Genomic DNA, 144179 nt, shown 5'->3' with positions numbered 1-144179 from the left:
AGCATATGACCTACGAGGAGAGGCTGAGGGACTTGGGTCTGTTTAGTCTGCAGAAGCGAAGAGTGAGGGGGGATTTGATAGCAGCCTTCAACTTCCTGAAGGGAGGTTCCAAAGAGGATGGAGAGAGGCTGTTCTCAGTAGTGACAGATGGCAGAACAAGGAGCAATGGTCTCAAGTTGTGGTGGGAGAGGTCCAGATTGGATATTAGGAAAAACTATTTTACTAGAAGGGTAGTGAAGCATTGGAATGGGTTACCTAGGGAAGTAGTGGAGTCTCCATCCCTAGAGGTATTTAAGTCTCGGCTTGACAAAGCCCTGGCCGGGTTGATTTAGATGGGATTGGTCCTGCCTAGAGCGGGGGGCTGGATTTGACGACCTTCTGGGGTCTCTTCCAGTTCTATGATTCTATGATAAGGGGATGGTTGGATGAAATAACATGATCTTGGTAACTAACTGACCATTCATTATCAGTTGGAAATAGGTCAATGGAGGGATGATAGGAGTTGCTATAGGGAACTTTCTGGGTGTCTGGCTGGTGAGTCTTGCCCACATGCTCAGGGTTTAGCTGATCGCCATATTTGGGGTCGGGAAGGAATTTTCCTCCAGGGTAGATTGGCAGAGGCCCTGGAGGTTTTTCGCCTTCCTCTGTAGCATTGGGCACAGATCACAGCTGAAGGACTCTCTGCATGTTGGGTCCTTCAAAGTATTTGAATGCTTCAATATCTTTGATATAGGTGAGAGGATTATTCTAAGAGGGGTGGTTGAGATTCTGTGGCCTGCACTGTGCAGGGGGTCAGACTAGATGATCATAATGGTCCCTTCTGACCTTAAAGTCTATGAATCTATGAAACAGAGAGGCTGGGAGAGGGGAGGGCAACTAAAATGATCAGGGGTTGGGAACAGGTCCCATATGAAGAGAGGCTAAAGAGACTGGGACTTTTCAGCTTAGAAAAGAGGAGACGGAGGGGGGACAGGATAGAGGTCTCTAAAAGCAGGAGTTGGGTGGAGAGGGTGCATACAGAAAAGTTCTTCATTAGTTCCCATAAAGAAGGACTAGAGGACACCAAAGGAAAGGAATGGGTAGCAGGCTTCAAACTAGTAACAGAAAGTTGTTCTTCACAAAGCAAAGAGTCAACCTGTGGAACTCCTTGCTGCAGGAGGCTGTGAAGGCTACAACTAGAACAGAGTTTAAAGGGAAGTGAGATCAAGTCATGGAGGTTGGGTCCATGGAGTGCTACTAGCCAGGGGGTAGAAATGGTGTCCCTGCCCAAGGTTTGTGGAAGGCTGGAGAGGGATGGCACGAGACAAATGGCTTGGTCACTGTCTTCGGTCCATCCCCTCCAGGGTCCCTTGGGTTGTCCGCTGTCAGCAGACAGGCTACTGGGCTAGATGGACCTTTGGTCTGACCCAGAACGGCCATTGTAAGCTCAGGGCTCAGGGTCGGGGGTCTCAGTGGACCCCCTTGATTTTCATGCACACCTGCTCCTGGGTGGCCAGGCTGGCAGCTCTCATGCCCTAGACGGCCACTTTCCTGTGCCTAGTGCGGAGATCGTGGACGAGGTCCACGATGTCTGCACTAGCCCAGGCGGGTGCCCGCCTCTTGCGGTCCCGGGCAAGCTCCCGGGAGCCGCCAGCCTGGTCCCGGGAAGAGGGGGAGGGCTGGGGGGCATCGGGTGGCTGGCTCGAGCCGTGCCAGGTGCAGGGTCTGCTAGCTGGGTGCTGGCAGGCTTGCACCTGGCACGGGCACCATAGCCAGCCCGTGCCCCTTTAAGGGGTCCGGGGCCGGGAGGGGGGCAGAAGAGTTTCCCTGGTGTTGGCCAGAGTGGCCACCAGGGAAACCTGGGGAGGGCTAGCCTCCCACTAGTTCGAATTAAGGGTCTACACAGCCCTTAATTCGAACTCGTAAATTCGAACTAGGCTTAATCCTCGTGGAATGAGGATTACCTAGTTCGAACTAAGCGCTCCATTAGTTCGAATTAAGTTCGAACTAGCGGAGCGCTAGTGTAGCGCCTATGAAAGTTAGTTCGAACTAACGTCTGTTAGTTCGAACTAACTTTGTAGTGTAGACATACCCGGAGGGATTTGGGTTTGTTTAGTCTGCAGAAGAGAAGAATGAGGGGGGATTTGACAGCAGCCTTTAACTTCCTGAAGGGAGGTTCCAAATAAGATGGAGAGAGGCTGTTCACAGTAGTGACGGATGGCAGAGCAAGGAGCAATGGTCTCAAATTACAGTGGGAAAGGTCTTGGTTGGATATTAGGAAAAACTATTTCACTAGGAGGGTGGTGAAGCAGTGGAAAGGGTTACCTAGGGAGGTGGTGGAATCTCCATCTCTAGAGGTTTTTTAAGTCTTGGCTTGACAAAGCCCTGGCTGGGTTGATTTAGTTGGAATTGGTCCTGCCTTGGGCAGGGGGCTGGACTTGATGACCTCCTGAGGTCTCTTCCAGCTCTGTGATTCTATGATTCTATATTACAAATAAATAATTTTCTTTACCAAAATTAGCCAGTCACCTCTCACAACAAGGACAGTGTTTGGGGCAAATGCTGTAATTTAAGGCACTCTATAGTGCTAATATTTTATTATTATATGTATAACTGATACTAGTTCTCTACATCATTGCTCCTAAAGGGTTAATTTGCTGTATTTTGTTAAGTTATATTACTATTATTTTAATATTTCTTCTGAAAGCAGCAACACTATTAAACGTGATCCTGCACATTATCCACCATCACTGCCATCACCCCCATTCAGATACACCCTCCTACAGACCCGAAAGCTATGCAGCCAAAGACCCTTGCTGCCCATTAACTATTGAGAAGAGATTACAATCCAAATGTTGCTTTCCAGGCTCAGTGTCACAATTATTTACCGCAGAGAGCTATGCTTTTAAATATGTGTTTTAATTTCCTATAATCTCAGCTCCTAGCATGATTATGTGGAATTTCATTTACTCTATTTGTTCTATTTTAAAAGGGGTGAAGTCATCTGTGCTGGAAACTATGACCTGATTGAAAGCACTGAAATGCTGCAATGTCTCAGACACAGCTCTGGCACATGAACATGAAGAAGTATAAATTAAACTCTTCTGCAGACATTTGATCTCTTGCTATGAAAAGGGATATTATGCTTCCTCTGTTTAACAGTATTTTTTGTCCACTGTGAAGAGAAGCCTGGTTTTGCACACCCGCGGCCCGTTCTAAATAGCACTGTAAATTAAACTTGAGCATGCAGCCATACAGTCTATATATTATAGAGGGTGAATCAAGAGATTATAATGCTGTATATATGAGATTCATTAACTGTAGGATACAAATCTGAACATTGCCAGTGAAACAGTCTTTTCTGTGCCAAGCCTCCCAACATGGCAGGGATTGCAGAATCACAACCCATCTTTTGATCAAGAGCGATACACAGATGAGCAGAAAGCAGGACAGCACATTTGTTCAGTTAACAAGTTATAGATCGAAATTTATCCATAGTATTTCTGGGATCCCTTTGTGGGATGAGGACATCAATTGCAGAGATCCTTATTCAAGGGGCTCTCTTGTCCATCTCAACCTCTAATGAACTCCTAGAAAGCATTTTTGCTTTTATTATTCCTGAATTTTAACTACATCTTTATAAGAAGTGATAATTCAACATTAATGTGAACTTCTGCACCAAAAGTGCCTCTCTAAAGTTAAATTGTCTAGGATAGGTCCTCACTGCAGAGCCATCTGCACTTGAGATAACTCTTCTAAGGTTATGTCTACACTGGGAAGGTTTGGTGAAAAAAGTGCTGTCAACATACAAAAGTTGCCAAAAATAAAATCAGGTCAAACCAGTTTTTTCTTCCTCCCATTGTCAATATTTCATGGCCACATCGCTAGCACCCTGTTGACCAGAGTAAAGCAATGAGGGGGATCATCCCACAGTGCAGTGTTGTGGGAAGGCAGAGCTGATCCCTGTACTTCTTGGGATTCCCTTGTCACTCTGTGAGCTCTCCCTGCTAAGAAATGTCAAAGCAACACAGCAGTCTCCCCAGCCCTCCCCCTGCAGCAGCGGTCAGCCTGCTGCTGTGTTTCTAGTGCAGGGCAGAACAGAAGCATTCCAATGATTTGTTCTTTGTTCCCCAAACAGAGCAGCTCACTAAGTTGTCAGATAGTTCTTGGAGCTTTGAAAGGGGAAGGGTGCATGCCTGCAGGTCATCAGAGATCATAAAACACTGAACAGAGCCCTCAGGGCAGACATTGTGGGATACTGGCAGAAGCCAGTCCTCTAGACAAAACAGACAGCAGAGTCCACACTGGCTCTTTATTGACAAAGGGATGGGAAAAAACAAAAATCTCTCGCAGGGCTGGAAGTTTTTTATCACCAAAACTGGGTGTTTTTCCTGGCAAAAGTTACATTCCAGTATACATGCTCTCACTGTTTTGTCGCCAAAGGCTATTTTGGGCACAAAACATGCCAATGTACACAAGGCATGCCTAGTTCCATTCAGAGTGGCTACACTGCAAAATTATAGCTGCACAGTGCTTGGGTTTCCTTCATTGAGTGACTGTGTTAGCATCTGCAGCCTTATAATAACTTGAGTTGTATCCTAAACCCCGTCAGGCAGCTAACTTCAGTTAAGACCACCACCTCAGTGGAGTCAAGGATTTTCATGTGAGGATGAGACTAGAGAAACATTTAACATTTAACTTACAACTCAAATCAACTGTGCAGTGAAGACAAGCCCTTAGACATTTTTCTAGCATCAAATGTTCTCAATTTACAAATGAAGAGACATTGAGTAAGCGCTTCAAAAGCACTCGGTGTTGACCTAGCTTTGCTCCCACTGAAGTGGATGGTAAAACTCTCACTGACTGCAGTGAAAACAGACTAAGGCCAGTGTTCGGATGCTTCTGTAAATCCTAAAGCCGAGCCCTGCACCATCGGCCTGGGCTCTGAGGGTATGTCTACACTACAAAGTTAATTCGAACTAACAGACGTCTGTTAGTTCGAATTAACTTTGATAGGCACTACACTAGCGCTCCACTAGTTCTAACTTAATTCGAACTAGCAGAGCGCTTAATTCGAACTAGGTAAACCTCATTGTACGAGGACTAAGCCTAGTTCGAACTAGCTAGTTCAAATTAAGGGCTGTGTAGCCACTTAATTCGAACTAGTGGGAGGCTAGCCCTCCCCAGCTTGCCCTGGTGGCCACTCTGGGCACCACCAAGGAAACTCATCTGCCCCCCTGCTGACTCCGGAGCCCTTAAAGGGGCACGGTCTGGCTACAGTGCCCGTGCCAGGTGCAAGCCTGCCAGCACCCAGCCAGCAGACCCTGCACCTGGCACGGCTCGAGCCAGCCACCCACTGCCACCCAGCCCTCCGCCTCTTCCCAGGACCAGGCTGGCAGCTCCCGGGAGCCTGTCCGGGTCCGCAAGAGGCCCACCTGGTGGACCTCATCCACGACCTCCACACTAGGCACAGGAAAGTGGACATCTAGGGCAGGATAGCTGCCAGCCTGGCCACCCAGGAGCAGGTGTGAATGAAAATCAAGGTGGTCCACTGAGACCCCCGACCCTGAGCTTAGAATGGCTGGGTCAGACCAAAGGTCCATCTAGCCCAGTAGCCTATCTGTCAACAGTGGCCAACACTAGGGACCCTGGAGGGGATGGACCAAAGACAATGACCAAGCCATTTGTCTCGTGCCATCCATCTCCAGCCTTCCACAAACTTTGGGCAGGGACACCATTTCTACCCCCTGGCTAATAGCACTCCATGGACCCAACCTCCATGACTTTATCTACCTTTATCGACTTTATCTGCTACCCATTCATTTCATTTGGTGTCCTCTAGTCCTTCTATTATGGGAACTAATGAAGAACTTTTCTTTATGCACCCTCTCCACACCACTCATGCTTTTATAGACCTCTATCATATCCCCCCTCCAACTCCTCTTTTCTAAGCTGAAAAGTCCCAGTCTCTTTAGCCTCTCTTCATATGGGACCTGTTCCAAACCCCTGATCATTTTAGTTGCCCTCCCCTCTCACAGCCTCTCTGTTCCCCTCTCCCACCTCCTTTTCCCAGTCTCCCCCAGTTTTGTTCAATAAAGAGAGTTTCTATTTTTGAACACAAGTGTCCTTTATTTTGTACATCAGGAAGGGGGGCCAGGGAGGGGTAAGTGGAAGGAGTTGAGGGAGGAATGGGATACGAGCCCCCGATGGGGAGGACTGGGATGGCTCTGCAGGCTTCTGGGGGTGGAACCTCCACCTGCAGCCCCCCAATTACCCCCTCTCCCTAGATGGCAGCCTGCGGCAAGTGCAGCCGGGCTGATGGCCGAGTGCTGTGATGTGCCGAGTGTGGGCACTCAGGGCACTCCAAGCCAGGACTGCTTTGCAAGCGGGGAACCCCTGAGAACTGTCTGTCCAGGGTGAGGGTCGGGTCCCTTTAAGCACAGCCCTCGGCTAGCCTGAGGCAGCAGCTCCACACTCTAAGTCCTAATCTGATGCCCTGCCAGCACTGCTTCCGGCCATCCTTAACCTCAGTTCAGGGTCCACTCAGTGTGGACATACTAGTTCGAATTAGCAAAACGCTAATTCGAACTAATTTTTTAGTCTAGATGCACTAGTTTGAATTAGCTTAGTTCAAATTAGCGCTGTAGTGTAGACATACCCTGGGTATGTCTACACTACCCCGCTAGTTCAAACTAGCGGGGTAATGTAGACATACCCTGGGTATGTCTACACTACCCCGCTAGTTCAAACTAGCGGGGTAATGTAGGCATACCGCACTTGCAAATGAAGCCCGGGATTTGAATTTCCTGGGCTTCATTTGCATAAACTGGGCGCCGCCATTTTTAAATCCCTGCTCATTCGAACCCCATGCCGCGTGGCTACACGCGGCACGAACTAGGTAGTTCGGACTAGGCTTCCTAGTCCGAACTACCGTTACTCCTTGTGGAATGAGGAGTAACGGTAGTTCGGACTAGGAAGCCTAGTCCGAACTACCTAGTTCGTGCCGCTTGTAGCCGCGCGGCACGGGGTTCGAACGAGCGGGGATTTAAAAATGGCGGTGCCCAGTTTATGCAAATGAAGCCCGGGAAATTCAAATCCTGGGCTTCATTTGCAAGTGCGGTATGCCTACATTACCCTCCTAGTTCGAACTAGGAGGGTAGTGTAGACATACCCCCCAAGATCCAAGCTGGCTTATTTCCACAGAGCCACAGGAACACACATGCTACAGGATACATTCCATTATCAGTTCCACCTGTGAGCTAGAGGGGTGACTCCCAGCACACGCATACATACTCATGCTATCGCTTATCAGGCTAGCAAGCTAAAAACCAGTACGATAGCTGGGGTAGCACCAGAGGTGGAAGTAAGCTGGTGCGCCCTGGTGCACTGCTCCAGTAAGAGCCGGCTGGGGTGCTCCCAGATGAGCTCCTGGGGCTCTCCTGCAGGCTGGAAAGGGGGGGGACAGGCCCCAAACCAGTCCAGGACTGCCCCAGGCAAGACCCCCGCCCCTGCACATACTTCCTATGCCAATCCCCCTTCACAAGAACCAGAGGAAAACCCACATCTCTCCATTTCACAGCACAAAACGCCTGCTCTGCCACTGCTGGGCCTTTAAGCTCAGAGTCTGAAAGGAGCCTAAGGAGATTAGATACCAAACTCCCATTGACTTTCAATGGGAGCTGAGCATCTCACTTCCACAGGCCCCTTTTAAAATTCCAGCTAACCGATTACGGTTCCAGGGATAAATGCCACTTCATGACCAGGGGCAGTGGGTATCATAGGTGGGGAAAGGCACTGCCCACATTCTGTCCCCAGAATGCCTGCTGGGGCCGGAGTGTAGCTGCCCTCAGTGCCTGTCCTCCCTGGTGCTCCAAGGCTGGGGAGGCTGGGGTTCCATGCCCTCCTCCCTCCCTCTGGTGCTGGGGGGGAAGGGGAGAGGACAGGGGCTGCGTGCCCCCACACCTCCACATGGTGCTGGTGGGGGGGGGGGTGGACTAGGCAGAAGAGGCAGTGTTGGGTGGGGGGGTTGCCTCCCCCAGCCCTACCTCCACTCACTGCCCATGTTCGTGACCCAGCTATTTGCATCTTTTGTGGCCTTAGCGTCTATCGGGGTGGCTATTTGGTGACTAGTATGAAGTTGTTCCCTAACCGAGGAGCTTTCAGGCCCACTTGACAGCCAAACATGCTTTGTTTACCGAGTAGGCTTTCTCCTAAGGAAATAGATTTCTGTGCAGAGAGAGGACTAAATGTTCTTCTCCCTTTGATATTTTTTTTTTTAAAGGGGGAACAGAATTGCCTAGGTCAACTGTCCAGCTGAAGAATCAATTCATTATTACAGTCAGACTGATTGGCCGCACAACTTCTGTTGGAAAGTTTGGAAAGCTATTTCATAAACATTGACCAACGACATTTGCCTGGGGACTTTCTTCTGAATAAAGTTACATAGCTGAGCTGGTGTCGTGATAAGCCTGGGCATAAACCTTCAATAATAGTTCTCAAAATGGCTGGATTTGCGTTTCAGTGGTAGGAATAGACATATCCACGAAGAGTTCATTTTTCCCCTTGCCAATAGACTTAGCTTTTTCCAGGGAGTACTCTAGAGAAGGTAGCAGCCATACTGTAATGCCTAAAGGAGCCCAGGCAAATTGTAAACCCCAGTACACACGCCATTAGAAAGCTGGAACCTTCATTAGAAAGTGAACCCCGCCCTCACCTATCCTGGAGCTGACTAAATCATCTAGGTAGCTGGAAGCAGATTGTATACAGAGCTGAGGGTTTTCAGTTTTGATCCTGTGATAGATCTACACACCAACACTTTCAGTTTAAATGTGTCCTCTTAAAATGTTGCAGGTGCTCTTTGCAATCCACACAGCACTATCTGGAAGTAGAACAAAGCACGAGGTGGGAATAAAGCTGTTTTCTCTCCAATTGTAGGAAAGAGGAATCTACCAAAAATTTTTAATTGAATTCAATAATGTAGAGGGCCACGCATAAAAAGCCTAAAAGCTCTTTTACATGGTACATAGGGAAGTCAAGTAAAGTGTACGGAGCCATCAAGTCTAGGGATCAGGACAGTACAGCTCCGTGTGTACAGTGCCTGGCATGCAATGCTGGACTATTTTACACCATGCAGCTTCTAATTGTCCTAACTGCACATGCAAATGTGCTAACTGCCCAGGCCTTGCCTTGCACATTGTTGTAGCAATAAGGCCACTGCCCCAGTTAAGTCACCATCATTGCTTGTATATAAATAACCTAGGGTATGTCTGCACTACCACCCTAGTTCGAACTAGGGTGGTTAATGTAGGCATTCGAAGTTGCAAATGAAGCCCGGGATTTAAATATCCTGGGCTTCATTTGCATCTTGCCGGGCACTGCCATTTTTAAATCCCCGTTAGTGTGGACTCCGTGCCCGCGGCTACACGCAGCACGGAGTAGGTAGTTCGAATTAGGCTTTCTAATTTGAACTACCGTTACACCTCCTTCCACAAGGAGTAACAGTAGTTCGAATTAGAGATCCTAATTCGAACTACCTACTCCGTGCCGCGTGTAGCTGCGGGCACGGAGTCTGCACTAACGGGGATTTAAAAATGGCGGCGCCCGGCAAGATGCAAATGAAGCCTGGGATATTTAAATCCCGGGCTTCATTTGCAACTTCGAATGCCTACATTAACCACCCTAGTTCGAACATACCCTAGTAGACATACCCCTACAGAGTTGTAATGAGAGACTACATCCTCAGACTTGCTTCTGTGTAGAGCATCCAAAAGTACATATCTATCTGGGCCACCAGTGGGGAAATTATCCACTAGCAAAGCTTCAACTAAAATTTCCTTTTCTGCAAGTAGAACTCAAGAATCTTCAGAGAAGAGTACAGTTCTATTAGGATAGGAACTGGTAGATACACAACATATCTCCTTCAGACCACCACCCCAAACATTATTATTGGCAATCTAGATCTCACACCCTCATTGTTAACCAGAAAGAACATCTGCTTGCCCTCCTAATGGGGATGTAGATTCAATGTCAGCCAGATCTCTTCAGAACTGTTTACTCTTCAGTTGCCAATGACCAAGAAAATAGAGATGACGCCTCATGGCAATTCACTGGGAGAGAGGAGCATCTCATGGGATGTTATGGGGACACTGGACTTCCTCAGGAATCTGTCCAAGAAGATCAGGTAGACTGGATGCAAAGGAATCTCACTCTCTCTCTGAAGCACACACTGCTTTACTTCCCTAACTCTCCACCAGACCAGTGAAAGTAAACCAAACCTTTTAAACACAAAGTGTTGGTTTGTAGATCAGTCACAAGATCAAAACTGAAATCCTACAATTCTTTAAACCACACCAAATCCTGGATATATGCAACACGCACCAGCTGTCACAACTGAATGAGAATACCTTAAATCCATGAATAGCTGTCTACATCTTACTTTCCTGCCACCACATTGCCCATCACTGTCACAATTGAACAGCACAATGCTCTGCCTTCAGCACAAGGAGAACAATGGCAGTTATGCAGCATCCTAGCGGTAACAGTCTCCTGAATTGCACCTAGCCTACAAGGTCCTTCAGGCAGCTGCTCCAATAAGCCAAAAAAAAAAAAAAAAAAAAAAAGGAACAAAAGGCTGGCAGTCAAGAGCAATCTGGTCCCCATTCCCTCTTCCTTAAGAGCTCGGTGTGATCACATTTTGCCCGCAAGCAATCTGAGGTCATTCAGGAGCACTTCACTCATGCCACCCTGGTCAATTCCACTGTTGTGCAAAAGCAATCTCAGTGCTGCTATTGAAAAGCATATGTGCACAAGTTCTCATCAGCACATAAGGTGGGGGGCAGCTCTGCACCCCCAGAAGGCAGGGCCTAGGTTGGAAGGGATGGGGCTAGGACTAGCTTCCACCTAGCAGCCTCTAGCGCCACCTGGAGTGTGCCATGCCTTCATGGTGCTGACAGCTGCCTGGGAGAGCAAGCCATGGAGGGCTCCAGTGCCAATTTGAAGGGTCTGAGGCTCCAGCCACCACTGCTATGGTGACAGCTGGAAACCCTGGACCTTTTTGAATCACTGGGCTCTGGAGCAGTTGATCCCTTAATGCGCCCCCCACACACACACACACCCCTCCTTTGACAAAGTGCATAACTGCAGTTCTCTGTTTCCACCTAAGTATCAGAAATAATCTACTCACCCTCCAGAGTCTTTAACCATTATTGCTCTCTTCTGCAATCTAATGTATTAAACAACATCCAGCTCCCAAGAGTCCCTCTTTGCCATTCCTTGGTTCAAGCTGCCATGGTCCCCTCTCTCCGGGCTGTGCGGTTGCAACCCTGGCCTCCCCCACCTACAAACTCTCTCCTTAAGTGTAGGGTTTGCACAATTCTCCTGGGCTATGTCTACACTCACAGCTTCTTGTGCGAGTAATATGCAAATGAGGCTAAGCGTGGAATATCGCTGAGCCTCATTTGCATACCTAATGAGCCACCATTTTTTTCAGAAGATGCTCTTGTGCAAGAAGGAGCATCTACACTGCCCCTCTTGCGCAATGCCGTTACACCTATTACTTTTCAGGAATAACAGCATTGCGCAAGAGGGTTTTGCTTGTGCAAGAAGGGGCAGTGTAGACACTCCTACTTGCGCAAGAGCCTCTTCTGAAAAAAATGGTGGCTCATTAGGTATGCAAATGAGGCTCGGCAATATTCCACACTTAGCCTCATTTGCATATTACTTGCGCAAGAAGCCGCGAGTGTGGACATATCCCTGCAGTGGTGCCTTCGCTGAGTTCTTCCTCTCCACAGGCTCTCCTTGACTGGATAGGGGCCTCGCTTCATTCATGCACCCAGTCACCTGTCCAGTCCCTTGACCCTTCTCAGGTGGGTTTAATAGTCCCAAACACGGGTCTTGGTTGGCTGGGAGGGAAGGGAGGGAACTTTGCCCTGCCCTACCAACAAGGCTCATGGCTCTAGGCTCTTAAAGGAAAAAGGACCTGTGCCTTCCTCTTCCTTCCCCATTCCAGACACTGTCCCTCGGGATCATCTGCCTCTCACCCTGTGCCCATTTGTATTATACCTTCCATCCTCCCTAGACAACTGGAACAGGGTAAAATACCCTCCCAGATTGCCTCCTCTGGCTCTCAGGCACAAAACCCTGTTACACACTGGAATGAATTTAGCTGTACGTTAAACCACCAAATTGTGTATTTGAAGTGTCAAGCTTGAACTTCAAGTTTGGGTGCTGGTGTATTTGTTATTTGACTGGTCACACAAAATCACATGATATTGTGTTTGCTCCCTGATTGGACATCTGGGGCTAAACCAGGGCTGGGTAATGATTTTTGAAGGGGGGGGTCACTTCACAAACGTCTGAAGTGGCCCCAGGCCACCCCAGAAGGGGCGAGGCCTCGGGTGAAAGGGGCAGAGCCAGGGCACTTCCTGTGCTCCCCTGCCCAAAGACCCTGATTGACCTAGGGTGCAGGAAAGCCCGAAGTCTTTGCTCCCCAGTCCGTGCCATAGAGTGAACTGCCAGGTGTTCTCTCTAGGTGCTGTGCGCCCCTGGCGGTGGGAAGAGACTTTGCGCATTTCCCCCACCCCAGGCCAGTCAGGGCTGGGGGTGTGGGAGCATGTGAAGTCTCTCACCCCCTGCTCCCACTCTGCAAGGGGCATGGTGCCTAGAGTAAACCACCAACTGTTAAAAACAGCTGGCGGTTCCTTCCGGTGCCTCATCCCTTTGGTGGGGGGAGGAGACTTTGTGCGCTCCCCCATCTCCAAGTCTCGATTGACCTGGAGGTGGGGGAGCAGGAAGGCAGCTACAGGCCAGATCAACCGGCTTGGTGGGCTGGATCTGACCCGCGGAGGCTCCCTTGCCCACCCCTGGGCTAAAGTGTCAGAGGAAAAGAATGTAATATTCAGTTTGCACAAGTATTCATGTGTGCAAGCCTAAAATTCATCATTTATGCTTATTAAAATTCAGTTGCATGAATGTTAATGGAAATGGACACAAACAAGGGCAGTGTTCATTAATTTAATGATTTAAATGAGTATTTGCAGATATTTTTTGGGAGCAGTCATTCAATTCTATTTTAAAATCATCAGAAAGATTTTTGAGGGATGTCTTTATGCGAAGTCCAGAATGACGAAATATATTTGCTCTACAGACCACAATTTTAATATTCTAGCCATTATTATTTTTTAAATGTGTTGCACCTTTTTTCTTTTAGAGGCACTTTAGTAACCACGTTGTTTCAGCTTACAAAGGGCTACAGAGCATTGCCCACTCTGAATAGATCCTCTGAATAGAGCCTTTGTTTTCCAGGCTGTTTTGGTAGGAAATGGTTGCTATTTAGGTCTCCAAGAGGGAATATAAAACTATGCTCACCTAATCAAACAGACCAGTAAATACAGCAGTTAATCTGACAATTTCAAATTCCTGAATTGCATTTGGAGAAACAATTTAACACAATCATTTAAAGCCTGCATAAATCATACACCTTGGGCTTATGATGCATAATTTGTTTTAATTATTGCAAACTCACAGTTTTAGGTGACATTTCTAGCAGCAGGACATTTAGTTGAAAACAAAACAACAACAAAAAGAGAAGGAGAAAAGGCAGACTTAATTCTAAAATATTTCAGAGAGATAAAAATCAAACCTATAAAAAACAAACAAACAAAACTGGGGGCTGTCATACAAAAGGAGAAGATATTCCCTATCATAGGTGTATTAGATAAAGAACAATTGTCCCAAATACTCTCTATAACAACATTGCATGACGATAACTCAAGAGCCAACCTAGCTATTGTTCCTCTCCAGCCACAAAATGTTCGTTCTAACTAACCTACTTAGTGGATATGAAATTAAAAGCATGGCCAGTTTTATTCAAGTTATTAACAGATTTACAATAGCTTCATAAAGTTACCTTGAACAGGTTTACTGAGTACTTCGAGAACAAAAGGAGAAGTGGAGTGAAAAACATTTCCACCTGGCACTTAAATGCAAAACAGAATAGCACTTTAAAACAAAACGATCAAAAAAACCCCTCATTTGGATATAGTGATATATCTAGCATATTTTGTATCGTTTGCCTTTCACAGCAAGAGCAATAACTTCTTGGATGCAGGACCTTGCAACATAGCAAGATACTTTGTCCAATACTCATTGAGTTTTTTAAACAGTAGCCAAAATATCTCTCTCTCGAAAAAAAAAGAGGAAGGTCATGGCTTTTAAAAGAGCCATTGTCACTTCTGACTGAATGTTTATGTTATTGTCTCCTGCACAGCAGAGGACATTCCACCTATAAAGAGTGGTTATATAGCACTGGGACAATTTGAATATTCTAATCTGTGTTAGTTTAAGTGTAGATAAATAAATTTTTACAGTGCCTGAGCTCCTACCCTCCATGGAAATTATTGTTAATTTATTGAATCAATAATCCTGGAACAATACATTATAAAGCCTTTGTTTTATTAAACCCATCTTGCAGCATGTTTCAAAGCATGGGTTTATAAATATTGCAACAGGCTAGGGGGAGATTTCCCACCAAGACTTTATGTCTGTCCTATTATGCAAGAGATTAGACTGTAAAAGCAAAAATGTGAAGGTGAGGCAACATTGTGAAAAAAAATAATCCTGAAATACAGAAACTGGCAGAGTTGTAGCTCCATCCTTTTTTGGTCAGTTTGTTTTAACTCATTCAGTCCCGAAGATACCTCCATTGCATTTCTTACACCGAGTGTATTCTGTAAATATTATAATTTCACAACTCAGAGATTTGAAAGCACAAAGAACATAGCCCGAGCTCTATTACACTATAAATCTGGAATAGCTTCATTGATTTCAGTGGCATTTTTCTGGATTTACACCAGCATAACAGAAATCAGTCGTGTAAATTAATTTCCTTTTGAGGCAAAAAAGAATATATAAACACCAAACCACTTGGAAATAGCATCAACTTTTCAGCTACTATCCTGATGCGGGCCTCCTGTTTTTCATGAAGACTGTTGATGTTGGAGCCATAGGGGATCCTATATGCAAGGCTGTCTTGCTATGTGTGATAAATATATTCTGAAGTAGCCTGACTCAGGTGATGATGCAAATTTGGCCACATCGCCTGAGACGGCTAAGATGGAGGTGAAGAGAACTAGTTGCTGGCAACTCTGGTGGAGGGTTGCCAACCCTCTGGGATTGGATTGGCATCTCCCAGCATTGACATCAATCTCCCAGTGACTATTGAAACCACTCTTGAAAATTTTAATAGGATACTTTAAGAAAATTACATTACGTCTTGTTGGGGGCGGGGGGAAATGTCTCCCAGAATAGCTTCAGTCAGAGATGGCACCCTTCCTGTGGTGGTGGTGGTAGTGATGGATGATATTGGAGTAGGCTACAATTGGTTAAGTTGGAAGCAAAACTTCCTGATTTACAAACCAAGAGGGCCACATATTTTAACTTGTCCTCTGATTATTTTAACTCTTGGGTTTAGCAATGCTGCCAATTGCCAGATGGAGTCAACCGACTCCTGCGTGGTCACAACACATCCAAGCTATTTCACTTTGTGAGATCTACTCTAAGTCTGCTGGGCCGTATGTGCCTTAGGATAGATGAACCCCTTGTTCACCAAAGCTGCTGTGTCTGCTGAATTGCACAGCACTATGCCTTTAATCCCTGAATCACATGCCTGCTGGGCCACGAGTCTGGTTTTGATGAACAGTAAAAGCTCTGTTGTGTGGTGTGCTGGGGGAATGCTTTAACTGAGTGTTATACTTTACCAATGGAATGTCAAATTTCAAAGAATTAGAAGACAATAAAATGAATAAAGTATAAAATGGTGTACAGGTACTTACCCATCCAGTCCTAGTACTTCACTGCAGAGTACTTGGTTCCTTGCAGCTCTTTCATGAGTACAGGTAAAGTTTTCTATACCGTAGGTTACCTTAGGACACTACATAGCATGATGGGCAGCGCATGGTGTACACCAGAACACTGAAAATACACAACACTAAAACTATGCTGAACATATTTTAATCATTCTTTGGTGATATAGAGGGCACTTCAGGATCTTGCAGTGCCTCAGGGGCATCATTATCAACATCAATTATTATTGTAGATGTAGAAGGTCCTGGAGATAGGGCTGAATCTGTAACGAATCTATGACATACCCTGGAAGCCGCTTTCAGCTTGCTTACTTGTCTCCCGCCTCGTTTGCATCAAAGTAGAATGCAGAATATGCAATTAGCAACACATGCTGAGCAGTCTACTAGTCCGAGTTACAAGACCAAAGATTTTGTATTGGGAGATATCAGAAACACCGGTTAATTGAGCTTTCTGGTTAAGTGGCTGCTGGATAACAGACCTTACCAATCATGAGGTGAGCATTTCATTGTGATTACTTTTACTGTGCATCTGACACATTGCATTTCTTCTGTAATTAGGAGGGCTGTTCTGCATCCCAAACCACTAGGGCACCAGTAGCATGGCCAGCATATAGCATCTTGGAGGCAAGCACAAGTAGATAGGCCTTGTAGGCACTATCCCTCTGGGTCCCCGTAGCAACTCAGACAAGGTGTGGCTAAGGGAAAGGTTTTTAGTAGGGCTGTAAGGAAAGATCCAAATAATCTAGGTACAGAGGTCTAAATATCTTTAAAAACAACTGGTCCTGCAGCATTTTAGAGACTAACAAAAAATGTATAGAAACTTCAGAAGGGTAGCCGAGTTAGTCTGTACGGGATAAACTTAAAAAACAACAAATAGTCTAGGAGCACTTTAAAGACTAACAAAACATGTAGATGGTATCATGAGCACAACCCACTTCTTCAGACGAGTATAGTTCAAAGTGTGCAACAGTGATTCTTGTTTGGGACTCTGGGACAGTCCAATTGAGAGTCAGGGCTCTTTGGCCCTAAGTGAGCTACCTTCTGCAGGCCGCTCTCTAGTCAAAAAAATATGCATTTGCAGGTTTCCAAGCCAGGTTCACTTAGTGTCTCTCACTGGTTCTCTGCCCAGCTGTTGCAGCTTGCCAGCTCCGCCCTAAGTCCCACACAGACCAGCACCCAGCTGTGATCTCTCACAGTAAGAGCCAATTTCACAAACAGCTTTGTACACAATTCCTGGGGCTTCTCTCTTACTCCCTACTGCTTTGCAATTCCCACCTCTAAAGAGACTCCAGCCACTTCTCAGTTCAGAACCTTTCCCCTTACAAGGTCAGGGGAAAAGCAAATACAGCAGGAAGGGGGCTGATGGGAAACACAGTCCCTTTGCTATGCAGATTCATCATGACTGTCAACATCTCTCTCAGACTTGAGTTGTTGGTATGCTCCCAGGCAGAATTTGGCTCATGGGATCTGCAGAGTTTCTCTGAGCACTCTGGGGACCTTGGGGTGAAAATAAAAAGCTGAATAATGCAATATATTATCATCTACCCATATGGGATTTGATGCTGCACCACTGAAATCAATGGGAGTTTTGCCATTGATTGCAACAGAATCATGCCCATAGTGAAAAAGCTGCATCCAAAATACAAGTACATGTATTTTTTTTAATTAAGTAAAATAGACAACACACACGTTTAGTGATAGCTGCAAATAGCCATCACAACCAAACTGTGTCTGAGAACTACACGATATTCTAAGCTTTTGCTATACTGTAGATTAAGCTCCTCTAATGGCTCTGCAGCTACTGTATAAATTATCTACTTTCTAACAGCATCCCTAAAGCAATTGTAATTAGGGATCTTTGGAGCCAAGATATGCATATCTTAATTACAGAACCAATATGGGATAGTATTTGTTCCAACATTTAAAAAATTCTTCATGGACACATCTAATTTAACAGAAAGTTATTTTTACGCTTACTTAGACTTGAAAGCACACAGCTGGGATGGCTACTCCGAGTGTGATCTTGCATCTGTGATCTGAGTAGATAACTTTACTGCACCTGTTCCAAACTTAGAAAATTCTGGGAGGAAATCTGAGGCCTGATTCTCCAAAGCCTTGAAACTTGTGTCATTGTTAACAACTGTGCAAATGAGTGTAAAACATTACAAGAGCAGAATTCATCTGTCTTTCCCTCCCATCAGTGGTAGTGTTTTATGGTGGTTTTAAAAACAGTTCAGACTTCTTGTGAAACCAAACTCTCAAATCCTTATTTAGCAGAGTCAATTTCTGCCCCTCATATGAGTGGCTAGCTCATGGATCTCAGTGATCACAGCACTATGTTATGATCACAGCATGAGTTACATAAAGCATTACATTCATTTGTGGCTATCCAATCAGCAATTTTCAGATTTTATAAATTAGCTAAAATTAGATAAATAACGTTGGACTAATTTTCATACCTGTTGCTTTTTTCTTTCAGGTATTCTCTCTTTTCCTGAAAAGGTTTTCTCCCTCTCTGTTTTCAAGAGCTCTCTTGCCTGTTAGACACAAGTTTGAAGCTCTAAAATAATGGCCCTTCCTTTCAAGTTCCCCATTCTCTCTCTCTCTCCACTCTTGAGTTGGGACAGAGGAGTGAACTAAAGGTCTGACCAGTCCTCACTCTGATGCTGACTTTTCCAGCAGTCTTAGATTAGCTATTGATCCTCCTTGCCTCAGTTTCCCCATATGTAATTGGAAGAGATTAATGCTTACTATTCTCACCATGTGGCCTTGGCAAGGATTATAATTCCACACTGAGAATCGTTGCATAAATGCCTGTGTAATCAGATTAAATCAATCTAGTTTTCCAAATAACATGAGCTTCCCTAGAACACTCTCTAAAATAGTTATTAGAGATAGAGCGGAGTGAACTTAAAAAAAAAAATAGTAAACTCTCAAATAAAGAAGTCAGCTGATCTTTGTTTTCCATTTCTAGATCTTTGTGCTGCATGCCTCACTGTGTTGTGTTTTCTTCCCTGACCTGAATAATTTTGTCTCATCTGCAACCCCCCCCATCCCAGTCATTAATACAGAATTCATTACATCTCTCCAGTCCAGTCCCTCAATAAACTTGTTGACTATATTCATCTCTAGTACTTCCAGAATCAATCTCTTTGGATATTTACTGGGAAGGAACAGGGGAGCTGCTTTGTAATAATGCATGCATACATTGTATTACTTTATGTGATCTGATTATTGGTATGTTTATTCTATGAATAGGTTGGTTTAGTTAAATGTAGTTGGTTTAGTTAAATAGGTTGGTTTAGCAGGCTGTTGGCAATTCAAGCAGAAAGATAACATACCTTGAGGGAAACACGCTAGAGGGTGTTAAGAGACAATGCCTTAGCTGTCTGGCAAAATCCTGCTTCCTTGGCTCTTGCCAATGCTGAAGAACAGCAGATCAAGAGGGCCAAAAACAGATAAAAATCTTCTCTTGGTCTGGAGAGGAAGCAGTTGTTTGGTGTGTGAGGGGAAAAGACTGGCACCCACAGACACCTGTTTGGGGCCTAATATCCTGTCAGACCCACCGCTGTTGAAGCAAAGCTGATACACTGTGCATTATATCCCAGGACCTGGTCTAAGAGTAGGAGAATCATGGGATTCCAGAGAGAGGTGAAGGCACAAGGCCTGATGGGTATTAACTAAGTGAAACGGGGGAAGGGTTAGAAGCAGAGCAACTTCACAGGTGATTAATCAGCCCCACCCAGTCAGAGGCTCAGGGCTCCATGCAGGGGGCTGACTGACAGGGCGGTGCTGATTAATCACCTGTGAAGCTGTGCGGCCACGCAGTTTAGAGGGAACATTGGTCAGAAGGGCAGCTACCTCTAAAACTGTGACATTATGCAATAAGAATCAAGGCCAATGCCATTTTACCTGGGGATTAATGACCCGATGGAAGAAGTGAATGTGACGAGTCATTGACCAAAGCCACTCATTCAGTATGTCTACCCAGCGGTAAAACACCCATGACTGGTTTGGGTCAGCTGACTCAGCCTATGAGGCTCTTCAATAGTGGAGTGCACATTCAGGCTCAGGTTGGTCCCCCCTTGCAAAGTATCAGAGCCTGGACTCCTGCCCAAGCCCAAATATCTCCACCACAATTTTGTAGCTCCCCAAGCCCAGTGAGTTAAGTCACTTGACATGGACCAGCAGAGGGGTGTTTTAGCACAGAGTAGACAGAACCATTAAGACCAAGATAAGCCCAATACTTTGTTGCTATAGCTATTCTAAGACTAATATGAGATTAAAAATATATATGTATTCGGAGATATTTTTTAATGGTCAGTACAATTTCAAGTGTCAGCACATTTCTAGATAAAGGTAGCCCTATTCCCATTTCTAAGACCCAGGGAGGTTATATGACTTGCCCCCGATCATACAGCAAGAGAGAGTATCAGAGCCAAAGTTAGAATGTAGGAGTTCCTATGCTCCATCCTCTAAACCTATTGTCTAATATTAAATAAAAATAAAAACAACAGCAACACTTATCCCTTTACGTGCTGACAAGCCTCAGAGGAGTAGCCATGCTAGTTTGTGTCTGCAAAATCAACAAGGAATCCTGTGGTACCTTAAAGATGAAGATTTATTTGGGAATAAACTTCCAAGGGTAAAAACCACTTTGTCAGATGCATGTTGCATCAAAGTGTTTGGTTTTTTTTATCCACGAAAGCTTATGCCCAAATTGTAAAATCTTTAAGGTGCTGCAGGACTCCTTGTTGTTTTTACTTATCTCTTAGTTAGCCCCTTGTAGGGTTGCCAGATGGTTTCAACAAAAATACCGGACACACTTGCCATTACATCACAATCTATATTACATCTTATTTAGAAAATGCTGGGACATTTATATTTTCTCAGTTATAGTTTCTCAATTTGTTTCCCGAACAGAAAGCTCAAATACTGGACTGTCCAGTTCAAAATTGGACACCTGGCAAGCCCTTTGCATCATCAAAGATGAGTCCCACTCAAACCATAATTAAACACCATGGCTGAATTCTGGATAATTCTATAACCAGTAACAATGTTTGAAGTTATGCAAAGTAACAGCAATCATATCTCATTGGTCACAGAATAAATTGGTTGGTTGGCACCACATTGGGAAGGGAGAAACAAGGCTGGCCCTTTGGAAGATAGAGTCAACTCCAGGAAGCAGGAATCTCCCAGCAACAGCTGAAAGCAGTTGTAGCACCTGGGACCACATAGGATCTCTCCAGGTTAGTTCAGTATATCTCTCCCAGAATAGCTTGTCCGAGTTGGCAACTCTAATTAAATCAAGCCCTCATTGAAGCAAAGCTAAGCCAAAGAGATGAGTTTTGCATTCAGGACCCGAGTCAGCAAAAGCACATAACGACATGCTTAATTTTAAATCCATGCTGGTGTCCCCTTGAGCCAACCCCAGTGCTCAAGTGTGTTGGTGACTTAGGGCCTTAGTTCTGCAGCTGCTTGCTGCATTTTGTATCGGATGGTGGTTTTCAGAGTATATGACTTCTTCCCTAGCTAATTTGACTTCAGAGTGGTTCTGTACAGGTGTGAGAGTCTTCCCAAACCATTCAACTGTCAAAATCAGGGGTTAAGACTGGAGTTTACCAACACAGGGAAGACTATGGTTGTGTCTAGACTGGCAAGTTTTCCGCAAAATCATCTGCTTTTGCAGAAAAACTTGCCAGCTGTCTACACTGGCTGCTTGAATTTCCGCAAAAGCACTGACGATCTCATGTAAGATTGTCAGTGTTCTTGCGGAAATACTATGCTGCTCCCGTTCAGGCAAAAGTCTTTTTCCGAAAAACTTTTGCGCAAAAGGGCCAGTGTAGACAGCAGAGATTTGTTTTCCACAAAAAAGCCCCAATCGTGAAAATGGCGATCAGAGCTTTTTTGCGGAAAAGCGCGTCTAGAATGGCCACAGAAAGTGCTTTTTCGGAAAAGCGTCCTGCCAATCTAGACACGCTTTTCCGAAAATGCTTTTAACAGAAAACTTTTCCATTAAAAGCATTTCCGGAAAATCATGCCAGTGTAGACGTAGCCCATGGTCAAAACCGTGACAGATGGGGAAAAGCCTCTTCTTCTGGTTAGATATAAATAAATATGGGTGTGTTTTGCTGCCTTGATTGTTTGGACATTGAGGGTTCCATGATCACTGAGGAGTCCAATAGACTAAATCATTTGAGAACAGGTGTTAGTGGAAGATTTATATATGAGGCAGGTCTTCCTGCTCTTCTGCTAACAACACCTCTGACTTGCCTAGGTGGTATTTTTTTCAATTCTTCTCACATGTGAGGGTATAGCCACACACAGCTGCATGTTAGGGCAGGGGACTGGACTTGATAACCTCTCATGGTCCCTTCCAGTTCTGTGAGATAGGTATATCTCCCTGTGATGGTGCGTTGGGGGTCCCCCGTCTCCTGCACCCCGAAATGGCACAAACAGACTCCACCAGCCAGTGGAATTGCGGGTGGTTTATTGCTCCTCCAGGATACAGCATAGCACAGATGTAATCTGGTTACAGGAACTGGGGCTAAGAGGCCTCAGTGCTCCCCTTGAGATAGGGGAGTCCCAGTCCCCCTCCCCAGCTCCTTCTACCCTGCTTTCCAGACAGGAACTAACTCTACCTCTCCCAGCCCTGCCCCCAGCCAGGGCAGCATTCCACCTCCCTTTGTTTCTCCCCATGGGGGGTAGGCTGGTTCAACCGGTATGGTACCTTTGCATAATAGGGTTTTCCCTGATGGGTCTTGCTCCAGACAGCAGAGGTCACCACAGCCCAGCAAGTACCCCCACTACGTCACACTCCCTATATATATATATATAGTTAGACAGAAGAGACTAAGGATCTGCTCAGCTGCAGAAATCCTCTAATCATATATTCATTTATATTCTACCACACAAATATTCCAGCATTCTCACCCGGGTAAAAGGAGTGGGTGCAGGCCCAGCGGGCAAAACTGTGTGCTAAAGCTATTGCTTAACTGGGGGGAAATGAAGAGGAGCTGTGCCCTGGTGGGGGATCACACCTGGAGGCATGGTGGCAGAGTGAAGCCCATGCTTCTAAGGGTACATCTCTACTGCACGCTCCCCACAGCAGCATGTATAGTACACATACCACTATGCCCCAGGATGTGTAGACAATGAGACGTTGCTGAGACAAGTAGAACAAGACATGCCTCAATTTTGTGAGTGCGTACCCTACAGCGCACTCAACGTGTGTGACCCCTGTCTACATCGCTATTTTTAGTAGCATGGTGTCCCCACTACCTCCCTGCTCTCAAAACTCTTCCCCACCACAGGCAGCTGTTAAAAGGGAAAGACTCTGACAATCGGGAAAGTCTCTGGTAAGGGAGAAGCAGAACTGCCAAAGCCTTTCACTGATGTGAGTTGCTATATACCACAGTTGTGCTTTTCACTATGGCTTGTAGCTACACATGTCCTACATGCTACTACAATGGTATGCAGTGTAGATCAGTATTTTTTAAACTTTTTAAGACCGAGGAACACCAAACAATATTATTTTTTTATGAGGAACACCAATGATATTTTGTTGAGCAAAGAAAAAAAAAGTCGCTTGCCCCTTTAATTCTGTTGTTCTCTGCGGCACATCGCCAACTGCCTCATAGCACACCATTTAAGAAACACTGGTGTAGATGTTACTATAAAATGATAGGGGAGAAGGGCCTGAATGGACCGCACCTCCTAAAAGATTGAGCATGCACTCTCCTACACCAGTTTAACTCCACTGCCAGAGTGGGCAGCCAGTAAATGAACAGCTCCCCCGCTCACTGCCCGTGTCTGATGCCACTGGTTACAGTAGACTCCTTCCGCCTTTTGCAAGGTGGAAAGACAAGGACTGAGAGGCTTTCTACGCCCTAATGAATAGTCCAATGAAATCGGGTAAGTTCTCTGTGCCATTTCCTCAGCTGACACCCCCAAAGTACTGCCCAGAACTCTAGCACATAATAGTCCCATTCAGAACCATTAAAGGCAAAGCGCTTAAGCACATGCTCAATTTTAAGCCCTGTTGAAGACAATGGGACTTACTTAACATGTAAAGTTAAGTGTGTGCGTAAGTGTTTTTCAGCATAGGGGCCATCAGTTTAGGTTTATTAGTGAGGATTCATTGCTTGTACCCTTTCCTCCCACCACCCAGTTGTTTAATCAGCACAAGCAAAAGCAGGGAGGAAGCTCCAGTTTGCGATAACATTCCTTCCTTAAAATTATTGTGTTAATTCCTTATTTGTCCAGGCACTGACTCATCCCTGCCTCCTCTGGAACATCACTCTGGCTCTTGGACTGGTGCAGGCAGAGCTGATTAACAGCAAGCCAGCCTGCTTCTGAATTCAGCCAGCACACTGCATATGACCCATTTCGCCCACAAAATGTGTCTGCTTGGTGAGTTTGACAGTCATGGCTGGATTTCCCCTTTTCCTCCCTCCCCGTGACAAGCAAACTCTCACACAGCCAAGATGCAAAACCCTGTTGTTTGGCTTTGGGTGGAAACAATAGATACTATTTCTGTGGGATTTCCTATGGGTGCCATAGAATTGCATGCTTTGCATGCAAATCAGTGCTGCTGTGTGTTTCTCAGCAAGTAATGAGGGGGTTACCTCGCCCTGGTGCCTGCCTTCCTCCCCCATGTTGCTACAAAGGCAGCATCGTAGGAATGGGGGGGGGACGCCACAGGAGCAGCCTCTCCCATTCCCACGTGTAAACATGAAACCACTGAAATTCAAACCAGAAGCATTTTTAAAATTATTGGGAGTGTTAAGGAGATATGTTAAAGTCAAGACAGAATGGCAAGTAGTGCTTTAGACAGACAGACAGGCCACTCAACACTCTCTGCTCTCCTAAGTGAAACTTCAGTGTGCCCTCTCCCTTCCTCATTGCCACACGAATGGAAAAAGTGTCCTACCATATGGTCAATCAGCTTCGGCACAAGACTTCTGTTTCTGGCGCTCTAGCTATCTCCCTTCCTGCTTGAACTGTCATACCCCATCCACAAATCACAGTGATGTGCTGACGAAGATGGAGAAGAGGCATTTAGGTGCAATTCTATTGAAAGAGGAGACAATCGTTACAAAAGGCACTGCCAAACCATCGGTAGAATTGTCCATCTGAAAAGAATATTCTCCGTTGGATCTCACTAAAAATATTCAGGTCCCATCAGCCACAGAAAATGTGCCATCAAAATGTATCCCTTTCCTAGTCCCAATTTGTGAATCCCAACTTAAAACCACATACAAAATCAGACCGTGACAGGCTCAAAATTTCCAATTGCTTGATCACTACTCCAGCCTAACTACCAAGTCAAAATATGGCCAGATAGCTTGAGAGGAGTCTCTGACCACCAGGGAATGTCTCCTAGCTGGGACTATTGCCATTTAAATCTGAGCCAACTCAAAAAACTCAGCATTCATGCAGGTGGCTAAATTAGTACTGCAAAGCAGAGCTTGTTAAAAATAATTGTTCAAACATGGGTTTTCAATGAAAGACGGCTTTTTTCAAAATGAAAATTTTAGCAGAGAAATTTCATTCGCAGTTTTCCAGATTTTCAACAAAAAGTTATATATAGTTGTCCTTTTAGTATGATTTTCTCTCCTGCTGCTAGCTATTTCTTCCCTGCTTTCTTTTTCCTGCTAGAAAAGAAGGAGTATGTGGTGGGAGGGACAAAACAAGCACTCTAAAACGTTTCAGTATTTGAAAATAAAAACTTTTCTTTTTTTATTTTTAGAAACAAAACAATGTTTTGATTTATTTTTGGTTTTCCTGAAAAACAAAGAAAAATCATGGCAAATAAGAAAAAAAAAAGTCAAAACAATCCCCATTTGCCCCACTAGCTCTCCTGTAAAGCTGTTACGGACATCAATCGGCATGACATAAGAACAGACCAACAACTTCTTCCACAGTTCAAACAGAACCTCTTTCCAAAGGCGGTTAACTTTGCTGTTGTCTTTCGTATTCACACTCCTTGCAGTTGGATCCAGAAGTGATACTATTCAAAGGAAAGACAAGTGAAATGAATTGAGTGTGTGGGAAAGGGTTACACCAGGAATCGGCAGCTTTTCAGAAGTGGCGTGCCAAGATTTAACTTCCCCATCCCCCTCAGTGCAAGCCCTGCCCCCTCCCATCCTGCCCCCGCAACCTCCTTCACCCCCCCCCCCACAATTCCTGTGCCCCCCAGCGCACTCACTGGCAGGGCAGCAGTGCTGGGACTTGCAGCCCCCTGGGGAGCAGCATAGAGGCAGGGTGGGGCAGAGTCACTTCCCTGCCTGGCCCAACCCTTTGCTGGGGCTTGTCCCTCACCTGAAGGCTGTGGCCCAGGGCAGGGGCAGGCAGAGCCCGGGACTGTCTAGGGCTGTCTCCAGCCCCTGGCCAGGTGCAAACTCAGCCCCGCCCCATCCCAAAGCAGGAGGCAGAACCTGTAGCCAGGGAAGGGAGTGTTAACCCCTTAGCTCCCAGGAGCTGCATGCCCTAGGGATGCAGTGACCAGCGCAGGGCCATGCTGCCCTCTCCACTTACTGAGCGGCCCGTCCTCTACACCATGCTGCGTGTGCCACAAAAAATCATCTTGTGTGCTACTTATGGCATGCATGCCGTACATTGCTGACCACTAGGTTACACCTTTTCATAAGATTTAGCATGTCACATGAGATCTATTTGTTATACTGACAGATTGAAGGAGACCGCAATTAATACTGTGTCAAATATGTGGCCATCTTTCAACTTTAGTGTGAAAAAACTGGTAGTTGGTGGCCAGTGACACACAGAAGATTGGACTAGGGATGTGCGATCAGCTGGAGGTGGTACACCAGGCTTAGCCCCTGGTGGGGCGCTGCTGTTGTATTTATCTGCACCTCCACAGGTATGGACACTTGCAGCTCCCATTGGCCGTGGATCACCGTTCCCAGCCAATGGGAGTTGTGGGAAGTGTAGTGAACCAGGACATCACTTCCAGTCTTCCCTGTAAGCTGCACATGCATGGAGCCTTGAGCCTCTGACTGGGCAGAGCTGATTAATCACCTGTGAAGCTGTGCTGCCCCACAGCTTTGAGGGAAAACTGGTCACTTCCCACAGCTCCCATTGGCTAGGAACAGCAATTAGCAGCCGATAGGAGCATCAAGCAGAGGTGCAGGAAAATAAAGTGGTGGTGGCCTGCCAGGGACTAACCCTGGTAAACTGAGTCTGGCCCATGGGTCAGTTATTGCCCATTGTGGGACTAGTTGATCTTGTGGTCCCTTCGGGCCTTAAGCTCTATGGGCATACATTGCAATAAATCACCTGCAGCTGGCCTGAGGCAGCAAATTCAGGCCAGCCCTACGTGTTCTATTGCAGGATAGGCAGACTTTATGTTACAGCAGCTAAGCATACCCAATGACTCTATGGTCAACACCAGGGTTATTGGCACTTCACAGCTATAGCAGCAACAGAACCCAGGACTTCTCATTGTGTAAGCACAGACCACCCCTAAAGGAGCACCACCGTTGGCTTTTTAAGCCCAAGAGGGCCATGTGAGTAGTGTATGACACGCAGTTACATATCTTTGATTCTACCTGTGGGAGGACTACGTTTCACAGACACTGTTAATTTATGTATTTAAAATATGTATCAAAAAAAGAATTTTCTCGCGCATGGGCAGAGCATGTAACAATGGTTACAGCTACTTTTGGAGCAGGCAGGGAGCAGCATCCCATGTGGATTGAACACTTGTTTTTTAAAATGAGAGAAGTCAAGATAATGGTGCTTAGATTCAGAGACTTCAGACGAATCCAAGAGTTGAATTCAAGAGCCGAATCAGCCTTCAGGTTCTAATTCAAACGTCCTGAAATCTCACAGCCGTAGCTAGTGAGATGTGGACATAGTTTTCACAAGAGCACCAACGCTGTGTGTGCTTCTCAAGCAGATTAAAAAGACCCAGTTCCTCACCCCCAAAAAGCTGAATCTAAACAGATGGCATTTGGAAATGGGAAAACAAGAAGAAGTAAATAGTGAGAGACAGAGAAGTGGTAGTGTGAGCACAGGAATCAGGAACTGTTCCATTCTATTCACCCACCTGGTTCTGATTCCTTGGTAATGGGGAAACTTACTTAACCTATCTAAAATGGTAACAACAACACCTTCCTGTGGGCCAATATTGCTCCAGACTAGAGCACCACAAAAGAGCCACAAAACTGCACCACTGACAATGCTCCTTGTGAAGGCACTCTGTGGCTGACACCTCCGGCCCCCTTGGCATTGATGGGGTGGATCCAGGGAGTAACTGGAGCACTGCTGCACACTAGTGATCCCCAGTGGACCTAATGGCCCTACGGCTACTCCAGCTGATGCCAGGGATTGAACCAGCAACCGCAGGAGAGTGCAAAAACGGTATCACAGCTAGTTTTGATCCTGGCTCTGAGCACAGTACAGCTCAGTGGAACACAGGGGTTGGAGTAAAAAAATGCAATGTGGTTGCTAAGTATTACAATCAGTTGGTTACACATTGTCCCAGTGGGTCAGTTAAATATGAGTCCACCCCCTCCTCTGTGCATGAGGTCCTGACTAGTTGGGTTTTTTGTTTCCTTTTTTAAACTTTTTTGGTTTGTTTGTTTTTGTTTTGTTTTCTCTATGGTGGGCGGGGGAGGAGGGAGTTATTTTGTGTATTTATAACTTAAAATAAAAAAAATAAAGAAAATGTAACTTAAAAAAATGTTTCAATTAATTAAAAGGTTTCTCACCCTGAAATGAACAAACTTAATTGATTTGAGGCCAGCTGGGATCGCTAGCATCATTTAAACTGACCTCCTGACTAATACAGGCCATACAATTTCACCCAGCAGTTCCTGAAACAAGCCCATATCTTCAGGATGAGCTAGATCATGTCTTCTAGACATCCAATCTTGTCTGATAGACGCCAGTTGATGGAGAATCCACCATCATATCCTTTGGTTAGTTGTTTCAATGGTTGTCTCCCGATTTGCCAAGAGTCTTGCCAACTGCCTCCTGTAGGTGTTAGTGCTTCACATTTTTTTCTCACACAAAAGCAAGAGATGCACCAAAATAAGCATCACAGTGAGAGCTCCTAGGTGCTGAACACTTTTGAAAATCCAGCTTGTGGTGTGTAAATGAGCTCTGAGCAAATTCTGAAGATCTGGCCTCATGTCTACATGAAGAAAAATGTGAATGTAATACATGTTTAATCCATTTGTTTGTGGTTACGCTTTCAGAACCACAAGACTCAAGCTCCTAACTCTCCAATGTCCTTCATTTCAAGAGATGTCACCTCCCAAAGGTACCACCCAAGTTTGGCGTCTTCTCTCTTGACAGAAAGAAGTGTTTACACTAATGCTGTGCCATTCTAAACTTCCTGCATCAATATGTTTGTGTGTCGCTCCTGTTTCTTCATTGCATGACATGTCCCACATTGGGGCCTTTGCAGATTGAGAGGTATGATCAAGATCATTTTAAAGATTTTTTTTGAAGGGGCCAGTCCTGTGAAGTAACAAATATCATAAATTCCCATAGACCAGCAGCTGAACTGTCAGCGATCACTCTAATTAACGGTGCTCAGCCCCTCACATGATTGGGCCCTTAGTTAATTAAGTATTTGTAAAAGGTACTGGCTTGGCAGCCCTGGAGAATGAAGTCCTTTTTACCTACAGAACAATTACAGCTTGGACAGCAGTAGCACAGACTTCCCCCAGGCTGTCAAATTGTCAGCTCTGACTTAAAGACAATCCCTCTAGGGTCTCGAGTCATTCATGGTCTTGTTTTCAGGAGTGCTGAGTGCCCTGGTCAGAGTTCAGCCCTCCTGAAAGTCAGAGCATGTCAATCTCAGTGCCCACATCACCCCAGTTTCTGGACGCTGCCGACAAGGTTGATAATAGAGATGATGGTTCTGTGGTACTTGTCAGTTAGGGAACGGACCGAGAGAGATTACTTCTGACAATGCAGGCAAGCGTTAAATGAAAGTGCAATCAAAATGCTTGTTCCCCATTGCCCACGTAGTGCAGACCTGCACCCAGGGAAGTATTACACTTACCCCAAATTACAGTATAAAATTAACGTGCTCAGGATTAATAGCTCTTATAATCAGAGCTTGTACCATACAATATTCAATAAAAATGCATGGTTTTCTTCTGAAACACATTTCAGCTTTTGTGTGTAAAAAGAGCCCATTATTCAACCTGAATTATTCAAGCTATATTGCAAGTGCCCCTGCCCTTTTGTTAATTTGCTTGGCTTGCTGCACATATGGCATTTGTTCTATATCATCTGTGAAACTTGCTTCTTTAACAAGTTGGCGGGTTTCAAATTCCTCTATTTTTGATAGATGTACTGTATATGTACTATTAAGTTTTTTAAAAAGTTATAGGTGGCTGGTCTTTTTCTCTATTTAACCCCACAAAAGCCCCTTTATTAAAAGACGTCTTAATGAAAAGAAAAGTAGAGCTACTGTATGTGAGGTTGCAAAGATCCCTGGTGGAAATATTCAGTGTTTACATTTTGCTGAACTATTTATAGTGTGGACACACACTACACTAAAGGCTCTCTTTTCCCCATATAATAGAAATCCTTGTTCCTGAATTCTATATAGTTAGTATGGTTTACATTTTTTTTTATCCAGGCTCACCACATTTTATTCCACCCTGCTTTCCACACTACTTTGTGTGTCTTTAACATGGCTGTATAACAGCAACACCTTCAGGAAGAAGGCAGCCATTGGAAACTAGAGCCATTTTGGCCTTGCACAACCTGTTACAGTCACTGGTAAGTGTACTACTTATAATGTGCCCAGAAATTTTTCAAAAAATAATTGGACATATGAATAACAGTGTGTGCATTTATTGCTCCAGTTAGTGGTAATTGAAAACTTTGGGTTTTTAATACCTCTTTGAGAGTCTTTTTATTAAGGTTACTTTTAACACTAACATTCAGTATTTTAATTACACCAGATTTATAGGCCTAATCCCTGCTCTATGCACCCTTTGTTTGAGATTATTGAGAAAGGAGCATTGAAACACCTCTACTGGTCAGTGGAAGCAGTCTTCTTCCTCCCTCCCTCCCCTCTTACTGAATGCTACTGGGTAATAGTATGAAGAGCCCAGAACCAACATTTTCTAACCTGACCGCCTAAACCTAGGCTCCTAGCTCCATATTTAGGCACTATAAATTGAGACCGCCCCATATTTAAATGTGCTGCTAATCTCATTGGTTTAAACAGGAACAAGGGTTGCTTAGTATCTCGGATAACAGACGACTTCTTCTTAGGTGTCTCCCTAGGACTTTAGGAGCCAAAGTTAGGAACCCAAGTTTGAAAGCTTTTGGCTTGGATTATAACAGTCGTAACTGTTGGACTGCACAAGTTCACATAGGAAGCACTGTGTTGGTCTTGTACTCTTAATAAGCAGTACGTAATTCTCTTTTATCTTTGATTTTAATTATATTCCCTTATTTAAAATACATCAGCCTTTTATAGAAAGAATAAGAATAAAAAGAACAATAAGAATAATAAACATATAATTTATATCTCTGGAGCAGCATATAATCACATTAACCAATTCTCACACCACTACTGATCAGTAAGCACGCTGATGTTATCCCCTGTTGAAGGAAAAACGATAGAGAGAAGTTCAGTGACTTCACATACAGGTAAGCAACAAAGCTAGAAGCAGAATTTTCTTATCCCTGATGCTCACGTTTAGTCTTCTAGACCACAGTGCCTAATAATCATCTACAACTTGCTTGCATGGTATTAAAGTGTTCCAGGCCATTAAATAACAATAGCAGCTACTAATTTAGGGATTGATTCTGCACCATTGAAGTGAACAGGAGTTTTCCCATTGACTTGAATTGAAGCAGGATCAAGTTCTGGATGAGCATGGTAGAATTTTATTCCCTCATGTGTGTAGGGCAAGTAACACTTTTGGATAGCAAAATAAAACAATATTAGCTTTTCATCATTCTGGCCAGCTAGACCTGGGGCTGGTCAATTTTGATGGCAATTTTGCAAGAGCTTTTTCAGTTTCAACACCAGTAACACACACCCTTGTAGAATACATTTTTTAAAACAATCCAGGAAAGTTGAGAGCCCAAATACATTCAAGGTTGTGATTTTTAACCTCTCTCTTCTATGTAGTGTTCACATTTTCTTTAATATGGTTTGTATTTGTTTGGTTTTCACTCTTTCTTTCCCTCACACCATTACCTGTGCAGGCTCCTTCCTTAGCTCCCGCCGCTAGCCTGCCCTCACTGATAAAGAAGCTAGTGTACTGCAACGCTTGCTTGCAGTGCACCCCTCCTCCACACACTTGTTCTAATTTTATTCAATCCGTCGAGAGAAGCAGCATGGAGGACAAGCCTGGTGAGAAATGCAGGAAGAGATTTGTCCAGCGTGGCAGTTATGCTTAGGGGGGCCTTTGTGGGGAAAATTATTTAGGGGGAAAAAAAGCCTGTGAGTGGTCTGTGTGACCCGCCTTACCTTGGTAAAACATTCAAAGGCTAACTGTAGCCATAGGCTCCCCAGAAGCACGGAACATGTACTCTTCCCAACCCACCATCACAGAGCACAGCCTTCCCTCTCCACTTCACTTTTTCCTAAGTAAAATAGTACTTGCACTTATCAAGCACAGATCTAGGTCTTGATCCTACATGAGCATAGCCGGAGAGGCATTAAGAAAGTCACTCGAGGGCAATAGGCCGCTACTCAGCTCAGGGTAATGCTACTAGCCAACCAGAGAAGTATGTGGTGGGCCATGTGGCACCAGCTGTGCCCCTGCTCTCCATGGGCATACCCATTTCCTAAGCTGAGGCTGCTGCAAGTCGCCTCTTCCACGCTTGCGTGAAGGTGCGGCACTATTGCAATAAACAGCCCTTTTCTCTGCTTTCTCCTCAGCACGTCCCCTTTTGGGAGCTGGCGATTATCCTCAGAACATCCATGCAGCATAGCTTCTTTCTGTTCCCATGCCGTGGCGTATGTGCAGTCCAGCAGGAACCATCTCCCCTCCATGATCCCCTCCCCAGGTTGTACATTGCAGATTAAGTTCTACCGAAAAAACAATTCCATTTGTTCCCCTTAGAGGTAAAGAACAAGAGTACGGGCAGAAGTCAAGTGGGAGGCATGATAGAAGAGGGAACAGTACAAGTTCCCCTCTCATCCAGTTCTAAAAAAATCATGACTGAAATTGCACAGATTATGCCAGTCCTGAGAGAATACAAATTAGATCCGCGTTTTTGGTTGGTTGATTGGTTGGGTTTTTTTGGAAGGGAGAAAGTTGAACGTCAGCAGATATACTTTTAACCTGAGTGGCCCAAGTCAGACTTCAGCATAGGTCTTTGGGCCCACCCAACAGGAGAACTTTCACTGGCCTCAAGGCTTTGCATACCCTATCCCTCCCTACTCTTTTCCTTGGTCTGCGTTAGCCGTCTATTCTTGCCGTCAGCCTAGCTCACCTAAGCCTTCTCCAGCTGGTGAAGCATCTTGACTTTCCTGGCTCTCTCTAGCCACATGCTTTAATCAGCTTCAGTGAATAACCCTTTTAAATGCTGTCTTGCTGGCCTAATTATGTAAAGATACACTTTCTGATTAAGAAAGCCAGACCCATGGAAGTTGAGCGCCATCTATTGTTAACTCATAAAATAACAGCTTGGTGTGCAAATGAAAGGAACTTTTCTTTCTACCTAAGAGCAGTCTTAGCTAAAAGCGATCATGAAATCCACAAGCACAAGAACGATCCTTAAGGCTGCTGGGAGCTTTATTGTCTGAGTTGGTGGCTGCCACCGGTTATTTTCAGAGGTGTTAGCCAAATGTTTAGAGATTAATCTGAGCAAGTGTCTTTAGCCTGGCAGTCTTGTGAGATCTAGCTTCCTTGTGAGACTGGCAAAACATCCCGGATAAACTTTGTCCTCAAACATTATGACAATAGTGTCTGGCTGGTATTTCGGTACATATTGTGAAATTCTATGACACCAACCTCAGTCTGCTATGTTACTATCACCTAAATAGCAGTATATGTTTACCTGGCACATTTTATAAACATAGTGGCTACATCTACACTGGCATCCCTTCCGGAAAAGGGATGCTAATGTAGCACGTTGGAATAGGCAAATCCGTGGGGGATTTAAATATCCCCCACGGCATTTGCATTAACATGGCTGCCGCTTTTTTCCGGCTTGGGGAAAAGCCGGAGAAAAGCACCAGTCTAGACGTTATTCTCCGGAAAATAAAGCCTTTTCAAGTAGGAATAAGAAATCCTCCGGAAAAGGCTTTATTTTCCGGAGAATAACGTCTAGACTGGTGCTTTTCTCCGGCTTTTCCCCAAGCCGGAAAAAAGCGGCAGCCATGTTAATGCAAATGCCGCGAGGGATATTTAAATCCCCCGTGGATTTGCCTATTCCAAAGTCTACATTAGCATCCCTTTTCCGGAAAGGGGTGCCAATGTAGACACAGCCAGTAAGAGACACTTGCAAACTATTGATCTACTCATGCAAACATTTACTACCAAGTACAATACTTACTACTGTGAGTAGTATTAGTGAAATCAATAGTTACTCTTGATAGTAAACACTAAGTCAGCTTTCATTTAAAAAATAGTTTCTAGGGTCTGTGGCTGCAGAGAAAAGTTGTCATTTGTGAAAAAAATACACCCCAAAGACTCAGAAACCCAAAGGCCAAGGAGAAGACCACAAACATATTTGTGGTTTTTTAACCTGAGTATTTTTTAAGACAATCTCATGATATTCTGACTCATAATTTTCGAATGCTGGGAACTGACAACATTGCTGATCCAAAACTAACATTTTACTCAGAAGGTATGAAAGGTCTGAAGAAGGAGAGATGGGATACTGGTGTGGCTGCAGGGTCAGATTTAACGTTTTGAGTGATCTTAACTGTACATTTTAATCCTTTCATGTATTTGGGGTTTCTTTTCTTTCACTGTTATTTGATGCTAACTGCCAAATTCTTGTCAGATAGTATGGTGGCCCCTTGGGTTCCAGAATTGGGAGGGAGCAAAGGTGGCTTAAAGCCATCATAGTATCTCTGCCCCTGAGCTCTGAGTTCTGTGCTGTGCTCCCAGAGATACATCCTCAGGCTGTATATATGTTTGATGGTGATAGTGGTTAGTATATAAAACTATTATTTAACATATTGTGCTGTCTCCAGAGACTTTATTTTTTTTCTTTCTTGTGGCTGTTTTTCTTACTCAAAATAAGCCATTGGAGACTGAAAGTATACCGCTGCTCTTGGTGTAAGGAGAAACATAACACTCGTGTCCTTTAGAATTTGCACAGGACACAGAAGGGGCTCTGTTTTATCCCAAGACTGGCATTTTTCTTCAGGTGGAAAGAAAGATCCAACCATGCGTCTCTGAAAGTTAAAGGAGTAATTTGCCTGAAAAGTTAAAATTGTGATAAACAACCCAGAGTCATCCTGCCAGTGCAGATCAGAGGGGTCATGGCTTGATTGCTGGAGACAAGGCAGGTTTAAGCATAAGCTAAATGAATAAAAGTTGGGAGCTCTGTGTTTTATCAGGGAATGAATGTTCCTTCAGCTCAAGCATTCAAAATTGGATTAACCTGGAAAAGCCAGAAGAGGGACAAGATACAGACATGAACGTTATAGGTGCTGACTGCAGCGGCTTCCGGGCTCCTGCGCGCCAGCTCTTGCTTCTGCAGTGGAGGTCACAGACGATTTTCTTTGGTGATAGAAACTTTCCTCACGTCACACAAACAAACAAACAAACAAACAGTACTGCAGAGTGAGTTGCAAGAATAGAAAATACATGATTAGCAACCTTGAAGAAAGAGGCCAGATATGGATCTCACTGTCCTGTTTCATGAGTCTCAACCCACTCCTTCTATTAAACAATTGTTTGGGCCAGATTTTTCATCTACTAAATAAACAGCGTGCCACATAAAGCTGAATTAAAACAGCCACAAATAGCTACTAACCATTCCCTTCCGGAGACCAGGGCTCCCACTGGCATAAAGTTGTCAGAGGCTGTCTAGCCACATCTTGTGTCAGCCAGCCTGGGAGGAGGAAGGGTGTGCATATGTCTCAATGGCATTCCCCCATGCCTGATCTTCCATTGAAAAAGGTCCCTTGAAATTTTAATTTGCACAGAAGCTAAGCAGCTTGGGTCCAGGCAGTATAAGATCACAAAGGAAGCCAGTGCAGAGCTGAGAATTCATGCGGTCTCATGAGTCTCAGTTCAATGATTCAACTCAAGACCATGCTTTTCCTCTCAGGCCTTGTCTATACTACACGGCACCAACAATCTACTTCAGCTACGCAAATACCATAGGTGAAGTCAACATACTCACTGCGGCGTATTGCATGTGGTAAGGTCAGTGGGATCTGCTCTCCCATTGATGCCAGTTACTCTTCTCGCCCTGGTGGAGTACTGGCATGATGGGAGATTGATTTATCGCATCTCCAGCAGACACAATAAATCAAAGTTCGGTGGATTGATTGCTGGAGCATCAATCCACCATGTAGTGTAGACAATTTATACTTCACCCAGTGTGAACAATTTGTACTTTACTGACTGGACAGTAGTTGGATTTCTACTTTTGCAGGATAGGTCAAGAAGAGCAAATAATAGTACAGTAAGCATTCTAAATCCCTTTTGGTACCACATGTCATGTAATAACATGAGTGAGCTCCAGGCTTGTTACATGAAACTAGCTCTTTACCCAGGTGTTGTAGCTGCCTCAAACAATGTGCACACAGACTAACTTCCTGGCACCAAACTCTTCCTTGTTGCAACCTGTGATCCTTCCTCCAAGTTCCATGCAGGTTCCTCTATTCCAGAGACAGAACTGACTATGGGTACGTCTAGACTACAGGGTTTTGTCGACAGAAGTTTTGTCGACAGTATCTGTCGACAAAACTTCTGTCGACATAGAGCGTCTAGACACATTCAGTTCTGTCGACAAAGCAAGCTGCTTTGTCGACAGAACCCTGTAGTCTAGACGCAACCCTACAGGCAATAACACCTTCTGTCGACAGAACTCTGTCGACAGAAGGTGTTATGCTTCGTAAAATGAGTTATAGCAGCGTCGACAAAACTGCTGAGTTCTGTCGACGTTATGTCGACAGAACTCAGCGGTAGTGTAGACGCTGGTATAGTTTTGTCGACAAAAGTCCACTTTTGTCGACAAAACTCAGTAGTCTAGACACACCCTAGATTTCAAGTGGCCATTTTCTGTCTATGCTCTGTTGTTAAGCTTAATTTGACTTCAGGTTCTGAGAGGGCTAACCTAACCCCGGTCTCCAACTAGAGATGAGGAAGCCTTTCTGTGTTTAGGTTACAAATGAGCTTGCATTTTCTTTTCCAGAGTTCAGAAGCAGATTGCATGGATTCACAAGCCCCGTTGCTCCAAAAGATTTGGGCGTGCGTGGGCTCGGTTTACTTGCATTTGCAGCTAACCTGAAGGCAGCATTCAAGCTGGCAAAGCTTTCCTGAAACTGGAAGTGGTACTGATCTTGCCATAAATCAGTCTGTGAGGTGTAGTTGAGATGATTTTGTAAAGAATGTGGAAAATCTATTCAGACTGTTCACTTTTACCAAATGTAAAATGTGGCGGAGAAGAGGCCTTGTGAAAGGAGCAGCTGTGGGGCTGGCAGTAGATGACCACGCTACTCTCTTAGGGTAACTAGATAGCAACTGTGAAAACTGGGAGAGAGGGTGGGGAGTAATAGTCACCCATGTAAGACAAAGCCCCAAAGATAGGGACTGTACCTATAAAACCGGGCATCCAAGTCAGCCTAGATTCTATCACGAGCCTTGCTATATTAACCCCCACTCTCAATCTAATCTACCTCACTTCAGCTATGCAAACAACGTAGTTGCAGTTGACGTACTTACTGAGGTATCTTGTATGTGGTAAGGTCAGCAGGGGCTGCTCTCCTGTCGACTCCAGTTACTCTACTCCTCCTGGTGGAGTACCAGCATCTAAGCAGATGCAATAAATCGACAGCCAGTGGATTGATCGTTGAGCCCTGGCATTGTGGAGATGTGCGTTTAGGTTCACATGGCCTTCGGCACCATCATATCTGAGAACCTTACAATCAGTAATGTATTTCTCTCCATCACACCCCTGGGTAGTAGAGACATGCTGGGGAACTGAGGCACAGGACGGCTAAATGATTTGACTAAGATCACTCAGAAAGATAGTAGCAAAGCAGGGAATTGAACACACATGCCCCATGGCTGAGTCTAATCACCAATCAATGCAAAAACTCCTGCCAAGCCTGAGGCCTGCATGCCAGGTATGAGTTTAAATGAACCATTTAGCTGCTCCAGAATAGCCACAGAAATACTAGTCTTATTTAAAACTTTATAGAAGACATAAACTGCAGGGATTTATTCCTAAATGAAAGCTGTTTCTTACCTGGTAATATTTCATTAAGCATTGAGTGAAAAGGAGCAGAAGTTTTTTAGGACCTAGCAAAATTTTAAGATTTTCCATGACTGCACTTTTGATTTTCAGCAGACGTTTGAAAAATTGTCAGTCCAAAGTCCTATGACTGCATGCGGCAGAGGTTTGCTCTGTCAATCACGCATGGTCTATCGAGTCAAACTACTCAGGAAACAATTTTTTTTATGTGGAAAATGTTTTAGGATTTTTTTTTTCAAATGGGAGGGTACAAACAAACAAAAAACCCACAACAAATTCTAGAAAAACAGGCATTTCCCCAGGACTGGTGGTTGTAAACAAACTTTATGGGACTGCAGTAAACTTGGCCACACCAAAGATAAATGAACAAAATCATGCCAGACCATGGATGTTGCTGGACCAGAGAGTGCTGGACTAAGAGGTTCAACCTGTAAAATCTACCCATGGCGAGTAGAGTTCAGCCGGTCGCCCCGTTCACTGGCAGTGCGCGCATGTGCAATGCAGGTCTGGCGCATGCGCAGTGCAGGGCTGGCGAGTAGATTTTGCCACCGTTTGTCAAGCCCTGGTCATTATAGTTGCCATAGAGATGCTATGAGATTGTGAATGGGAAGGGATGTCTTCATGAGACACTCTCTGTTAGGATGTGGCCCACCCTATGAAAAAAATGGGAATCCCTGATAAAGTATTGCTGCCCCTTTGGTTTGTGCAGTCAGCCAATATTCAGGGCCTTTCAAGATTGTTTTCATTTGGATCAGAAATCAGTTATATGAGTCCAGTATAGTCTTTCATGTAATCTTGTGTATTTACTAAACAGGTACACAAAACCCTGTTTCCCTGAATATAAGGAGGGCACTCTGGGTCTATCTAGCCCAGTATCTTGTCTTCCAATAGTTGCCAATGCCAGGTGCCTCAAAGGAAATGAGCAGAACAGGGAATCATTCGCACGTGTTCGAAGTTTCAGGCAAACAGAGGCTAAACACACGATCCGGGCCCATCCTGGCTAATAGCCATTGATGGACCTGTTCTCCATGAACAATTAGCAACAGGTAGTTACCCTGCTCAGAAATCTGCAAGTGTGCTGTTCCATTGATCTCTGTATCCAAGAAGTTCTGTCTCTGCTTCCATTCAGGGCCAGTGTCAGCACTGCTTCTCCAGGCTTTCTAGCTCTATTACATACATGCTGCAAATCCAATACCCTCATCCCAATGTTTGCAGCCAGGGAAATCCCTCAGCCCGTGGTTTAACTGGAACCTGCTGTATGACTTGGGTGATCCCTCCATTGTAGTGGAGATGGGAAAGAACCAGATTTTCCATTTCACGTGAAAGTCCACGGCTGAATTTTTTTCCATTCTGAGATGGAACAGAACCAACCAACCAAACAAAAACCTTCAATATTACCCACGCCAAAAAAAAACATAAAACATTTTGTTCTGATTTTGACCTTTTGATCCCATTTTAAATCTGTTTTGCATCAAAACAATGAATTTAATTTCAAAATGAAAAATGAGAATCATTCTTTCTGAAAAGACTGTAATGGGATGCTTCAGCATTATCACTTTGTTTAGAGTTTTCTGTTGTTGCTGTTTTTGTCAGAATCAGCATGTTTTTCACGTTTCCATTTCAATAGACCAGTGTTTTTGTTTAAAAAAAAATAGATAAAAAAATGTCCAACCAGCTCTAGTTTGTAGCTGTCAATACTGAATAAGTGGATTTGATTGGTTCTTCCACTGTGTCTTGATGCTAATGAGGTCTGTGATTGGTCTTGGATCATAGATTTACCTGATGGCAACCGTTAACACTTTTCAGCACAACAGTTTTATCTGCAGACCAGGAAACTAAAGCACAGATAGTGTTTTTCTTAATGTCACATGGGAAATATAGCAAAGTGAGAGGAAGAGCTCAAGTTAATCTCCTGTGTCTGAGTCCCAGGTCACAAACACCAAACCATGCTTCTTCCCTGTACCAAAAAAAGTCCAAACATATTGTTTATTTTTCTTAAAGAGATGGAAGAGGAGTGACCCTTAATCAGGCAATTTATCATAAATAAACCTCTCCAGCCTCATCTGAATAATCCTGACAAAGACTCTACGGCTGTGACTACACTAGGCCACTTATTCCGGAAAAGCAGCTGCTTTTCCAGAATAACTTGCCAGCTGTCTACACTGGCTGCTTGCTTTTCCGGAAAAGCAATGACGATCTACTGTAAAATTGTCAGTGTTTTTCCGGGAAAACTATGCTGCTCCCGTTCGGGCAAAAGTCCTTTTCTGGAAAAACTGTTCCGGAAAAGGGCCAGTGTAGACAGCACAGTAGTCTTTTCCGCAAAAAAGCCCCGATCGCGAAAATGACGATCAGGGCTTTTTTCCAGAAAAGCGCGTCTACATTGGCCACGGACACTTTTCCGGAAAAAGTGCTTTTCCGGAAAAGCATCCTGCCAATGTAGACGCACTTTTTCCGGAAATACTTATAACGGAAAACTGTTCCGTTTTAAGCATTTCCGGAAAGGGTGCCAGTGTAGACACAGCCTATAAGTCTATAACAGTTTCTTCCACTAAACTTGAAGCTGCATGGCTAGACTCTCAGGGTTACACTTTCAAAGAGAGTCCTGTTAGCAAAATTCATGCTCTTTTTTCACTAGTAATATTTGTATTATAGTTAGTTAATGCCTTTTATGCCTGCTGGCATGTAGGACAGCAACAAAGGTTCTCCATTTTTGTTTGTCTTTGGCCATTTTCTCCAATGTGTCCCAGTTGTAATTCATTCTCTTCATGTCTGCTTCACCAGTACGCCGCCATGTTGTTTTAGGGTGCCACATTTCTGTTATCCTTCAGGCGTCCACTGAAGTACTATCTTTACAATGGCATCTGCCTCCCTTCTCATCATGTGCCCTATCCATCTCCAGCGTCTAGTCATAATGATAGTGGTCATGTCCTCCTGGTGGCATCGCAGGAGCAGGTCATGGTTGGAGACTGTTTTTGGCCAAAAGATGCAAAGTTTATGTACAATTATCTCTGCCACTCTGTGCACTGCTCTATGATGTTTCTCAGGATAAAAATCTGGTCTATACATCCTCTTCCCTTGTGAAATCCGGCTTCTTCTTTCCTCAGAGACTTGTTGACAGCATCTGAGATCCGCTTTGAGATCCGCTTGGATGACCTTGGCTAGGATCTTGCTGGGTATGGATAGGAGGATAATCCTGTGCCATTTGTATTACAGGAATGTCTCAATTCGGGTCAGAGCCCCACTGTGCTGGTTGCTGTACAGACATAGAGGGAGACATGAGCCCTGTCTGAAACAGCTTACAAGATGATTATTGCATGTGCAGACAGGTGTATGTGTACACAACTACCTGGCATGTGTGTGCAGCCCAGCTGCATGCCACCCCAACCTCTGTTGAAATATCACCTTTAAAACAAAGCTACAGACACATGCATCTTATGTACCAGGCACAGGTAGTTACAGTTCTTAAGCCTCATATAAATGTGAAGTCAGGACCTTAATAAAATACAATACGACTGCGGAGTCGAGTACTTTAAGTTAGATTGCTGGCACGAACTTTCACTGAATAAACACAGGTGTGGAGCACTCACGAGGGGTCTCTCTGTATTCTAGGCAATGGGAGGGGAGAGGTGTGACTGAGGAGAAGCCTACAGGACCCATTCAATTCCAAAGCCCACAGTGTACATTTCAATAATATGAAAGCTGTGACACAAATCCAAAATTTACAGCAGATTCTAACTCCAGGCTGACACTTCCTAATGGGAAAACAAGACCAAAAACATTCACAGGATAGCAGTATGAACCATAGACCGTTCCTTCCTGCATGCTGCAGCCTCATGGGATGCCATGGATGTGGCTGGCTTCAGCCATGCTCCAAAATGGGTACTTCCAGACTTGGACAGGAGAGGACCCCATGAGAAACAGACCAAAGTAAAGCCATGGAGTTACAGCAGAGAATCAGGCTCACTGCTTTTAACTATGCAGTAGGATTCAAGACAGGCAAGGTCATCCTGTCCGGCAGTAAGGAACAGAGCTTCTGCTGTGACAATGGCCAATCCATACCAAATAAAGTAACCCGTCTCTTTACACCGTTTTGTGGCTGTGCCAATCCTTTTAAACTGTTTGAGAATCAGCGCATATGGAAAGTTAGCCTGAACATATGGACAAAGCCACCAAGAGCAACATCACAGCCCAGAGCACCCGTGATGCATTACTGCTATTTCAATATAAGGGTTTTGAGGGAAGAAATGATGTCTGACTTGCCTTCTGTATTTAAACACAAAGTTTCTTGCTTCTTCTGTAGCACTGCCCACTACTGAAGACATCTGCTCTCCACATTATTCATTAGCCTGCAATTCTGTGTTCCTGTCAGACTCCTCAGTCCTACGGATGCTTACACTGACATGGCAGCAGAAAAATGAAGTGCCCATTTCGACCATCTCACTAGCAGGGCACATGTCATCCCATCAGACACAGATGTGGACATGGCCACCGCCCCATTTCTGACCTCCAATCTGTGGCCCTGATCCTGCAAACAGAATTGGATAAAAGACACACCACTGACTTCACGCTATCTGGGAGTGATGCCAAAACACTCTGAAAAAGAAATTCCATCTGGTACAAACTCCAGCAGTGTAGTCGCCGTGGATACATCTCCAGTTTGCTGTTTAAGACAGGGGTGGGGATCCAGCCTCCAAGGCTCAGGGCTCCCCCCCACATTGGGGAGCCCACGCTGGCACTCCAGCCCCCCCGCCACTCACCCGGAGGACTGGAGCATACCAAATCTACTAGCCTGGGCTCCCTTAGGCTCTTGTGTGCCAGTGGAATGTGGGGAGTGTCTTTCTTCTACTCAGTCAGGGGCTTCTCACTTTGCTTATCATTTTTTGGAAAAGCTGACATGTTTGTTCGGCATCCCTCATTCTACAAGGAAGAAGGATGTTCCGAAAGAGGGCTTTTCCCAGACATTTGTCCCCATGTAGACGGGCCAAGTGTTGGAAACGCCTCTTTTGGAAGAAAAGCGGAAAAAGATATGCAAATTGCAAACTGCAATTTGCATATCCTTTTCTGACTTTTCCCTGCAATGTAGACATAGGCCTGCCATTCCCGTATCAATAACTAACACTTAGTACTTAACTGTATTTGGGAGACACCACTGAAACCGTGATGTGTACACCACCAGGATATGAATCTGTGCCATGTGTTTGCAGTATTCCCTGTACTGAGAATGGAAATAGGGCAAGTCACTTGGAAAATGTAACTGCTCGATTTGGTAATATCAAGATTTTAATGATAATTATTCTATTGTCCTTTCCATCTTCAAAATGCCTCATGTTGCTCAGTGTCCTTAATCCTCAGACATGCCCTGTAAGATAAATACTGAGTATTAAATTTCCTTCTGGATTTTTTCACTTCCTTGAACTCTTTGCTGAGAAGCCCTTTTAATAAGGGCTGCCTTCAATCACTTTTGCAAAGTTCTGACAAACTGTTAAAACCTTTTTTGTGACAATGTGCTTTGTAGCCACTTAGTTTAGCCATTTCATTTGCCCAACAGTTTTTAATCTAAAGAAATAAGTATCTCCGTATCCAAGTTTGCGTAGGGAGATGCAAGTTTGATATTCTTAGGGCCCAATTCTTTGTCCATTTCCTTGGATGTCATGCTCCTAGACGTCAATGGGGAACTGATGGCAGAACTATAATTTAGGATTTTTACTACTCAATTAGCTCCTCAGAACTGTGTGTGTGTTCTCATTGGCCTAATCCCCGCACCTCACTTGGCAAAATATTTCTTTTAATTCAGCTTTTAAGATTAAATTTTATACGTACATAGGGTAATTAGCCATATTATTTATACTTGACAGTGCAGATTTCATAACATGCCACACACAGGGGGTCCATTAAATTCCTTTATTGAAAACAGAAACATTGCGTAATTACAGATCTGATGAGGAAATTGGAAACAATATAGACTGCTTCTATTGCCAACAAAATACAGTTATAACAGGAAGTTTAGACATACAAATATAAAGTGTTTCTTTCATGCCAGATGGTTTGTGTATAACAATGCCATTAGGAGTGTTTAATTGTGCTTCTACAAAACCTTTAAAGAAGGATGAGGTAGAGTTTCCTTTACTTTACCCAATATTTTTTCACACATCTGTTCCTTTAATACTTTTATAAGCTCAGATCTTTGTAAAATATCCTGTTAACTTGAAAAACTATGAAAGCAGAGACTCTTCAGGGGTATTTATTTCTCCCTGGTTACGTTGACAATTTCACTTACTTAAAATGCTGGAATTCCAAGTATTTCTACAGTACATTAATAACCAATTCAGAAACTGATCAGACTGAGGCATTCATTGATGCAAACCTACCACTCTAATGAAAATGCTTAAAATAGTTTCATATAAAACCCCTATTATTGCACATCAAGGTAAAGACCCCTCCATTCCCAGGTCAGTTTATACTGTAGCAACCCTACTCAAAGGTAAAAGATGGAGAGGGACGAGATTAATTTCTTGGCAACATCTTACATTAAGGGATAACAGTTAACAATTATCTAGTTCTCCTCCTACCACAAGCCCTAACCAGCTCCTGACATATTAGAGGATAGAAAGGTTTGGTAGGAGCTGGAGGGATCGGTGGATTGCACAAGATAGGGAACCTTTCATCTAGCACCTAATAATTTTTTTGTTTGGTGACCAATAAGAAGTGAGTTGCTGGTTTCAGTCAAGCTGCTAGGCTCTGATTCAGAAAAGCGTTTTCATAAATTTAAGCACTTAAGTTTGTAATGAGGATCGTTCCCAAACAGTGGTCCACGTCTTAAACCATCCCTTCAGCATTTGGCACTAATTGGCAGTCTTGCCCTAAGGACTGCATTGGGCAGAGAAGTACTATTCTAACCACAGAACATGAGTGAGGTACTGTGGTAGAGCACTGTAGGAGAAAGCCATAATGTCACTGCCCTTGCTGTTTCTGTTCTCTTGAAAGAAGGCTTCACACTTTCCAGCTTTCACCCTGGCACCTCTACTAGTACTTGGGACTGACAGAAAATCATTGGAAGCCAAACCCAGCGGGAGTTACATTTGTATTCTAAATCAACACAAAGATTTTGAAGTCAACGTGAGAAGACACCAAAGAGTAAAACCACAGGAGGTTGTCTTGTCTCAGAAAATGACAAATTCTGAGGCGTAAGAGAAAGGAAAGAGGACCCCTGAATTAGCCAGTTCACCGAGGAACACAATTGGTGAAGGGGGGTGATGCATGCATATTTTGGACCCTGATTTGACTGAAACCAGCAAACTCGGCAGACAAAGTTTAGGTGAGACACTGTTTTAGACAAAGGACTTACAGCCTGCTAAAGTTAAATTTTAATCTAGCAGAAGTGTGTTATACTTTTATTTATAACCTTTGGCTCTTATTACCCTTCCTCTCTATCTCTGTACCTTTATTAGTAAACTTAGTTTTGATTTGAGTATTAACAGATTATAATGCAGTGATGTTAGACTGGAGCTGATACTCAGTTGAATCAAACAAGCTGGCATTTGTGTGCTATTCCCTCAGGAGTTTTGACCCTGGTTGTTATTGTGAATATCCAGTGACAGGAGTGGAACACTACAAGAGAATGCGTTCAGAGTGAGTTGGGGACTTGGAGGTATTCATTGTTAACCTTCAAGGCAAAGAAGGGGCTGGCAGTACCCAGAGGAAAGTGTGTAAGTGGTTGAAGGGCTGGAAGTGACAGGGAGCTGACATCCAGCTACCATAAGAAAGACTCCTCAGTGCTGGATGGCTGAGATATCCTTAGAAAGTGTCGGAGTGGTTCCTTGCTTTTCTTCTGGACACTTCTTGAAGATTATAGGTGGGCTTGGGGTTGTTGGGAATTTAAAAAGAATTAAAGCAAATTATTTAAAAATCCCATGTATATTTTAAAAAGAAAACCAAAAGTTTGCAAATAAGTCATTTCTAAATCATGATTAACTTCAAAGTCTGACTCTTTTCTTACAACAACCTCACCCAGCCAGCAATTATACATATTTAGGTAATAAAAACTTCCAAAACCTAAAGAACTCCTGAATCCTCATCTGGGCTCCTGAAAGAATGACCAAATTTTCATAAGTTCATAGTACCCCCCCCCCCCCGACTCTTAGGATCCAATTTTAAAATCTTGACCGTAACAATTTGTGGCTGTTTTTTTAAATAAAAACTTTTAAAATAAGCAAACCCAGAATAAATATATACCAAACAATTAATTCTTTCTGGGGTGGGGGTTTTATTTTGTGTATTTTAACACAGGTCTAACTTTGGATTAAAGGAGAGTCATGTGGGTCTATCCACATTGGCAACAGCAGTGTTTAAAGATGATCAATGGTAGTATAGTACTGGGATGGTTACTTTTGCTTATGGGGACAGATTTTTGTGTGTGTGTGTGTGTGTGTGTGTGTGTGTGTGTGAGAGTGAGTGAAAGAGAGAGAGAGAATTGGTAGCATTTTTACATCTACTTTCCACTGATGTAAATGACTGTTCAAGGTGCCGGGCAACAGAAAATCAAGTCCTGATCTGTGGAATTGGGGACACCTATAGCATGTCTGGCTAATACAGTACTTAGATTTTTCCATCCTGGACAGGGAAAATATATCGGAATCCAGGCTAATAGCCACCATGTTTAACAAAGGAATAGGTATAATTATTCTAATACCAGTGATTCTTTACCAATGCAATAGGTCAGTATATCCAGCTAGTAAATTAAGCAAGAAGGAACATTATCCTACCATTAGGGGGAGGTATTTTAGGATATATCAGTTATTCTTTGCACAATCTTGAGGCTTGTGATTACATGTATTCTGTAGATATATGTAACATTGGCTTAAACACAGCACTATAATAATTCTCAACTGCTAGCTGCCAAAGTTAAGAGCACTCAGAATATTACTAGAATGGATCCCACAGGTTGATTTTAATGTTACGTCATGAGGCACAACTCTAAAATGGGATAGGGTGAACTTCTAATACCCAAGGGTTTCAGACACCATGAATGAAGTTGCTCCTACACCCTTGATTTTATTTTGACAAATGTAAAAATTAAATTCACCGTTGATCAGTTAATAGTGCTTTTGTCAAGTAGTGTACTGTATGCCAGATGCAATCTTAAACTTAGAACTGAGCTATGTGTTTTGCAGGATTATGGTTTTTCCTGCAGGAAACCTTAAAAGTAAGATGTCTCATCCACAAAGTATGTCATAACATTTTTGCTCTGGATAATCAAGATGTTGCAATTAATCAGGAAGGAACATTTCAAATGCTATGCCTAACATCTATCTGTGCTGCTTAAACAAATTTCTTGAAGTAAATTAGATTCATATAAATTTACCAGTAGCAAAATTAATTTTGTTTTGTTAAAGCTATGTAAGAAGTAGTAATAATTATAATAATGCTTTGCAATCGCATAAAATGCTTCTTGTCCTCAAAATGCTTTGCAAACACACTGTTCTGTTGTGGAGACTTATGGAAGGAACATGAGATCACTCTGTATTTATTCCTCACAAACCCTGTGAGTTAGGTTGTACTATTTCCATTTTGCACATGGGCAAATGGAATCATAGAGGCTGATGACTTGCCCACGATCACAGAGCCAATATCAAAGCCAGAATGGAAACTCTGTAGTATGTGGCTCTTTGGCTTTCACTCAAACTCTCATCCTTTCTAATACGTGGCTCATTTTGCATGTCAGAAACAAAGAACTCATCAAAAAGTTTTTTTGCTAGGCTTTTATGTTATGCTTCAGGCATTACTAGTCTAGTTGGTTTTTTGTTATACTTTGGTTAAATACATGGAAAAAAATCAGAAATAAGCAGCATATTTTACATTTCATGAAGGCCATGAGACTCTGGACTTCCTGTTTAGACTAAACCTATTTTTGTTTATTATGTTTAATAGAATTTAAAGTAATAGAATGCCCTGTGCAGTCTCCAGGCTGACCATTTGTAAGGAAATAAATATTTTAATATTTTAATGAAAATATTTTGGAAGAAGATGTTTGCAGACTAAGATGAGTAAAATGCCTGCAATAAAAACATCATGCAGATAAAAGCCCATCAACTTTTCCCTCATTCTGCTGTTGTTCTGAGATCCAAATAAATTACCTTTCCAGCACAGTATGTAGGGAAATAACTGCAAAGGCCCCGTTAATATGAGTTAACTATAAAATTTAACTATACTAAATTTTAGCCCCAACATTCATAGGTGCCAACTCCATGAGTGCTCAGCAGCCATCTTTCTCCCTCTTCTTCTCACCTCCTGCCCCCTGGGAGCCCCACTGATCAGCTCTTCCCTTGCCTTCCCAGTGCCTCCTGCCTGCCATAATCAACTGTTCCATGGTGTGCAAGAGGTGCTAAGGGAAGGGGATATGGGGGAAATGGTAGAATGGGGTGGGGCCTGGAGCTGAGTGGGGGTTGAATACTCTGAGAAAAGGAAAAAGCCAGCACTTGTGCCAACATTACTTGCAAAATAGGTGGGGAGGAGGGGAGGAGGGGGAAGTCTCAGGCCATGACTGAAAGCACAGATGCTGACAGCTTGGGAAGGCAATAAATATAAACTTCTTACAAATAGATCTTTAAGTCCAAAAAAGAGCTGTTATGATCCTCTAGTCTGTCCTACATAGCATAGGCTGTAGCTTAGCCAGTGAACTCTGCATGCAGCCCATGATCTTTGGAGGAGCCTCAACGTATTTCCTGGAAAGACCTCTCCTATCTTGATTTAAATTCCAGGTAGCAGCAAACCCACCCCATACTTGTGTAGGGCATGAGCATTAGTTCTGCTCTAGGGGATGCAGCATACCGGTGTGTCTAAACTGCAAGAAAAGACCCACGGTAGCAAGTCTCAGAGCCTGGGGCAACTAACAAAAGCTCATGGGCTGAACACAACAGTGTAGAAGTTTGGTCTGGACCCTGGGCTCAGAAATCTGCTGTGAGGAGAGGGTCTCTGAGCCCAGAGGTCAGATCAATCATCCACACTGCTACTTTTAGCTGGGTGCATAAGCCTGAGTCAGGTGGTCCCAGATCTAAGACTTTTTGCAGTGGGTTTTTTTTAATTGCAGCACGGACATACCTGTTATACAAGTGCACCCACCTCCAAGCTGTTTTCTCTCACTTCTAAGTCGGTCTGCTCTATTTGTGCATCTTATGCAGGGTCATGAAGAGGTGAAAGGAATCTGAGCAAGTCCTGAAGATCAATTCCGGTGTCATGCTCTGACAGTGCATTACTACATCTGCTCTATGATGCTGCATTGTCACAACCGAAGCGTAGTCAAGGGGCTATGTGGCCTGTGGACATTACATAGGTTGGTCTACACATAAACACTGGACAAGAATTCCTCCTCTCCTTCCCATCTCTCACTCCTTCTGCCTCCGCCCTGGCTAGTTGCTTGGATATGAAGGATGGTTCACATATAATGGGTACGTCTACATGTCAAGTTGAAGGTACAATTCCCAGCTCAACAAGACATATCCACACTAATTCTGAAGGACCTACATGCTAAAAATAGATGCATCGCTGCGGCAGCTTCAGGAGCTAGCTGCCCCGTGTACAATCCCTTCTGATGGCTAGTCCCTCCTGTTGCTCACACCAGCACGACTACACTCTGTTTTTAGCATGCTAGCTTTATCAGAGCTAGTCTGGCTATGTCTCCATGAGCTAGGAATCACACCTCTAAATTGAAGTGTTAACATGCCAGCACATACTGATCCGTTACCTTTCAAATGCTCTATTTCTCAGATTAAAAATAACAATAAGGGAATGACCAGCACCTAGGCAGGGAAGGATCAATTTTATCTTCCATCACTCTGGTGGGGATTCACCCAGAAAGAAGCCAGATAGTATTACAACTAGAGTTCCTCAGGGATTTCTGGAAGGGGAGGTGAGGAGATTTAGTTTACGCCTGGGTTTTTCTGGAAATCTTTCTGGTGGACACTGGTGAGACTATATTGAGTCAGAACATCCAATGGACATACTCCTTGGCTAGCACCACCCATTTTTTGGTCATTGCTGCTCTCCTAACTTCCCTGGTGAAGGAAATTACAGTTACTTTGTGCTGCCACAACCTCTTCTTGATGGACTTTCTATCCTGAGGATTCTTTGCCAAAGTTCTCACCAGAATAGATCATTGCAAACCCTGGGTGAATTTGCCCTGAACTACTATTATGAATCTAGCAAAGAATTAGCAGCTGCTAATTTCACAACTCCTGCATTATCAAGGTTTGTATGAAACACTAATTTTTTGTGGACTTCTGAAATAGGATCTCATTTTAAGGACTTCTTTCCAACAGATGAATAGTTGAAATTGAACTGAAAATTAGGAACGTGCTCAATGCTGAAAATAATCATCAAAGAATGAAGCGGGGAAAAGAAAGAACTTGCAAAAATTATAGTTCATCATTATCATTTTAAAGTGCCACTGTTTGTAAAGCATACACATGTGAGAGGCTGAATCGCATTTGATCAACCCAATTAAACATTAAATAATTGCAGCCAATTATGCAAATATCACACAACAATTATTAATTTGTTGATCTTTTTTGAACAGCCTCAAATGTTCCTAATGTTAGACTATCTTATTTCTTAAATGATCAATTAGTGTAACCATAACTAAGTGATGAAGAATGGATAATTGCCTAGTTATGATGTACCATACCCTTTCTATGTTAATCTGCTACAATTAAACAAATAGTGCACATGGAAGAGATGTGCAGATGTTCTTTTACCATCTATCAGCACAGTTGCTTCATAAACTTTATGGGCTAAAATAAGGAGAGCACAGTATCTCTCAAGAGCTCACTCTTATTTACAAACGTTATTTCTTATAATTTTATGATAAAAGGATTAAATAATACCGATACAGAATGCAGGCTATGTATTCCCACATAAGATTGTCATGCAAGATCAAAATATTCTGCTGGTTTGTTATGTCCTGATAGTTCTTTTTATTTAGGATATAATGTTTAAAACCTGGTACCTATTCACTCAGAGCCTGAATGAAAATAATCCAAGACTGTTTGAATTTACCAAGAAAAAGCAAAAGTATTCACAGAGGCGTCTCTAGCTGACTGAGAATATACAACATGGTTTCACTATTTTCCCCTTGGGAAATAGTTCACATTTTTGTGGACCTTCTAATTTTGTCTTACATTAGCCCTTGCATTTTTGAGGTCTCAGCAGTATATGAGTTAAAGAGATAAAAGAAGGTCTAACTCCGGTCTCCCCACGAGTCAGTGTCGACCACAACAACTAAAGCCAATGTCCAGCCCCACCTCAAATAACTGTAGTCTGATTTAAGAACAGTTTCACTTACCTCTTTAAGGCAGGGGTTCTCAAACCTGTGATACTGCGCCTCCCTCCCCCCCTCCATTGCTGTAACCAGCTTCTCAGTTGCTCGCAACCCCCCTCTAAGTTGCTTGCGACCCCCCCATGGGGTCGGGACCCACAGTTTGAGAAATGCTGCTTTAAGGTGTTAACCACTCTAAATCAATCATTGTAACTGATCTTCATTTCTTCACTCTGACTTGTGAGTAGATTACGGTCAGTATTGTCCATGGGGAATTTGACGTGTAACGTCTCTTAATACTATACATAATAAGTATGGGTGTTGCACATCCCATCCCCCAGGCACCTCAGTCAAAAAGAACCACCTAGATTTTTGCTGTCAATTATCTAAGTTAACCATGAGGAAACAGGTTACAATTCAGTAATCGGAAGCCATTTAGTCTCACTGATTACGTAACTTGGTAATAAGCTCCATGACATATACTCCAGTCAAAGGCACTCTTCAGTTATGGTACTTGCCTTGTTGGAAAAACTCCTCTACCCCATATCATATCTCAACGTAGCCCTCGTGCATTTTTCCACCAGACCAATAATACAATACATTGCAAGAAACTCGACAGAGACCAGAGCATAGTACAGATTCAAACTGTGAGTAGAAGAGATACACGGTACTAGTGCTACCATGAACAAAACAACACGTTGTGCTTGTAGGTATATTCTAAATAGAACACTGTCCAACCACTGACTCTGAACAATTGTCACCTATAACCTTCAACTGTTCTTCATTAAGGTATCTGAATAGACTGCAGCAGGATGTGTCTAACCCACCACTCAAGGGACCAGGAGAAAAGGATGGCCTAGCAGAGACTGAGTGTTAATGTTTGACCAAATACTGTACAAGAAAACCCTGAGGATAATTTAATCTGGTGATTTACACAGGGGTCTGCTCATGTAGTATATGCAATAGGTGGTGTCTATTAGAAATTGTTGGAGAGAAACTTCCACCTCCTTATTAAAAAATACTAGTAAGTTCCCAGAACACTTGCTGTATGGCTATTGCAAAATAGAGGGTCTGATACGCCTTCCTGTTAGACTAATTTTATGCAGGTTTAACTCCACATCTATGAAGCTAGATCAGTTTTATGCCAGAGGAACAGAAGAATCAGGCTCTCAGCATTTTGGAGGATTGCTACAGAATACTGTAGTTTCTTTGTTGGCAAGCGGTATCTTAAAGCTAGGCGAGAAAAGTGTGCACATAAATGAGAAAGCGTATGCGGATGGTAGCATACTTAATAGCTAAAAGAAAATGTGCAGAAGTTATTTCCCTAATGATTAATTTCCCTAACTATGAGCTCTGTATCTGTCTCCAAGTGACACCAAAAGTGTGTACCATGAGTCTAATGGTGTACAAAGGGGGAATAGTGGCATTAGAAGATGACAAAGGGTCAACGAAATTCATCAGTGTGGGCACTGTTCCACTGGCAAGCAGGGGAAGATGTAGGAGAACCCATACTGAACCCATGCCGATGGCGAGTGGGGCAGCAAAGGGGGCAATTGCCCTGGGACCCGATGATATAAAAGGGCCAAGAGTTCCTGGCTTCTGCTGTTGTTACTACAGGGAGGCAGTGGTGGTGGCTGGAGTCCCAGCCGCTTTAAATTGCTGCTGGAGTGCTATATGATGTGGTCCAGGCAGCACCAAGGACTGCCTGGGGGAGGGTCGGTGCTTTCCCGGTGGCACTAAGGCTACCTAGCCCCAGCCCCTCCCTTCCACCTGAGGCCCTGCCCCTTCCGGGGTCATGGATCAGGGTCTTTCCTGCCTTGCCCTAGGGCCCGTCTCACAGTTGGCCCCACTGCCACGGCCTTTTCAGAAAACAGAAAGATCATATTAAGAAACAAGTGGGCCAGCCAGGACAGGGAGCACGGTAAAGCTGTGGGTGGGGAAAGATCACTTTGCTGGTTCTTGTAAGCTGATTTAGGACTGGTGTCGCCGGCCTCTGAAGGGAGGAAAAAATTATCCATTGTCCTAGGACATAAATGAAATAGGATGAAGGGATAGAGACTGTTCCCTTAAGTAATGGGCAACATTTTTTATATGGCAGTCTGCCCCAATAGTGGTGGCAGTTGAAAAAACACTGAGGCTTACGCTGAAGAGCAGTTGAAGAATACTTGACAAGTTTTGGGATTGCCCATAAGACACAAGGAGGCACCAAGAAAAGAATTGGGACAGTTCTATTGCTTACATCTAGCACCTCTAACAAGAAGACAGGCTTCTATTAGCAAGACTACAGTAGAACTCATAATGATTGTGTTCACATTGCCTGGCATGTGGAAACAATCACCCTGGGGAAGAAAGGGACAACACTGACTACCGTACACACAGCTCTAAACAGGCAGCTACAGAAAAATCGTGATTGTTCTGGTGTAACGGTTTGGCCTGTCGCATAGTGTATGGAAGGTCCGATCCCCTCCACTTCATGACACCAGGAGTGTCCACTCGCTGTCTTCTCTTCCGTACTGAAACAAAAACAAAACAAATTTCAGGGAAAAAAGGTAACTCTGCACCAACAAATTCTCCTGGGACCCAATTCTTGTTCACTCTAAGGCTACATCTATGCTGAACCCTTCTTCCACAAAAGCTTATGCAAATGAAGCGTGGAATAGAATATCGCTGTGCTTCATTTGCATAAGTAGGACATTTTTGCAAAAGAGGCTTTTGCGCAAAAAGGAGCCGTGTAGACAGCTCTTTTGCACAAAACCCCCTCTTGCGCAAGAGCCGTTCTTCCGCATTTTTTCTACTCCATGCTTCAGTTGCATAAGTTCTTGCCGAAGAAGGGTGCAGTAGAGAGGTAGCCTAGTGCCCTTTTCCACCACTCTGGCAGGGTAACAGGACTTCAGGTTGCAGAAAGCATAACTTACACCCACTTTAAAGTTCCTTTCCACTGCCATAGCTACCGCCTATAGAACAGGCTTATTTCTGGTTTTATGCCTTAGCTACAGGGTCTGTTTTGAACAAACGTGAAGGCAGTGTGACACTTTATCCATCATTATGTGAGTAGGCTGTGAAGGGGTGATGATACTTTCCTGGGAGGTGACACAAAGCAGACAAGTCCTGCTTTGATTGGCTGTGTCTATATGCATGTAATACAACCTGTGTGAAAGACACACAGTTCTTTCCCAGGGTCACTTTACTAATCTACTCATCTGTACTCTCATGCAAATATGTTTGTTTTCTCTTTTTTTATTTTCTTTATTAAACCTGAAATAAATCTATCCACAAATACTTCAGAGTAAAATTAGAGAAGATGTTACACCAGTATAGTAAACCAAACCAAACAGAGCTACTGTGGATGAAGAACGAGTCTGCTCTCACAGTGTAACAAACAGGATTACAAAAGGGAGGGATGGACCTTCTGTCTCCTTCCAAGGTTAGGAACAGTCCCATGGCAGAAGACAGTTAGCTATGTCACTGACACTACCTTTGCAGGTACACAGTTCAAAGGGTCTCCGTCACAAACCCTGTAATCAGACACAGCTCATTCATTTAGCTAAATTACATATGGACACAGGTTAGTAGTAGCTGGGGATGCGTCTAGACTACAGGGTTTTGTCGACAAAAGTGGACTTTTGTCAACAAAACTATACCGGCGTCCACACTACCGCTGAGTTCTGTCGACATAACGTCGACAGAACTCAGCAGTTTTGTCGACGCTGGTAAACCTCATTTTACGAGGCATAACGCCTTCTGTCGACAGAGTTTCTGTTGACAGAAGGTGTTATTGCATGTAAACTGTCCTTTGCGTCCACACTACCATGTCGACAAAGCAGCTTGCTTTGTCGACAGAACTCAATGTAGTCTAGACGCTCTTTGTCGACAGAAGCCTGTAGTCTAGACGTACCCTGGGTGACTGGATCCTCCTGAGAGACGATATGGAAACTCTCTGCAACAATGGGACAAGGAACTGTTCAGAGTTTAGACTGGCAGGGCCATTTATGACTGTGAAGCTCCCTTTCCACTTCTACATCACCAGTGAGAGAGACCAGAGTGGGCCTGGATGGAGAAAGGACTACAGGTATATAAATTAGCCCTTGGAAGAACCAAGAAAAGAGACTACTGGAGCCTAAGAGGGCTGAAGATTGTTTTGGGTTTGGACTTTTGTTTACCTCTGGAATGTGAGGCCTTTGACTTTTGACTAATGGGTCAAATATACCACAATAGTAACAGCATACCCTTGCTAGAGTGAAACAGCAGTACAAGCAGAGACAAAGGAAATCAGTAAATGATGTGGGACTGTGGTTAAGAGGACAGGTGGAAGTAAAGTCTAATCTGAAATATCAGACACATCAACTCAACTATTATATATATTACAGTGTCACTTAGAAGCCTGAGATCAGAGCCACACAGTGCTAGGTGCTATGTAAACATAGTCTGAGACAATCCCTGCTGTGAGAGGTCTACAGTCTAAACAGACACACCTGGCAAGTAATACCCTCGTTTTACAGATAGGAGAGGAGGCATAGTAATAAAAGAGCTTGCCCAAAGTCACAAAGGGAACTGTGACAGACTCAGAAATGGAACCCAGACCTCAATTCAGTGCTTTTGCCTCTGGCTACCTCTAGATTTCACATATGGGTCAGACTAAAAGGACAAAAGAAAGCTGAGTGGCATCTGCATATGGAAGGCACCATCTGCCACATCTACCTCTCCCCAGTATACATGTGGAAATGGAGACAAACCTTAGGGCAGAAAAGCAATCTAAAAGATCAGTTTCCAAGAAGAGAAAAGCACTTGGCTTGATGCTGTGTTCAATTAAAAAAACCTGCATTTGGGAGTGCTATCTTGGAAGGCAAGTGATGAGGCAGCTATTGACCATGGGGTGCTCTTCCAGGAAGGACTGCTTGGCAGAGATGGAGTTCACCTTTCCAGGAGCGGGAAGGCCTTGTTTGGACACAGACTGGCTAACCTTGTGAGGAGGGCTTTAAACTAGGTTCAACGGGGACAGGTGAGCAAAGCCCACAGGTAAGTGCTGAATGTGCGGGACTGGGAGATGGGTTGGAAATGGGGGGGACTGCGGCCTATAATGGCAAGGAGAAAGGAGGGTCAGGGCACAACAGGGAGGCAAGATCAAATCAGTACCTTAGATGCCTATATACAAATGCGAGAAGTATGGGTAATAAGCAGGAAGAACTGGAATTGCTAACAAATAAATACAACTATGATATCATTGGTATTACAGAAACCTGGTGGGATGGGACGCATGATTGGAATGTTGGTATGGAAGGGTACGGCTTGCTCAGGAAGGACAGACAGGGAAAAAAGGGAGGAGGGGTTGCCTTGTATATTAAAAATGTACACACTTGGACTGAAGTGGAGATGAACGTAGGAGATAGCTGTGTAGAGAGTCTCTGGGTTAAGCTAAAAGGGGTAAAAAATGAGGGTGATGTCATGCTAGGAGTCTACTACAGGCCACCTAGCCAGGAGGAAGAGGTGGATGAGGCCTTTTTTAAACAATTAACAAAACTATCCAAAGCCCAAGATTTGGTGGTGATGGGGGGGACTTCAACTATCCAGACATATGTTGGGAAACTAACACAGCGGGGCACAGGCTATCCAATACGTTTCTGGACTGCATTGGAGACAACTTTCTGTTTCAGAAGGTTGAAAAAGCTACTAGAGGAGAAGCTGTTCTGGATTTGATTTTAACAAATAGGGAGGAACTAGTTGAGAACTTGAAAGTGGAAGACAGTATGGGGGACAGTGATCATGAAATAATAGAGTTCATGATCTTAAGGAAAGGTAGAAGGGAGACCAGCACAATTGAGGTAATGGATTTCAGGAAGGCAGATTTTGATAAGCTCAGAGAACTTGTAGGTAAGGTCCCATGGGAAGCAAGACTGAAGGGAAAATCAACTCAGGAGAGTTGGAAGTATTTCAAAGGGACGTTGTTAAGGGCCCAAAAGCAAACAATTCCGCTGTGTAGGAAAGATAGAAAATATGGCAAAAGACCAGCTTGGCTTAACAAGGAGATCTTGCACGATCTCAAAATAAAAAAGGAGTCCTATAAAAAATGGAAACTAGGACAAATAACAAAGGATGAATATAGGCAAGCAACATGGGAATGCAGGGGCAAGATTAGAAAGGCAAAGGCACAAAATGAGATCAAACTAGATACAGGCATAAAGGGAAACAAGAAGACCTTTTATAAATACATTAAAAGCAAGAGGAAGACCAAGGACAGGGTAGGCCCACTGCTCAGTGAGGAGGGAGAAGCAGTAACAGGAAACTTGGAAATGGTGGAGATGCTCAATGACTTCTTTGTTTCGGTCTTCACCGAGAAGTCTGGAGGTGTGCCTAACATAGTGAATACAAGCAGAGAGAGGGTAAGTTTAGAAGATAGGATACACAAAGAACAAGTTAAAAATCACTTAGGAAAGTTAGATGTCAGCAAGTCACCAGGTCCTGATGAAATGCATCCCAGGATACTCAAGGAGTTGATAGAGGAGGTATCTGAGCCTTTAGCTATGATCTTTGAAAAATCATGGAAGACAGGGGAGATTCCAGAAGACTGGAAAAGGGCAAATATTGTGCCCATCTATAAAAAGGGGAATAAGAACAACCCAGGAAACTACAGACCGGTCAGTTTAACGTCTGTCCCAGGGAAGGTAATGGAGCAGGGAATTAAGGAAATCATATGCAAACACTTGGAAGGTAATAAAGTGATAGGGAATAGCCAGCATGGGTTTGTGAAGAACAAGTCATGCCAAACTAATCTGATAGCTTTCTTTGATAGGATAACGAGCCTTGTGGATAAGGGAGAAGCGGTGGATGTCATATACCTAGACTTTAGTAAGGCATTTGATACGGTTTCGCATGATATTCTTATTGATAAACTAGGCAAATATAACTTAGATAGGGCCACGATAAGGTGGGTGCATAATTGGCTGGATAACCGTAGTCAGAGAGTTGTTGTTAACGGTGCTAAATCCTGTTGGAAAGGGATAACAAGTGGAGTTCCGCAAGGGTCTGTTTTGGGACCCATACTGTTCAATATCTTCATCAATGATGTAGATTGGGATAGAGAGTACGCTTATTAAGTTTGCAGATGATACCAAACTGGGTGGGGTTGCAACTTCTTTGGAGGATAGGGACATAATTCAAAATGACCTTAGCAAGTTAGAGAAATGGTCAGAGGTAAACAGGATGAAGTTTAATAAAGAGAAATGCAAAGTGCTCCACTTAGGAAGGAACAATCAGTTCCATACATACAAGATGGGAAGCGACTGTCTAGGAAGGAGCATGGCGGAAAGAGATCTAGGGGTCATAGTGAAACACAAGTTGAATATGAGTCAACAGTGTGAAGATGTTGCAAAAAAAGCAAATATGATTCTAGGTTGTATCAACAGGTGTGTTGTAAGCAAAACTCGTGAAGTCATTCTGCCGCTCTACTCTGCACTAGTTAGGCCTCAGCTGGAGTACTGTGTCCAGTTCTGGGCACCACATTTCAAGAAAGATGTGGAGAAATTGGAAAGGGTACAGAGAAGAGCGACAAGAATGATTAAAGGTCTAGAGAACATGACCTATGAAGCCAGGCTTCATGAACTGGGCTTGTTTAGTTTGGAAAAAAGAAGATTAAGGGGGGACATGATAGCGGTTTTCAAATATCTAAAAGGGTGTCACAAGGAGGAAGGAGAAAATTTGTTCCTCTTGGTTTCTGAGGACAGGACAAGGAGTAATGGGCTTAAAGTGCAGCAAGGGAGGTTTAGATTGGACATTAGGAAAAAATTCCTAACTGTCAGGGTGGTCAAATATTGGAATAAATTGCCAAGGGAGGTGGTGGAATCTCCCTCTCTGGAGATATTTAAGAACAGGTTAGATAGACATCTGTCAGGGATGGTGTAGACGGAGCTTGGTCCTGCCTTGAGGGCTGGGGGCTGGACTTGATGACATCTCGAGGTCCCTTCCAGTCCTATGATTCTATGATTCTATCTGTACAACACAACCTCACCATGCCTTCTAGCAGTCTCTTGGGGATATCTCTTCTTTTTGCTAATTCTGCAATCCCTGAACACAGGTTTGCAGCAGAGCTGACAGAACATGTTATATCATGATCAAAAAGCAGGGGGCTCCATTCCTGACATTTCCAGGTCAGTTCCCTATCCCCACCATTGGGTGTTTCTTGCTTCTCTGGCATTGAAAAACCAGCCATTGTGCCAGTTTAACCAACCAGTGCAGTGCTGTCTGTCAACAACGGCCAACACTAGGTACCCTGGAGAGGATGGACTGAAGACAATGACCAAGCCATTTGTTTCGTGCCATCCATCTCCAGCCTTCTACAAACAGAGGCCAGGGACACCATTTCTACCCCCTGGCTAATACCACTCCATGGATCCAACCTCCATGAATTTATCTAACTTCTCTTTAAACTCTGTTCTAGTTCTAGCCTTTACAGCCTCCTGCAGCAAGGAGTTCCACAGGTTGAGTATTTGCTTTGTGAAGAAGAACTTTCTTTTATTAGTTTGAAGCCTGCTACCCATTCGTTTCACTTCGTGTCCTCTAGTCCTTTTATTATGGGAACTAATGAAGAACTTTTCTTTATGCACCCTCTCCACACCACTCATGCTTTTATAGACCTCTATCATATCCCCCCCTCAGTCTTCTCTTTTCTAAGCTGAAAAGTCCCAGTCTCTTTAGCCTCTCTTCATATGGGACCTGTTTAGCCTCTCTTCATATGGGACCTGTTCCAAACCGCTCATCATTTTAGTTGCCCTCCCCTCTCCCATCCTCTCTCTTCCCCTCTCCAACCTCCTTTTCCCAGTCTCCCCGAGTTTTGTTCAATAAAGAGAGTTTCTATTTTTGAACACACGTGTCCTTTATTTTGTACATCAGGAAGGGGGGCTAGGGAGGGGTAAGTGGAAGGAGGTGAGGGAGGAACGGGGTACGAGCCCCCGATGGGGAGGACTGGGCTGGCTTTGCGGGCTCCTCGGGGTGGAAGCTCTCCTGAAGCTCCTTGATTGACCCCCCCCCCCCCCCCGGATGGCAGCCTGCGGCAAGTGCAGCCGGGTTGATGGCCGAGTGCTGTGATGTGCCCAGTGTGGGTACTCTGGTCAATCCAAGCCAGGACTGCTTTGCAAGCAGGGCACCCCTGAGAACTGTCTGTCCGGGGTGGAGGTCAGGTCCCTTTAAGCACAGCCCTCAGCTAGCCTGAGACAGGAGCTCCACGCTCTAAGTCCTAATCTGATGCCCTGCCGGCACTGCTTCCAGCCATCCTTAACCTCGGTTCAGGGTCCACTCAGTGTGGACATGCTATTTCGAATCAGCAAAATGCTCATTCGAACTACTTTTTAAGTCTAGATGCGTTAATTCGAATTAGCTTAGTTCGAATTAACTAATTCGAACTAAGTTAGTTCGAATTAGTGCTGTAGTATAGACATACCCTGAGCAAACCTCAGAAACCTTGGGAATGCATCTAAACCGCCTCAGCCTGAAAAATTAGGCAGGATGTCTCATGAAAACAGGCTCTTATGTGAGACTCCCAGTGCCTCCTGCTTCTATTCATAAGAACAGCCTCACTCGGACAACACTGCTTCACCCTGTACAGAAACAAGAAATGCAGAGGTGCAAAAAACCTGAAATCACACTCCTACCTTTCATAAATTCCCCAAAAGGGTTGGTATGGATTCAGTTTTTGCCAGACATTTAAGTTCATTGTCAGGTTTTAGAAAGGTGCAGTTAAGACCCTGTCCTGGGACTAAGTAGATCAGGCCATTTCTGGATATGCCACAAACTTCCTGTGTGACCTAGGTAAGTCACTCAGCATCTCTGCTCCTCAGGTTATGATCTGTAAAATGTGGATAATAATACTTCCTCATCTAACCAATCCTCTCTACCATTATTTTCTCAGGCTTGCCTATTGAGAGTGTATAGCAGGATTGTCTCTCACTATAAATGTGTACAGTGCCTAGCCCAGAGGAGCCCTGAGATTAATAGTGGCCTTTAAATTCTACACTAATAAAAATAATAATGTCACCTGATACTGTCCACCTATCCAGTCCAAATTACTTTGTGATTCACACTTTAAAAATGAAGAAGCTTTCACTGTATCTGCCTTAAAAATACAAATCTTCATGAGGAAAGGCATAAATAGTATATAATATTTGGGACTACTGGTCAAAATGTTCAGGGCTTTTTTATTTAGAGAGGAAGGAGACTGCCAGCATTGACTGGCATTTCAGAGGCAATTTCCAGAGAGAACCGTATCTTTAAATCCTCTAAGTCAAACTATTATAGAAAACGCTATTAGGTGATTGATTCATTCACAGCCCCACCAATGCTATACATAGAGTAAATTATTTAATCTAAAATCTCTATCAAACTTTAGTAATCACAGTTTTCTTTTTAGAGACACAAGTGTAAATGCATATTGCAGTGTTCTCTCTGTCTCTTGCTGCTGTCGTGAGAAATGTAATCAGTTCTGCCCACAAAGTTCCAATTCATCATTCCCACTGAACAGCTGTTTAAATCCTGTTGCACATGACAAATGTGAATTACAAAAACCAGTTAAGTGGCAGGAAAACAGCTCTGGATACAAAATAATCAAAGAAATCTGAAAATTTAGCCCATATTGCATATGAGGGAACTGGACGGCAGTGGTAGTTAGTAACTGGATATGGAGTCTAGGTTACTGGTTCAAATGCTGAGCTCATCATTGGGACTGAAAGTCCTTATTGTCTACTCACTGTGAATTGGCCTACACAAAATGAATTAGTAGTCTAAATTAATTGAGCTTTTAATATAGATACTACTATGACAACAGGGTCTAATTCATACAGCATCCTTATGAAGAAGAATACACAAGCCTTTTACATGCTACATACAAATATATGGGAATCATTTAATGTTCTACACTACCATGGTGGAATTTGGAAACTGTCTAGCAGAACACAACAACCACCGACGGCAAACAACACTATTCCACCGAAATTAAAAGAGGATTTTTAAAAAACCAAAATATAAAGGACCTAAAAAGGACCCCTATGAAGGACATGGCATTGCCTGTGATAGTTTATTAGCATCGTAAGTTCCATCTACCAGTTTGATTGTTATTGTGTTGTTTGCTATATGATTATTGAGGATTACTTTTAGTCTGGGTTAGTTTGCAGATAAACAGGAAAAAGGAGAAACCCTACCAATACTTAAAGGGACAAAGAAGGTGTCATTCCCTTTGAAGTTTATCTCAGATCATGCTGGGTTTGACACCCTTGCCTTGACAAAGGAGAAAGGAAACCCAGGTAGAAAATTGAAACACAATTTGAGTTGATAAAAACCAGAGTTCCTGAAGGTTAGGTATCATGGTGCAGAGACTGCATTTGTGCAAAATGTCCCCCAATACAGCACGTTGTCTGAATAATCTCAGGTAGGCCTAGTTTATCAAAACTTGTGGATAATGACCAGGTATAACTTTTTATAATCCTGGCCCATGTCATGTAATAAGGACACAAACATCAATCTTTCACAAGAAATTCTGTGTATTACACCTGTATTAAAATCATTCTGTTTCAAGATGAAAGTAGGAGGGCAAGTTTTTAAGGAGGAAAACAGCATCTCGCTGTGACATGTAGGCTTTGTCTACACTGCAGGGTTTTTGCGCAAGAAACTTTTTGCAGAAAAACTTCTTGCACAAAAGCGCATCCACACCTCAAAAGCGCATCGCAAAAGCGATTTGCTTTTGTGCAAGAGAGCGTCCACACTGCATGGACACTCTCTCACTAGAAAGTTCTGATTGCCATTCACAGAATGGCCATCAGATCAGCTGTGCTTTTTCTGATAGGCTCTTTTTGTGCAAGAAACTCCTGTTGCGCATCCATACACACCTTTTTTGCGCAAGAAGGAGTTATTCCTTGTGGGGAGAGGAATAACTCTACCGGCAAAAGCCCTCCGTCCTGTCAATTTACTGTATTTTTGGGGGCACAAAAACGTGCTTGAGGTGTGGACGCTCCACCAATTTTTGCGCAAGCCATTTTTGCGCAAAAACCTTGTAGTGTAGACATAGCCATAGGATAAATATCTTCCTGTATCATCACTTACCGCTGTTATTTTACCATGGTTCAAAGGCCAGAATAGGTGCAAGAAAGAGTCTATATTTTGATTCCTAGGGCCTGTTTTTGAAAACTGTTCATTCAGTCTGTGCCACCCCTTTCATTATATCATCACACTGAAGAAGAGAACCCCTTACTTGGATATCAGTCAGCTGATTCAGGAAGCGGGTTGCTAACTGCGGTCCATTCTCCATAGTTGGAACGTTCAAATTCTAGGATGGAATTAAAATGAAAATAATTCCTAGAAGCTTATCATGTACAACAGCAACAACAATGGCATACATCTATAAATGCTTTTTAAATCTGAGGATCTCAAATCACTTCACAAACATTAATTAAAGCTCACCACACAGGTGGGTATGAATCATTAATACCTATTTTATAGGAGATACAGAAAGCTTAAGGATCAGCTCTCATTGACACCAACCGTACTACTTCTATTGACTGTAATGAAAGTTGATTGAGGCCCTTCTAAGTGACTTGGCTCAAGGAGTGGCAGTAGAGCCAGGAGTAGAACCCAGTTGCTGTAGGAGTCTAAGCAAGCTCTAATCAATATACCACACTTGCCTTCTTGCTCAATCAGTAATGCTTGAGGAGGATGATCATCAACTTAAAGAAGCACCATTCTATTTACTATCTACACAATATAACGTATTAAAACAAAACAAGTACATTTACCATTATTTTCAATAGTCAATATCTCAATGTTTCTCATTTGTATTTCAAAATTGGGATGATAATAATAATAGATAGAGTCCACCTATTAGACGCATCATGTTCTACATCATTATTTTATTTGTTCTATTATTTATCTTCACTAATAGAACAAAGTTTCACTAATCTGCTAAGTTCACTTTGTGCCACCTAAGCGGCACAAAGTGAACTTAAACAAAACAGAGAAATGCTCTACAGAATTCCCCCCATCTAGGAGGAATCCCAGCTGTTGTTCAGAAGACAGAAACAGCTATGCCAACTCATGTACAGGTCTCTGCTATCTTTGTCCTCTACAGGAGAGCTATCATGCCTGGTGTAAGTGGAAGGCTCAAGTGAGTCTTGGGATAGAGTTAGAAAAGAGACATATTAGGGGATGGAAGGAGAGTGGTCATGGTGGAACAAAGCCTTGTTTTCTGTATAACCTGTTTTTGATGCTGGAGAAACTTAAATCTACTCCTCTCCAATTTTAACTGAACTGTGACTGGCTATTAAGAGAGAATCAAACTGGAAACCACGTCATAGAGCTGGTTGAAATGCTAACTACACTATTGTGAACACATTTCAAATTTGGAATTTTTTTTATCTGAATGAAACTTTTTGACCTCCATTTAAAATAAAATTTCCTCCATTTTTATACTTCAGAAATTTCAAATTAAACACACAAAAAAGAGCGAAGGGAAATTTTAGGGGGAAAAAACCCACAGTTTTCCTCAACTAGTGTTCAGTCACTTGGAAAGAAGTTAGGAGGTAAAATATTGACAAAGTACCTCTCTCCATGAACTCAGACAATGCCACACTGTAATTACATGTAGAAGAAAAACACAAATACTTTCCTTACCTTGCCTTTGTATAATATTTTAGAAATAGGACATACGACACAAGCTGTCCCCGCACCAAACATCTCCTTCACTCTGTTTTCTTCCAAAGCAGCTGTCAGATCACTCATGGTGATGTATCGCTCAGACACTTTAAATTCTCCCTGTACCAGAAGATCAGACAAACACGGGGCAGAGCTTCTTAATGGTCATAGTACTTTGCTTGCATTAGACACTTATACTGCATTATAGTGATGATATTTTTAACAAACTCAATTGCAGCGAGTCATTTTTTTAGTTGAAGGCTAAGAAGGTATGGCCTGGTCAGCAGCTGCTAGATGAATGACCACCAAGGAAAAGAGATCTCTATGCTGTGGCACTTTCCCCTGTAATTTAGCAATGAACCTCAGCATGATGTTCAGAAATACTGTGCAGTTGGAGCAGAACTTGTAGGTGAGATGTAAAACAGAGGACCTGCCTGCTTTTGATCACTGATGACTTTCTAGCACTTTGCGCATGAGCACTTGTTTTCAGCTATATTAGCTAAATTCTACTAAAGCTAAAGCTAACTACATTCTGCTCACCTAAAATCCATCTGTAATTCCAGCTGGATGAGTACACGGTTTCATGCCCTGCCCTGACTGGGTACTTGCTCCTTGCATGTAGTTCCACCTCCTATGCAAAAATTAGCTGCATCTCAGAGGTGGAGGAAGTGATTCATGTTGCATGTAAATATGATAACAGGCCACATATTACCCTGCATAGCAGAACTAGGAATCCCTCAGTATCTTTTCTCTCTTCCTGATTGAGTGTAAATTTTTCAAAGAAGAACAAAAATAAACATTTTGAAAATCTTTTCCATTTTTGTGGACATTTCATTTACTTATCAGAGCCACCCACAATTCAGCCTGTGTGCTCTGCATATGCCACTGATAGGCAGCAGTGCTAGTCTAACCAGCAGAAAGCATGGGGGTTGTTTTTGGGCGAAGAGGAACGTGGAGGGATATGCAGTCAGGTAGCAAGTCTATAGGTAGACGAGAAGAAAAGGCTTGTGTAGGAGAGAGGAGAGTGCTGGCTAAGTAAGCAGACTGTAGTCTAACATCTCTGCAATAAGGCCTTGATGACTGACTCCCTTTTAACTCTGCAGTGCCATAGGGTGTGCTTGAAATCCCAGACAACGTAACATTAGCGACTGTTTGAAAAGTGGTGTTGATTTTTATGTGGTAATTACATAACTGAAATCTGCAAGAATGCAGGTACTAGTGCGTTCTGCCTATGACTGGGCTTAAAGCTGTACCCGGGTTCAGAATAAAGGTGGAGACACACGAGCTATCGGTGGTGGAATAAGGAGCTGAGGAGTAGATTATAGAGGGGGTGATGAATAACAATTGCTTATTTCCTTATTTTAAGCCAATCGTATCAGTGGGATATGGAGTCGGGCAACTCTAACACAAAGTTAATGAAGATTTTTATGTGGGAATACAAACTGGGAATTAATTAAACAAGCTGTATGTGGCTGTGTGGATCAAACGCTGGGCAAGACTTTTTAATTTAAGCATGCTCCCTCAGTTCCTATTTGGTTTAAAGGAGTTACTGGATGGCTTTGTCTACATTACACGTTTTTGTGGCAGAAAATATGTTAATGAGGGACTCATTACCATAAGTCACTACATCATTAGCATATTTTCTGCCATTTGTTTTTGCCCAAGGGGTTTTTGCACAAAAAGAAGCAGTATAGCCGCTTCCATTTTGCGCAAAAAAAAACTTTTGCGCAAGATCCTTATGCCTCTCCGGGAGTCCTTCATTAGCATATTTTCTGCAGCAAAAACGTGTAGTGTAGACATAGCCGATCAGATGGAACTATGAGCCATTACTTGAAAGCAATAGATGAGTGACTTCCACAAGAGTGTGTCTCATGCTACTGTTGAGGGACAAAGCAAACACCCACCCACTGGTGTGCCAGCTCCAAGATGCTTTGCCTCGTCACTCCAGGAAGAATGAGGCCATCTAGTGGCGGGGTTGCCAATTCCTTTTCTGTTGAAACCAAACCACAAACAACATAAAAACATATTTAAATGAGAGCAGAAATATCAGGTATTAACATATCAGATATCATTCGACACAAACATTGGTTAGAATTTCAGAGGCAGTTTCTTAATTGCCCAAACTCAGTTGGATGCCACCTGTTTTGAATCTATGCATGTATCTGAGTGAATTGTGAATAAGTTCCAGGGGATAGCTGAGTTAGTCTGTTACAGAAAAAACCAACAAATGGTCTGGTAGCACTTTATATAGACTAAGTACCCATTCTCCAGATACTTAATGATGCCGTCTCACACACCCCTTCCTTTTTTTCTTTTTCTCCTCCCCCCCTTCTTTCCCTCTCCCATTTATTTTGAGTTTTCATACCCCCCTACTCATAACTCCGGTCATCTGAGGAAGTGGGCTGTGCCCACAAAAGCTCATGCTGCCATCTGCATGTTTTGTGAGTCTATAAAGTGCTGCCAGACCATTGTTGGTTTTTGTGTGAGTAAGTGTATCTAGTGGTTAGAGCACATGACGGGGTTCTAATCCTGGCTCTCACATGGGCTCACTGTGAGAGCTTGGCAGGGTGGCCAGATATTCCGTTTTTAAAGGGACAGTCCCATAGTTGAGCCCTCTAGAAGGTGTCCCTGCTTTTTCTTAAAATTGGGCAAACTGTCCCATATTTTCTGTCTCCCCCCTCACATCAGTACTGGAGGATCCTAGTGACGGCTGGATCCTTGCTCCCCAGCCCTTGATCCACCAGAGGTGAGTGGTGGGGGTCCACTGGCTAATGATGGGGGCGGGTGTGGAAGGCTGCTGGCTGGGCAAAGCTGCAGTGATTGGTGAGTGAGGGTAGGCAGTGGCTGGTTCTGTGTTGCCTCTGCTGCCCACCCATCAGCCCTTCATACGCTCTCCCTCTCAAAGTCCTCTCCCTGCTCTGCCCCTTCATCGCCTCAGCCCTGCTGCTCCTTCATATCCCCTCCCAGCTGGGTGTGTCCTGCTCCTAACGCTGTGCAGAGAATCAGCCCTTGGTCAGATCAATCAGTTCACCAACAGCCTGGCTGGCAGCTCCTTTCTCCCACACTGCCTCTGGCTGGGCTGGCAGCTGTGGAAAGGTCAAGACCCTCTGGTCCTGGGTGCTGGCCAGGAGGAGCCAAGCCCTGCATGTGCAAAAGCCAGCACTGGCAAAGGGAAGCTTCTCTGCCCCTCAACTAAGCTCTGGAGTGGTGGAAGACATCTCTTTCCAGCCTGTTTGTGCTCGACCCTGTAGGCTCCGCAGCGGCCCCTGGGCTGGGACACTTAGCATCCTCTTCACATGCTGCCCCTGCCCTAGGTTCAGCCTCTAGGAAATACAGGGCTACTGTACCCCTGGGTGCCCCCACCTGCTGAACCGCCTCTTTGGTTGGGTTTGCTGAAGAGTCTGCAGTAAGGTTCTTTGGATCCTGGAGCACAGAGTCCAAATAAGAATTATGAAGGACCCTAAATTTATAAAGGATAAGTCCATCAATGATTATTGGCCAGAATGGCAGTGATGGTGTCCCTAGATTCTGTTTGCCTAAAGCAGGGAATGGGACACAGAGGGTGGATCCCTTAATGATTGCCTGTTCTCTTCATTTCCTCTGATGCACCTGGCATTGCCCATTGTCAGACGACTGAATGATGGGCTAGATGGACCTTTGGTGTGACACAATATGGCCATTCTTATGTTCTTACATCCACTGTATACTTTGCTGCCTCCATTCAAGACTGTGTTCTTTACTTCAGACAAAGAGTTTTGCTTTCTGTTTGTCCTACATAACTTGAGATGTTCTCTAAAAGTGGTTATACACAACAGATTCAAATTGTCATGATAAGCTTCCAAAAATATAAGTAGGAGACACCTCTCAGGGTACGTCTAGACGACAGGCTTTTGTCGACAGAGGTTTTGTTGACAGATACTGTCCATAAATATTCTGTCGACAAAGAGCGTCTAGACTACATCGAGTTCTGTTGACAAAGCAAGCCGCTTTGTCGACATGGTAGTGTAGACGCAAAGGACAATGTAGATGCAGTAACACCTTCTGTCGACAGAGCTCTGTTGACAAAAGGCGTTATTCCTTGTAGAATGAGGTTTACCGCCGTCAACAAAACTGCCAAGTTCTGTCGATGTTGTGTCGACAGAACTCGGAGGTAGTGTAAACGCAGGTATAGTTTTGTCGACAAAAGTCCACTTTTGTCGACAAAACCCTGTAGTCTAGACACACCCTCAGATAGCTGTCAGATGCAGGTAGCATCCATTTAGGGTCTGGCTATACACTGGGGCTGTGTCTACACTGGGCCACTTATTCCGGAAAATCAGCCGCTTTTCTGGAATAAGCTGCGAGCTGTCTACACTGGCCCTTGAATTTCCGGAAAAACAATGATGCTCTACTGTACAAAATCAGCCACTATTCCGGAAAAACTATTCTGCTCCCGCTCGGGCATAAGTCCTTATTCCGGAACACTGTTCCGGAAAAGGGCCAGTGTAGACAGCCCAGTAGTCTTTTCTGGAAAAAAGCCCCGATCGTGAAAATGGCGATCGAGGCTCTTTTCCGGAAAAGCGCGTCTACATTGGCCACAGACGCTTTTCCGGAAAGGGGCTTTTCCGGAAAAGCAGCCTGTCAATGTAGACGCTCCTTTTCCAGAAAAACTGAAAACGGAATAGTATTCCGTTTTAAGCATTTCCGGAAATTCATGCCAGTGTAGACACAGCCTGGGGATATGTCCACACTTTGAACTGGAAGTGTAATTTCCAGCTCAGGCAGACATATGTGCACTAATTTTAATGGAACTTATGAGCTAAAATATAAATGCAGCGCATGTAGCGGTACAAGCTAGCTACCCAGGTACGATCCTTCCTTATTTGGGCAACTAGTCCATTCTGCTGCCAGTGCCACGAAAGTTACACTTCTGTTTTCCAGCTCCAGTGTAAACATAGGCAATGTTGGCAGTTTGTCAGGAGTGCCCATGAGTCAGCAGAGCCATTCCTGATTCAGTGGCCAACTGCTGGATGGTAGGTTGTTATCTCTATCCTTTCTCCCAGGGTGAGAAACACTAGCCCTTCTTTTTCCTATCCATCCACTGTAATAAGCTCTCCCATGACTATCTCCAAGGGCTATCTGCTCTTTGCCTGGACCCAGCCAACAACTGAAAATGACTAAATGGAAACATCCATTATGGGCAAGTTATTCGCTAACTGTCCACTATGATGCACCTCTGAAACATTTGGTTATTGGTCACTATAAGGCAGAATTCTAAATTAAATAATTCACTCATCTGATCTGATCTACAAGGGTATGTCTACACTACCCCGCTAGTTCGAACTAGCGGGGTAATGTATGCATACCGCACTTGCTAATGAAGCCCGGGATTTGAATTTCCCGGGCTTCATTAGCATAAAGCCGGCTCCGCCATTTTTAAAAGCCGGCTTGTTTGAACCCCGTGCCGCGCGGCTACATGCGGCACGGGCTAGATAGTTCGAACTACGTAGCCATTCCGATCTATCTGTACGCCTCGTTCCACGAGGCGTACAGATAGTTCGGAATAACTACGTAGTTCGAACTATCTAGCCCGTGCCGCGTGTAGCCGCGCGGCACGGGGTTCAAACAAGCCGGCTTTTAAAAATGGCGGAGCCGGCTTTATGCTAATGAAGCCCGGGAAATTCAAATCCCGGGCTTCATTAGCAAGTGCGGTATGCATACATTACCCCGCTAGTTCGAACTAGCGGGGTAGTGTAGACATACCCCAAGTTCCAGTGTTTTGCATTTGCTACCTCACCAACTCTGGGTAATCAAATTTGATCATCTCTGAATGTATTCACTCCTCTTATCAGTAGTGGGGAAAAAAAGAAATAATATAGGCCACAATATTGAACCCTGTGGCACACTTGATACTGTTCCCCATTTCAGAGGTTTTACTAGGGTTGTGACAGGATGTGTATAAGATCCAAACATGTACTTTGACTGCTGTGAACTATTTTGAAAGCTTGCCAGGCCAGCTGCCGAACAGCAAGGAGCTGCTAGACTATGGGAGCCTGCAAAATGTTTTGTACTGTCTGCTTTATGTATTTTTGTCAAGTATGCATATCATGTCTACCAGCCTGGGGTCACCTAGAGGAGCATCTGCCTCCCTTGTAGAACAATGTCATCATCTCTGTCTGGTATCACTTGTGTGCCAAAATGCTCATTCTCTCTCTGATCTGGAGCCAAATCTGGCTCCATACACAGTCAGCTTGCTCATCTTTGGGAAATCTGACTACGAACTCACAAACCCCGTTTTTCTTTTCACAGTAAAGTCATTATGATAAGCTATAAACTCCTGGATTGATATTAGCACATAGGAAAAAACAGCCCTGTGTGGGAAAACTTCCTATTCATCTGCTTTTATTTATTTTTATATATATTATTTGTACTGAGGTAGCTTTCCAGAGTTTTTCATGATTTATGCAGGCAAATAATTTAGCTTAGTTGACAAACATCACAACTTTTCCTGAAGTAACAGACTACAAAGATCATCTGTACAGTGCCCTGTCCAGACTCGGGGCTGATAATTTCCCCAACATAGGTGTTAGGTCAATTCAGTATGACCAGCGCAGTAATTTTCTCAGGGTATGTCTACACTACCACCCTAGTTCGAACTAGGGTGGTAATGTAGGCAACTGGAGTTGCAAATGAAGCCCGGGATTTGAATTTCCCGGGCTTCATTTGCATAAAGCCGGGCGTCGCCATTTTTAAATGTCCGCTAGTGCGGACTCCGTGCCGCGCGCCTACACGCGGCACGGACTAGGTAGTTCGGACTAGGCTTCGGACTCCTCGTGAAACGTCAAGTTCTCTCACTCTCTACAAAAGGAATCCATCCTTTTAGGATCACTGTGCATCTAACAGCCCACACAGTGTGATGCATAAACATCAAGCTTCACCTCCACATAGTACTTTCTGCAACACAATCAATGACCATTTTAACAATCATTGAGCTCTATTTTCACAATATGATAGCTTTACTTTGAACTTCTACAAGTCTTTTAATCTGAGGAGGGCCACATTTAGGGGTAGGTAACACAACCAACCATCTGTCTTGGGTGGCACCAGGCTCAGGGTGCTATTTTTGTTGTTAGAGACAAAAGCAAAGATAGAATGTTTGAAATAAAATGTTTCAGGTATTCCTTTATTATTTTTTTCACTAACCTCCTAGAATGTTACGAACCTTTGTAGAATCTTGTGGAAACTTTCAGAATTTCTGAGAAGTACATTTTCCTCTAACCTCCTAAAACACCGTGGGCCATGGCCTTGAAGGTATATAAGGGGCAGGCATTGCCAGTAAATGAGATATAAGAACAAAGTGAAATGAAGTCAGACCCCTGCTGTGATATTGTGAATCTTGTTTTATTGTGTAAATGTGAAAGTGCACTTTGATTATGTATGGCATGAATAAATATAAACATATATATTCTAATGTGCAAATTTATCTTATATAACAGGGATAAGTCATGCATTCAAATTGTGCATCAAAGTTGTGAAATGACCTATAAATGCAATAAAAATAAGATATTCAAAAGTTTAACAAATGGAGGGGGCACTGAAGACACTCCTCCAATGGGCGCCATGTGGTCTAGAGCTGGCCCTGGTCTGAGGATCTGAAAGAACATTTTAAGCAATTAAACCTCCCATCACTCCTATGAAGTATTACTCCCATTTTATTGATGGAAAAACTGAGGCACAAAGATAACTATTTGCCCAAGATCACAGAGTGGTTTAGCCAGAAATAGAACCTTAGTGTTTTGACTCTTTGTGCTAACTATTCTCAACACTGCCTCCATATACTGGAAAATATAAACAGATTCCATAGAGTACAACCGCCATATGGTGTATTTTCTAGACTGACTTTTGTTTTGATTTTCAAGGCCTTCATCTCCGCCAAGTTAAACCTCTTGATAAGAGAGACATTACATTTAATGTACTCTCCACTTCTGCCGCCTGTCTCTCAGCAACGTTATGTGCTATGAAAAGGTAGGCTTAGAGAATCACATAGTAATCAAGTTTTACATTTCGTAAACATGGAAATCATCCTGAGCATATGTCACTCTCTAAATATGCCACTGATGAAAGCAGCATTTCATGAATGGAAACTACTGCACTCAGTTAAGCCTGTAACAATAGCGATTCAGTTTTAGCCACATTATAAACTGAACCAGAGCAATGCTAAATGTACAGGATTAGCATCACGTGCATCATGCAAACTTATTAAAGATTACTGGGCATTTCTTCCCTCCTCCTATCACCATTATGAATGAGACATTTTCTAGAGTCTGCCCAAGACTGGAACATTGGACACTTCTTTTGTCCAATACCAGGCCTATCTATGGCTTGCAGTAAAAATAGACCCTCATTTGAAGCACTGCTGAAATCAGTCTCCATCTAGTGCATTTACAAGGGCATTGCTTAGTACACAAAAAACACAGCACATGCACACAAAATTTACATTACTCCCTGAACACACAAAGAGGTGTATGTTCCTGATGCTTAAACTATACCCATGATTTCCAAATCTCATTATTTCTATGCTCCATCTCTCTCCCACCCCCAGCTGCAATATTTGCATAATGAAACAAACAAAACAAGGACCATCTAGTAAGTAGCATTCCTTCTGAAGAGACAGAGCGCAATAGCAGTCACTTTTTGCCACAGTATATACAGTTATACACTGGTGTGCATTTTCTTTATGATAACATTTTTATGGGGCTCTTAGCTATAAGTGTTTTAGGTCTTACCAAAGATACTTAGTAATACTTTTTGTTAGATAGCTAATTGCCCCTGCAATGCAAGTGATCATAGTGTGTGTAATGGCAGGTCTGTTTTGGAATAGGACTGGCATACAGTAGGCTAGATGGCATAAATTACAGATTGTTTGTTCCACCCATGTCATAATGATACTATTCAGTAGCACACTGGTAACAAATTGGTTAGCAGATCTTTGGAACAGTATGGTATTGCAGCTGGATAATTCCTGCTTATTCCTGATTGCAAGTCAAAACAGTTACGGTCAATGAGAATGCTGAATACTAACCCACTTCTTTTTCACTCTGTCCTTCTGCTCAGCTAAATGGGCTAAATTCCTTGCTGGTGTAACTACAGTGAAAGTGCACATGAGGTGTGAATTTAGACTAATGGCCACAATGTCTAACCCATTATGATGAAATACTAAATAATATCACATGCATAACATCTTTCATTTGATCTTAAAGAGCTTTTGATATTATTCCTATTTTACAGATGTATAAACTGAGACTGAGACATTAAGGGATTTTTCCAGGAATCAGCACTCTAATTGCAAATAAAACCCGGGTATCTTGACTCACAGACCCATATGCTAAACAAAACACAAGGCTGTTTCCATGGTGAGCCATTACTAAATACCACAATAGCACCGGCAGAAAAATGGCTTTTTGTGAAAATGTGCATTGTATTGGATCAGAACCTGAATCCCAATTTCTTGTTTTGTTTCTGAGACTGACAGATAGTGGAACAGCACTTTGCCTTCATTTAGAACCTGAGCCAAAGCCCTGGGACGCAAATGGGAATCTTTCTGATGACAGTTGTGGGCTTTGGAACAGGCCCATACTCCTTCAAACCAGCTTACCCTTCTGTACCAACAGCTAGTAGCAGGCATGGCTTTGTGGACACAAATAAATGCATGAACAAATGATGGCATGCAGGTATCTAAATATCTGGTTGCAGACTCTAATTAAACAGTTAGTTGTCTAAAAAGCAAAATTTCCAACCACAAATAATTGCAGATGCAAAGAATTTGAAGCCAGCTTTAAAAATCTGGTCCTACAACTTCAAAGCCCTTTACCAGAACTAAAGATGTAGAAGGATTGATCTGGCGCTTTATCCTCTAAAAGAGGACCTCTTGGAGAAAGGAGAAGCTGCTACCTTGATAATATGAGCCTATCTTGCTTAGTGGGAAAACCATGATTCAAAAGGAAGGTCTGATTGCTTTATGGAGACAGGTCATGATTGAGGAATGAATGGGGTACCCATGACAGAAGCCAACCTCGGATGAAGCAGAAGAGCTAAAGAGGGCTGTTGCAGCCTGTTACAGAAGCAAAAGGTCACAGTCTCTGATCACCTACCCTCTCATCAGAGGGAAGGTCCCAAACCTGGCATCTTCAGAAGGGCCTTGATGGAAGGAATTCTGAAGAAGTTGTGTGGGCCAGTGAGAAATGATTAAGGGGTGACTTCCCTCCTCCCACTAAAACAAAAAGAGAAGGCAATCCAAACAAGCATTCTTTGGGCCAGACCTACAGACACCAAGAAGCACCATCCATACAGCACTAACACTAGTCCAGGGGTCATAACTAGTTCCCAGGTCTGAGGACTGCAAGGAGCTGAGGGTTAGTGCCACATACTATACCTCCATCTTCGTTTTCCCAGTACAGGAAAAGATTCATTGTGCCAACTTCAGTGATTTGATGATCCTCTCCATACAGCCACAGAACCTGCTGACACCCTAATTCCACAGCTTCACGTTGGGCATAGATAGAAGAACCATAATTCCTTTTAGGAAAAGAAAGAAAGACAGAATTATCACCGTCTAGCTGGGTATTTTCCTGCAATAAAACCTCCCAATTCTCCAACTTCTAAAAACAGCTAACATTGTTTTCAGTGCTCAGATTGCAAAAACTGCCTCATGATTAAATGGTCTGTAAATTCATTGCCTGCCCCAGCATGATTCCACTGGCAGCACTTAATTGAATGAACTACAAGTGGAGGGGCTTAGGTAAAGGGTTCCCCCTTATTACCAAGATACAGGGTCTCTGTACTACCTGCATAAAGCTTAAGGGAGTTGTGGAAGGCTGTCGGGTACCTTCACTGGGTCTTGGAAAGTGTTCCCTATAATCTTGCCCATCCATGTGTGGAATAAATTTTGTTACATGCACCAAGTAGATGTGTATCACCAGGAGAAACACCTGCCATCAGCGCTCTACTAATTAGCAGGGCGGCATTTGAATCTCTCCCGGATGGCCGCCCAAGCACTCAGCTTACAGGGAACACTGATCCTGGGATGCAAATGTAACACCTGACCTAACTGTCACATGTCAGTATTACATTTGTACAAGCAAAGCAGATTATAGATTATGCAGTGAAAGCTGCAGCATGTCAAATTTATGCCCATGGAAGTGGCATAAAACTAGTTTATCTGTAGAAACAGGAAATTATGTAGAAGTTCAATCAGCGGCAGCAGAGCCATACAGGCTCCCTCCCTCCCCTTGGCTCTCACTGCCTGTTGCTGGAGTTGGATGTGTAACTTCTTTACCCAGTAGATTTGCTGACAGAAATCCAGTCACAAGAGATTTAAACTTCTTGATTTTAACTGTGGTTTTCTTCATAATTGCATGTTTCAGACATGTGTGTGTGCGCGCACGCACACACACACACACCCCCACACATACACACACCCACATTCCTGCAGATTTTAGAAACTCAAGTTGCATACTTTGATATAAGGAGGCAAAAAATCATGAAGCACTGTGCAAAGATTTGAAGTAGGGTGAATTTAACTTCAACATTTACTTACAATTACCGCACTTGGGCACCTCTATCTGGTAACTCTAGGTAAATGTTGACTTTCAGTGGGGACTAAGGTAGATCAAACTTCCACATACTCCTTCCTCCCCCAAAATAAGTTAGGGCAGAAGTTTCCACTAGTTCCTCCCACTTAGGAATTGCCTTTATTCCAAACTTTTGACCTCGTTCTCAAAACTTTTCACCAGAAGTGGGCAATAATTTTTGGGCAGGGGCCTCCCAGAAAGGGATGGGGCCTAAAATGGAAGGGGCGGGGCCATGCCAGTGCCATACGCTCCTCGCAGGGCGGGAGCAAGGTGGAGGAAGCTTTGTGCACTCCCCTGCCCCCAAGCTCTGATTGGCCTGGAGGTGGGGGAGTGTGCGCAGCCTCCTTCCACCCTGCGAGGAGCGTGCGGCGCTTCAAAGTGCAACATGCTCCTCACAGGGTAGGGGTAGGGCGGAGGAAACTGCATGCTCTTCCTGCCCCCAGGCCAATTAGGGCTTGGGGACGGGGGAGCACGTTAAGTCTCCTTCCGCCCTGCCAGGAGCGTGCGGCACTTCAAAGTGCTACGTGATCCTGACAAGGTGGAGTAAACTTCGTGCGCTTCCCTCGCCCCTGGCCCTAATTGGTTTGGGAGCGGGAGAGCGGCAGAGCCTCCGCAGGCTGGATCAACCTACTTGGCGAGCTACATCAAGCCTACGGAGGCCCTTTTCCCCACCCCTGCTTTTCACAATATAGCAACTTAACACAGAAACTGGTTCATGAATACTTACTGAAAGTTATAACAACAGCAAATGCTTACATGGAGAAACTACATTAGGAAAACATTTATCTTTATTTTAATTCTATTTAGCAGCTGGAATCATGAAGAGAGAGTTCCACAGTCCCATGCATTCTGGACTACCAGTGGTCCACAATCTACAGCTTAACAACAGCGGCCTTAGGTTTAATTATGCAAGGTGAACAGACTGGCAGCATGCCATTTTGTAGTCCATTTTGACTATTCTACAAATGCCTTTGCTACAATTTTTGATTTGTTCACTAGCTACATTTAATAATACAGCATCATAGTTATGATTTTACTGAAATGAAAAATAATCCACCAGTTGAGCTAGGTAATTAATGCATAAGCAGGATCTCTTACCCTCCCAATTTGCAGTCCCCCGTTCCTCCTTTCCAGGCTCTCACATATTTGGGATCTGCCCATAAGGATATTGGATTAAAGCTTCCGCTTGCAAAGTATGGACCCACAGGACTCAGGATAACATACAGCAGAGCTTTAGTTGGCTTCTTGACTCCAAGGGAAGGCTGCACAGTAAAAGAAGCACACATTGTTTTTGTTTTGTTTTCTTCTTCACTTCAGAGTTTAGATTTTCTAAGTTACCACTTTCAAAGCATCTGCTACCGGAGGGTGCTCCATCACTGGTCAGAGGGCACAATGGAGTTCCAAAGATGCCACTTCAGAATCCCACAGCCTAAGCACTCTCATCTTACACATGGCTTTCACTGGAGCTAATAAAAAATGGTTACTTACTTTTCTGTAACGGTTGCTCTTCAGGATGGCTACGTCTAGACTGGCATGATCTTCCGGAAATGCTTTTAACGGAAAAGTTTTCCATTAAAAGCATTTTCGGAACAGAGCATCTAGATCGGCACGGACGCTGTTCCGCAAAAGCACTTTTTGCGGAAAAGCATCCGTGCCAATCTAGACACGCTTTTCCGCAAAAAAGCCCCGATCGCCATTTTTGCGATCGGGGCTTTTTTGCGGAAAACAAATCTGGGCTGTCTACACTGGCCCTTTTGCGCAAAAGTTTTGCGCATAAGGACTTTTGCCCGAACGGGAGCAGCATAGTATTTCTGCAAGAACACTGACAATCTTACATGAGATCGTCAGTGCTTTTGCGGAAATTCAAGCGGCCAGTGTAGACAGCTGGCAAGTTTTTTCAGAAAAGTGGCTGATTTTCTGGAAAAACTGGCCAGTCTAGACACAGTCGATGTGTTGCTTATGTCCATTCCAGGTTAGATGTGTGTACAGCATTGCCAGAGATACTTCCCTTAGTGGTAACCTTCGAACCAGCTCTAGCGCCCTTTGGAACTACTCAAGCACTGATATCAGTGGTGCTGTCAGTCTCACGTCCTTCTTTCCTTCGACAGAAGGGAAGGAGAGTGGGCTGTGGAATGGACATGAACAACACATCTCAAAGAACAACAGTTATGGCGAGATGAGTAACCGTTTTTTTGTCTTCGCACGCTTTCTCGTGCCCATTCTATGTTAGGTCACTCACAAGCAGTACCCAGAAGCTGGGCTTGGAGTTCATGGACATGCTGTCAGCATCATCACTCTCCTGAAATTGGCATCATCCCGTGCCTGGTGAGTGAGGGTATAGTGAGATGTGAAGGTCTGTACTGATGACCAGGCCCTGCAGATGGCTTTGATTGCGACCTGTGGGAGGAACGCTGGTGACAAAACCTGGGCTCCCATGGAGTGAGTGTTTAAGATGGCTCCTGGAAAGAGGAAATATAGGGCAGCTATCCATGATGAGAACCTCTGGGCTGAATCACATCCTTTCCACTACTGCAGTAAAGAGTGGCATGGATTTAGACCACATCTATACTGCAAGGTTTTTGTGCAAAAACAATTGTTTGCGCAAGTAAATCGGCAGTAAAATGGCAGAACAGAGGGCATTTGGCAGTGTAGGTAAACCTCCTTTTACGAGGCATTACTCCTTTTTGCACTACAGCTGTTGTACAAAAAGGCATGTGTGGACACTCCACAGGGGTTCTTGCACAAACACAGCCTATCTGAAAAAGCACAGGTGCTCTGATGGCCATTCTGTTAATGGCAATCAGAGCTTTCCATAGAGTGTGGACGCGCTCTTGCGCAAAAGCACATCGCAAAAGTTTTGAGGTGTGGACGTGCTTTTGCACAAGAAGTCTTTGCGCAAGAACTCTTCCGCAAAAGACCACTTGTTCTGACAGAAGGGCCTTGGAAGCTGAGGGAGCATTAAGCTCTAAGGATCAAAGAGTGGCCACTGAGTCCTTCAGGACGTGAAGCCTCATGTTCATTTGTTCTAAAAATAGAATGGAACCTCTGAAGGGAAGGTCCTGGATAGATCATTGGACATTGTGAGGAAGCCCCAAGGACTGGAGCCAAGAACAATGCCTCATGGTGACCGCACAGGCCATGGTCCTGACTGCTGAGTCAGCTGCATTCAGAGTCACCAGGAGAGAGTCCTGGCCACCTGGAAAGAGGTCTTTGCCTCTTCCAAGAGAACAGTGAATTCCTGCCTTGAATCTTGGGGCTGTGAGTTTATAAATTTAGTCATGAAGTCTTATAGATTATAACTGTATCTTCCCAGCAAAGCTGGATATTTAGAAATAGTAGTTGAAGACTACTCATTGGGAAAAAAAACCCACCTTTCTTCCAAAAAGGACCAGAGGCTAGATATCCTTTTGTTTGCAGGTAATGCTTGACTGGCCCTGCCTGCATTTAATTTTGTAATGTTGAGTAAGTATAAAGTACTGACAGGAGTCACAGGTAACCTACTTGCAATAATTCAGAGGTTTATGTATATGAGGAACCAATTCTCTGTGAATTAATTAGAGTATCTATACTAGGGATGTATATACTAGGGATCTATACTAGGGAATTCCCATCGACTTCCCGATTAGTTGATAAGGGAAGAGGGGGGCACTCGCTATCCCCGCTGCGCCTTTGCCTTTGAAATGTAGTAAGAGCTGCCCACGGTTCTTGCAACATTTCAAAGGCAGATGTGCAGCGAGGAACCTGGCGTGAGCTTATGCCAGGTCCTGACTGCGGCGCTTCTGCCTTTGAAATGTAGCAAGAGCCACCCGTGGGTAGCAAGAGCTGGTTTCCGACTGCTGCACTTCTCCCTTTACATTTCATGCTCCCTGTTCATTCCCGGCTCGTGCCATCCCCAGGACTGCTATAGCTGTGCCTCCCCAGCCCCTTCCCTGCACTGTCAGATGGTGCTGAGTGAAACTGGCTTTTAAGCCAGCTCCTGCTTCTCCCCACACCTTGCTGCCTCTGACACAGAGGTAGCAGGGGAGGCGGGTAGCAACTAGTTGCTTACCTCCCTACGTGGGCACTACACTAATGAATGTTGTGAAAACATGAGAGGCCCAGCGGCACAGCATAATGTGAGAGTCTCTAAATCTTGGGATTCTGATGAGGCCTTGGAATCACTAGCACATTCAGATATGTACCCTTCAGGTCCCTTTTTTGATTTCTCGTTATATTTTAGCTCCTCAACATAACACTAACTGGAAAAAAAAGGATAGTTAACTAAGGTCCAATGCTGCTAAGTGGAATCAGGTGCAGATCTTGAGAGGATAATGTTAGAAAACCAGGAATCTTGTTGCGTATCTTGTGTGTGTCAGAGTAAATAAAATAAGCAGAACAGGCATTCTGGGGACAAGACATTTTTCTATCTGCTATATGAAAAGGCCCAATCAGGGTGCACTAACCTGAAACAAACAGAGCACTTTACTTGCCTAATGAAGTCCCACACCAAAGAACCTCTGGAAATCACTATAGCAAATCCCACCATGTATTAATACTTTTCACTTACTGCAGAGAGAACATTTCATGGAGGGCTTGCCAAGTGCTTTACACACACTGGCTACATCTAGACTACATCCCTTTTTCGGAAAAGGGATGTAAATTAGACGTATCACAATCGCTAATGAAGAGGGGATTTAAATCTTTTTTCGAAAGATCAGCGTCTAGACTGGCGCTTTTCTCCGGCAAAGCTCCGTGCCAAAAAAAAGCGGCAGCCATTTTTATGCTAATGAAGCACGGGAGATTTAAATTCCCGCTTCATTAGCAATTGCGATACGTCTAATTTACGTCCCTTTTCCGAAAAAGGGATGTAGTCTAGATGTAGCCACTAAGTTAACAAAGCCCCAACACCTTCATGAGGGAGCTAAGTATTACAAAGTCTGTTTTCAGATGGGGCAAATGAGAGAAAGTGACTTACCTAAGGGCACATAGCAAATCAGTGGCAAAGCTGGGAACAGGTATCACACCCTGATGTCTAGTCCTAGACTCTAACCAGTAAGCCTTAACGTTTTCCCTCTTATGAGAGCTTCCAAGAAAATGAAGTGTTCATAAGAATCAATTTCTTGCATCCAAATTGTGTAACAATATTGCAGACTTGCTTTTATCATGTCCACAGTCCATTTGTATACATGCACACACACACTCCTATGGGGGAGCTGCAACTGAGGTGACATCCATGAATGAGGAAACATTCAGTCATGAGAGGGTAGCATTGGGACTCCTACAGAGGTGAACAACTTTAAATTACCTGGAAAAACTTAAAAAACAATGAATAGTCTAGCAGTACCTTAAAGACTAACAAAACATGTAGATGGTATCATGAGCCATCTGCATGTTTTGTTCGTGTTTAAGGTGCTGCTAGACTATTTGTTATTTTTTAAGTTTTTCCAGTTACAGACTAACTCGGCTATTGCTCTGAAGCTTTCAAATTACCTGTTGGTCTTTAAATGGCGTTGTCAGTGCCAGTCACTGAATTAGTATATATGTCCCCATAGCCTTTTCTCTCAACTACCTGTCAAATTTTCCATACACACATTTTTGTCCTAGTCTCCTTTTCCCACAAATCCTCAACTGAAATATACAACATAGGGAAAAAATTACACTCATTCACACAATGTGAAAAGTTATCTTAAATCCAATGATCTGAACAAATACTCCCACTAGATGGTGCTATGCTCAATGTAAATGAGCTGTAGTAAAATGAGGTTCTACAAATGAGCATATCCTAGGTAAATCAAAGTTCTAATGGCAAAAGAAAATTTAACAGTCACAGATAGGCAAACATTAGAAAAATGGTTTGGACTAAACACTGTTACTAAAGATGTTTCCTATCACTGAAATTAGACTATGTTTTCTGCTAGCTGTATATATATGAAGATAACCCTATTGTTATTAAGCTTCAGAGGGGCAGCTGAATTAGTATGTAACTGGAAAAACTTAAAAAACAATGAATAGTCTTGCAGCACCTTAAAGACTAATAAAACACGCAGATGGTATCTTGAGCTTTCGTGGGCACAACCCACTCCTCCAGATGAATGGAGTTGTTAAAGATCCAGTTTCTAACTAAATAAGGGGGTGGGGAGAGAGAAGGGAAAAAGGGGGAAAGAAATAGTCAATTAATGTGTCCATGGCCCCCTACATTCCACATCCTAATGACATAAAAAAAAACAATGGGTACTTAAGAACAATTTGCACCTTCCCTATCAGTTTCATGTAGCCTGGACACTCTAATTGACTATTTCTTTTCCCTTCTCTCTTCCCTTTCCCCCTTAGGTCTTCTGTTGGTGGACATATAAAAAGAGGCTGATGATTGTATGAGTGATGAAGATTGAACTGTCCGGAAACTCTGAGAGGGTATGTCTACACTACAGGGCTGTGTCTACACTGGGCCACTTATTCCGGAAAATCAGCCGTTTTCAGGAATAAGCTTCGAGCTGTCTACACTGGCCCTTGAATTTCCGGAAAAGCAACGATGCTCTACCGTACAAAATCAGCCGCTATTCCGGAAAAACTATTCTGCTCCCGCTCGGGCATAAGTCCTTATTCCGGAACACTGTTCCGGAAAAGGGCCAGTGTAGACAGCCCAGTAGTCTTTTCCGGAAAAAAGCCCCGATCACGAAAATGGCGATCGGGGCCCTTCTCCGGAAAAGCGCGTCTATATTGGCCACAGACACTTTTCCGGAAAAAGGGCTTTTCCGGAAAAGCAGCCTGCCAATGTAGACGCTCCTTTTCCGGAAAAACTGAAAATGGAATAGTATTCCGTTTTAAGCATTTCCGGAAATTCATGCCAGTGTAGACACAGCCCAGCACTAATTCGAACTAACTTAATTCAAATTAGTTAATTCGAACTAAGCTAATTCGAACTAGTGCATCTAGACCTAAAAACTAGTTCAAATTAGCGTTTTGCTAATTTGAACTAGCATGTTCACATTGAGTGGACCCAGAACCGAGGTTAAGGCTGGCTGGAAGCAGTACCGGCAGGGCATCAGATTAGGACTTAGAGCGTGGAGCTGATGTCTCAGGCTAGCCGAGGGCTGTTGTTAAAGGGACCCGACCCCTCCATCTCCCCCCGGACAGACAGTTCTCAGGGGTTCCCCGCTCATTTGTCTAACTCGATGAGGGACAGCATAGCAGTCCTGGCTTGGAGTGCCCTGAATGCCCACACTCGGCACATCACAGCACTTGGCCATCAGCCCGGCTGCACTTGCTGCAGGCTGCCATCCGGAGGGGCCAGGCTGGCAGCTCTCCTGCCCTAGACGGCCACTTTCCTGTGCCTAGTGCGGAGGTCGTGGATGAGGTCCACGATCTCCGCACTAGACCAGGCGGGTGCCCGCCTCTTGCGGTCCCGGGCAGGCTCCTGGGAGCCGCCAGCCTGGTCCCGGGAAGAGGCAGAGGGCTGGGTGGGAGCGGGTGGCTGGTTCGTGCCGTGCCAGGTGCAGGGTCTGCTGGCTGGGTGCTGGCAGGCTTGCACCTGGCACGGGCACCGTAGCCAGACCGTGCCCCTTTAAGGGCTCTGGGGCCGGGAGGGGGGCAGAAGAGTTTCCCTGGTGGTGCCCAAAGTGGCCACCAGGGCAAGCTGGGGAGGGCTAGCCTCCCACTAGTTTGAATTAAGTGGCTATACAGCCCTTAATTTGAACTACTTAATTCGAACTAGGCGTTAGTCCTTGTAGAATGAGGTTTATCTAGTTCAAATTAAGCGCTCCGCTAATTCGAATTAAGTTCGAACTAGAGGTTTGTATGTGTAGCGCCTATCAAAGTTAATTCAAACTAACATCTGTTAGTTCGAATGAACTTTGTAGTGTAGACATACCCAGAGCTCCTCACTCCAGGATGTGGGTGAAACACAGAAACTTGGATGTATTCTGTCCATATTACATATGTTCTATGTAAAAATAAAGGACTTCTGTCTAAGCCAGCCCAGTACCTTTCATGATTTCTAATTTGATGTTAACAAATTTAGGAAGAAAAAAGAATAGATGCCATTTGATTTGTATTGTAGAAAGAGAATTGAATATTTTAATCTCCTTGCCATGACTTATTACACTGTACGGATTTCCAGGGGTTAAGATAGGAACAAGCCAATGAAAATGTATATAAAAAACTCAGGAGAAAAAAAGTTTTTCCATACCTCTGTTCCAATTAAAGTAGGGCGGATGTACAGGCTTGCAGATGTAGAGTGTGGGACCCAGTCCTTTTCCACTTCTACAAGCTTCCGAATGCACTCTAATAGCTCCTCCTTGTCAAAACACTGAAAGAAAGAAAGAAAGAAAGAAAGAAAGAAAGAAAGAAAGAAAGAAAGAAAGAAAGAAAGAAAGAAAGAAAGAAAGAAAGAAAGAAAGAAAGAAAGAAAGAAAGAAAATTAATTTTATGGAAACATATTCTAATGGGAACTTTTAATCATGACAGAGAAGGCTCTAAGGCTGTGTCTACACTGCACCCCTTTTCCGGAAAAGGGATGCAGATTAAACACTTTGGAATAGCAAAATCTGCGGGGGATTTAAATATCCCCCGCGGTATTTGCATTAACATGGCTGCCGCTTTTTTCCGGCTTGGGGATAAGCGGGAGAAAAGCGGCAGTCTAGACGTGATTCTCCGGAAAATAAACCCTTTTCCGGAGGATCTTTTATTCCTACTTTCAAGTAGGATATTTAAATCCCCCGCGGATTTTGCTATTCCAAACTGTCTAATCTGCATCCCTTTTCCGGAAAAGGGGTGCAGTGTAGACACAGCCTAACAGTCCATATAGTTCTAAAAACAACCAATGGAAAAGGCCGTGTGATTTTAGCTGCCAAGAACTGAACTGTCTTAAGTTTCTTGTTGATATTGTGAAATATATTTCACAAACACACATAAAGAAACAGTGGGATTACCCACTTTCAATTCAGTTTTACAAAGATCACTGGAAAAAACTCAGTGTGCGCTTTGGCAACGCCCTAATTTTTCAGTCACAGTTGAAAGCCAGAAGGGATCACCAGATCACCTAGTCTGACCTTCTTGTATAACATAGGCTACTAAACCCACCGAATTTTCCCTGCATTGAGCCTAGTCATCTGGCTTAGACTAAAAATATTACAGCTCTCAGGAAACTACACTATTGTGTGCCACAGACAGAAAAAAACAGAAGCACCAAGCTGCACCAATGCCTAAAGCCCATGAAAGCCACTGATTGAGTGAGATGTATCTACATGGTCCTAGTAGTTTGTTCCCAGAACTTGTACCAGAACTTAAGGTTCCAGAGAATTTCCAAAGCATTGTAGAAAATTATGAATGTTTCACCCAAGAATTTCTACACACACTAACAAGGATGGCACAGAACACTCAGGCCAGGGTGCGACTATTAGAAGCACATATTTTGCTCTGCTAAATCTCATCAGAATGGTGAAAAACTTGGTAACAAGAGACTACAAGTCTTCACAAAGCAATTCAGCAGCAGAGTCAAAAATAAAACTCTGACATTGGAGACCTAGCCACTGGGAATACTGGGTTAAATTCAACTTGTGCAGGCCCACAGATTTGCATAACTGTAAGAGAGGGTACAATCTGGCCCAGTGTCTGTATATACATGTTGACAAGGATGTGTGTATTATATGCCTTCAGCTTTTAAAAGACTGATTAATGCCCCAAACGTTAATTTCCATCAGTGGGGAAGGGCAGATGGAAACACTGAACCTCTGTCTTTGTGCCATTGATCTAGTATGGGGGTTCTCAAAAAATTTTTGGCTGGGCCTCCCTTTGAAAATATTTCAGGCTGTGATAACCTTCTCCCTTACCATGCTACCCTTCTGTGCTGCTGCTGGCCTACTGCCCAGCTCTGGAGGTGACACAGAAGTACGGGTGGCTATACTGTCATTCCTCCCTTCCTTGTGACCCTCTTTTGGGTCAGGACCCTAGTCTGACAAACACTGGTCTATCTGAAGAGTTCATTTCACCACTCCTTACAAGGACCCTTTCACCATGACAAGCCTCCTAATAAGAGTTAAACTGAAGTACTGTATTTTCTTTCTCGTCAGTGAGGGTTCACAGCAACTGCACACCCTATAAATAAAAATGCTTTCCTAACCCAATGGAAGGATGGGCTTCAGTTACATACTGGCAGTGTTGCTCGCACCGCTGACCGCAGCATCCTGTCCATGTTGAGCATTGGGCGGAACAGGCGGATTTTATCATCCACTCCTCGATAAGCCTTCATTCCTTCAAACAGCTGTCAACCCAAGAGGAGAAAGGAGCCAAATGAAAATTGTGCTGGTTATTCCTTCATCACCAATACTAAAACAAAACGTGCCTTTCGAAATAATAGAGCTTAGCACTTCCATAAACACTTTACAACTTCAAAGGCTGTATAAATTCTAATTAATTAATCTTTGCAGCACCCCATGAAATAAATAAAATATTATTTCTCCCATGTTATTACATGTTAATGTGGTTGTCTACACAACAAATATATCTGTCCCAGGGGACTTGGTAATAATTTAGTTAACCTGATCTGGTTACAATAGTTAAAATCTGTACCATAGTTGAGACTCTGTTGCACCCGAGTACCCTGACTAATGTCTAGGATTAATCTCAAATAGCATCTTCCCTCATGGAAAACCTCTATAGAATTTAATAAAGTAAGATAAGTTTTCTTCAGGGTTTCCTTGATGTGAGCCTATGCTGAAGGAAAATTAAGGGAGCCAACTGAAATCCCTTGATCCTGTATCTGCTGACCTTCACAATAGCTAGAGTAGCTGAGGTTTGCTTCCTCTGTCTCCCTTATGTGGGCAGTGGGGGTGGAATGGGTGGGGGACACAGGTGGCCAAAAAGTCTGCTCCCTCGGTTTAAGCCAGAAGGAGAATTCAAGAAATTGTATGGCCAGAATCCAGCTACTTTGAACCATCAAAGCAGAGTAGAGAATCTAACCCATAGTTTTTTGGACCATCCTATAGAACAGGGGTGGGCAAAAGGGCCTCTGTGGGCCGGATCCAGCCCACCAAGCTCATGGATCCAGCCTGTGGAGGCCCTGCTGTTCCCCCGCCCCCAAGCCAATTAGGGCGTGGGGATTGGGGGAGTGCCCGAAGCCTTCTCCACTCTTCCCCTGCCCTGCGAGCAGCGCACAGCGCAGCACACTTGTTTGCTGGGGCGGGGAGGGACAGAGCGGAGAAGGCTTCGGGCGCTCCCCCGCCCCCAGGCCTTAAGTGGCTGGAGATGGGGGGGAAAGAGGGGGAGCACACAAAGCCTCCTCCTACTCTGGGGCAGAGGGGAGAAGGCTTTGGGCGCTCCCCTGCCCCCAGGCCTTAATTGGCTGGGGGAGGCGGGGAGAATGCGAAGCCTCCTCCTGCTCTGCGAGCAGCACACAGCACTTGGAAGGAGGAGGCTTTGTGCCAATCAGAGCGTGGAGGCGGGTGAGCTGCGTGAAGCTTCCTTCACCCTGCCCCAGCCCTGAGAGTATCCCGTGACACTTCAGAGTGCCATGTGCTCCTCGCAGGGGGAGGAGGAGACTTCGGGTGCTCCCCCGCTCCCAGCCTTGATTGGCCTGAGGATGGGGGAGCATGCCAAACCTCTTCCAGGGCATGGGAGCCTAGTGGGAAGGGGGGAAAAAGGGGCTCCCCCACTGCCAAACCAATCATAGTCTGGGGGTGGGGTAGCCACACCCCTTCCTGTTTAGGCCCCGCCCATTCTGGGGAGGCCCCGGGCTACTTCAAAAAATTTTGAAGTGGCCCCGGGCAAAAATTATTGCCCACTCCTGCTATAGAACATAATAGAAAACTATATTAATGTGATTGAAAAGTTCTAAAAAAAAAGAGACTAAAACAATCTAACTCTTAAGTTCTATGTGTAGTTTTTAGAGTCGTTTCTCTAGCAATTAAATAGTTTCGCTATTAAATTCTTTAGTGCTTTTCCATAAGGGTTAGTAGATGACTATCAAAGGCTTTAATGCAGCTTTCAGGACACAGAGAGATCTTGTCCACACCACACATTGTAACTGTATTGTAACTGGGTTACAGGATAACCCAGCTGTAATATAAACAGAGCCTCAGTGATTTTGCCTAGGCCACACACCAATTAAGTGGCAGAGTCATGATTAGAAGGCAGGGCTTTTTACTTTTCAGTGCTGTGGACCATACCAGCTCCCGTTTTGTAAAAATTTCTTACACAAATTTGAAAAGAAACCATCCCACAACAAAAATGTGACACTGTAGTGAGAGAACAAAATATACCTTTAATAAGTCATGGCAGAGCTGATTATATAGGACCTTTACAAGGATTTTGTACTGGACTGGAAATCATTTAATACCATAGTTTTCTTATTGCGCCAACTGTGGTTATTACGAAAAGGCTATTTTCCCGAATATGCATTTACAGACAGCGTGATGAGAGGAAGAGGAAGGAATGTTAGTCTAAGATATGATCAGTGATTTGCGAGAAGCAAGAATCACATCATTATTGCAACATGAAGCTTGCTCAAGCTTTTAAATCTTTTTCTCCATGGATGGCTGCTCGTAACTTTTCAGAGCATAGAAAACCTTTTCACTTGCTCAAGAGAGAGTGCCTGTGGTGCATTCTGGGAATGCCCAGCTCTCATAAAAACAACTACTGTAATTGCTTGCTGGTTTTTATATTATTTGGGGCTGCAAATTGTTGCAGGGCTGCACATGTGTGCATACTATATCATCCGGTATCTGTAAATCACAGGAACTGGATCCAGAGGCCAGCAGAGCCGGCATATCACAGTGCATCATGGAGGGCAAGGAGAAAGGGAGGGGGAATGCCAAATTCATCATTTTTATTATACCCACTGTGTATTCATTGAGCCACAGCATTGGCACCAGATTCTCCTCTGTCTGTCCTCTTGGCTAGAGGAAATGTGATGCAACAAAAGTAAAAACAAAACAAAAACAAAAAATAAAAATAAAAATGGAAAAAAATAAGAGCATATTCATATTAGCAATGATTTCAGACTGGGCCAGAGGCCTAGCTCTAAAGCAAATATGCTACTATGAGTGAAACATAAATTTGGGACTCCAGCGTGGTTTCTTGCTCCTGGAGCAGATCAAGAGTCAGATCTAGCCCTCCTCAGACCTAAGGACCTGTAACTGTAATACTGATCCTTGAAAATTAGTTGACTGAATGGAAAAAGGGGGTGGACCAGAACCTTATGGCTCAGGAGTCTCCCAGCCCAGGCCAAAAAAAAAAAAAAAAAAAAAAAAAGTAATGAGCCTGTTTCTCTTCTTATTTACACCCATGAAACTCCATTAAGTTCAGGGGAGTCAATCTTAATATATGCTGAAGTCGAAGGAGAATCGGGCCAATGTTCTCACTGTATGCGCCTAGATAGCTCAATGTGCCCCTCCTGATGCTTTGACAGAGATGAGAGTTTAGCACAAGCCACTCCAATGACACAGGAAAAGGAGCTTTAGACACTAGTTTCTAAGCATTTTTTAAAACTATTAACCACGCTGGCTTCCGGCTGTTAACATTTCACTTGCTTATGGGCAGCAATTTGTTGCTATTTGATCTCTACTCTAATGCATTTATTTTTAATCTTATAAGATTGCCTGAGAACAAGTCAATAAGTGAGAATTAGAAACAAGAATCTGCCAAGAGTACCCTAGAATCCAAGCTATGGATTTTTAATGCACTCTATCAGTTTTGCAAACTCAGTGTGCATGCTCAGTCCCCAAACTGATACCAGCAATTTCCTTAGTCTCATACAAACCATTTCAGTGTCACACTAGAGTATGCAACAGGGTGAGCTGGAAACAGCAGACCAGATTTCGCTCTCAATTAATCAAATGGAAATAAAAACGAGCTCCGCCAAAGCGAATGGAAAGTCTCAGCGAGGTAGCCATGTTAGACTGTAGCTGCAAAAACAACTAAGAGTCCCGTGGCACCTTAGAGACTAATAGATTTCTTAGGGCAAGAATTAATGCCCCAATAAATCTGTTAGTCTCCAGGGTGCCAAAGGACTCCTCACTGTTAAAGCCAATGGGAGTTACTCTGGAGTGACACCAGTGTTAATTCAGCACATATGGGACATTACTAAATAACTAACTATGGGTATGTCTACACTACCCTCCTAGTTCGAACTAGGAGGGTAATGTAGGCATACCGCACTTGCAAATGAAGCCCGGGATTTGAATTTCCCGGGCTTCATTTGCATAAGCGGGGAGCCGCCATTTTTAAATCCCCGCTGGTTCGAACCCCGTGCAGCGCGGCTACACGGGGCTCGAACTAGGTAGTTCGGACTAGGTTCCTATTCCGAACTACCGTTACTCCTCGTGAAATGAGGTGTACCGGTAGTTCGGAATAGGCACCCTAGTCCGAACTACCTAGTTCGAGCCCCGTGTAGCCGTGCTGCACGGGGTTCGAACCAGCGGGGATTTAAAAATGGCGGCTCCCCGCTTATGCAAATGAAGCCCGGGAAATTCAAATCCCGGGCTTCATTTGCAAGTGCGGTATGCCTACATTACCCCGCTAGTTCGAACTAGCGGGGTAGTGTAGACATACCCTATGATACTTAGGACCTATTACAATGTGATGTTGTCAAAAGCTAGTAAATAAAAGGTTATTTCTTAATCCGTTTGGTACTCACTTCCACAGCATAGTGGAGAGCTGATGAGGCTGGATGTAAGGAAAGGTTCTCAAGAGGCTTAATCTGGGGTTTCTCCCATCCCGAAGCCAAAGACCATTCTACTGTCAGCATGTTGTCCGTGAAAACAGTTCCGAACACCAAACCACTGGGGTCTGGTTTATCCTTGAAAGTAGTAGCTGGGTTAATAATTAAGTCTGCAGCCTGGAAGAAACATAAACCAAAGATATATGAGTGTTCAAAAATAAAGTACGTCAAAAGCGGACAAAAATGCGTATGTATCCGTCACCACAGAACCATAACTAGGCAAGGGAGTTTTGTTTTACAATTTTGACAGATGTAACTGTTTAAGTGTAAGCACTTTTTCTATATTTATCTATTTACATTTTAATAGTTGTGGGAGATTATGGAGGTGGGGAAAGAACGGTTACTTACATCGTAACTGTTGTTCTTCGAGATATGTTGCTCATGTCCATTCCATGTAGGTGTATTCGTGCAGTGTGCACGCATCGTCGGAGATTCTTCCCTCAGCAGTATCCGTCGGGCCAGCAGGGAGCCCCCTGGAGTGGCGTAGGTGTACCAGTCAATATATACTCCTGCTGGCCCTCCACCTACTCAATTCCTTCTTACCGGAATACTCTGGAGAAGGGGAGGCGGGTGGGATTGGAATGAACATGAGCAACACAGCTCGAAGAACAACAGTTATGAGGTAAGTAACCGTTCTTTCTTCTTCGAGTGATTGTTCATGTGCATTCCCTGTCAGTGACTCCAAAGCAGGACCTGAGGAGGAAGGTCAGAGTTTCAGGTTACTGTGGAGTGAAGAACCTCTCTACCCAGGGCAGCATCCTCTCTGGCGAGATGTGACAGCGCATAATGGTTGGCGAAGGTGTGGACGGAGGACCACGTGGCCAACCTGCAGATGTCCAAGATCGGGACCTGCGCTGCGAAGGCTGTGGAGAAGGCCACAGCCCTGGTAGAGTGCGCTGTGAAAGGAGTGGCTGGGACTCCTGCCAGAGCACAGCACTCACTGATGCAGGCAGTGATCCAAGAGGAAATTCTCTGCGTAGAGACCGGCTGACCCCATACGTGTTCTGCAATGGCCAGGAAGAGTTGTGGCGATTTACGGAATGGTTTTGTTTTGTCTAAATAAAAGGCTACGGCTCTCTCTGACATCTAAGGTGTGCAAATCCTGTTCCTTCCCTGACGCATGAGGCTTAGGGTAGAACACTGGTGGGAATATGTCTTGGAAGTCATGGAAGGAGGAGACCACCGTGGGCTGAAAGGTGGGGTGGGAGCGAAGTCTGACTTTGTCTTTGAAGAAAACTGTATAGGGAGGGTCTGAAGTGAGCGCCCTGAGCTCAGACACCCGCCTAGCAGACGAGATCGCCACCAGGAGAGATACCTTGTAGGACAGGTGAAGGAGGGAACAGGATGCTAGGGGTTCGAATGGGGGCCCCATGAGCTTAGATAGGACCAGGTTGAGGTCCCACTGAGGTGTGGGCTGCCGTACATGCGGGCAAAGCCTATCTAGGCCCTTAAGGAACCTGTTTACCATGGGATCCACAAACAGGGTCTTCCCTCCGTGCCCAGGGTGGAAAGTGGATATGGCCACCAAATGAATCTTGATGGAGGAATAGGAGAGTCCCTGGAGCCTGAGATCCAAGATGTAGTCCAGGATCAGGGGAATTGGGGCTTCTCTTGGGGAAATCCCTCTGTGGGAAGCCCAGATATAGAACCTCTTCCACTTTGCCAGGTACGTGGCCCTAGCGGAAGGTTTCCTACTTCCCAACAGGACCTCCTGAACACAAGCCGAGCACTGGAGCTCCGCAGCCGTCAGCCACGGAGCTGTCAGGTGTAGCGAGTGAAGGTCCGGGTGTCGGAGTCTGCCGGAGTCTTGGGAGACTGGATCCGGGAGTAGCGGGAGGGTTATGGGCCTCTCACAAGACAGGATGAGAAGGAATGAGAAACAGTGTTGTTTGGGCCAGACTGGGGCGATGAGAATTAGGGAAGCCCTGAACTCCTGCACTGTCAAGAGGACCTTGTGGATGAGCAGGAACGGTGGGAAGGCGTAAAGCAGGTCCCCAGGCCAGGGTGAAGGAGTGCATCTCCCAGGGAGCCCCATCCCAATCCCATGAGGGAGCAGAACCTCGGGCACTTCCTGTTCTGCCTTGTGGCAAACAGTTCCAGTTGGGGAAATCCCCACCTGCGGAAAATGGAGTGAGCCACGTCCTCCCTGAGGGACCACTCAAAAATGCCCTGCTCAGCCTGTCCACCAGGACGTTCTGAGAGCCCGGGAGATACGCGGCCGTCGGGTGGACATCTGCCCTGATACAGAGGTCCCACAGGTGAATCGCCTCCTGACATAGGCAGGGGGCTCATGCTCCGCCCTGTCTGTTTATATATGACACTGCCATCATGTTGTCTGACAAAATGAGGACTGACCTGCCCCTGAGGAGGGAAAGAAAAACTGCACAGGCCAGCCTGACTCCCCGGAGTTCCCTTACATTGATGTGCAGGGAGAGGTTTTCCCTGGACCACATACCTTGTATCTGCATATCACCCAGGTATGCTTCCCAACTGGTGTCCAAGGCGTCCGTAACAAGTCAGACAGTTGGTACTGGTCTAGAGAAAGGGACCCCCACACAGACTTCCTCCGGAAGAGTCCAACAGGTCAGCGAATGCAGGACCGTTACCGGGACCGTCACCACTCTGTCCCACGGGTGGAGGGCTGGGTTGTGGACTTGCGCCAGCCACATTTGTAGGGGTGCATGCAGAATCTAGCATGTTGCACGACATAGGGGCATGTGGCCATTAGGCCAAGGAGTCGCATGCACAACCGGGCTGTGGTCACCGGAAATCTCTGGAGACCGCGGATGGTGGACTCTTTTGCCAGGAAGCAGGACCTGGGGAAGAGAGGCCTTTGCCAACGTTGAGTCCAGGGTGGCCCCTACAAACTCTATCACCCAAGTCAGGGCTAAAGTTGACTTGTCCACACTGAGGAGAAGGTCCAGCTCCCCAAAGAGGTTCCAGACCACCAAAATGTGGCCCCGTACTTGGTCCTCTGTGTGTCCCCTCAGTAGCCAATCATCTAGGTAGGGGAACACCTGAATGCCCCTTTTTCTCAGGGCAGTGGCCACAACCGCCATACATTTGGTAAAGACACGGAATGCCATACACATACCAAAGGGCAGGGCCGTAAACCAAAGGGTAGTGGTCCGTGCTCACCGTAAAGCGGAGGAACTGCCGATGGTGAGGGGCGATCAAGATGTGAAATTAGGCATCTTTCAGATAGAGGGCAGCATACCAGTCTCTGGGGGCTAGCAATGGGATTATGGATGCCAGGGTTAACATTTTGAATCTGGCTTTGACAATGAAGGAGTTTAGGTTTCTAAGGTCCAGGATGGGAAGAAAGCCTCCTTTGGCCTTTGGGACCAGAAAGTAACGAGAGTAGAAACCCCTGCCCAGGGCCCCGGAGGGAACAGGCTCTATGTCTCCCACGTTAAAGAGCTGAAGAACCTCCTCCCATAGGAGGGGCTCGTGAGATGGGTCCCTGAAGAGGGATGGGGTAGGAGGGTAGGGAAATTGAGTGGAACGGAATGGTGTATCCCCCTTCCACTATTTCCAGGACCCACCAGTCTGAGATAATAGAGTGCCAGGCCTGCAGGAAAGGGAATAAGCGATCCCGGAAAATGGGCAAGGAGACTGATGTGCCGTCCCGTCAAAATCCCTGGCATGGGGGATCAGGCCAAGGGGGTAGCTGACGGAGGGGCTCGAGGTCCCGAGACAACTGAACTTGGTCTGGAAGGGTCCACACCCTGGTTTTGGTGATAAGCCCAGGGAGACCAGAAAGGCCACTGGGCTGGAGGTTGTGGGGGCCATGTTTGATGTATTATCAGCACTGGGACTGGTTATGCCCACTGCTGTTGGCGGTGGTGGGAGGACGAGCTGTGGTGCCGTGATCGGTGCTGTGAGGGTGATCAGTGCCAGGAACGAGACCTGGAGCCTCTGGTCGACCAAGTGGATTCTGCCTCTGAGTGGGACGAGTACTCAGAGGCTGACCAGGGTGAGGCTGTTGTGGCCTTGCCATTGACTCAGGTTTGCCGCAGTGCTGGAGAGAAGGTGGTGGCATGACTGAGCCCGGAGACGGTAGGGGCTGTGCTGAGGAAGGAGCCACAGGGCTCAGTGCTGTGGTCTGTGCCACATGGCGGTGCCATGGCAGCGTGGGTGCCCCATGCCAGGAAACATCCGGTGCCGGTTCCGATGTCGGTGCCACAGGTGCTGGGGCTGGTGCTGAGGGTGCAGACTGCATCGGATGGCGTTTCCTGATGTCCTGAACTACACCCTCAGACAACCTTGATGGCGGTCGGTGCCGGCCATTCCCATGCCCTCTGGTGGGAGTTGGCGATGGTGGTGGTGAGGGAGATGACTCAATTAAAATTCTCGCTGCCTCGAAGGCCTCCGGGGTGGGGAGTTCCAGGAAGTCCCCAGGTGGGCTAGGCCCCCTGCCAGGAGATGAGTGTCCACCCGAACGAGATGGCCTGGGTTCGGCACTGTGTGGTGCCACATGCCCCACCAAGGGGCTCACAGAGGGCACGCGCCTTATAGACCTGCCCCATTCGGCCTCTTCTTTTTCTGCAGCACCAGGGCCTTTGACGGGGGACGGGGCCTGTGTTGTGCCTGGGAGGCACAGGAGTGGGCCGAAGCATCTCGCACCAACACCAGTGCACTCAGAGACACCAGTGCCAGGTCCAATGCCGGTGCTGGTCTCAAGGCTGCCTCCATGAGCATGATCTTAAGGCATGATTCTCTTTCGCTCTTCATGCAGGGCTTAAAGGCCTTGCAAATCTTGCAGCTCTCTTGACAGATGAGCTTTTCTCAGGCACTTTAAAAACGCCAAGTGCGTATCACCGCAGATCATGGGCCGACTGCATTTCTTGCAGGGTTTGAATCCCTGCAGTCTGGGCATACCCCACCAAGGGCGCACAGAGCACAGTGGTGGCAAAACAAACAACTAAATCAACAGTCTTTTCAACTCAATTTACAACTAACAATGGTGATTAACTGATAACAAAGAACTACTTATGTATGATTGCTAAAGCAAGAGCTGAGGGTTGTTCCAAGGACCGTTATGGCGGTAAAAAGGAACTGACTGGGTGAGGGGGCCAGCAGGGGTATATATGGGCCGGTATACAGGCGTCACTCCAGGGGGCTCCTCCTGGCCCGACGGATACTGCTGAGGGAAAAATCTCCAACGACGCTTGCATGCTGTGCGTACACACCTCCATGGAATGCACATGACCAATCACTCAAAGAACAGTATTTCTTTAATGGCAGAAAATAAAATTTAAAAAATCTTCCTACAAGACTTCTACATACATGGGGAGACTGTGACTTGACCCAGGGAAGTACGGTACATTTCTGCTTCCTGCCTCATGGTGGAGGGAGGAGGGAGAGTAGCGAGGCTCTGAGGAGCTGCTACTCCCCTTGCATACACAGATGGGCAGGAGTAGTTGGAGCAGGGCAGAGCCGTATCTCCACTTTTCCCGCTCACCTTCTTATAACATACTGAGCAGCCCAGCTCAGCTGGCTCGGAGAGGGGAAAGTAATCTGAAAGGATTGTCATGCTGAGCCAAACTGCCTTCTCTGGGTTGGCACAGGCCTGCACTGCCCTTTATTCCTGGCTCCAAGTAAAGTGTCACACTTGTATTTGATACCTAAAAATACTGTGCTATTAATGCACAGGTGTGCTAAGGCAGAAATGGATCAGTACCAGGCATCACAGAGCAGAGGACTTGGCTTTTCAGACTAGGGTTCCCAGATGGTTTAACCAAAAATACCAATGCCTCCCTCCCCCCCCGCCCCAAAACAACAACAAAACACTGGGGAAAAAATTCTGTTGAGGAAAAAAAAAGGTGGAGACCAAAGTTGTTGAGCAAACTTCATAAATCCTGAGAGTTATTAAGCAAAAAAATTTAAAATATAAAACAGCATGGCTCCTTTAAGAAAAGCCTTTGAGGCTTTTTGCTGGCGGCTATCTTGTTTTCCTGATCTGAGCCAGAAGACAGTTCCCCTGCCAGGTAAGCAGGAGGCCCGGTGGGGCCCAGGGAGGATTTGGGGGGGTTCGGGGGCTGGGCCCAGTTGCTGAGTGTGTGATGGGTTGCCAGGTGTCTGGTATTTTCTGAATTTTTTACTGGACAGGAAGTGAAAATGCTGGACTGTCTGGGTCAATACTGGACACCTGGCAACCCTATTTCAGACTCAAAACACATTTTCTAAAGCAAGAGGAATTTGGTCTTGGTCATTTGAAAAAGTCTTTCTTTAAACAAACTGATATTCATGAAACTTTTAGTAGACAAGGGCCTATTTTTTTCTGCTTTTTTTAGATTAGTAAAATGAACAGTGAGCCAAAGTATATGAAGAGCTAAAAGTTTATTTCAAGCAGGCTTATCTAAGTATTAAAGTGCATTAGTTTGACTGTCCTCATACAACAAGAATTACAGTTCTTATCTCTTTGTAAGAACTTTTAGCCTGTTGACAGTAAACTCTTTAAAGGGAATAGTTCCACTCAAAGATTACATGAAACCCAGAAAAGATTATAAAGAAAACTTAAATAGACCGCCAGAAACTGAATCAGAATAAAAGCCATTTTGTAACCTGGATGTTTACAACTAGCCACTTACATATATATGTAATCCCTAATTCAGTAAAACACTTATGCATGACCTTAACTTCAGGAATTTGGCTAAGAATTTGGCTAAGAATTTGGATATCAATGGGACTCATTCACATACTCTCAGAGCCAAGCATGCATTTGGAGTACTCTTTGCTTTACGCAAGTAAAGCCTTAGATACTCTGTGTCAGTGGTTCCCAACCTTTTTTATACTGCGGACTGGCAAACCCATTCACAAACTTTTAGTGGATCAGGAACATGTAATTTGCATGTTTGCATATTCATTATTCAAATCTGTGCATATTTGCATAAAATCATTAAGATCAGAGTTTGCAGATATTTATAACACTAAAAACAATTCTGTTAAAAGAATCCTTTCCTTTCTTATCTTAAGCCATTAACACCATTTGCATCACTGAAACATATACAATGTAATATTATTGATAATTGACATGATGATTAATAATAGCGTAAATGAAACATTGTACTCGCAGACTTTATTTAATGGGACATCTGCTGCTGATGTTTTTGCACATTTCTTTGAAGTTTACATCTTAACTGGCCAAATTCAGCTTCATGCGCGCACATACACAAACACTGTAGGCCAGGGTGATCTCTCAGACACTGCAGGCCACAGTGATAACACACACACACTCTCTCTCTCTCTCTCTCTCTCAACTGGACTCTGCCTTCCCAGGGCCACCTCACATGCTATGGGGCTGGCAGGCAGCAGTGGTCCAGCAAGACTGGGGTAGAACCCTGGTGTCCCTCCCTGCTCTAATAACTAGCCTGCACTCCCCTTCCCTTCTCTCAGAGAACACAGGCATCTGGCAGCCCAAGCAGCTGCTGGAGCTGAACCTGGCTGCTATGAGGCAGCTCAGGGAGCCAGGGTGTCCCTGAGCCCAAGTCCCCAGAGCCGCCACGAACAGTTGGCTTCAGCTGCGGCAGCCACCTGCGACATGCCCGAGGTCTACTCCAGTCCTAGAGCTGCCAGCATGGGCATGGCCTGGCAGGCTGCCACAGCTCGGCAGCCAACAGTTCGCTCCCCGGCAGCAGTCCGAAGATGCCCTAAGTGAAACTAATTTCAAAGGTGCTGAGCACCTGCAGCTGCCACTAAAATCAACAGGAGCTCAGCACCTCTAAAACTTAAGTCTTTTATTTAGTTGGCTAAATTTAGATCTGTGCACTTCATTTTAAGTTCCTGGATATCAAAAATGTTAGCCAAATCTTTTAGAGGGGATAAATGCTTAGATTTTTTTTCATATGGTAGCAGATTGTACCTGAGTCAGGGATCTTGTTTAAAAAGATGGCACACTGAAAGATGCTAAGGGCTGCCATTGAGGATGGATGGGGAACAAGTTGATCCAATGCCAATCACAGGTCTTTAAAGCCAACAGCTATGCCAAGCACTCTCTTAAAGGCTCATAAGAAGAGGCATATCAAGCGCTGTAAAAATTGGAAGTTTTTACCCAAAGCAGTAGGGTCAGAACTAAGCTGCATGGGACTAGCGGGTTTTACCAGTTGCAAGTGTTGGGGCAACAGCACCAGGCTGTAAGTTGTGTGTATTGGAGGCACAGAGCCTATAAAACGGTGGTGGGCAACCTGCGGCCCATCAGGGTTCTACGTGCGAGACATTTTGTTTACCGTTGCCCATGCACAGGGTGGCCAGATTACGCTCATTTCTGCCTGCATGGCAATGCTGGTAGAAAAAAACTGAAGTGACACACACATGTAAAAGCAAGGGCACATGGCATGAGATGCCTGCTGACTGCACACAACACTGACTTGTGATTGCCAAGCACTCCCGCTGCACACAATCAAAGCACTGCTACGGTGCAATCGGCACACCCCACAAATTCTAGGTACGCAAGCACAATTAGCAAAACTATACTACACCAGGAGACCGTCTTGGTTACAACAATCTTGTGGCCCACAGAGATGAAGCAGGGCCACTCATGCGGCCCACTCTCCAGTCTAAGTTGCCCATTGGTGCTGTAGAAGGAATTGTGAGTTGGTCTTTAAAGGAAGCAAAGACAGAGCTTCTTTGGGCACAGAGTATTCTGGAATTGGCAGATCTCTGAGCAGAGTAACTACTTGCTCATGTTTGTCTCTACTATGTTCAGCGAAACAGGCTTTTGAATAGAATTTTTGTAAATATACACGATATCACTACGATATCTCATCACATCCCTAAAGCGAACAACCCTGCAAGGCCCCAAATACTGGCTAATTGCTCAGGATAAAGGGTCAGAAATAATTAAACAAGCAAACAATAATTAAACGTCCTTCTCCCCTCTGGCTTGTAGTTATTCACAGCGGCTACATCTAGACTGGCATGATTTTCCGGAAAAGCTTTTAATGGAAAAGTTTTTGCGGAAAAGCGTCCGTGCCAATCTAGATGTGCTTTTCCGCAAAAAAGCCCCGAGCGCCATTTTCGCGATTGGGGCTTTTTTGCAGAAAACAAAGCTGAGCTGTCTACACTGGCCCTTTTGCACAAAAGTTTTGCGCAAAAGGGACTTTTGCCTGAACAGGAGCAGCATAGTATTTCTGCAAAAAGCACTGATTTCTTACAGTAGGAAGTCAGTGCTTTTGCGGAAATTCAAGCCGCCAGTGTAGACAGCTGGCAAGTTTTTCCGGAAAAGCGGCTGATTTTCCGGAAAAACTGGCCAGTCTAGACACAGCCAGCCTGTGCAGGGATGTGACAGACAGATAGGCTGCCTCAGAAACATGATGGGCAGTTGGCAGGGAGTCACTCAGGTAAGTCTCCCAACCAGAACCTGACTCTGGCACTCCAGCCCCTCCCTCCCCCAACCCTCTGCCCCCCACTCCTGCCACACTACCCCACATAACCCAAACCTTCTGCCCCCACCTATCCCCATACTTCCTCCTAGAATCTGCACCTCAATCCTCTGCCCCAGGTCACAACTGCTTCCTTTATCCAAACTCCTTCCTAGACCCTACACTCCTTTCTGAACCCTAATCCCTTGCCCCAAGCTCCCTTCTGCATCCAACCTCCATTTCAGACCCTGCATCTCCTCCATTAATATCATAGAAAAGTGCAGCCCTTGACCAATTTTCACAAACTGGGAGTGGCTCCTCATGAAAAATTATTTCCCACCCCTGCTCTAACCACTTCTACCAGATTTGCCCTTGACTTTGGGGCCACTCACTTATTAGCAGGGCTCGACAAATCATGTAATCTACTCGCCCATGGCGAGTAGATTACAAGACGGCACAGCTGGCACCGTGCGATCTGCGCATGCACAGCTCGCAGAACTGCATGGCTAGCGTGCAGGGCTCGCCACTGCTTGGCGAGCCCTGTTTATTAGGGTTGCTCTTTGAGAAGGGTTACTCTTTCAGTACTTTTGTCAATATGCTGCTTGTCTCACTTGTGTTCTCATCAATTTTCCTTTTTACAAGCTCCCTTCCAATGGAACTATCTTGCAAGACCTAGGTTCCCCAAGGCTGGGTTCTTCCTGCCCTAGAATCAGATGAACACACACAATAACAGACCATGTCTGAGAGTACCAGACTAATCAGCACTCCCAAGCTGACCTCACTCATGTGCCATGGGCACCACACTGGAATAGAGGAGTACATCTGAGCATGCTGGATCGATCAGCAATTCCAAGCCGCTACCCTTTTCTGACAAGGTTCAGCATGACCCTATCTTCACTATCAATTGTTATAATTACTCTGGTAGTAACCCACTCGATAAGAAAACTCCACAGGATTTTTGGGTGCTGCAGGGTCTTTACCTTAGGTGCAAGGTGTGTTGCTGCAGAGAGGATGGGGGAATCAAAACACCCACAAGGGGAGAAGAGAGAGAAGCAATCAGCTTAACTATGAACATTATTTATTATTTATTTCAAGGTAGTAACCATACAAGGTGAGCCAAACAAACAAAACAGTTATAATATGAAATTTAACATAAATTTGATTACAAAAGTCAGGTTTAGCACACTATAACTGATCACACATATTAGGGTCAGAAGGCTATACTGAGAGAGAGAGAGAGACAGAGAGAGAGAAATGGATCTCACCAGTGTTTCCTCTAATTTTTTTTTCCACTGATGTGCAGAATAAATTTCCTTATATGCATCAAGGCATATGCAGATGTGCACCACCAATAGAAACACATGTTGCCCAGCTATGGGAGGCTCTGCTAATCAGCTGGGAGGCATTTTAATATCTCCTGGGTGGCTGCCCAATCACCCAGTTTACAGGGAACAATGGATCTCACCCTCCATGAAGTTTGAATCAATCAGGTGGTGGTAGTAGTTGAGGGTCCAGAGTTTTGAAGTCAGGCAGAGCAGAGACCCCAGCCTGATCAGTCAGGAAATGATAAATTCTCAGTGGAAATAATGCAGAATTTGGATCTGAGCACCAGAATACTTCGCTGGAGCATTGGTAAGGGGGTTTTTAACAGAAAGAACAATGGTTCAAGGAAGAACACTAGATTTGTTAATTGGTAAACTGATGATTTAAGGGAGTGTACCAAAGTTGTTTTGTTCCAGCTAGAGGATAGGAACTGATCATTCCTGGCAATGGGTGGTGTTCTTTCAAAAGAGCTCACAATGCAATTAAGCAGTTTCAGTACTTTGGCTATCAATAGAGGACTTATTACTAAAATTGCTCTAATAACTACTGAGCTGAGTGTGTTTCAGGCTCATTAACATCTGGAACAGAGATTCCTTCCCTGCTTTCTTGGTCCCAGAGCTCACTGAAGTTCTTTCCTTGGAATCTCTATTCTCCATTCTGTATGCTACAGGAGATACCTCCCAGTTTCCATCTTTGATGCAAATGAGGATAGGGGAGTTTCCTTAATCCTGGCCTCCTTGCCTGGAGGGGTTTAGATGCGTCTTCCACTGCCTTTTCATTGCTTTTTAAAAATCTTTCTACTGATTGGCTTTGGTTCCAAAAGAGGCTGGGGGAGGGGTGTTTTTCATAATTCAGAACTCAGAAAACAGAACTCAGGGGTAACACCACCAGATCCAATCATGACAGTATGATCTAGGGGACTGGAACCTGGAAGCCAGGTCATGTGATTCTGTTCCTGGTTCTGCCTCTGGCATGCTGGACTAGCCACTTTACACCTTTGCTTCTGTTTCCCTCCCATTCTGCTGTGTATTTAAATAAGATCACAAACCTTCTATGGCATAGTCTGGAGAGTGCCTAGCTTAAGTGCGGGCAATAAGAGACGCACGGACCAGATGTGGTTCACCAGGGTTAGCCCCTGGCAGGCCACCAGACACTTCATTCACCTGTGTGTCCACAGGTCTGGATGCTCACAGTTCCCGTTGGCCGTGGTTGCTGTTCCTGGCCACTATGGGCAGCAGGTTTAAAAGGCAAGTAGAGACAGAGTCTCCCTGAGTATCAAATGCTCAACCCCACCCCTCATCCTATCCCTATTCTGACCATTCCTGAAGACTCCCATACCAGGTTGTTGCATCCCACAGCCTAGTGACTCCCCCTCCCACCTTGGATCTTACTAGATCTATTAGCATAACATTGAACCTGTGAAAGAGCCATTAAGTAGTAATGAAACCATTTCACAGGCATGTGCCTACCCTGAATTTACTGACAAAACCAGTTGTGCATGACTATGTCTACAGGACCTTAGTTGAAATATTTAAAGCAAATTTTAATTAGTTTGTTGCTGAATCACATCTTTAAAAAAAATCCATGCATAGATATTTAGATGCACAAACTGAGTATTCAGCTTTAGCCTAAAATGCTTGGTTCTTCAAAAAGAATTTAAAAAAAAAATTGTTTAAAAAAACACAATTCACAATTTGTTTTTAATACAAACATTTGCTTCAAGAGCCTTCTTGTCCTTTCTATCATCCCTACACTCCTTTCACCCGCTGTTGAAGAGAAACCTTAAAGAGAAACAATCCTTTTCTTCCAAAGAGCTGGATAAATGAGTTTCCCTTTTTCTTCTGTTTCATGAATTAGTTTTAAGAGAACCCTCCAAAAAAATCAGTAAGATATAAAATCCTTTGATATGCCTAAAATCTTTGGAAACATATTTTAAGATAAATATATAGTGACATTTCATAAATATGTGGTTATGAAAATTACACAAATTAAATTAGTGTTCTTTTTCTAAAAGCAATAAACTTTATTATGAACACACTAAATTGATTAGTTTAAAATAATATCATTGTTTCAGTAGTAATCTGGAATTATTGCTTTATGAAGGCTTACGAGTATGTTTAAAATATAAAATCATCTTAGAAATACTGATGAAGAAAATGTAAAAAGAGAAAAGCTGCATCATGTAGGCCATAAAACATTTAATATTGTATTCAGCGGGACAACTGACTTGTCCTTTCAACAAAGCTTATGCAAATAAAACTCCAACAAACTTCAGGGTATATCAAAAAACCTGTGACTGATATATTTTATTCCCAAATTTAGTGCTTTGAATTAAGTACCTTCTGCACGTCCAGTCTGAACAATCTGGCACACAGTGGAAAACAAGCTCTGTTTTCTTTAGAAAGAAGTATAGAAGAATGGGGGGTTTTGTTCGAATGTCATTTGCTACATTTGGGTTCAGGGATTTGACTGGATTAGGTGAACAGAGAGAAGCGGGAAACAGCCTGGAAGAGGTAGAATAGTGGGAAGGGGCAAGACCTGGGTGAAGAAAGGGGGAGGGGCAACAGGCTGGGGAGCTTGCCTCCCCAAGCAGCAGCTTTACCTACTGCCCATGCTGACCCCTGGGAGCTGGGGAAGCAGTCAGTTGTAATTCACTAACTATTTCAAAATTTATTACTAACCTAACAGTGTATGCGCCAGGGGCATGTTTTCAAAGCCTGCCTTATCATCTCTTTACATTCATTCCCATTTTGATTTAGAGCAAAGCCTGAGGCTCAAGAATGGAGAATGAGCCGTGAGGCTGAAGGAGAAAATGCAGTGCTCTTACTTGAAAAAGGAAGGTATCTCTGAAGTCGTGCCAGAAAAAAACCCTGCAAAAACCTGAGGTGCTCTGCGCAGCATAGCTTATTGACAGGACTTTTGAATGTCCACTAGCACATATACCAGACGCTACCGCTTGCTCTCTCTTGTCTGACAGGATAGAAATCGGAGCTGAATACACTATGGATAATAATAATAATAAATAACAATAAATGAGAGAGAATAGGAGACTTAGACCTATGGAGCCAATTGGAAGAGTCAGTAGAGAAGAGCGTAGCCGCACGGCATGGGGTCCGAACTAGCCGGCATTTAAAAATGGCGCCGGCCGGCTTTATGCAAATGAAACCCGGGAAATTCAAATCCCGGGCTTCATTTGCAACTCCGTATGACTACATTACCCCCCCTAGTTCGAACTAGGGGGGTAATGTAGACATACCCAGACATATCACAAAATCACAGCAAACTAATATCTTATTTATCAGTTGGGCGTTAATTGAGCTTTTTGAAACGTTACCAATATCTCAAAAAGTAAAAAATGATTGCCGCAAAAATGACTGTTTAAAAATAATACACCTGAATTAGCAGGAAAAATATCTGACCAGAGGCTGGGAGGAACAATGCGATGACACATTTGGTCATTTTAACTTCCCGTACCTTGCCCATTGCAAGTACTGTACATCTAAACACTTCTTGTATACTAGGAAGCACCAGAACCTTGGAATGCTACACAATCACATAAACCATTCTCTTTCTGTAGCATCACCAACCCCTTGTAATTCTGTGCAGTGAATACACATATGCAAACAAATGCTTGGGCAAAACTCTATGATGCCCTGCAGTAGGCTCTGAAAAGAAAGAAACTCTATTTCTTGCATATCTGAAAAAACAACAAATTATCCAAGTATTATCATAACTTTATAAAAAATATTATACTTTATGTAAATGCAATTGGTCAAGTTCACCCCTTAATTACTTACACTCTTGCTATGATCAAATTTGACTTGATATCATGTGACTGTGTTGCATTTTGTGTGTGTGTATATGTATAGATAGATAGCTATCTCCATATTTACAGGATGCTTTTCATAATGGAACATTTTAATAAACAAATTACACAATATTAACAATTAGCATGAAATGTTTGAAAAAATTTATCTGCCAGCTGTACTGATTGATTTAATATCTAATTTAATTGAATATCTAATGCTGTGCTGTCCTTTGCCTTACAATGGCTGTATTGCTGCACTGAAGCATAAACACTATGTTCTATTTTTAGAAAGTATTTGCCTGGAAGAAGATTTGATTCTAACACAAACTGAGAGCACACGGCCTATGACACAGAACTGGAATACAGAGATATCTGTAACATTTCAGTACTGGAATCTCACCATTCCCTGCTACACTGGAGTTACCAAATGGCTGTGGGGACATGGCAACTAGGGATGTTAAAAATTGTTTTACTATAACTGTATAATTGCTAAAATTCTTAGCAGTTACACGCACTGTAGGCTCTGCAGTGTAAAGCTTAGCTTTATACTCAGGGGCAGCCCGAGAGGCTAGGCAGACTAGGCAGTCGCCTAGGGCGCCGCCAGCCCGGGCGTCCAATGATGATGTCACGGCCATTGACAGATATGCAGGCAGGGGCGCCAATCGCGCCTTCCGCCTGGGGCGCCAGCTGCCGCAGCTGGTCTCGGGCCACTCCTGTTTATACTCTATAGTCTACACGGCAAAGCCTCCGTAGAAGCAGGGCAGTCAGTGCTTGTCTGCCTGGCTCCTGAGGAGGAAGCTTTAACTGATATTATTAACCGATAGGCATCAGTGTATTGGTTAAACTCTAGCATCCCTAATGGCAAACTCCTGGAGCCAGCAGATGTGAATTCTAGATGTGCAGCTCCTTATAGCTATTGCAAAAGCATTCATAGAGCAATGCAGTTTACTCAAGCTCTACATAGCCATGGGAGGTATCCACCAAAAGTCTTAGTGCCATATACATCTGAGCACACCACCAGTGTGAATGTAGAACCAGAGCTGTTAAATTTCATTTAATCAGCTACTGAGTAGTCGATGGAATTACCATCACCTACTCAATTAGTCAATAAGAGGTAAAACTGCAGAGCTGCAGTGGGGTTAGCTCCCAGCCTCGGGAGGGAATCTTGCTGAGGCTCTGCCTTTTAAAGCAGAGGTGCAGCGTCTGGGAGCCAGAACAGCTGTTTCTCGGCTCGTGCCTGGTCCCCCGCTGCGCCTCTGCCTCACCTGTGGAAATGGTGCTGGGGGAACCAACTTTTAAGCTGACTCCCCCCAGCACTGGCTTCTGCTTCCCCTTACTGCCTCTATGGGAGGGAAGTGACTAGATTAGACTGTGCAATAAGCATATGCTTATTGGATAGTCGACTACTTGACTAGTCATTTACATCCCTATGTAGAACACAATACCAGCCCCTCTCCAGCATGTGATTGGTATTGTAGTCTCTCTCCCTCATGATAAGCTAATATGAGGGATGTTACTCAAGGGTAGATCACACAAACTCATTCTATAACACAGGTATGCTCTGAGTTTACAAGAAGGTAATACAATGTCTCCTTTTGCCAATAATCACTGTTTTAGAACTGCACTGAAAAAAAAAGACATAGAGAAAATCCCAAAACTAATGCTTGGAGTACAAGAGTAGGAGTCAGGAAACATGGGTTCTGCTCTTGACTTACCAACAGATTCACTGTAACACACAGGGCAAATCATCTAACATCTTTACAGTGAGAAGTTAAATTGATAACTTCAGCTTCTCCATTTATAAAGACCTTGAATAGTCCAGTAAAGAGTAGTACTAATCAACCTCTCATAAAGAGCTTGGAGAGGCTCAAACTTTACCTAAGGACAAAGTACTATTATTCCATCACCATTATGTAGATACATCTCTGTATTAATCATTTTCATGAGCGTGAATCATCTTCATATAATCTCTGTATTAAGTTTTTAACTTTGTATTGTTTTGTATTGAGTCTTGGTAGAACGGTCCCTAAAAATAAGTAAGGTAAAGAGAATGTCTTTGTACAAGAACAATTTTGCTTAATTGATTGCCCTGTTGAGTGAATGAGGTGTGAATGGAAAAGGCAAGCACCTCCAGGCAGCTGCAAAGGTTGGAGAGGGGATGGAAGCCAGATCCAAGAACAATGAGACATGTTAAGTGGGCCCATTGAAAGAAGATTGGATATATGGACAGCCTTGGAAGTCAGCAGCAAGTGCCTGCTTTTGAAAGTACCCTCTTTGGAGATCAATGTGGCTGCATTGAGACAACACACAGAAGAAGGCACCACAGACAACTAACTATGCATATGGCGACTCTCACAGATTTTGCATGTGCATAAGATGATAGATTTGCATGTGAGGGGAGTTACTATAAATCAAAGGTATCTTGCAGGAGGACACTGGGTTTTTCCGTCTTGTCCGGATTGGTAGAAGCCCAGCTCCACCCCTCCCCCATCTAACTCACCTGGCCAGTGCTGTTAGGGGGAACAATTATTGGTAACAACAAGATGGAGAGAGAGAGAGAGAGAGAGTGTGTGTGTAAGTAATCATAGAATATTAGGACTGGAAGGGACCTCGAGAGGTCATCGAGTCCAGTCCCCTGCCCCCATGGCAGGACCAAATACTGTCTAGACCATCCCTGATAGACATTTATCTAACCTACTCTTAAATATCTCCAGAGATGGGGATTCCACAACCTCCCTGAGCTACCCTGACAGTTAGGAACTTTTTCCTAATGTCCAACCTAAACCTCCCTTGCTGCAGTTTAAGCCCATTGCTTCTTGTTCTATCCTCAGAGGCCAAGATGAACAAGTTTTCTCCCTCCTCCTTATGACACCCTTTTAGATACCTGAAAACAACTATTATGTCCTCCCTCAGTCTTCTCTTTTCTAAACTAAACAAACCCAATTCTTTCAGCCTTCCTTCATAGGTCATGTTCTCTAGACCTTTAATCATTCTTGTTGCTCTTCTCTGGACCCTCTCCAATTTCTCCACATCTTTCTTGAAATGCGGTGCCCAGAACTGGACACAATACTCCAACCAGCGCAGAGTAGAGCGGAAGAATGACTTCTCGTGTCTTGCTCACAATACATCTGTTAATAATCATATGCCTATAAGCAGGGCTCAACAATCAGTGTAATCTACAGTGGTGAATAGATTACAAGCCGGCACAGCCACACAGCGTGGTCAGCGCATGTGCAGAGTGCTGAACCGCGCGGCTGGCGAGCCCTGCATATAAGTATTGATGGTTCTAGAGCAGGGTTTCCCAATCTATGGGTCTCCATAGGTCTCTATTACATTTCAAAAGGGTCACCAAGTGTCTCCCCAGGTGGCTCTGCCCACACTCCTCCCAGTTTTTGAATTGCCGTGGGTCACCAATCTTCCTGAATTGTCAAAATGGGTCCCCATCTGGAAAAGGTTGGGAACTGCTGCTCTAGAGTCTATGCATTACCAATAAATGTGATGTTTTGCCTTCTCGCCCTGAAAAAAATCCCATGCAGTACTTTAAATACAACAATCGGAACTGGCTTCTGACCTTAATAGTGGTTAAAACTGGACATTTCAGATGGTAATGTAACTCTGCTCTCCAAATGCCATCAATCAGTAATATTATATACCACTCTAACTGGTCAGTTTATGTTCCAAGCAAGAGGAAACAGTATATAATAGCAGCTGCTTCAGGTACCTGGGTTCCTGGAGTTAATGCTCATTTCATACAACCAAAATTCATTTCCTTTATGCAACTTTTCTCTTAAAGGAAAATTTACATCTGAACAGCCAAAATTTATCACCAGGACTAACATAAGCCATTAAAGTGGAATTATCAAGTAAGATACTAACATCAGTAGAGGACATCCTTTTTAAACCAGAGAAGAGAAAGCCAATCTCTCCAACATAATACAGGGCCCTAGAGACCAATAACAAAGTAAGGTATTTCATGATCAAGCAGGTAAATGAGTTACAGCTGCTAATAAATACTGCTAAATTGAGACCAAAGGAGAGACACTAAAATCTTCAAATAGAGGCTAATATCTGAAGACATGTCTAATTTGTTTAAATCTGTTAGACTCTTAGTATGAGATGGTCAACAAGATATATACAAGCCCCACCCCAAATACATAGCAATGTTACATAACTTCCTCTGACTCATGTTCTGGGAGTGTTTGAAAATTGACCTATTTGGTTTAAGAACTCACAAAATAAATCAGTGAAAAGTGCTTTACTCTTCTAAGACTTTTCATGGGTTTGAATCATTGCTGCATTAGTCCAGTTTTATTTCAATTCAGTTCTACTAGTTACTTCATGATTTTAGTACACTGCTTGAAAATATAAAATACTACATAGTTTAATTATTTCTAAACCTGGCTGGGGAGGGGAGAAATGAATTTATGAGACATTCCCCACCACTTTTTCTTTGTAAATAAAACATAAAAAAATTAAAAAATGTTTATTCAGCTCTCTGGACAACTGACTTCACAAGGAAGAAGAGTTGCACACAGAAAAATGATTCTTTAAAGAAAATACTGAACATTTTCTAAAAATGTGTACCAAATCAAACACCAGATGGGTCAGATCCTAACCTCAGACAGACACATATAAGTTCTACTGACTTCACGGAAAATAGCACATACCCATGTACCCATCTTAGAATTCTATACAATTATATAAAATAGAATAATGCAGTGATGCATCAGGCCCAACATTTGGAGGCTATTTTGCAAAAGGAGATGTTATACTAGGGAACTATTTACTACTTTCTGCATGTATTCTTACTGTAGCAAATCCTAATGCTGGGAGTAATAACATCCAATTTGCCTTGCAACTCATTTTCATTTGTTTTCTCATAAGCCAAATCCCAACATGTGTTTTCTGGGCTGTTTATTTACGCTCACACACATTTAGGAACTACCAGAAAAATAAACTGCACAGCTCAGTACCTCAAACCACAATGCATGCATCTTCTAATCTCTACTATATTAGCTTCCAGAGTGGGAAAATACAGACCTCCTCTGCAGAGAGATGAGTGGCACCTGGATGAAAAGCACAAACCATTCAACTCACCAAAATATGACTATCAAGAGTTACTTGCTTTAGGGATCCATACAATACGCATATTAAAACACAGAACTAAGACTCCTAGAATAAGCAATAGTTACATGTGTCTGACAAGACCGGCAAAAACAAAAATCAAAATGTGCAGAAAATTTTACTGCCAACTTCTCAACATGAACCATAAACACCTGCACTTCTTCTGTAGTGAGTCTTTAGTTGCTTTACACTTAATCAGCCAGTGGAACAAATTATTGTTTGGAGCTACTGTGATATAATGGTTACTCTTTAACAACCATTTATGAGAGTGAGTACTGGGGAGCATATACAGAGAATATTATATTGCTTAATTATAATATTATAATCTTTAAAATTCAGAATCTGCCTTCTCCCCTCTCACACCTCCTTTCACATAGTGCCTGTATCACTAACCACATTATGGCTGTGTCTACATTGGCAAGATTTTGCGCAAAAGCAAGTGCTTTTGCGCAAAATCTTGCTGCCTGTCTACAATGGCCACGAGTATTAGCACAAGAACACTGACGTTGTAATGTACAAAATCAGTGCTTCTTGCGCAAAAACTCTGACGCTCCCGCTCAGGGATAAGTCCTCTTGCGTAAGTGTTTTTGTGCAAGAGGCCAGTGTAGACAGGTAATATCAATTTCTTGCACAAGAAAGCCCGATGGCTAAAATGTCCCATCGGAGCTTACTTGCGCAAGAGAGCGTCTACACTGGCATGGATGCTTTTGCGCAAAAGCAAATCTTTTGCGTAAAGGCACATGCCAGTATAGACGCTCTCTTGCACAAATACTTTTAACTGAAAAACTTTTCTGTTAAAAGTATTTGCACAAAATCATGCCAGTATAGACGCAGCCTATGTGGATATTGTAATTATGCCAAATGCAAAAATTATCCAAGGAAATTAAGAGCTAAGGTATATTTAAATATAAAATTCAAATATGATAAAGTATAGAAACAAATAGGTGACTGAACAGGTGATACACAAACAACATTAACTCTACCCTTAGCGTAATCATGAAAGTAACCAAAAAGTACCACCACCCTAATGTGATTTTAAAAGTAACTTTAATCTAATCTGGAACCACAAACACTCAAATGACTTAATCATAATCACAGTCACTGCATGGTATTACCACCTGGCAGAGCTGGAGACTGTATCTATTCTGCTGCAATGATTTTGAACTTCTATAAACTCATTTCCTGCATGTACATCAACATCAGGAACATTTTCTGCAATGAATAGTACGAGCACCATTTCATTGATCAGTTTCCTGGGTTTTCACTCTTTAGAATATAAACTAGAAGTGAGATAGAGAAGACATAAAAAAAAGCTGAGCATAGCTTGTTATCATTTTGAAAAGTACAAAAGAAGATTAGTTTGAAAAGTGATATTAATGCTGGTGAAAAGTGCTGGGCTGACAGCCTTGCAGACTGAAATCCTTTGTACATAAAATGGACACAGTACGGGTAGCAGCAATACAGGCAGTCCCCAAGTTATGCGGATCCGACTTACGACCCAGGCTTTTCTCGTCCCGGAGAATGCGGGCGGCAGGACCACCCAGACACGCCGAGGTCCCGCCGCCCTCGTCCTCCGGGGCGAGAAAAGCTGCTCCGCGTCTCCCTGGTCTGCTGGGGGAGGGGGGGGCAGCAGACCAGGGAGACGTGGAGCAAAGCCGCAGAGGACCCGGGCGGCGGGACCGCGGCGCGTCTGGGTGCTCCCGCCGCCCGCGTCTCCATGGTCTGCTGGGGGGGGGGGCAGCTAGTGCGTCCCCCCCCCCCCCCCCCAGCAGACCAGGCTTTTCTCGGGACTCCTGGGGCAGAGCAGCTGGGGCGCTGCTTGTTGGTCCCACAGTGCCGCTCCTTGGCGCTACTGGACCAACCCGGCAGCACCCCAGCTGCTCTGCCCCAGGAGTCCTGATTCAGATGCTGCTGAAACTGATCAGCAGCGGCTGAATCAGGACGCCTGGGGCAGAGCAGCTGAGGTGCTGCCGGGTTGGTCCAGTAGCGCCGAGGAGCGGCGCTACTGAACCAACTCAGCAGCACCCCAGCTGCTCTGCCCCAGGCATCCCCAAGTCAGCCGCTGCTGAAACTGACCAGCGGGCTTCCTGGAATCAGCCGCTGATCAGTTTCAGCAGCGGCTGACTTGGGGACACCTGGGACAGAGCACCTGGGGTGCTGCCGGGTTGGTCCCCGCAGTGCTGAGGTGCGGCGCTGCGGAGACCTACCCAGCAGCGCCCCAGCTGCTCTGTCCCAAGCGTCCAGATTCAGAAACTCTGCCTCGGGCTTCCTGTAGTTAGCCACTGGTCAGTTTCAGCAGCAGCTGAATCTGGATGCCAGTTCCGACTTAAGTACAAATTCGACTTAAGTACAAACCTACAGTCCCTATCTTGTACGTAACCCGGGGACTGCCTGGATAAGCAGTGCTCCCACTGATCTGCCTCATCCCTAACTTGATTAATGGTTTCAGAGGTAGCAGTGCTAGTGTTTTTCAGCAAAAACAACAAGGAGTCTGGCTGCACCTCAAAGATTAACAATTTTATTACGGTATAAGCTTTAGTCTTTAAGGTGTCACCAGACTCCTTGTTGTTTTTGATAAATAGAGTTGTATCAGTTGTAAATGCGAGACTGATACTTCAAGAAGCCTGGTACTTTGAATAAAATAAGGGTTAACTCTCAGAGGGTATGTCTACTCTTGGAAACTATTTTGAAATAACTAAAATTGATTTAATAACTCCAGAAATAACAAAACGGAAATCGCATGTCCCCATTATGGGGAGCCTCAAAATTAGTCCAAGGCAGGTTCCGTTATTGTGGACATGCTACCTCAACTTAGAGCCCCAGGAAGCAGTGGGGAGTAATTATTTTGAATTACTCTAGGGAGTAGTTATTTTGAAATAGCAGCAGCAGTGTGTCCACACTAACATTATTTCAAAATAACAGTTTTGGAAAAAGTGTTATTCCCCGAGGAAAGCAGGAGTACAGATTTTGAAATAACCACCCCTTATTTTGAAATAACGGGCTTGGTAGTGTGGCTGGCTCCACTTATTACTTCACAATAAGGGGGATTATTTCAAAGTAACTCCCTACTGTAGACCGGGGCTGACTTCAGGAGAAATATAAAAGGTATTTTAGCAATAATTCATGTGCTGGAGATGCAGAATCTAGTCTCCTGACTTCAGAGTAGGAAATGAGAGGGGAGAGCAATTAAAAGCTATTGGCACTTAGCAACCTAAGAATCCATAAGCAACACTTCCTGCCAGTTTGCAATGGGATGATCCTGCATTCATTTGTCAGATAAATGTCCCACAGAAGTTCAAAGGAGTTCAACCTGTCTAAAGACTGCAGTGCAAGTTGGGTTCTAAGAAGAAATGCTGTCTCAGGAGGCGGAATTTGGCATTCAAGAATGGGTATTACACAATTTACACAATATGCTTTACTTAATGCCATGGAACTATACCCTCTTTTGTGTAGTTCCATTCCTAACAGAAAACAGGACTATGTAGCACTTTAAAGACTAACAAGATGGTTTATTAGGTGATGAACTTTTGTGGGCCAGACACACTTCCTCAGATCAAATAGTGGAAGAAAACTGTCACAACCATATATACCAAAGGATACAATTTTAAAAAATGAACACATATGCAAAGGACAAATCAAATTTCAGAACAGAAGGAGGATGGGGGGGAGGTAAATGTCTGTGAGCTAATTATATTAGAGGTGAAGCTATCTTTGGGGAAGCTATCTTTGTCATGGGTAAGATAATTAGAGTCTTTATTCAAACCTAGGCGTAAAGTGTCGAATTTAAGCATGAATGACATGCTTACCTCCCCCCCCATCCCCCTTCTGTTCTGAAATTTGATTTGTCCTTTTCATATGTGTTCATTTTTTTTAATTGTATCCTTTGATATATATGGTTGTGACAATTTTCTTCCACTATTTGATCTGAGAAAGTGGGTCTGGCCCACGAAAGCTCATCGCCTAATAAACCATCTTGTTAGTCTTTAAAGTGCTACATAGTCCTGTTTTTTGTTTCAGCTACACCAGACTAACACGGCTACATTTCTATCACTATTCCTAACAGGTTATTGGTGCATAAACAGCAACTTTCTCCAGTGTAATCAGTCCCCCATTGAGTTTAATTCCCTTAGCAGTATCATTATCTCTTCTTTATGAAGTCACAGCTTTGCAATTTGCTTCCATTGAAATGCTTGTGAAGTACACTGGATTGGTTTGTGGGTTTATTTTTCCCCACTATTTTCCCTCCTGTCCCCCATTCATACAGGGTTTTAAATTTGGTTATGTTCAAAGCAAGCGTAAATTATTATTTTAGCAGGATCCCCAGGCAGCCCTCTTGAACACAGAGACAATTAAGCTTACTTCAAGTAACAGAACCATAAAGCAGAAATGGATTTACAAACAAGACCTTATCCTGAGCAGACTGTTATTTTTTAGGGTTTCTCCGTCCCTCCTGCTAGCATTTTCTTGCCTCAGAGAGACTCTCACTCACGATTCTCCACTCTGGCTGAGAGGCAGCAATGGAGGGAAATGGAAGGAGAGTGCCACCCCGTACTGTCAGCCTGCTGGGGTGGGGGCCTGTCTGACTGACACTGTGATTAGCACAGCCGCAGGGCTGCTCTAATCTATGCTCAGTCTGCCCTTGGCCCAGAAATGGTCAGAACACATTAGCACTCTGGTCCCATCTTCCCTCTCTTTGGTATATGCTGGAGGTTCCCAGTGGGAGAGGAACAAGCAGAGAGGGCAGTTCTGACAGCAGGATTCTTTTTGTGTTTGTTACTGTTTAGGTTTTTTTACAGAGGGGAGAGCCCTGGCTTTAAGGCTTCTTTATGACCCTCTCAAGTATAAAGGTATCAAAGGACAACTGAGTGGAACTAATGGAACCTACCTATAGGCTGCGTCTAGATTGGCATGATTTTCCGGAAATGCTTTTAACGGAAAAGTTTTCCAATAAAAGCATTTTCGGAACAGAGCGTCTAGATTGGCACGGACGCTTTTCAGCAAAAGCACTTTTTGCAGAAAAGCGTCCGTGCCAATCTAGACGTGCTTTTCCGCAAAAAAGCCCCGATCGCCATTTTTGTGATTGGGGCTTTTTTGCGGAAAACAAATCTGAGCTGTCTACACTGGCCCTTTTGCGCAAAAGCTTTGCACAAAAGGACTTTTGCCTGAACGGGAGCAGCATAGTATTTCCGCAAAAAGCACTGATTTCTTACAGTAGGAAGTCAGTACTTTTGCGGAAATTCAAGTGGCCAGTATAGACAGCTGGCAAGTTTTTCCGGAAAAGCGTCTGATTTTCCGGAAAAACTGGCCAGTCTAGACACAGCCATACTGTCTACCAAGGAGAGTCAACAGAACAGCTCAACGCTTCCATACAAACTTGACAATGGGTTAGGTATGATATATGTATGTTTGGAATAGGTCAGTTAACATTATCTACTATATATTTCAGAGGTTTGCTTGTCTGTCCGTCCATCTGTAAATCTGTTCAAGAACACCTCCTAAATGGTAAGAGCTAAGACCACCCAATTTGCTATACAGCTTCCTCATATCATAACTTAAAGTAAGGTCAGGGTTTGGTTGTGACAGGACAATGGGATTTGCCTAGAATCTTGGCAGCATGTGGCCAAACCTTACTGTCCCTGAAGTCAGTGTGCAAAACCCTCATGAATATCAAATCAGGCCAGTACTGGAATAAGGCTTATCAAGAAACATGATAACCTTTGGTAGCATTTATTTTTCATTTCTGAGCTAAATCTGCACAGCTAATAGGAAATAACAACTTAAGCACAAAACAGAAGTGTGCACTGGGCTGACACATCCAGCAAAAAATCAGGAAGAGCAGGCTGATTACCAGGGATATTACTACAATTTCATCCCAAATACCACAGTAGTCATCAGTAACAGGCAAGGAAATGCTGAAAAAGCACATGACAGTTCCAACTGGATTTACTTTAAACCCCTATTTTTGTAAGCAGTTGCAAAAGTCTGGTGGGACTTTTTAAAGGACATGCATGTAAAGTAAGAAGAGAGAGACATGTGTAAATGTGAAAAAGGAAGAAAGGCAAAACTTGTTAAGATGACAATGAGGATAAGTAGGGACAAGGAGGAGAGAAGGAAGGAGCAAAAGCAAAAATAGCACAGAAGATTAATGGGAGGGTTTCTGGGGAGCCCCTGCTGAACTCCCAATTTTCCAGCAGAAATACTAAGTTGACATCTGTGCACATACACGGCTTAAAATCACTAACATGTTTTTTGGGAGGGGGGGAGAGAAGAGCAAGAATTTAATTGCTTTAAATTCTAAACAGAAGAGAAAAAGATGAGCACTGTTTCATATCAGCTTCTGACAGCTCACCAGTATTAATCAATATGGTATGGCTTTTAAGCAGCAACAGCTGAATTGCTAGGTTTTTGGAGTGGCTGCTTGGACTCTTGACTCCACAATTTTAGAGCAGACTGCAAAGGGCTTATATTTGTAACACTGCCACAGCTGAATAAACAGGAATAATAAATGTATAGTATAACAAATAGTGTTATACAGTCTTTGTTGAGAGGAACTTTCAGGTTAGAACCAATCCTGGATGATATAGTGTTTTATTAAACAAAAAACAGGACTGTGTAGCACTTTAAAGACTAACAAGATGGTTTATTAGGTGATGAGCTTTCGTGGGCCAGACCCACTTCCTCCGATCAAATTGTGGAGGAAAATTGTCACAACCATATATACCAAAGGATACAATAAAAAAAATGTACACATATGAAAAGGACACATCAAATTTCAGAACAGAAGGGAGATGAGGGGGAGAGTAAATGTCTGTGAGCAAATTATATTAGAGGTGATAATTGGGGAAGCTATGGGTAATGGGTAATTAGTATCCTTGTTAAGACTTAGGTGTAAAGTGTCAAATTTAAGCATGAATGACAGTTCAGAGGATTCTCTTTCAAGTCTGGTGTTAAAAGGTCTTTGAAGCAGGATGTAGGTAATCAGGTTGTTGAGACAATGCCCTTTCTGGTTGAAATGGCAAGAAACTGTTTTTAATTTGTGATCCTGTCTAATATCTGTTTTGTGTGCATTGACTCTCTGGCGAAGTGTCTGAGATGTTTGTCCAATCTCTGTTTAATATCATTACCTCCCCTCCTCATCCCCCTTCTGTTCTGAAATTTGATTTGTCCTTTTCACGTGTGTTCATTTTTTTTATTGTATCCTTTGGTATATATGGTCGTGCCAATTTTCCTCCACAATTTGATCTAAGAAAGTGGGTCTGGCGCACGAAAGCTCATCACCTAATAAACCATCTTGTTAGTCTTGAAAGTGCTACATAGTCCTGTTTTGTTTCAGCTACACCAGACTAACACGGCTACATATCTATTACTATAGTGTTTTATATGTGGGAATGGCAGTATGTTGTAAGGCAGGGGTTTCCAAACTTTTTTCAAAGAGGGCCAGATTTGATGAAGTGAACATGCATGAGGGCCGACCATTTTGCCTGACATTCTTTGAACCATTAAAATTAAATGCAAATTAACTATTTTATGCAAAGTTTATTGCAAACGGCATACTTTTCATTTCGTCACATGGATGACAAATCTAAACAGGTGTTAAATCACTCTGCCTTTCATATCTGAAGGCCAGATGAAAAAAAAAATCCAGGAAGCTGAAATATATGTCAGGAACATTGTAAAGTACATTACATATTATTGGTAATAAAGGTTGTCTGTCAACTTTTAAGTTCAAAAAATATGAACAGGAACATAACACCAAGTATATATGTTGTGTCCAAATATATTTATAACTGATTTGGACCAACTGACATTAACTGAGATTTTACAATGTATTCATCTCAATACATATAGATTCGTTGGGGGCCATAAAAGATAGATATTGCCAAATTACCTGTGGGGCCGTATTAAACCGGACCACGGGCCGCAATTGGCCCGCGGGCCGGACTTTGGACATGCCTGTTGTAAGGGTTAAAAAATGTCACTTATCTGTGTTTCTTATTTAATTTAAAGATTACTACCCAGCAACTTTTTAGCAGGTACCTGGTACAGTAAGATTAGGTTAGTGCTCATGCAATCCTTTGGAGGCCACCGAATAAATTATGCACTTCCAGATAGTCTGTTCTGAGCCAAATCTGAGAAAGGATGCCTCAGAAGGATATGGGTCGGCTCACATCATCTGGACAACATGGTTTAGGCCTCCTGTGGGAAGTCTTTTCCTTCCTGCTTTCACTGGGAGAAAGATGAAAATGAGTCTTGCTGGGAAGTCGGTAGGCATTAGTGAGAGTTGGCGAATGAATATTTGAAAGAATTGTACCCATTTAATTAGGATGCATATCACTTCATTTAACATTTTCAGTTATTCAGAGAGTTGAATGGTGTCCAACTTCTTTTCAGTCTTAATAGTAAGGAGCCATGTTTCAATCAACATACTGACCACTGAAGCATTATATAGCCTCAATTTTATCTCTCTGCTTATCAAGGCATTCAGCTTGTGAAACAAAATACAGGATTGTGAAAGACATTCTTGATGAGGCATGTGATTACTGAGTGCTTTTTTCATTCTGAACCTTAAGTTCTTTGTTGATGTTACCTGTGTTATTGATAACAGAACCAAGGTAGCTGAAATCACAGATAATCTCAACTGGTTGATTGCCCATTAAGATGTCAGAGCCAGCAGCTTGTTTGAAATTGCTGCATGGAAACATTTTGGTTTTACAGCAATTAACTTTCAGGCTGACTTTTGCCACAGAGGATCCCAGAGGTTTGATTCAACAACTAGCAATATGTCCCTAGCAAAATCAATGTCAGTGAGGTTATCATTATCGCTGGGAATACTAAAATGCATTTACTTAGGGTCTGTTCAAGCACATCATCTATGACAGCACAGAAGCATTGGGGCAGCAGCATATCTTTGTTGAAAGCCCAATTTAATTTGGGAAAGGCAACTCTTTTCCCATTTATAAAAAGCAGCTTAAGGAGTTATCTTATATAAAAGAAAGAAAATTCTGCAGAGCTTGGCAGGAATGCCTGAGTTTCAGCTAAAGCAATTCCCTGATAACTGAGTCAAATGCAGACATAATATCCATGTAGTTTTCTCTTGCTATTTATTATATCAGTGGCTTGGGCCAACAAAGGAGAAGCAAAACATTTTCCCTGGGTGAAACAGAAGAGTAATGCTACAGTAGTTACTACAGTCTCATTTGCTGCCTTTATATTTCCGAAGTGGTAAAACAATGCTTTTTTGCCATTTGGATAAGATCCACTCTGTTCTGCATGTGATGCTGAGCATCATCACAGTCCCAAAAAACCAGCCGGTCCAACACTTTCTAAGAGTTTTGCAGGAATTCCACAGATTCCAGCCACCCTTATTTCTTTTAGTCTTCTTTGCAATTCTGTGGCTGTCATCAGTAGCGAATATGACAGGATCATTTTATGCAGAATAGGTCAACTATCAGTGGCCTTACTGTCAAGGTCCAAAGAAATTGAGTGAAACATCCACTCCAACATGCCATTTACTCTGTTTCTATATCATTTTGCTGAACTGAAATGGAGTAGGTCATTCACTTGGTGTGTTCTTTCCTGTCAGTGAGGTCACACAAGTGTTTATAAAAGGAGACAAATCATTCCTGGCAGAAACTTTCTCAAGTGTGAAGGCTCTAGCCTTCATAAAATCCTTTATTGCTTTGTCATGAATGCCATCTAGCTTACAATGCATGTGCTGGGATGGCTAATATTAAAAGAGATTCAGAACTTCTTGGCTCTTTTATTGGGACCAATGATAGGTATAGTGGCATTGATTATCTGGAATTAAATCCATCCAGACTATCAGGGCTCGACAAATAATACAATCTCACCACGGGCGAGTAGATTGTAACCCGGAAGAGCCGGGTTCAGGCGATCTGTGCCTGCGCAGATCACCGGACAGCGCGGCTGGCGAGCGGGCCTCGCCGCAGTTCGGTGAGCCCTGCAGTCTATTATGTCAACACAGTTACCTTTATCAATAACATTTATAATCTCAAAAAAATCCATAAAGTTAGGATTTATACATCCATGATGATTTGTACTAATTACATGACACACATTTAGTTGTTCACTGAATCTTGTATCAGCCACTCCATTATTTTGCCTGGGATAGAGATCAGGTTGACAGACCTGTAACCTGAGTCATCCCTATTTACTCTTTTTTTTAAAAATTGGCCTGACATAATATTTCTTCCAGTCTTCTGGAACTTCCCCAGTACTCCCAAGACTTATTGAAAATCAAAATTAATGGTCCAGCGAGCGAGCCACTTAGCCAAATCCTCACCCCTGCCCCCTCCTTCACCCCTCTAAAAAACAGTTATGTGACATCTCTTAACTGGTATTTTTCCCCCCAAGATGTGTTGTTCACGACCATTCAAAACAGTACTGTGTGCACGAAAGCTGAAGTTTTTTCCCTTAGGAGTATTCATAAGTGCAGCCTGGATGCCCCTTAGAGTCACACATTTATGTGACTTGATATAGGGCACTGCCCACCTGTCACCCCAGGTCTGTCTTGCCAGCCATTCTGATGGAGGGATAGGCAGGTGGGTATTGTAATAGACATGAACAACTTATGACAAAGAACAACAGTTACAAGAAGGTGAGTAACCATTTTTTATTCCAGTGCTTGTTCATGTCAATTCCAAATCAGGTGACTCCCAAGCCCAAGTTCAGGAGATGGGATCAGAGTTGACTACTGATTGGAGTACTGCTTTACCAAAGGCTGCATTATCTCTGGACTGCTTGGTAATTGCATAGTGTACAGCAGTGGTCACCAACCAGTAGATCGGGATCTACTTGTAGAATTTGGAGTCTCTGACAGGAGATCCTGACTGGTTTGGCCAAGAGGCTATCAAGTGCCGGTACTTTAGTTGTCCCTCCCTCCACTGCTGCGCACCTCCTGCCCTTTGCTTGGGAGCTTTCCCCCAGGAACCCCTTGCTTGTGGTACAGAGCAGGGAAGGGAGAAGAAGAGTGCTGATGTCAGGGTGCCCCTTCTTCCACCCTATATTCTATCTCCACAGAATAGGGAGAGGAGGACAACAGGGCCTGGGATGGAGGGAGTCTGCTGGCTGCTTTTGAGAGTGGTGCAGGGCCAGGGCAAGAGTGAGCCTGCCTTAACCCCTGCACCACCACCCAGGAGACACCTGTGGTAAACAGTGTCCAGCTGGAGCCAGCTCCGAACCCCTGCCCCAGTCATGTACCCCACTCTACACCCCAAGCCCCTGCCCTAGCCTTGAGCCCCCCCCCTTTTCAGGCCCAAACTCCCTTACAGAGTTTGCACCCTGAACCCCCTCCTCCACCCCAACTCCCTGCCCCAGGCTCAGCTCAGAGCCCCCTCACACTCCAAATCCCTTAGGCCAAGACCAGAGCCTGTGACCCATCCCTCTGCCCCTGCCTGGTGAAAGGGAGGGAGAATGGGAGGACAGAGTGAGCAGGGGCAGGGCCTCGGAGAAGGGGCACAAAGGAGGCAGGGCAAGGGTATTTGGATTTGAGGTAGATCCTGGATTCCACTTAAATTCAAAAAATGATCTCATGCTTAAAAAGGTTGGAGACCACTGATGTACAGTGTCTGAAATTATATATGGAGGACCTCGTTACCGTTCTGCATATTTCCTGGTGAAGAATACTGATACTACTGACACTAACCTGGATCTCAATGCCTGATTCTGACCCTTGGCCTGATAGTAAGCCCAAGGGCCACTGAGCTGGTGGACTGGCATTGAGGTCACTATGGCATAAGGGAGCATTCGACAAAGGCATTCCCTGTTGACTGATCCGCGTCTTGACTCGCACGCTCTGCCAACGATCAGCTGAGCCAGCACAGCGCGGCGGCCATTTTTATTTTAATGAAGCTGGGGATATTTAAATCCCCGCTTCATTGACTATGTCAGGTAGCCTATTTTCATGCCTCTGTCACCAGAGGCATATAATCTAGACGTACCCTTAGAGACTAACTATATATATAGTATATACTATATATATAAAGTTTTAAGTATGGGAAAACCCCTATACTATCTATATCTATATTTATAGATATAGATTATAGATATATATGAAAGTCTACTCATTGTTTTTATTATTTTTAAAAGGTATCCAACTCCTTTCTCATAACCCAAGCCAATAGTAATTGCTTATTTTTTCCTTACTGAAATAAGGAGCAGATATATGGGGGGAAGGGGTTGTAATGCTCTAATTACTACAGGGGTTAATGCATTATTTCCAAATGCTATTAGCATAAAACATGTCCAGTATTATGATGATCAAATATGAGCATACATCCAGTCTTGTGCACAATGGTCATAAACATTTCAAGATCGCTGCTAGCGTTCCCTCTAATTTTTTCCATCTATGTGCGGAGTGAATTTTGTTATGTGCACTGAGGCATGGGCAGATGTGCCCCACCAGTAGAAACACATGCTGTGGACTGTAGGTACAGTGCTAATCAGCTGGGCAGCATTTGAATCTTTCCTGGGTCACTGTGCAAGGGCTCAGCTTACAGGGACCACTGATCACTCACTCTCTCTCACTGGCTACATCTACACTGGCATGATCTTGTGCAAAAACTCTTTAGCGCAAGAGTTCTTGCATTAAAGTAGTTGTGCAAGAAAGCATCTACACTGGAATGTGCTTTTGTGCAAGAGATTGCTTTTGCGCAAGAACATCCATGCCAGTGTAGACGCTCTCTTGCGCAAGAAATTCATGTTGCCTGTCTACACTGGCCTCTTGTGCAAGAACAGTTGCGCAAAAGGGCTTATTCCTGAGTGGGAGCGTCAGAGTTCTTCCGCAAGAAGTCCTGATTTCATACAGTAGAACGTCAGTTTACTTGAGCAAGAACACGTGACCAGTGTAGACAGGCAGCAAGTTTTTGCGCAAGAGTGGCCGCTTTGGCGCAAGATCCCACCAGTGTAGACACAGCCACTGTGTTTCAGGCACCTATTCTTTTGCAAACAACTTACCTTGAAAGATTCAGTCACTTGCTTTGTGGCTCCCCCTGCACATCCTCCAGCTATGCACTCATTTTGACAGCCCTGCAAGAAATAAAAAAGAGGAGATACCAAATTAAATGCATGTTGCAAAAAGGCAGATACCTAGTCCAGCAGTTCCCAACCGTCGGATCGCGGATTGTTGCTGGGCTGCGGTGGCTGCCGAAGCTCAAACCAGCTGTTCAAGGCGGCTCAGCTCTGGCAACCATGGTGGCTGAGGCATGGCAGGAGGAGGTGGAGCTGGAGGTGCCTTCCTCCCTCCTCCGTGTTTGGGGAGGGAGGAGATGTGAAGGAGGAGGAAGCGCACACGCCGCCAACAGCCGCTCCCCCTGCCCACATGGCCGCTTTTGCCAGTGGCCGCGCTAGGGCTGAGGCGGCAGCAGGAGGCACCTCCGTCCTCCCTGACTTCAGTAATGGTGGCCAACTGGGGCTCCGCACTCCCTTCCCCCCCCCCCACGGAGGCGCAAGACACACTTGGGGGGACATGAAGGAGGAGGGACCATGCATGTCACCAACGGCCTCTCCCTGTTTCCATGCAGCAATAACAGCCACGCTCCCTAGTGGGGCAGCCTCACCTGGGGAGTGTTGGCGTGGGGGGAAATGGGTGATGGCATAGTGGGGTCACGGGGCAAGAGGGTGTTGGCATGGGCTGTAGGGGTCAGAGATTAAAGGGTCAAAAGGGCATGGTGCATAGGGGTGGGGGCCAAAGGGTGTTAGGCACTTGGAAGCAATGGGCTGGGCTGGGGCCATTTTACTTGCACATTTGCACGTTCATTATTTGCCTAATGAATTATGCAAATAAAATGTTACCAGTCCACCAAAGGTTTGTGAATAGGTTTGCCAGTCTCTGGCATAAAAATCATTGGGAACCATTGACCTAGTCAATTCATATTTTGCATGACAAAATCAAAAGTATCAATCAGGAATCATCATCATCACTTTAATCAGAATAAGAATATTAGGCAATATCTTTAACTATTGCTTTTGCACTGCATTTTCTACCATCCCCCTGTTCTGTTTTGTTTTTGTTTCAGTTGAATAATTTAATACAACTGGATTTCGGAGCTTTAGCAAAACTGGTTAAATCCCACATTAGCCTTATATGTCTCAGGGTCATGGTTCAAGAATAAAAGTGCAATTGTTTCATTAAAAGCCGAATAAATACTTTGAGATTTTAAACAAATTATATCAGGTCACTGAATCCACTTTAGAGCCAGACACCTCAGCCTTGTGATTTCCTCTGTGCCTCTATTCAATGTAAAATGACTTGGCAGGGGAGGGGACAAAAGACAGGGAGGAAGCGTTTTTTCCAAAGCATACTTCTTTAATAGAATGAGATAAGCAGTAATGAATGAAATTCACAAAAACAAATTAGCCATGAATATGTACCCTATTTTTCTTATAGCCATTGTTCATATCTTAAGGACTGCACAAATGAACGGGATTATTTATATTAGCCAGTGACTGAAGGAGGATGGTTCAAATTGGAAGAATAAGCAGACAGGTACATGACCCATGAAAGCAAATCATCTAGCAGAAGCATCCCATATCCTGAAAGCAGCTTCCATGTTGCTTTCTTAGCATCCTCTCCCTCCCTGTTCTACAGCATTCTGGTTGAAGACACAAAATGCACATTATACATAGCGGCACCTAGGGAAAGGCAAGTGGGGAATCGGACATGTCTTTCTGGCTTTGCTGATTGGAGCTAATCAGGACTTTCCAAGACAGTGCTGGAACAATTAAAGGATGCAAGAAGGTTTTCTGAGCAGGGATCACAGGAGTAGAATATTTGGTGGATGGGCACTCAGAAGTCTGTGATGCTGAAATATACAGGAGGTGAGCAAGGGAATAGCAGTAGAATGCACAGAGGGGATAAGTCCTGGACTAACTGAAAGATGGGCATTAAAAGGTTTCACTGCTAGAATGAATGTATGGGGAGGAAGGAGTTAAATGATAGAAAAGCGAGCAATACCTGGCAAGAGAAGGCATCAGCTGCTCCCTGTTCAGCTGTCAATGAGCTCGCCATGCTGCAGGGTGAGCACCTCTTGCTTTCTGAGGCACTCTCCAGCTCAGAATAAGAAGCAGCAGTGCAGCTACCAGCAGGGCTGAAAACCAAGCTCCCTAATCAACTGCAAATGCGAAGGCACTGCAAGTAACTGCATGAAGGAAAATTTAAACTGCAGCACTGCGATATCTGAGAGACCAGACTAGTGCCTGGGGGGCAAGGAGGTTACTACTATATGCTGATAAAATGCAAATTAGCCCACAATATTCTCTCAATATATCCACAAATTTCCATATTGCTCTTTTAGCAGATGATAATGATTATTCATTACAGTTATTAAAGGCAGAGACTGGTACCATTGTGTCTGGAGTTATGGTAATTGACATAAATAAGACATGAAGGAAGGAAGGGATGACCTGGGAAAATTTAAACCCCTGTAAAAACCAGGTGCAAGCAAAATCCTTCCTCATCAGATTGAAAGAGCCTTAAAATTAATCCTCAGTGGAGAGTCTCCCCTGCCCCAGATTTGTGAGACTTGGCAGAGCTAAGTGTTTATAACCTGTAGAATGTGTTTTGTATCACAGGAGCCACAGTTGTGAAAGACTATTAATTTCCATCATAAGTCTAATTTATTTATGGCATGTAATTCTGGGTATGTCTACACTGCAGAGCTTTTCTGGGAAGGAACGCGTCTGCTTTCGGAATTTTGGAAATTTCAGAAAAGCAGATGCGTTTTTTCAGCATCCCTGTAAACCTCGTTCTACGAGGAAGACGGGATGTTCCAAAAGATGGGGGTTTTTTCCGACATTTGGCCCCGTCTACATGGGGCCAAATGTTGGAAAAGCCTCTTTCGGAAGAAAAGCGGAAAAAGATACACAAAATGCAGTTCGCAATTTGCATGTCTTTTTCCGACTTTTCTCTGCAGTGTAGACACACCCTCTGATCCAAATTTGCTCTGAGCTGCATAGAAGGACCCAACCCTTCTCCCTTGTAGCTATGTGAGTTGGATAAGGTACAGTCTAGCTAGCCCATTTAATTTGTATGGACACAGGAGAGGAGCCCAAGTACGGGACCAGGTTAATCATTTTAGTGCAGCTAATGTGCCAGGTGCTTCAGGCAAAGAGCACTGAACAGTGAAGAACAGCACAGTGTGTGTCACTGAAGCACAGAAGATGCAGGAGAGCTTAGAAGTGGAGAGGCTAATACAGTGATGATCTTTCACTTTTTTAGGTCTGTGGTTTGTTTGTGGATTAGATCACAAGTGACAGGGGTGTGCTGCTTTCCAGTTAGCCCTTAATGGAGGACAGTCTTCAACAAAACCATCCCCATGTGTCGCGAGAATCACAGGTCCGATGATGCATACCCAAGGGGGGAAGGACAGAACCAGGTGGACAGTTTTATCAAATAAAAAATATTTATAACAGTGATGAATTTATAGTATTTATTCTGAGATTTTTAATAGACCGTGTTAATAATGAATTTACAGTATTTATTATATTTATTCTATGATTTCTAGTTAAACGTGTCAGAGATATAAGGATGGGAATGGCGAGGGGAATAGTCTCTGTTAAAAATATCCAGCTACACTAATTAAATAACAGTGATAACTACAAACTCTATGTACTACCCAAAACAACTACAACACTAAGCTTATACAACAAGAAAAATCAAATCATACATACCAACTTACACAGCACACGGAACATTTCAAAGATATCGGTTCGGTTGCGAAGGCCTTGGTTACGCCCGAGAGTCGGGGGAGGTGGCTGCTCAGTTGATCTAGCCGGCAGCTCTTTGAAGTATACGGGAAGGCACACGCACGGTGATTCGTGTGTTGAGAAGACCTCCTTGAGCGAACTGTGCCGATGGGTATTTATCCCCAAATCTGCACATCGCTTTCCCGTGCTTGCATATTACCATATATGGCCCAATGGTCACCAAGTGGGGGGTCTGTGTCCCAGGGATTGGGCCAAAACTGAGCAGGTTTCATGCAGCCAGGTAAGCCCCGCAGTTCTCACGCCAAGGTGACACAGGTGGGAGAGTCTGAGGCTATTGTCCCCATTTCACACCTTCCCTTTTTCTAAAGGCAATGGTATGGAGGAAGGGTGCGGCCAGTTTCTCCCAAGGAGTACTGCAGCCCACTATAACAAAAGCGGCCTGGCCAAACTTTTTACTGGGGGAGGCAGTTTTTTCTCTAACACCATGGAGCTCAGGAAGCTTGTAGCTTCATCGGCCCCAATAACTCCATAACCTCCCTTTTCCTCATCCATAACTGCCTCTCTCTATTCTGCTTCCCTCTCCTCTAGCACGCTGCAGCTTTGCCATGGAATTATGGGTCACACACTCATTTAAGATCAGTTAAATGACAACTACCGATACTCTACAAGAAAAATCTCATAATGGGAGAAAAATGGCACATCACCAACCCCACTACTAGCCCTGGCCAGACAGGCAAGCAATCTGACCCCGGAGGCTTCTATCGAGATCTAAGTTTTGATTTCCTGGGACCGCATCTGCATGTTCCTGCAGAAGTGAGGCGGGGACGTTTCTGCTCCTGGTGTCCCTCAGAAAGCAGGTAAGAGAGATGCAGGAAGATGCAACTCATCTGCATAGCATCTGGGACCATGAGGGCTTCATTGACAGGAAATACATGAGGTCACCTGGAACCGAGGATACAGGCCAACCATGGATGGCTAAAGAAGCACCAAAGAAGAACAGAGAACTGGCTGCTCTGTAAGAATGATTTGATGTGTGGCTGCCTTGTGCAGCACCACAGGGTTTCACTCCTGCATCCAAGTCTCCTTGGCCACTGTAGTCAAGAGCCACTATGCTGAACTGGCAACAGGAGGAGAGGAACAGACCCTAATAGCTGAGCAGGAGCCACCTCCTTCCACATCTGGGAGGCTCCTGGGCACTCAACCCAAGAGGAGGAGATTACCACCCTGACTCAAACTCCTGGGAGGTGTACTGCCTGTCTTCAGCTGGCCACCAAGACATCACAGAAAGGTTGCTAAGGCTCATCCATCACTCTAATCACTACCCCATGCAGCCAGATGAGCTGACAAAACTGTCCCTTGCCTAAGGAAGGAGGGTGCATTCTCTGCAACCCTGGTACGGTGGAGCCTCAGGCAGAAGGGATGAGACTATGGGCTAGCCTCCCGCAGCCAGCCCTTAAATGCTGCCTGGGGCTCCATCCTTGTCGAATGAGCAGTGGTGGCCGGGAGCCCTTGGCCCTTTCACTGGGCCCCGGGGCAATTGCCCTCTGCCCTCAGCAGCCTTGCATGTAGCTCATCCACATGAGCACGAATGATAGTGCTAGGTATGACATCTGCCTCTCAACAGATGAGACACCAAATCAAGAGGTGAAGGTGGATGCAACATTTCTAGAACAAAAACCAGAAATATCCAAAACCACAAGACCTGGTAATAATGGGGAGATTTTAACTATCCAGACACAGCAAAACATAACACATCCAGTAAGTTCTTGAAATGTATTAAAAACAACCTTCTGTTTTAGAAACTGGAAGAAATAATCAGAACAGTCACATTAGACTTGATTCTGACTAACATGGGGTGTGACTGGGGTGCATGCCCTTTTCTGGCACTGCCGGGGTTAACGCCTCAGTGTGGACTGAGGAAGCCATGCCCCCCCCATCGCTGCTGGACATGCTCGAAGTGTAGCACCAGTATAAGAGGGGGAGGCCCAGCTCAGTGTAGGCTGACCACTGCAAAGGAAAGATGTGTGCTGCAGGTACCTGCTGAAGGACAGCTTGTACCTAACAACGTGGAGGCCAGCCAGACGGCAGTGACCCTTACCCATAGGCTCTGGACACCAAAGAGAGATAAGGAAACAGGGGAACCACAAGATCACTAGTATATGCTTATCGGATAGTCGACTAGTGACTCAACTAGTCACTTCCTCTCCACCTTGTTGCCTCTCAGGAGCCAGTGCTGGAGGGAGTCCACTTAAAAACTTATCGGATATACGCTTATCAGATAGTCGACTAGTCACTTACATCTCTAATTGCCCCTGGAAAATGACTTGCCCTTCCTTTCTATATTTGTCAGACACCTACTAGCCAAAGGCAAACATTTTAAGCTCTAATCTCCCTTATCAAGATAAGAATTCCACCTTCTATTTTTTAAGCATCTCTTTTGTGTGATTTCAGGTAATCTAGTGGCTCTAGCCCTGATCTCAGATCCTTAAATATATTTGGGGGGTCTGGGACTCAATGACTTCATTATAATTACATTCATACACCTCCATTTATACAGTAGTACTGCTTAGAGGCCAACCAGGTCAGAGCTCCATGTTTATACAGTAAACAGAGTTGCACCCATGACTGAAAATGTTTACGTTACTAAGCCTTTCTTTATCTGAGCACCAGTAGAAAAAGCTAAAGACAAAAAGTCATCCTTCTGATGCTGTGTCACTAGAGTGTCAAACAAAATCCCTGTGATTCATAAAAATCTAACTAATTAAAGACCAAACAACACAGAAAGATCTATCTGCTTTCCAGGAAATTCTAGTATCACTTGGCAGCCACACAACATAAAAATAAGAGAAGCTAGAGAAAAAGTTGCACTGAAAATTATAATAGTGATTGCTGTGTTTATAAAGTCCACACATTGTGTTGGATGGAGAGAGATTTTGCATGTTGCTGTGAGGCTGAGTCATAGAATACTATTTATAACATAAACTGGGAAAAAAACACATTAGCTCATAATGACATTTACAAGGGGTCTCTAGACTGGAAACTCATTCAGAGACAGATGCATTCAGTTTAATTCTCTGAAATCACATACTTTTTTGTTTCGTTAACATAATGTAATTCAAAGAAAATATTTGCTGAGCTAGCTAACTTATAAGAGTAACACTGGACCCCCACTGCACTGAAAGAATGGATACATCCCATCCATATTTTATACAAATGCTTCTCTTCCCATTTTCTTCCTGGAAGATTGAAACAAGAAGGAATGATTGGCAGCCTGCTACTCAAATCAAACCACATAGTGGTCCTTGAAATGTTTTGGGTTGGTTGGGCTCTGTTAGGTACCAGTTTGACAGATCTAGATCTCATAGGGTGTCTACACAGAAAAGTTATTTCTAAATAACTTTACTAGCATCTACACAGCCAAACCTCCCTGCACTTCAGGGAGGTGGAGGTTAGAGACTCCAGCCCTTATATCAGGAGGAGAATCAGGGCTGGCACACCATAGCCCGGCCCTGCCCGATGGTGGGTTGTGGGTGAGAGATGGGACAGGCTGGGGGAGGGGCAAGAAAGAGCTGGGATGTGATGGGGAGAGAGAAAGAATGGGGGGAGCGGCAAGGGGCCAGAAAGATCTGGAGGGTGGTGGAAGGCTGAGAAAGAGCCGGGGGCAGACCCTCCCTGGTGGCCGTTGGGGGTAAGAGCCAGGGTGGCCTCGGCCCCAGGCCTTCCCCGGCCAAGAGGGGGGTTGGCGAGTGTAGCGAGCAGGGGATGCAGCCCTGCAGTGTTGCTTTTAGTTATGATAAGGGGAAGCTGTAGTAGACCTGTTTGGTGGTCCTAGTTCTTACTGTTTAGGAGTTCTTGTACAGACTGATAGACAAACTCTCTCAAATATATAGTAGATTAAGAATGGCTTGTTTTGGTTTACCTTCAATCGATGAAATGATAAAGAAATATTCTGCTCTTAAATCAAGTGTCCATCCAGTGGTCTTCATTCAAGTTATACCAGTACAATCTTTCTTGGTTAAACAAAGCCTAACACCTGTAATACCCTGGACAAAAAAAGTAGAAAATATACTACAGATGGGACAGTTCATTGAATCTGTCCCAATTTTATGTTTATATAGATAAGTACTACTATCGAGAAAGCTTGCTATTATATTGATAAGCTTCAGGGGGTAGCCAAGCTAGTCTGTCCAGGATAAACTTAAAAAACAACAAATAGTCTGGTAGCACTTTATAGACTAACAAAAGATGTAGATCAGTGGTCCCCAACTTTTCGGGGCTGCCGGGCCTGGGGGCGGACCGCCCATGAGCCATGCACCTGGGGCCGGCACTGCCATGCGTCGCGTGCCGAGGACAGGGGCCACTTATGCGCCATGCGCCGGCACCGCGCATGCGCAGTGCACCGGAACCGCGCATGCACAGTGCACCGGAACCGCGTGTGCACAGTGCACTGGGGCCGGCCCAGATCATTCAGCGGGTGCACAAATGCCCCAGCAGGCGCCATGGCGCAGGCACCACGTTGGAGACCACTGGTGTAGATGGTATCATGAGCTTTCATGGGCACAACCCACTTCTTCAGATGATTGGCTGTGCCCATGAAAGCGCGTGATACCATCTACATGTTTTGTTAGTCTATAAAGTACTACCAGACTATTTGTTGTTTTTTAAGTTTATTATATTGATGTTGTAGCTTTAAACGCAGACTGAGCTGGTTTCAAATGGCAACTGCAGCCAAAATAAGTAAGTTGCTAAAGTTGAGTTGTCAAAGCCAGCAGTAACAGGTTTTTTTGGTGGGGGAGATACTTATTTCAAGTGGAAAGATAGATAAAGAGGGAACAAATTACAGAAAATGAAATGTTTTAGCCATAACACTTGAATGGCATTCTGAAGTTGGCTTTTTAGTGTGGTAAGAAGCTGGGATAGCAAAAACACCTAAAAGATGGCAACAGGTAAAGGAGAGTATCTATATAAAAAGGGGTATAACAACAGGTAAAAGAGAAATTACACCTGAAATGCAAAAAGAATGTGTCTGACAAGCTGGGCTACTGGGAGAGCTAGAGGGGAGAAAGCAAGTTTTAGAAATGTAAAGTATTTTTATGCACTGTAGCAAGCCCTAAGGGAACATGACTAAAGAGTTATGCAATCACAGACTAGGCAGATGATGGGACTGATTGTCTGCTGCCTTGCATTACATGCAGTCCAAAACGTACATCTATGGGTGTGGGTCTAAAATGCTACCATCCTGACTGGCCAATGTTCTAACCCCACATAATGCCAGTGATGGCACCAAGTGAAGGACAGCTTGAATCTCCCCACTTCCTTCTCTCACAGGATGGAGAGGATCCCTCTAAATGCAAAGCATTCTGCTTCCTGTTTTTTTGTCAACAGTCCAAGTCTTGAGAGATACAACCTGTCACCATACAGAAACTTCCTTCCCAAGTGATCTCCCAATGTGTTGTGCTGTAGCTTTATCTTCTAAGCCTATTTCCCCTAATGTTCTTTTGTTTTCTTCTCTATGAAACTTTTGTTTTCTCATTCAGTGTTATTTCCTCTCTTTACCCTTTTACTTTAATCAACAGCTTCCTTTGTCACTGAAAGAAGCAATCTTTCATTGGTAGATGGAGACACTAGAGTTCCTAATGATATTCTTCCACCTCTACCATTGCCTCAAAGTGTCTCTTTTGTTCACTGGTTTGTCAGCTCTTGCATTAATTAGTTTGTTAAACAAGCGCATTGTTTGCCGAAATGACACAAAAATAAACACATCATCACACTATCACATCCCTAATAACTACAGATAATTTCTTTGTTTAATAAAACTGTTCATTTTCAATGCAGTTTGCCACGGTTTTGTAAACTTATTTTTGTATTCAGAATACAAGGTACTTTTCTTTCATTTTAATTGAATTCCAATTTTCATCCAAAGGAATGCAATGCAAAACATAAGTAAAAATTATCTATCAAACAATTCAATCGTAACATAATAAAGATTGTAAATATTAAAAATTGGAATAAATTACTAAATTAAGCAACATAATTACATAAATGTCTAGCTATGGTATACCCTCCAAATTAGCAAAACCAGCATGTTGCTGGACCAAAGAGACCCTGGGCCAGAGAGCTGGGTGGCCACAGGGTCGGCCGCAGTAGCCCCGGCAGCTGCAGAGCCCCGACAGTCGTGTAGCCACAGTGGAGCCCTGGAGCCATGATGGGGCAGTGGTGGGGCCCCAGTGTCACACCGGCCCTGGGACAACAGAGTCATGGTGGTCCTGGAGCATAGGAGCTGCGGTAGGCCCAGCACTTCTGGAAGCAAAGCCCGATGGCCGCAGGGCAGCAGAGCTGCAGCAGCAGGAACTGGCTGCAGAGCTGGGAGGCAGTGTCCTGGGGACAGGGGAACTCTGCTAGGTCTGGTGAGGGATCCTGGGAGAGCCCAGAGTACTGTCAGTAGAAAGATCGAATTGACCTCCCTCGGTCTGGCAAACTCCCTCATTCAGGACCAGTCAGGTCCAATCTGTAGTTAGTTACCAATCAACATGTTACTAGCCAATGAGAATCAGTGTTTCTTTGGGAAAATAACTGAAGTACATATGCTGAGCAATTAAAATTATTTAAATCAGAGTTTCCTGATTGCTGATTTTAAATCACTATCACAAAATCAACAATATAAGTTATTTTGAGTTTTAAACAATCAACACTGATTTCTTGAGCAGAACTACAAATTTCAGTGGGAGTTTTGGCCTTACTATTGACCTGTACCTTGTGTTGCCGGTTATAACAATGCAAAGTGAATGCAAATTCCTTCCAAATCAGCAGGGCAACTTTCTTAAGATCACTGGTACAGGGCAATAGAGAATAAGACCACAGACATCCACTAAAAACAAAACCTCGGGTATTCTTCTGGTAGACAAAGAAGACTCCTTTTTACCCTATAAGCCATGCTCCTACTCCCAGCACAGCTAGTCAAACAATAACTCACTGGCTCTAACAGGCACCAACAATGTTAAGAGAGTCAAAATGTTCCGTGACTGTGCATGTGACTGCAGGCTGGTAAGAGGCAAACACACACTGGTCTGAAGCTGGATTCAGCCTTAGAAACGTGTACAGACAACCTAATTGACTACTGAGCTGTAAATGCCACTGGTGCATGGAGACACAACCAGCCTGACTTTCTGGATTGAGCAGAGCTGCCTGTTCAGTGGCCTGCATCTTAATTCCAAAAAGTTTATTATACCATTAGGAAAAGATGGTCATAAAATGAAGCTGATAAGTTGATTAGAAAGACATTTACTGTGTTAGGCTATTACATGTTCTGTGTTAAAGACAAAGGCTATTTTCAAAGGGAGTGGCTGGGTATGGATGCTTTCTTTGGCTGGATGAAGAATCCTTGACTGCTACATGGGTGTCCATTCACGGAGCCATGTAGTCTAGACACACCCTATGTGGCTTTTGGATGGTGAATGTGAACAGGACTGCTAAAACAAAAGATGGATCAAGAGACCCAGAAGTTTACCTGAGTTGGAAGGGACAAAGCAGAACAAATACCAGCCTCTGGCTAAGTTATCAGAATTGTGTCCTGTATCTTGGAGGGCAGAATAATCCCTTTGATGCTTATAGTTATTTTACCGCTTTTGTTCAAGGTGAAGAGGAACTGTGTCCATACTTTTACAGGCTTTTCAATGGCACTTACTACTGTAGTAGTTAAATGACTACAATGCAATTACAGAAGGATGGAAGGATGGAATTGACCTCCCTTGGTCTGGCAAACTCCCTCATTCAGGACCAGTCAGGTCCTGAGCATGCTGGACTAGGGAGGTCCAACCTGTAGTTAGTTGCCATCAACATGTTACTAGCCAATGAGAATCAGTGTTTCTTTGGGAAAATAACTGAAGTACATATGCTAAACAATTATGGGCAGCCTCATAAACCCTATGATAGATATTTCATCATTTTAAATAATATATCCAAGTTTCTACTCTTCAATGATATGACTCTTATTTCCTTTATACTTAGTATTTATTAGCATAAATTTAATGAATTTTAAGACACAACAGAAATCAGTGATTGTCTACAGCTTAAATACAGAGTGCAACATTGCACCATTTTATTTCCCACATATCAGAAAGACTGAAGTCTTACACAGTTTAATACATTTCGTAACTAATCACTGAGAACTGCAGAAGTGAAAATAATCAGTCACTGTCTTCAGAGAAACAGTTAGGGTATGTCTACACTACCCTCCTAGTTCGAACTAGGAGGGTAATGTAGGCATACCGCACTTGCAAATGAAGCCTGGGAGTTGAATTTCCCGGGCTCCATTTGCATAAGCGGGGCTCCGCCATTTTTAAATCCCCGCTTGTTCGAACCCTGTGCCGCGCGGCTACTAGGATTCCACGAGGAGTAACGGTAGTTCGAACTAGGAAGCCTAGTTTGAACTACCTAGTTCGTGCCGCGTGTAGCCGCGCGGCACAGGGTTCGAACAAGCGGGGATTTAAAAATGGCGGAGCCCCGCTTATGCAAATGAAGCCCGGGAAATTCAAAACCCGGGCTTCATTTGCAAGTGCAGTATGCCTACATTATCCCGCTAGTTCGAACTAGAACTAGAAATTTGGCCTGTCTACGCTGGACCAAATTTCGGAAAAACCTCCTCTTTCAGAAGAGCCCTTACAAAATGAGAGCCCTTATAAAATGCCCTGCCCTGGCACTGCACCACCCTGAAAAGCAGCCAGCAAACTTCCTCCATCCTCCAAGCCCTGATGTGCCCCCACCCCTTTCTGTGGAAATAGAATACAAGGTGGGAGAGGGGACACTCTGACATCAGCACCCCCTCTTTTCCCTTCCCTGCTCTGCACAGCAAGCAGGAGGCTCCGGGGGTGGAGGGCAGCTCCAAGGCAAACAACAGGAGATGCACAGTAGAGTAGGGGAAAAGGCAGCTGAAGTGCTGCACTTGATAGCCTCTTGGCCAAACCAGTCAGGATCACTTGTCACAGGCTCCAAGATCTACCGGTAGATCTCCATCTACTGGCTGTTGACCACTGTCTTAAGGACAACCAGGAGGAAGAGCTCCTTGCAGATCAGCAGTTTGAATACAACAGAACCTCTGCCCAAGCGAACACCAATCTTTACTATTGTGTGCAAGACGAAGGCTCAGAAAAAGAAAGCTTGGACCTATAGCTATTCTTCTGGGGCTGTTTTCAAGCTCCAGGGATACTGTGTACTTCTGCACTCTGGAAGGCTGCCCATCTTCCCAGCTTCAGAATGAGTGTAGTAATCAAAGCTGCTACGAGCAACTGAAGTGAAATAATATTAAGAGCAATTTCTTGGACTTACATAACACAAAATGTGAAAGCGTTAAGCTTATGGCTCAAAAGGAGAAATGTTGGTGCTAGTCTCACGTGGGAAGGTGAGGGACATCCTGAGGACTGGGTTTTTGGGTAGAAGCAAGAGAACACAAAGGCACTGATCCTGCACTGCTGAACTCTCATGGAGTTATTGACCTTAAGGCTGAATCAGCAGCAGACTCTGCTACCTCTGTATTGGCTTCTCCCATTCTGACCACTTCTGGCATAAGAAGCATCAACCAAATCTTGCAATTAGCATCAGCATTTTTGTTAAATTCCAAAAACACTCAAGTAGGTAAACTGTACCAGTATTAACTATGCATGCAGATAAGTAATCACACTATACAGTTCTTTTAATCTATTTTATACATGTCTAAAAATTTAACTTGGCAGACACAGTGAATTTCAAAAAGGAAGTTAAGTAAACGAATAACTCTATTAAAAAAAAACTCTATTGCAGGGTTATTGTGACTTTGGTCAGTAAAACAATAATAAACCATGTGCCAAGATGGGTGTGTCTTGGAAGACAGATGGATTAAAGCTTTTGATTATGGTTAACTACAGTTTTAACTGGAACTTCATGTTATTTCATTTGGATCTTATGATGTGCACAAGAGAAGGAATCGCTGTATTATTAGATAAGCAAATTGGATTTTCACTGTCCATAACAAATGGAAATGTTTGCTAGATTCCTAATGGACCAGAGTTAATCTCGCCTCTAATATAACACAGGCCTAAAAGGACAGGTGCTCTGTTTTATGAGGTAATAACCTGATTCTTTAATGGATAAGCTATAAAGCAACCGAACTTTTTGCCAGGAAAGTGGATCTACACACCCCTGTATTCCTCTCATAAGGTTATCAAGGTAAGAGAATGGCTGTCAATACGACAAGTTTTGGCAATATATATCCTTAACATGTGCTCCTGCTATCATGGGAGTTCAGGGTTTCCGTGCTGAAGTCATGAGCTCAATCTCCACATACAGACACCAGGCTGCTCAGTCAGTAGCCACACTTTGTTCCAGAATAGAACCCTGAACAGGGCTTTTCTGGCCCTCAAGCCTTTGACTAGACAAACTGCATCCACTATACGATTAGCCAAATAAATGCTTTTTAACATCCTTGGTAAGGACCCACTAAATTTACCACTGATTGTGCCCCCATTTACTCAATATTCCACCTGGTCACTAGGGCTATGTCTAGACTGCAAGCCTCTTTCGAAAGAGGCTCTTTCGAAAGTATCTTTCGAAAGAGCCTCTTTCGAAAGAGAGCGTCTAGACTGCACGCGGAATTTCGAAAAAGCAAGCCGCTTTTTCGAAAGAAAGCACCCAGTGAGTCTGGATGCTCTCTTTCTAAAAAGCCTGTTTGCTTTCAAGAACGCCTTATTTCGGAAGAGCACTTTCGAAAGAAGGCGTTCTTCCTCGTGGAATTAGGTTTACCACCGTCGAAAGAAAAGCCGCATTCTTTCGATTTAATTTCTAAAGAACGCAGCTGCAGTCTAGACGCAGGTGAAGTTTTTTCGAAAAAAGGCTACTTTTTTCGAAAAAACCCCTGAGTCTGGACACAGCCTAGGAGTGAGTAAGGAAAATCAACAGGAGGCATCTCACAGTGGGGACAGCATGGAAATTTGAACAACGGTATGTCAATTCCAGCTACAGTATTCACATAGCTGAAGTTGCGTATCTTAAGTGCACTATTTTCTCACAGCAAACAGACCCTGCTTTTTTTTAAAAGGTTTGATGCCTAATACAGGAGGCCCCCAACCTGTGACACGATTGCTTCCACAGGAAGTGTCATAAGTCGGGGGTGTCATAACTCGAGCCCTCATTTATAATAGGCGCCGTGAGCCGTCAGAAATGCAGGCCGAGGAGATAAGTCGGAGGTTTCTGGCCCCTTCCACACTTACAAAATGGCTGTAAGTGCGGGGGATCGGAACTCAGGCAGTCGCAAGTCGGGGGCCTCCTGTAGTGATCATAGTGTTTTTATTTATGTAGCCACAGTTATTCACAGATACTGTCATTATGTCATTTTATTAGAATGGGAACACTACACTGAATCTTTAATCTGCCTAATGTGAATTCATTGTTTCAAAAACCCTGAATAGACTGTCTAGGCTGAATGCTCCTGACATTAATAAAATGTGATGTCTCTCCTCTCCTGACAATCTCTCAGTATTTACTGACCACTGTACTTCTAAGGATAAATTTATAAATTCTAAGGATATTTTTATTCTTGGTTCAACTCCAGGAGAATATCATGGAAATATACCAGGCATGAACAGGGCCCATTCGTGGTTTAGAAAAATATAAGCTACTGAATGCTAATGTCTTTTTTTGGCTCCTTCTGTCTTCTGTGACTTGATAACACTGATTTCAGCTGTCAGCCTCAGTGCCAGGAAATCAGACCACCCACACCATCACAAGAGGATATGAGCGCTAGACCTGTCAGCTGAAATCAGTTGCCACGGGGAACAATGCAGAACTAGAGACATGAAAGGTGAATTCACTCCTTACACAGTATTTTTGTACACGGGGTTCAGAGACCGGAAGGGGATTGGAAAGGGATTGAGGGAGAATGTCTTTATTGAAATAGCAGGGATTTAAAGCAGAAAATAGTGAAGATGGAAAACTTAAGGGACAGGGAAGGGCAATGATAACACTGCTGACTGATATCTTCAAAGTTTTAGTTATACCACAGTTATGCCTATATGCCCACACTGTGATTGAGATCGCATTGTGGTGGGCACTATGACTGTCCAAACACCATGATAGTCACTCTCTTTAAAACACCATATACTGTACAGTCTACATGGCCAAAACAAATGAAGGGCCAAAAGAAAAACAAAGGCAAGTGAAGTGACCTTCCCAAAGTTACACTGCAGGCTAGTGTACAACCCAGATCTCCTGTCTTAGAACCATTACACTGCTGCCTTGTGGTATGTTTGTTCAGTCCAGCAGTGCAATCCTTTTGATGAGAAATATGGTAATTTCATTGACAAGCTCACTGCTTGTAGTAAGCAGTCAGTGTCATGAATCAGATTTTACTCCCTTCCTTTTTGGTACATGCGTGTTTAAAGTGCTGGGGAAAGGTCCAGGAAGTTGAGTACGCTGCTTTCATCAGTCATGTGGCAGGTACGGCAAGAGCAGTGGCAATGAAAGATCATATCTCCATCCCAGTTCACAAGGTGCTAAACTAGAGAAGACACTGAGGGCATGTTTACACTAGGAAATTGTTTTGAAATAACTAAAATCGAAATAACTCCCAAAATAACAAAATCAAAATAACATGTCCCCACTGTGGCACAAGCCTAGAAATCAGGCTGAGGCACGCTCTGTTATTGTGGACAAACTATCTTGATTTGGAGTCCCAAGAAACACCAGTGAGTAATTACTCTGAATGACTCTCAGGAGTAGTTATTTCAAAATAGCAGCAGCAGAGCATCCATACTAATACTATTTTGAAATAACTATTTCAAAATAAGTGTTATTCCCCGAAGGAAAGCGGGAGTACAGATTTTGAAATAACCAGCTTGTTATTTTTAAATAATGGGCTTGGTAGTGTGGATACTCTGCTTCTTATTAATTCAAAATAAGGAGGGTGGGGTTATTTCCAAATAACCCCCTAGTGTAGACCAGGGCTAACTGGCCTACCAGGAGCATTTTCAGAACTTCTCCCACCACTAGTCTAGTCCTGTCTCATCTCCACTGATGCTAGTATTTGTGGGAATGCTCATGTAAATGGTACACAAGTGAGGTTTGCTATCATTATTGACATCTGTGCAGCTGCACCATTGCCATGGCAACAGCAAAGGAATTTCAGAAAATCTTCCAGGTAGACAAAGATAACAAGGGTGAGAAAAGGGCAACTCAGCAATCAGCAGGGAAGAGCAGCAGGAGTGAAGCTCACTTTTGTTTCCCCTTCCGCCCCTGGGTGGAAGAAGCTCTCCTCTCACCTCCCGGGGTCATTTACATGGAGTAACTATTCTATGCACCAGCTCAGGTGCAAATTCAGGCCACGCGACATGTTATTTCAAAGCCAACTTTGTACAGAACCTTCTTCAAGACCCCAGGCCTTCCCACCTCCCTGCAGTGTGTACAGCTGTGGCGGTTCACCATGTAGCTGAAAAGTTACAAAAGCAGCGACAGCACCTCTGGGCAGCCTATTTGGAGGAACAAGGCGTCTCTCCCCACATTCCCAGGGAACAGCCGAAGAATGTGAAACTTCAAGGCAAAATGCAGGACAATGTAGCACTTTAAAGACTAACAAGATGGTTTATTAGATGATGAGCTTTCGTGGGCCAGACCCACGATGATGGAAAGCTCATCATCTAATAAACCATCTTGTTAGTCTTTAAAGTGCTACATTGTCCTGCATTTTGCTTCAGCTACCCCAGACTAACACGGCTACATTTCTATCACTAAACTTTAAGGCTACGTCTACACTGGCAGCTTCTTGCACAAGAACTCTTTTGCGGAAGAGTTCTTGTGCAAAAACTCTTCCACAAGAGAGCGTCTACACTGCCATGTGCTTTTGTGCAAGAGATGTGCTTTTGCGCAAGAGCATCCATGGCAGTGTAGACCTTATCTTCCACAAGAAAGCTCTGATGCCCATTTTAACCATGGGGGCTTCTTGTGCAAGAAATTCATGTTGCCTGTCTACACTGCCCTCTTTTGGAGGAGCTCTTGCTCAAGAGGGCTTATTCCTTGTGGGGAGAGGAATAACTCTTCCGGAAGAAGCCCTGTTTTAGAACGCTATACTGTAAATTTACTTCTGGAAGAACGCTCGTGCAGTGTAGACAGCCGGCAAGATTTTGCGGAAGAACAGCTGTTCTTCCGCAAGAAGCTGCCAATGTAGATGTAGCCTAAAGGACTCATAAACAACTAGAAGTCCTGTGGCACCTTACAAACTAACAGATTTATTGGAGTATAAGCTTTCGTAGGCAAAGACCCACTTTGTCAGATAAGTCTAGAAGATGCCACAGGACTTCTTGTTGTTCATGCAGATTCAGACTAACACGGCCACCCCTCTGATACTCTAAAGGATGCAGAGACAGAACTGCGCCACTAAAAGGCTGACTTCCAAAACCCGCCACATCTCATGTTTAATTTAACCCATAAATACGATAAACAACCAGAAGTCCTGGGGCACCTTATAGAGTGACTAACAGATTTATTAGAGCAGAAGCTTTTGTGGCAAAGACCCACTTCATCACATGCATCTGACGAAGTGGGTCTTTGCCCACCAAAGCTTACGCTCCAATACATCTGTTAGTCTGTAAGGTGCCCCAGGACTTCTCGTTGTTTATGCAGATTCAGACTAACACGGCTACCCCTCTGATACGCGGAAATACGATAGTTTCCATTCACTCGGGCTGCAGCCAGCGACTGCCACTAGGGCCATCACTGTACCCGGCTGCCCGGCTCCCCGATCCAGCTCTAGCACGACTGCAAAGCGCCCGGACACTTAAACTCCACTTTGCCTGTCAGCAGACCGGACCCTTCGCAGGTTTTTCCCCTCTGCTGCACTTATCCCTTTTTAAGAGCCCCATCTTAGAAATAAAGCCGCGCCGGTAACACGCCGTTCTCCCTTGCACCGTGCCAGATTGAAAAGATTTCTCTTCCCCCCCACCCTTCTGTATTTTCTCCAATGCTGCCTGCAGCTCAGCAATACAAAGGAGACGAGAGTCGCGCACATCTTGCCTCTGGACCAGAAACAATCAAGCCCGCGAGGACAGAGCCTCCCTGGCGAAGCACCAAAGCCCAATCCGCTCAACAACGTGGCTGCTTGCTGGCCACGCCGCATCCCGCAACGGATGGGCGCCCGGCGAGACACGGGGTAGCAGCGCGCTGGCTCCGCTCACCTTCATCATGCTGGTCCCGTTAGCAGTGGCTTGCAAACGAGGCAGGGAGAGCTTCCCCCAGGCGCGGCCCCCGCTCCCTTCGGTGGGCGACCAGGCTCTGCTCAATGCAGCGCCTGGCTGCTGGGACACGTCGCCGCACGGAGCAGAAGGAGCCGAGAGTCTTCTCCCTGCGGCGGCGGCGGCGGCTGGAGGGGTCCGATTGCATCAGCGCCAAGGCAACGCGGCTCACCCTTGTCGCCGCTAGGGAGCGCAGCCGCTAAAAGCGCGGGACAAGGGCTGGTTGCGGCCAGGCCGGATCTGTCTTCCCAAAGGAGCAGCAAGGGGCTTCGGCCCCTTCCCCAAGCCGGCCACGGCCTAAGCAAAAGCCCCAGGCACACATCCACTGGGCTATGGGCCCGGGCTGTGCTGTGAGGGGTCTCAGTGCATGGGTGTACTAATCTGACTGCCTCCTCACCCTACCCAAACATGGACAGCCACGACCAGTTTGGATCCATCTGTGGTCTCCAGAATGCCCCCCAAGAGGGTATTGTGCCAAGTTCTGCAGAATCCAGACAGAGCCATACCTCCAGGAAGTTTTTGCACTGAAAATATTTCACGGGGACCAAGCAACTTCAGTTTTTTCCCCCTGCACTTCCTTTATAAACACCATTCAATGCCGATTTGCTCTCGTCATTTCCTTTTTTCTGCTTTCAAGACGGAGAGTCAACACCACTCAGTTTACCCTCCACTACTACATTCTTCAACCAATACGACATTCTCCAGGTCTCACTGCAGCCAGACTCATCATGCACACGTCACATTTTCCTGCAAATATGCACCACTGCAGGTGTAGCTCTTCCAGTGGGAGTTTCACTGTGGCCAGGCCCCCATTTTTGAGCAGAGATGGCACAGGGAATAAAACATCAGAGCACCACCTATATGTGCAATCCCACCATTGCTACTGCCAATTGAGCTGCACCAAAGGTGAGAATTCTGGAGAAAATATGCTAATGTAGACCCAACCTAATCTCCACAAATAAAGGGCGCTTATTCACCTCTTCACTGATTTTTTCCTTAATTATCATTTTTTTAATCGATTTTCCTTCTTCTTGCCTACTGATGAGCAGCTGTGTCCAGCTCTGGAAAAGACTC

The 144179-nt window shown here is 44.2% G+C and overlaps 1 protein-coding gene across 3 annotated transcripts; it reads right to left on the bottom strand.

The window, feature by feature from the left end:
* Positions 1 to 44124: 44124 nt before the first annotated feature.
* Positions 44125 to 143762, bottom strand: BCAT1 (branched chain amino acid transaminase 1). Of its 3 annotated transcripts, XM_025183734.2 has the most exons (12): positions 126104 to 126127; positions 124105 to 124176; positions 91429 to 91629; positions 89633 to 89689; positions 86947 to 87057; positions 84985 to 85104; positions 77919 to 78082; positions 75623 to 75765; positions 67116 to 67201; positions 65191 to 65331; positions 63776 to 63850; positions 44125 to 54059 (listed from the first exon to the last, which is right to left on the bottom strand). In XM_025183734.2, exons 3-12 carry the CDS (start codon positions 91537 to 91539, stop codon positions 54018 to 54020), a joined length of 1050 nt encoding a protein of 349 aa, XP_025039519.2. In that variant the 5' UTR covers positions 91540 to 91629; positions 124105 to 124176; positions 126104 to 126127; the 3' UTR covers positions 44125 to 54017. The 3 variants fall into 3 exon arrangements, with proteins under 3 accessions (XP_025039519.2, XP_006121336.2, XP_006121335.2); XM_006121274.3 differs by lacking the exons at positions 89633 to 89689; positions 126104 to 126127 and adding an exon at positions 143049 to 143762; XM_006121273.4 differs by lacking the exon at positions 89633 to 89689 and having other exon boundaries at positions 126104 to 126125.
* Between the last annotated feature and the right edge of the window lie 417 nt (positions 143763 to 144179).

The sequence above is a fragment of the Pelodiscus sinensis genome, chromosome 1, assembly GCF_049634645.1.
Source record: "Pelodiscus sinensis isolate JC-2024 chromosome 1, ASM4963464v1, whole genome shotgun sequence".
NCBI classification, from domain to species: domain Eukaryota; kingdom Metazoa; phylum Chordata; order Testudines; family Trionychidae; genus Pelodiscus; species Pelodiscus sinensis.
The sequence above is the reverse complement of the archived record's forward strand: the minus strand, read 5'-3'. Positions and strand labels throughout refer to the sequence as shown.

What these genes read in the sequence shown, in the direction of transcription:
- BCAT1 (XM_006121274.3), bottom strand. An exon ending in CTCTCCACTATGCTGTGGAA is followed by an intron (nt 87,058 to 91,428) that starts GTGAGTACCAAA and finishes TTGGGTTGACAG; the next exon opens with CTGTTTGAAGGAATGAAGGC. An exon ending in TGGAGCTGGCACACCAGTGG is followed by an intron (nt 65,332 to 67,115) that starts GTGGGTGTTTGC and finishes CTTCTGGTACAG; the next exon opens with GGAGAATTTAAAGTGTCTGA.